Source organism: Lissotriton helveticus, chromosome 3_2, assembly GCF_964261635.1.
Source record: "Lissotriton helveticus chromosome 3_2, aLisHel1.1, whole genome shotgun sequence".
Lineage (NCBI taxonomy): Eukaryota > Metazoa > Chordata > Amphibia > Caudata > Salamandridae > Lissotriton > Lissotriton helveticus.
In genome coordinates this window covers 237,150,250-237,294,428 of record NC_136062.1, presented here as the reverse complement: position 1 = coordinate 237,294,428, position 144,179 = coordinate 237,150,250, and positions in this window count along the sequence as shown.

Genomic DNA, 144,179 nt, shown 5'->3' with positions numbered 1-144,179 from the left:
ACTTCCTAATTGTGGGAGACTTGAACCTCCATATGTTAGACCCCAGGGACATAACGGCTTCCGATCTTCTGTCGGACCTCACGTCCTTTGGCATCCGACTAGTGAACTCAGAACCCACCCATGATAAGGGACACCTTCTGGACCCTATCCTCAACAACATTTCCAAGCTCAAAACCCGCACCCCCCTTCCCCTTCCCTGGACAGACCATTTTCTCATACCCATCTACTGGCAGCTTTTTGTCCCACCGACTTTACCGGCCAAAACCCGGATCACTGATCGACGCTGGCACAAACTTTCCCCAGAAAAGTGGGCAGCCACTCTCAGGGTCACCTCTCCATCCCTGGCCGCTGACCCAGTCACTGCAGACACCCAGTTTAACTCCTGGCTCCACCACTCACTTGACGACCTCCTCCCCAAAACAACCACCTTAAGACGAGTCAAAAGAGTAAACCCGGCTCCTTGGTACACACCCGACCTTAACATCTTACGAAAGGAATGCAAAAGAACAGAGCGCTCTTGGAGGAAGGATAAAACCTTAGGAAAGAAAGCCGCCTTTCGCACCTCCTTAAAAAACTACAAAATCGCCCTTCGCAGCTCCAAAAGCTTATATTTTGATGAAAGGATAAAAAGCTCCTCCTGCTCTGCAAGGGAAACCTTCATCATTTTAAAAGAGCTGCTCAAAGTCCCAGATCCGCGCCCTGAGACACTTCCCGACCCTAATATCTCGAAAGAGAAATGTCTCAGGCTGGCCAATTTCTTCGACGAGAAAGTCAAGAAAATTCTTGATTCACTTCCCCCTGTCAATCCCAGCCTCACGGAGGAGAACTGCACTAATCTGCCCCTAACTAACATCCAACTTGACTTTCTCGGGCCGGTAACTATGGAAGAGATCCTTAATACGCTTGCTACTATCAAAAGCGGCTCTCCTAGAGACCCGGTACCATTACGCATCCTAAAAAAAGTGGCCCCCACGATTGCCCCTCCTCTAACCGATCTCATAAACTCCTCACTGCTCTTGGGAAAAGTCCCCCCAGCTGGAAAACAGCAGTTGTCAAGGCGCTCCTAAAAAAACCCTCTCTTGACCCCCTGGACATGTCCAACTATAGGCCTATTTCCCTCCTCCCCGGAATAAGTAAAATCACCGAAAAGCTGGTCAACAAAAAGCTCTCGCAATTTCTTGAGTCTAACAACCTGCTCAGAAGTTCACAAACTGGATTCCGCCCAGGGCAAGGCACTGACATCGCCTTGCTTGCGGCAGTGGAGGAGGCCAGAATCATTCTGGACGAGGGTGGATCAGTGGCAGTGATCCTCCTGGACCTCAGTGCGGCTTTCGACACTGTTAGCCACCCGGTCCTAATCCAGCGACTCAAAAACATAGGGGTGGAGGGCACCGCCCTTGCATGGTTCAAATCATTTCTGGACCAGCGCTCCTTCCAGGTGTGGGAGGACGACACCCACTCTCCCACAACCCCCCTCCAATGTGGAGTACCCCAGGGCTCGTCACTCAGCCCGACATTATTTAATGTCTACATGTCCCCGTTGGAGGAGGTGGTCATCCCGTTTGGAGTGGAAATTGTCAGCTACGAGGATGACACTCAATTAGTGGTGTCTCTGTCTCACCCCAACCAGGAACCCTCTAATCTCCACAGCTGCCTCTCCGAAATCCAGGGCTGGATGAACAGATCTTCGTTAAAACTCAACGGATCTAAGACCGACATCTTACTGCTAGGCCAAAAGGAGAACTCCATCCCTCCTAACATCTGGCCCCCCTGCTTGGGTGAACCCCCTGTCCCCAAGACTGAGATCAAGAGCCTGGGAATCTGGCTAGAAAAAGACCTGTCCTTCAAGACCCAAGCTAAAAAAATTGCGGGGACCTGTTTCGGGCTCCTTAAATCCATCAGGAAAATTCTGCCCCTGCTCCCTCCTGTCTCCCAGAAATTACTTATACAAGGTCTCATCCTTTCAAGGCTGGACTATAGTAATGCCATCTATCTGGGAGCCCCCGAAACAACCCTTAACAAACTGCAAAGGATCCAGAACGCCGCGGCTCGGATCCTCACCAATACGTCGGCAAGATCCTCGGCCAAACCAGCACTTAAGCTCCTCCACTGGCTCCCAGTGAGGGAGCGTGTCAAATTCAAGGCTCTCTGTCTGTCCCACAAACTCCTGCAGGATAAAGGCCCTCCGATCCTGAAAAAATTCATCAGGTCTTACAAAGCCACAAGATCTCTTCGCTCTGACCATGAACACCTGATTACTATCTTCAGAGTGAAGAGAGCTCGCACTGGCGGACGACATTTTTCTGTCAACGCGGCCCGCCTGTGGAACGCCCTCCCCCGCAACCTAAGGATCAAACCAGATCACCTTCGATTCAGAAAATTGCTGAAAACTTACCTATTTCCCTAAATCCCCTCTTTTTCACCCCTCCCTTGATTGTCCTCCTCCTGACTGTCCTGATCGTAGCGCTGGGATGCTTACGGGTTACTACGCGCTTTATAAAACCCCAATAATAATAATAAGTAGTGCACGGATATTCCTTCAGTGAGTCGTCTGCTAACTTCTCTGTATTTCTTTAAAATTATTCCCAAGTGGGTTGGCACAGCAATTCTGAGTCCAGGAGTGCCGCTTTGCATCTTTCAATTTGCATTTGCCTGTCCCATTGCTCACTCGTCATGTGGCGTCCCAGCAGGGCTGTGCAGCGCACAGCGGGGTCTCACTCGCGGCTCAGGCACAGCCGCACACAATCCAACAAGAGTTGCCTGGAAAAGGAGAGAGGACCACACACAGGTAAATTGTCTTTGTTGCACTTTTAATTGAGAGAATGCACTCAAAGCATCATATTGCTGTTGCTCAAATAATGTCCATGTCCCGACGCGTTTCGTGTCCAAGCACTTCATCTGGGGACTTAAGACTGACATACGAAGGAGCAGGCAGTGTTCCGGCACCACTATTCAATTCGATATTTCCCGCCCAACAGGGTGTGACCCCACTCGTAGCTTTCTGGGATATGTAGTGCACGGATATTCCTTCAGTGAGTCGCCTGCTAACTTCTCTGTATTTCTTTAAAAATATTTCCAAGTGGGTTGGCACAGCAATTCTGAGTCCAGGAGTGCTGCTTTGCATCTTTCAATTTGCATTTGCCTGTCCCATTGCTGACTCGTCATGTGGCGTCCCAGCAGGGCTGTGCAGCGCACAGCGGGGTCTCACTCGCGGCTCAGGCACAGCCGCACACAATATATATATATATATAAATATATATATGTATGTATATATATTTTTTTTTTCTCATTTCCATATTGGCTTAAAGGACGAGGACACACTCAAGCAGCAGTTGACTCCTTGTGCAGTCTTTATTCTCTGAAAGACAAACAATCACATTCTGATATCATGCAGCCTGACGCGTTTCAGATCTTCTGCTCCTTAATCATAGGCATAGTTATAAACAGTCCGTAGCATTGACACACTTATATGCAATCAGATACCCCCCTGATAGGCCCCTCAGATGAGCATTGCATGATGGGATTCCCAGCACATGCTTTAACATTCAAACCCCAATGGGTGCTACGTTCCATGAGTCCCAATATCAAAAGCCCTCCAATGGGCCTCAGAATGCGCATAGTCTTTAATCATTCACTGCTGCCCCACATAGGAACTCAACATCATTTCCAGCTCTGTGGCCCTCTTTCAATCATCGAGGTGTTGAAGTCCTCCGGGAGCTCTGAAACGGGTCAGGCTGCATGATATCAGAATGCGATTGTTTGTCTTTAAGAAAATAAACCCTAGGTTTCAGGGACGTTATAGTAAGAAATTATCATTTAAAAAACCATAGAAATTCACTGAAAAAAACACAGGTTTCAAGGACGTTATAGATAGTTGAACATTTCACTCGTACAAAACCAGAGAAATTGGGCTGTTATAGTTAGTTGAGCTAACTATAACTCGAGCCCCTGCAATGCACTGCTGATGACATCACATATTACATCACTCATGACATGGTCAGTGACATCACTGATTACATCACTGATGACACTTCAAAATGACATCACTGATGATATTCATGAATATTGCACTTGGCATACACATTAGACTACGGGATACAGAAGACCCTGACTACTCACACATGACTGGATTTATTTGACTCATATTATGGGGTAATTGCGTGACTTTCACAGAAACACGGATATTACCATATAATGTGTTACTCTGTTGTCTGAGCCCTGATGAAGGAATGAAACACGTTGGCTGATGGCCATTTTTACTCTTATCACTAATACAACTAAGTGAACATTAGTGTACGATTTGGACTTCATTATTGGTGCACTTTCCTTTTCTACAAAAACTCCATCCTCTCTAGATACCAGTGACACTCAACTATTGCGGGTGCTGGGAGCAGAGGCACAGAACTCTAAATTGTTACCGACAGGGATTGAGGTGCTGAACCACAAGTCAGCCGTCAAGGAAATTGTTGTGTTACATGAAAAAAGTTACCTTATAACCCATCAGGTAGTGCATAGAGAATCCAGAGAATGTAAAAAAGATTGTAAAAAAGAAAATGAATACACAAAGGATACAAAAACTAACTGCGAATAAAAATAATAAAAATTATCTTTTGAAAAAAATAATAATCACAAGAGATTTTCACCTTATACCCCATTTCAAAAGTTTCACATATTTCTGCTGTGAGGCAGGCATAAGGATTTTATGCAGTGGCATCTAGAAGTGTCACAGTGCAATCTATGAGATTTCCCTGCGACACTTCTTCTAACCTTTAGTACGTGGAAATAACCATCCTGCATACATTATACCTGACACTGGTAAAATGTGGCGCAGGGTTTTACAAGGGGATGCATGTACCTAGCTGTGTCACCTTGTAAATATAGCGCAATGCGGCACATTGTTCATGTCACGGCTGCGTTACGAAAAGTGAATCAAAAGTGTCACAAGGTCATCATAAATAAGGCCCTATACATCAATTCTGTCCTTGTAATGAACTGATGTCCTACTAATATCTGATCAAAGAAGTCCTGCAATTGATTTTCAATCTAAACGTGCAGGTGACTTGGCTGGTATTAGGTTAAGGGATGTTTTACTCAGCTATAATCTCAGTAGTGGTTGTGGATCACTGTTGCACAGATTTTACAAGTGCAGCAGGGAGGTTTGTTCAATACAATTTAATCTCTCATCAGTTTAGGCCAACTATCCAGCTGGTCTATACATACAATTACGTTAATTTCAAAGTTGGAAGCTCTGAGGTTGACATGGTTGGCCAACCTTAAAATTGTTTAGCTTCAAATGCGAGATAACCATTTGTACCTTCTGAGTCTGTAAAATGAGATTAAGTCCTAAATATAAAGTAGGTACAAGCATCATCCTCAAGCATGTCTATGTTTTCACCTGTTCAGTTTGTACCTCAAGAAGATGCTTGTGGTAGCTACACTGTTTTCTGAAGAATTTCAATATTTAATTTTGGAGAATGTCATTACAAGGTAATTAGCTGCATTGTGAATTGCCAAACATTTAAGCAATTTCTGAAGGCCCAGTGCGGTTTGATTGATTAGTACTAGGTCATCAGCATACACTTGCAGCGAGAGTTTAAATCTTCCTAAGTTTGCTGAAAATTACATTGAAATGGCAGATCTACTAAGTAAAAATGAAATAGGGCCAGAGCAATCAGACATATGTTCTTATAAGAATTTTCAACAGGTATACTAGCTCCAGATTTGCCCAAATCCATTACCCAAGTAGGATAATAGAGTCTCTGTATCAGCGAAGACCATAGTTTGCCAACTTGCAAGTTTGCAAGCTTGCATGTTTGCCAAAAGACAAGAGTGACAATAATATAAAAAACATTGATCAAGTGGAAGTGTTCACAATCTACAGAGGTATAATCAACACTCCTATTTGGCCTGATTCTTGAGAAGTGTGTATAAACCAAGCTGTAGAATAGCCATAATGTCTCCTCTTGAGACTCTAACATTTAAAAACTAGCTGTCTATCATACAAGCTTTAAAGACATTAGAAATAGCTGGTTGAATACCCTTGCTCCGTTTAAGATATATTATTTAATAAATTAGGCTAATTTTCAAGTATCAGTTCCTTGAAGACCACATAGAATTTGTGTATGTGCTTCTCATAAGTCTTTTTTTTAATTCCAATACCAAACTTTTCTTGCTATTAACCAGCAGTAAAGAAATGTTTTAGACAACCAAAAAACAGGAGCCAGTACTATTTACTGGTTACAAAATTTTGGTCGCACTTTGTGATCAGCATTTTTGCAACCAGTAATATATATTTTAAGAATCGGCCTATGAATGAATAGGTCAGTTTTTAAAATTCTGAATCATAATGGGATGTAATCTGACCGACCTCATGAATATAATTAAGGTAGGTCGCAAATTATGACTCACTGCGATTCAAGACCATCACAGGAATAGTGGCTTGTTGGGGTCAGTAGCCCATCATGGGTGTAAATGCTTTTCAATAAGGGAAACTTTTTTTTTAAATAGAGCCCACTTTCCTTAAAGGAAACAGGACTGCATTTAAAAAAAAAGTTTTCCTTTTTTTAAGTTTGTTTAACAGTTAGCAGTGGTCTACTCTTCAACTATTGCATTCACAAAGTGAAACTGTCCCCAAAAGGAGCCCTTCTTTTTGGTGAATGCATTAAAAACTCCTTTGAGGTGTTGGTAAAATTCCAATGCGTTGAGACCAGATTTCAGATTTCTATTTGATATTTGGAAGGGACACTTATAACATGTCCCTTTCGGATATGGAATTGGTATTCATTCGAAATCCCATTTTAGGAGTTGGAAAACCTTTTCTGATTCCTAAAATGGGATTAGAGCATAGAAAAAAAGCATTTTAACAGTCACAAATGCAGAATCAAAGTGTTTTCAATGTTAAAATGCTTTATACATCCGGTCCTAGATTTCCAGGAAATGAAGCCCAAGGATAAAATAACTGCAGAGGTTTCATTGCCAATGCTTGTGACTAATAAGGTTACCAGGACTTCTTAAAGGCATCCTCACTGATTGGAAAGCGGTAGGGTTTCTTGAAATATGTACCCGTTTAATAGTATCGGACTAGTTCCCGAAGTCACTTGTAGGCACACATATTGGTAGACACATTTTTTAGGAGATCAAGTCAATCCATTTCTAAGCTTTTTTTATTCCAGCTATATTGCAATATAGTAATTTGCAGCTACTTTTTTGGCCATCACTGAAAATCGTACTGTAATATTTAGACTGCAATAAAGAAGGGGAATACTTGAGATTTCCCTAGCCTTGGTGTAAGAAAGGCTAGACTTTATTAAAGACACGGAGGTGAGTATTATGCAGTCTTTTCTTGCTGTTTAATAATAGCAGCCAATCAAAAAGAAACGACATTAACCACAAACGTGAGAGAATAACTACAAGACGACCTCACAATAGAAACACCAATAGGACGTCAAGTTAACCAAATAATTGTCCTGACTGAGAACAGAAAATGTTCTTTTCTTGAAGCGAGTTAGTCCGAGTTAGATAAGGAAAAGAATAATAAAACTTAAGTTAAAGAAATAAAAACAGAAAACAAATTCACCTGGCATAGGAACATCAAGCAAGACAAAGTCCCATGGGAGCATGTATTGAAAGAGCCACTTTTGTAGTCTGGCACACTATGATGACCTCCAAATATCACGATTGTAATTGATTTTAGTGTGTTATTTTACCCTAGCCTTAATGTAGGATGGTCCTGCATTTGCCTGTTTAACAGTCTTGCCAAGAGCAGAGCATGTGGGATGTGCATTTGAAGGTGTGCAGTTGTGTAGAAATGTGTCAGTGATGAGAATTATGAGTTCTTACTATTGGCTTTGACCATTCTGTTTTCTGACTTTATCTTGCTTAATGGCAGGACTTGCCTATTGGCTTTGGCATAATCTTATGCCATCTTGCATTAGTGGCCTATGCTTAAGCAACTCCATCTTCTGAGCCTTTCTAGGTGAGAAGTGATGTTTTTCTTTCATTTGTTTCCTGCACTCTGTGTGCTAGTAGAAACCGGTTGTTGTCAGAGGAATGTGCTCACTTTATGCCGGAGTCATAGCAAAGGCCTGATCAACCGGAGGTGTGACCTTGGTACGAAGTGGTACAGGAATCTGATGGGAAAAGGAGGCGGGGCTTGCTAGCAGCTTCGACCAACGTTTTCACTTGTATTAAAGGGGGAGCCTTCACTGGTCTGGTGGAAGTTGGAAGTTGGAAGTGGAAGTTTTGGGAGTTTGGATTCCGAGTGAGGGCAGACGTGTCTATCTTGGATTGAACCCTGATTGCTGAGCTCTGATCCCCGGCTGTGTGAAGACTTCCCCCGGCCAGAAGTGGGCAGTGTGTGCATCAGGTGGTATACTGAGGTTTGTGATTATTGCCATTGTGATGTGAGCCAGTGGCTGTGATCGTTTGAGGTGTTTTTTTTGTGGTGTGGGAGGTGCACATCCAGAGTGATCCTCTACTCGGTATATATATCTTTCTGATCTCTTGCAGGATGTCCAGTGTATCTTACCTTATATCAGTTATTGCTTGTTTATTAATCAGTATAATTATTGATTCATGCCATTTAGATTATAAGTTTGCTCAGTTATTGATTCATGCCTGTAGATTATAGGTTTGCTACATATATTTGAATCTAGTGCATTTGGTATCTGAGAAAGCCTTTGTTTAGAGAGTATTATGTATTAAACCCCAAGCCTTATTCTAAAAGTGATAGTCTTTGCATTTTGTTAAATAAACTCCTTTTCAAAAGGTGCTGTTTGTTTTGTGTTGTAGTCTTGCTGTGCCAGGGGTGGTAAGACATGCTAAAGGTGTATATTATTCAAAGGTGTAATGATATATTTGCCTCCCAGGTGGAAGTGTCGTGATTGGGTGTGGCTTATTGGTGAGAAGACACATTCAAAACAGAGCAGTTGCTAGCTTTCTGTGAAAACGATACCAAAACCATTGAAGATGAAAATCCAGAAGGATCATGTGGAGGAGGAAGCACCAGTAGAGGATGCTGGGACTGCAGAAAAAAACAAACAAGGTGGGTTAAAACTAGCTGTGGGATAATACTCGCCTCCGTGTCTTTAATAACATCTGGCCTTTCTTACACCAAGGCTAGGAAAATCTCATTTTTATTACAAGACCAGAGGCTCTTATTATGCTTGTTCAAAGCAATGCACCAACAGAATCAGATACCTGAGCCATAGGTTTACAATAAAAAGTTTTGAATGTATTAACGTTATACCAATCTGCAGATTTGAGGATGTTGTGAAAGCCTGCACCGGCCCAGATGCCATGAGAGCCATAGCTCCTCTGGCCTAATGGGCACCCTAAAGAAGAAATATCGATTTCAGCTGAGGACATGATCCATGTAACCCAACCGGCTAAAGAGGGAGAGGAAAAGGGCTTATGGGGTTTTTGATAAGACTTTAATAACTGAGAAAAAGAAGAGGGCCTCAAATCTGCGCTTTGTGAAGCATATGTTTTTAGGCAATATCCAATACATCATTTAGGCTAGGAAGGGAGAAAGGGATAATGAACAGTAGATAATTTAGTCTTTTATCCATCTATGAACCTGAAAAGTATCACCATGAGGAGAATATTGAAAAGAAGACACATCCAAAGCTCTAACAACCGACACACGTTTCAGAGATATTAAACACAATAACATTGTTAATTTTGCAAATAACTGTTTTAGAGATAGAAGCCCATTGTCTTGTCATGTAATAAACAAATTCAAACCCAAATTGACATCGCATAATGTTCTGTACTTAGGTAGAGGAGGATTCACATAACATACTCCCTTTAACAGACGACAAACCAAAGGGTGCGCTCCAATGAGTTTTCCATCAACATGGATGTGTTCAGCAAAAATGGCTGACCTATATGTATTGATAGTGCAGTAGGCTTTACCTTGGAAAGCATGAAAGGCTAAAATATTTACCACAAGAGTTACAGCCACTGAAATGGGATCTCCAGGGCATTCCAGGGGTTCTCCAGGAAGATTCAAAATCCTCCAAGCAACTAGAAAGAGGGATCCCTGAAGGATCATATCATGTGAAAGGCCCTGAGGATTGAGTAAGAGACTGTGAAAGTGAGGAAGCCGAACTGGGAGGTCTGACGAGAGTTCTAATAGAGTCGGAAACCAAAGTTGGGCCTGCCAAAAGGGAGTTATTAGGACTAGAGAAGGGTGTTGTCTGAGAGCTTGCACCAGACCTCGAGCAATTAGAAGGAAGGGGGAAGGCATAGAATAGCAAAGGAGGCCAATATTGAAGAAGGGCATCTGTTGCAAGAGCTTGGGGGTCTGGTCTCCAACTGAAAAAGACAGGAAGTTGGGTATTGAGACGGGAATCAAAGATCTATCAACATGGTGACAAAGATTGCAGTAAGACGATTGAACAGTAAAGGATGCAGATGCCAATCACTTGAGCCGTGTAGATGTCTGGAGTACCAACTTACTACTACTTTCATATTGCCTTGAAGGTAGACAGCTCTGACTAATATTTGACGTTAAAGATAATATTCCCAGCAATTGAGACACTGTTGTTCTTGACCGTCTAAACCCGCAACGCCTGTTGTGTTGCCCTTACTAACCACAAGTTTCCCTACTGGCTCACCCGGTGAAGATCCACACCTTCTTCGGTCCGTCACGCCACCTATACTGCTGGGGCTGTCCACGCTGCTCAAGACCACATTGACTGCTATGTCCCCTCACGCTATTTCTAACTTTCAAGCTACTATGATTTTCATCAGGGACTGGATGAGCCACAACCATCTGAAGCTGAACCCAGATAAAACCGAGTTGGTGCTCACGGGTGGCTCTTCCAGTCCCTGGAACTCTTCTTTCTGGCCCTCTACTCTTGGTCCCCCTCCTGTCCCTTCTTCCACGGTTAAGACCCTTGGCATTAAAATTAACAATCAGCTTACCCTCCACTCACAAATCAGTTCTGTCGTTTCTTCTTGCTTTCTGATGCTCCGCACTATTCGCTCTGTCTCCCGGTTCTTTTCCCCACTGGCACTCAAACTCATCATGTCTGCCTTGGTGATCTCCCGGCTAGATTATGGAAAAGGAGAGAGGACCACACACAGGTAAATTGTCTTTGTCGCACTTTTAATTGAGAGAATGCACTCAAAGCATCATATTGCTGTTGCTCAACTAATGTCCATGTCCCGACTCGTTTCGTGTCCAAGCATTTCATCTGGGGACTTAAGACTGACATACGAAGGAGCAGGCAGTGTTCCGGCACCACTATTTAATTCGATATTTCCCGCCCAACAGGGTGTGACCCCACTCGTAGCTTTCTGGCATATGTAGTGCACGGATATTCCTTCAGTGAGTCGCCTGCTAACTTCTCTGTATTTCTTTAAAATTATTCCCAAGTGGGTTGGCACAGCAATTCTGAGTCCAGGAGTGCCGCTTTGCATCTTTCAATTTGCATTTGCCTGTCCCATTGCTGACTCGTCATGTGGCGTACCAGCAGGGCTGTGCAGCGCACAGCGGGGTCTCACTCGCGGCTCAGGCACAGCCGCACACAATCCAACAAGAGTTGCCTGGAAAAGGAGAGAGGACCACACACAGGTAAATTGTCTTTGTCGCACTTTTAATTGAGAGAATGCACTCAAAGCATCATATTGCTGTTGCTCAAATAATGTCCATGTCCCGACGCGTTTCGTGTCCAAGCCCTTCATCTGGGGACTTAAGACTGACATACGAAGGAGCAGGCAGTGTTCCGACACCACTATTCAATTCGATATTTCCCGCCCAACAGGGTGTGACCCCACTCGTAGCTTTCTAACAATATCTACTCATGGGATAAACCTTTCACCAACTGTGACCTCTGCCATATAGCCCCCACCGTCGTTGAACGGGGCGGCCTACAGCTTGGCCTCCTTAACTGTAGATCCCTCCCCAAACATTGTCATGAAATCAACCTCTTGATACATGACCACGCCATCGATATTCTGTTTCTCACGGAAACGTGGCTCACCCCCTGCTCTGACTCTGACATTGTCAATGCCGTACCACCGGGCTATCAAATTTATTCACAGCACCGTCCCCTTGGCAGTGGAGGTGGCCTGGCAATAATTTACAGAGAACGTTTCTCCTGCAGAACCAATGACGGTAAGATCGACGACTGTGAAAGCTGCCACTTTGCCTTACAGCTATCTCCTGTATCCTCCCTCTCCGGCTTACTGATATATCGCCCGCCGGGAGCTCCAGCCAAATTCTCAAGCGCCCTCGTCGACACAATCTCCCAAATGGCATCCACCACCCCCAACTTCCTAATTGTGGGAGACTTGAACCTCCATATGTTAGACCCCAGGGACATAACGGCTTCCGATCTTCTGTCGGACCTCATGTCCTTTGGCATCCGACTAGTGAACTCAGAACCCACCCATGATAAGGGACACCTTCTGGACCCTATCCTCACCAACATTTCCAACCTCAAAACCCGCACCCCCCTTCCCCTTCCCTGGACAGACCATTTTCTCATACCCATCTACTGGCAGCTTTTTGTCCCACCGACTTTACCGGCCAAAACCCGGATCACTGATCGACGCTGGCACAAACTTTCCCCAGAAAAGTGGGCAGCCACTCTCAGGGTCACCTCTCCATCCCTGGCCGCTGACCCAGTCACTGCAGACACCCAGTTTAACTCCTGGCTCCACCACTCACTTGACGACCTCCTCCCCAAAACAACCACCTTAAGACGAGTCAAAAGAGTAAACCCGGCTCCTTGGTACACACCCGACCTTAACATCTTACGAAAGGAATGCAAAAGAACAGAGCGCTCTTGGAGGAAGGATAAAACCTTAGGAAAGAAAGCCGCCTTTCGCACCTCCTTAAAAAACTACAAAATCGCCCTTCGCAGCTCCAAAAGCTTATATTTTGATGAAAGGATAAAAAGCTCCTCCTGCTCTGCAAGGGAAACCTTCATCATTTTAAAAGAGCTGCTCAAAGTCCCAGATCCGCGCCCTGAGACACTTCCCGACCCTAATATCTCGAAAGAGAAATGTCTCAAGCTGGCCAATTTCTTCGACGAGAAAGTCAAGAAAATTCTTGATTCACTTCCCCCTGTCAATCCCAGCCTCACGGAGGAGAACTGCACTAATCTGCCCCTAACTAACATCCAACTTGACTTTCTCGGGCCGGTAACTATGGAAGAGATCCTTAATACGCTTGCTACTATCAAAAGCGGCTCTCCTAGAGACCCGGTACCATTACGCATCCTAAAAAAAGTGGCCCCCACGATTGCCCCTCCTCTAACCAATCTCATAAACTCCTCACTGCTCTTGGGAAAAGTCCCCCCAGCTGGAAAACAGCAGTTGTCAAGGCGCTCCTAAAAAAACCCTCTCTTGACCCCCTGGACATGTCCAACTATAGGCCTATTTCCCTCCTCCCCGGAATAAGTAAAATCACCGAAAAGCTGGTCAACAAAAAGCTCTCGCAATTTCTTGAGTCTAACAACCTGCTCAGAAGTTCAGAAACTGGATTCCGCCCAGGGCAATGCACTGACATCGCCTTGCTTGCGGCAGTGGAGGAGGCCAGAATCATTCTGGACGAGGGTGGATCAGTGGCAGTGATCCTCCTGGACCTCAGTGCGGCTTTCGACACTGTTAGCCACCCGGTCCTAATCCAGCGACTCAAAAACATCGGGGTGGAGGGCACCGCCCTTGCATGGTTCAAATCATTTCTGGACCAGCGCTCCTTCCAGGTGTGGGAGGACGACACCCGCTCTCCCACAACCCCCCTCCAATGTGGAGTACCCCAGGGCTCGTCACTCAGCCCGACATTATTTAATGTCTACATGTCCCCGTTGGAGGAGGTGGTCATCCCGTTTGGAGTGGAAATTGTCAGCTACGCGGATGACACTCAATTAGTGGTGTCTCTGTCTCACCCCAACCAGGAACCCTCTAATCTCCACAGCTGCCTCTCCGAAATCCAGGGCTGGATGAACAGATCTTCGTTAAAACTCAACGGATCTAAGACCGACATCTTACTGCTAGGCCAAAAGGAGAACTCCATCCCTCCTAACATCTGGCCCCCCTGCTTGGGTGAACCCCCTGTCCCCAAGACTGAGATCAAGAGCCTGGGAATCTGGCTAGAAAAAGACCTGTCCTTCAAGACCCAAGCTAAAAAAATTGCGGGGACCTGTTTCGGGCTCCTTAAATCCATCAGGAAAATTCTGCCCCTGCTCCCTCCTGTCTCCCAGAAATTACTTATACAAGGTCTCATCCTTTCAAGGCTGGACTATAGTAATGCCATCTATCTGGGAGCCCCCGAAACAACCCTTAACAAACTGCAAAGGATCCAGAACGCCGCGGCTCGGATCCTCACCAATACGTCGGCAAGATCCTCGGCCAAACCAGCACTTAAGCTCCTCCACTGGCTCCCAGTGAGGGAGCGTGTCAAATTCAGGGCTCTCTGTCTGTCCCACAAATTCCTGCAGGATAAAGGCCCTCCGATCCTGAAAAAATTCATCAGGTCTTACAAAGCCACAAGATCTCTTCGCTCTGACCATGAACACCTGATTACTATCTTCAGAGTGAAGAGAGCTCGCACTGGCGGACGACGTTTTTCTGTCAACGCGGCCCGCCTGTGGAACGCCCTCCCCCGCAACCTAAGGATCAAACCAGATCACCTTTGATTCAGAAAATTGCTGAAAACTTACCTATTTCCCTAAATCCCCTCTTTTTCACCCCTCCCTTGATTGTCCTCCTCCTGACTGTCCTGATCGTAGCGCTGGGATGCTTACGGGTTACTACGCGCTTTATAAAACCCCAATAATAATAATAAGTAGTGCACGGATATTCCTTCAGTGAGTCGCCTGCTAACTTCTCTGTATTTCTTTAAAATTATTCCCAAGTGGGTTGGCACAGCAATTCTGAGTCCAGGAGTGCCGCTTTGCATCTTTCAATTTGCATTTGCCTGTCCCATTGCTCACTCGTCATGTGGCGTCCCAGCAGGACTGTGCAGCGCACAGCGGGGTCTCACTCGCGGCTCAGGCACAGCTGCACACAATCCAACAAGAGTTGCCTGGAAAAGGAGAGAGGACCACACACAGGTAAATTGTCTTTGTTGCACTTTTAATTGAGAGAATGCACTCAAAGCATCATATTGCTGTTGCTCAAATAATGTCCATGTCCCGACGCGTTTCGTGTCCAAGCACTTCATCTGGGGACTTAAGACTGACATACGAAGGAGCAGGCAGTGTTCCGGCACCACTATTCAATTCGATATTTCCCGCCCAACAGGGTGTGACCCCACTCGTAGCTTTCTGGGATATGTAGTGCACGGATATTCCTTCAGTGAGTCGCCTGCTAACTTCTCTGTATTTCTTTAAAATTATTTCCAAGTGGGTTGGCACAGCAATTCTGAGTCCAGGAGTGCTGCTTTGCATCTTTCAATTTGCATTTGCCTGTCCCATTGCTGACTCGTCATGTGGCGTCCCAGCAGGGCTGTGCAGCGCACAGCGGGGTCTCACTCGCGGCTCAGGCACAGCCGCACACAATATATATATATATATATAAATATATATATGTATGTATATATATTTTTTTTTCTCATTTCCATATTGGCTTAAAGGACGAGGACACACTCAAGCAGCAGTTGACTCCTTGTGCAGTCTTTATTCTCTGAAAGACAAACAATCACATTCTGATATCATGCAGCCTGACGCGTTTCAGATCTTCTGCTCCTTAATCATAGGCATAGTTATAAACAGTCTGTAGCATTGACACACTTATATGCAATCAGATACCCCCCTGATAGGCCCCTCAGATGAGCATTTCATGATGGGATTCCCAGCACATGCTTTAACATTCAAACCCCAATGGGTGCTACGTTCCATGAGTCCCAATATCAAAAGCCCTCCAATGGGCCTCAGAATGCGCATAGTCTTTAATCATTCACTGCTGCCCCACATAGGAACTCAACATCATTTCCAGCTCTGTGGCCCTCTTTCAATCATCGAGGTGTTGAAGTCCTCCAGGAGCTCTGAAACGGGTCAGGCTGCATGATATCAGAATGCGATTGTTTGTCTTTCAGAAAATAAACCCTAGGTTTCAGGGACGTTATAGTAAGAAATTATCATTTAAAAAACCATAGAAATTCACTGAAAAAAACACAGGTTTCAAGGACGTTATAGATAGTTGAACATTTCACTCGTACAAAACCAGAGAAATTGGGCTGTTATAGTTAGTTGAGCTAACTATAACTCGAGCCCCTGCAATGCACTGCTGATGACATCACATATTACATCACTCATGACATGGTCAGTGACATCACTGATTACATCACTGATGACACTTCAAAATTACATCACTGATGATATTCATGAATATTGCACTTGGCATACACATTAGACTACGGGATACAGAAGACCCTGACTACTCACACATGACTGGATTTATTTGACTCATATTATGGGGTAATTGCGTGACTTTCACAGAAACACGGATATTACCATATAATGTGTTACTCTGTTGTCTGAGCCCTGATGAAGGAATGAAACACGTTGGCTGATGGCCATTTTTACTCTTATTACTAATACAACTAAGTGAACATTAGTGTACGATTTGGACTTCATTTTTGGTGCACTTTCCTTTTCTACAAAAACTCCATCCTCTCTAGATACCAGTGACACTCAACTATTGCGGGTGCTGGGAGCAGAGGCACAGAACTCTAAATTGTTACCGACAGGGATTGAGGTGCTGAACCACAAGTCAGCCGTCAAGGAAATTGTTATGTTACATGAAAAAAGTTACCTTATAACCCATCAGGTAGTGCATAGAGAATCCAGAGAATGTAAAAAAGATTGTAAAAAAAGAAAATAAATACACAAAGGATACAAAAACTAACTGCGAATAAAAATAATAAAAATTATCTTTTGAAAAAAATAATAATCACAAGAGATTTTCACCTTATACCCCATTTCAAAAGTTTCACATATTTCTGCTGTGAGGCAGGCATAAGGATTTGATGCAGTGGCATCCTAGAAGTGTCACAGTGCAATCTATGAGATTTCCCTGCGACACTTCTTCTAACCTTTAGTACGTGGAAATAACCATCCTGCATACATTATACCTGACACTGGTAAAATGTGGCGCAGGGTTTTACAAGGGGATGCATGTACCTAGCTGTGTCACCTTGTAAATATGGCGCAATGCGGCACATTGTTCATGCCACGGCTGCGTTACGAAAAGTGAATCAAAAGTGTCACAAGGTCATCATAAATAAGGCCCTATACATCAATTCTGTCCTTGTAATGAACTGATGTCCTACTAATATCTGATCAAAGAAGTCCTGCAATTGATTTTCAATCTAAACGTGCAGGTGACTTGGCTGGTATTAGGTTAAGGGATGTTTTACTCAGCTATAATCTCAGTAGTGGTTGTGGATCACTGTTGCACAGATTTTACAAGTGCAGCAGGGAGGTTTGTTCAATACAATTTAATCTCTCATCAGTTTAGGCCAACTATCCAGCTGGTCTATACATACAATTACGTTAATTTCAAAGTTGGAAGCTCTGAGGTTGACATGGTTGGCCAACCTTAAAATTGTTTAGCTTCAAATGCGAGATAACCATTTGTACCTTCTGAGTCTGTAAAATGAGATTAAGTCCTAAATATAAAGTAGGTACAAGCATCATCCTCAAGCATGTCTATGTTTTCACCTGTTCAGTTTGTACCTCAAGAAGATGCTTGTGGTAGCTACACTTTTTTCTGAAGAATTTCAATATTTAATTTTGGAGAATGTCATTACAAGGTAATTAGCTGCATTGTGAATTGCCAAACATTTAAGCAATTTCTGAAGGCCCAGTGCGGTTTGATTGATTAGTACTAGGTCATCAGCATACACTTGCAGCGAGAGTTTAAATCTTCCTAAGTTTGCTGAAAATTACATTGAAATGGCAGATCTACTAAGTAAAAATGAAATAGGGCCAGAGCAATCAGACATATGTTCTTATAAGAATTTTCAACAGGTATACTAGCTCCAGATTTGCCCAAATCCATTACCCAAGTAGGATAATAGAGTCTCTGTATCAGCGAAGACCATAGTTTGCCAACTTGCAAGTTTGCAAGCTTGCATGTTTGCCAAAAGACAAGAGTGACAATAATATAAAAAACATTGATCAAGTGGAAGTGTTCACAATCTACAGAGGTATAATCAACACTCCTATTTGGCCTGATTCTTGAGAAGTGTGTATAAACCAAGCTGTAGAATAGCCATAATGTCTCCTCTTGAGACTCTAACATTTAAAAACTAGCTGTCTATCATACAAGCTTTAAAGACATTAGAAATAGCTGGTTGAATACCCTTGCTCCGTTTAAGATATATTATTTAATAAATTAGGCTAATTTTCAAGTATCAGTTCCTTGAAGATCACATAGAATTTGGGTATGTGCTTCTCATAAGTCTTTTTTTTAATTCCAATACCAAACTTTTCTTGCTATTAACCAGCAGTAAAGAAATGTTTTAGACAACCAAAAAACAGGAGGCAGTACTATTTACTGGTTACAAAATTTTGGTCGCACTTTGTGATCAGCATTTTTGCAACCAGTAATATATATTTTAAGAATCGGCCTATGAATGAATAGGTCAGTTTTTAAAATTCTGAATCATAATGGGATGTAATCTGACCGACCTCATGAATATAATTAAGGTAGGTCGCAAATTATGACTCACTGCGATTCAAGACCATCACAGGAATAGTGGCTTGTTGGGGTCAGTAGCCCATCATGGGTGTAAATGCTTTTCAATAAGGGAAACTTTTTTTTTAAATAGAGCCCACTTTCCTTAAAGGAAACAGGACTGCATTTAAAAAAAAAGTTTTCCTTTTTTTAAGTTTGTTTAACAGTTAGCAGTGGTCTACTCTTCAACTATTGCATTCACAAAGTGAAACTGTCCCCAAAAGGAGCCCTTCTTTTTGGTGAATGCATTAAAAACTCCTTTGAGGTGTTGGTAAAATTCCAATGCTTTGAGACCAGATTTCAGATTTCTATTTGATATTTGGAAGGGACACCTATAACATGCCCCTTTCAGATATGGAATTGGTATTCATTCGAAATCCCATTTTAGGAGTTGAAAAACCTTTTCTGATTCCTAAAATGGGATTAGAGCATAGAAAAAAAGCATTTTAACAGTCACAAATGCAGAATCAAAGTGTTTTCAATGTTAAAATGCTTTATACATCCGGTCCTAGATTTCCAGGAAATGAAGCCCAAGGATAAAATAACTGCAGAGGTTTCATTGCCAATGCTTGTGACTAATAAGGTTACCAGGACTTCTTAAAGGCATCCTCACTGATTGGAAAGCGGTAGGGTTTCTTGAAATATGTACCCGTTTAATAGTATCGGACTAGTTCCCGAAGTCACTTGTAGGCACACATATTGGTAGACACATTTTTTAGGAGATCAAGTCAATCCATTTCTAAGCTTTTTTTATTCCAGCTATATTGCAATATAGTAATTTGCAGCTACTTTTTTGGCCATCACTGAAAATCGTACTGTAATATTTAGACTGCAATAAAGAAGGGGAATACTTGAGATTTCCCTAGCCTTGGTGTAAGAAAGGCTAGACTTTATTAAAGACACGGAGGTGAGTATTATGCAGTCTTTTCTTGCTGTTTAATAATAGCAGCCAATCAAAAAGAAACGACATTAACCACAAACGTGAGAGAATAACTACAAGACGACCTCACAATAGAAACACCAATAGGACGTCAAGTTAACCAAATAATTGTCCTGACTGAGAACAGAAAATGTTCTTTTCTTGAAGCGAGTTAGTCCGAGTTAGATAAGGAAAAGAATAATAAAACTTAAGTTAAAGAAATAAAAACAGAAAACAAATTCACCTGGCATAGGAACATCAAGCAAGACAAAGTCCCATGGGAGCATGTATTGAAAGAGCCACTTTTGTAGTCTGGCACACTATGATGACCTCCAACTATCACAATTGTAATTGATTTTAGTGTGTTATTTTACCCTAGCCTTAATGTAGGATGGTCCTGCATTTGCCTGTTTAACAGTCTTGCCAAGAGCAGAGCATGTGGGATGTGCATTTGAAGGTGTGCAGTTGTGTAGAAATGTGTCAGTGATGAGAATTATGAGTTCTTACTATTGGCTTTGACCATTCTGTTTTCTGACTTTATCTTGCTTAATGGCAGGACTTGCCTATTGGCTTTGGCATAATCTTATGCCATCTTGCATTAGTGGCCTATGCTTAAGCAACTCCATCTTCTGAGCCTTTCTAGGTGAGAAGTGATGTTTTTCTTTCATTTGTTTCCTGCACTCTGTGTGCTAGTAGAAACCGGTTCTTGTCAGAGGAATGTGCTCACTTTATGCCGGAGTCATAGCAAAGGCCTGATCAACCGGAGGTGTGACCTTGGTACGAAGTGGTACAGGAATCTGATGGGAAAAGGAGGCGGGGCTTGCTAGCAGCTTCGACCAACGTTTTCACTTGTATTAAAGGGGGAGCCTTCACTGGTCTGGTGGAAGTTGGAAGTTGGAAGTGGAAGTTTTGGGAGTTTGGATTCCGAGTGAGGGCAGACGTGTCTATCTTGGATTGAACCCTGATTGCTGAGCTCTGATCCCCGGCTGTGTGAAGACTTCCCCCGGCCAGAAGTGGGCAGTGTGTGCATCAGGTGGTATACTGAGGTTTGTGATTATTGCCATTGTGATGTGAGCCAGTGGCTGTGATCGTTTGAGGTGTTTTTTTTGTGGTGTGGGAGGTGCACATCCAGAGTGATCCTCTACTCGGTATATATATCTTTCTGATCTCTTGCAGGATGTCCAGTGTATCTTACCTTATATCAGTTATTGCTTGTTTATTAATCAGTATAATTATTGATTCATGCCATTTAGATTATAAGTTTGCTCAGTTATTGATTCATGCCTGTAGATTATAGGTTTGCTACATATATTTGAATCTAGTGCATTTGGTATCTGAGAAAGCCTTTGTTTAGAGAGTATTATGTATTAAACCCCAAGCCTTATTCTAAAAGTGATAGTCTTTGCATTTTGTTAAATAAACTCCTTTTCAAAAGGTGCTGTTTGTTTTGTGTTGTAGTCTTGCTGTGCCAGGGGTGGTAAGACATGCTAAAGGTGTATATTATTCAAAGGTGTAATGATATATTTGCCTCCCAGGTGGAAGTGTCGTGATTGGGTGTGGCTTATTGGTGAGAAGACACATTCAAAACAGAGCAGTTGCTAGCTTTCTGTGAAAACGATACCAAAACCATTGAAGATGAAAATCCAGAAGGATCATGTGGAGGAGGAAGCACCAGTAGAGGATGCTGGGACTGCAGAAAAAAACAAACAAGGTGGGTTAAAACTAGCTGTGGGATAATACTCGCCTCCGTGTCTTTAATAACATCTGGCCTTTCTTACACCAAGGCTAGGAAAATCTCATTTTTATTACAAGACCAGAGGCTCTTATTATGCTTGTTCAAAGCAATGCACCAACAGAATCAGATACCTGAGCCATAGGTTTACAATAAAAAGTTTTGAATGTATTAACGTTATACCAATCTGCAGATTTGAGGATGTTGTGAAAGCCTGCACCGGCCCAGATGCCATGAGAGCCATAGCTCCTCTGGCCTAATGGGCACCCTAAAGAAGAAATATCGATTTCAGCTGAGGACATGATCCATGTAACCCAACCGGCTAAAGAGGGAGAGGAAAAGGGCTTATGGGGTTTTTGATAAGACTTTAATAACTGAGAAAAAGAAGAGGGCCTCAAATCTGCGCTTTGTGAAGCATATGTTTTTAGGCAATATCCAATACATCATTTAGGCTAGGAAGGGAGAAAGGGATAATGAACAGTAGATAATTTAGTCTTTTATCCATCTATGAACCTGAAAAGTATCACCATGAGGAGAATATTGAAAAGAAGACACATCCAAAGCTCTAACAACCGACACACGTTTCAGAGATATTAAACACAATAACATTGTTAATTTTGCAAATAACTGTTTTAGAGATAGAAGCCCATTGTCTTGTCATGTAATAAACAAATTCAAACCCAAATTGACATCCCATAATGTTCTGTACTTAGGTAGAGGAGGATTCACATAACATACTCCCTTTAACAGACGACAAACCAAAGGGTGCGCTCCAATGAGTTTTCCATCAACATGGATGTGTTCAGCAAAAATGGCTGACCTATATGTATTGATAGTGCAGTAGGCTTTACCTTGGAAAGCATGAAAGGCTAAAATATTTACCACAAGAGTTACAGCCACTGAAATGGGATCTCCAGGGCATTCCAGGGGTTCTCCAGGAAGATTCAAAATCCTCCAAGCAACTAGAAAGAGGGATCCCTGAAGGATCATATCATGTGAAAGGCCCTGAGGATTGAGTAAGAGACTGTGAAAGTGAGGAAGCCGAACTGGGAGGTCTGACGAGAGTTCTAATAGAGTCGGAAACCAAAGTTGGGCCTGCCAAAAGGGACTTATTAGGACTAGAGAAGGGTGTTGTCTGAGAGCTTGCACCAGACCTCGAGCAATTAGAAGGAAGGGGGAAGGCATAGAATAGCAAAGGAGGCCAATATTGAAGAAGGGCATCTGTTGCAAGAGCTTGGGGGTCTGGTCTCCAACTGAAAAAGACAGGAAGTTGGGTATTGAGACGGGAATCAAAGATTTATCAACATGGTGACAAAGATTGCAGTAAGACGATTGAACAGTAAAGGATGCAGATGCCAATCACTTGAGCCGTGTAGATGTCTGGAGTACCAACTTACTACTACTTTCATATTGCCTTGAAGGTAGACAGCTCTGACTAATATTTGACGTTAAAGATAATATTCCCAGCAATTGAGACACTGTTGTTCTTGACCGTCTAAACCCGCAACGCCTGTTGTGTTGCCCTTACTAACCACAAGTTTCCCTACTGGCTCACCCGGTGAAGATCCACACCTTCTTCGGTCCGTCACGCCACCTATACTGCTGGGGCTGTCCACGCTGCTCAAGACCACATTGACTGCTATGTCCCCTCACGCTATTTCTAACTTTCAAGCTACTATGATTTTCATCAGGGACTGGATGAGCCACAACCATCTGAAGCTGAACCCAGATAAAACCGAGTTGGTGCTCACGGGTGGCTCTTCCAGTCCCTGGAACTCTTCTTTCTGGCCCTCTACTCTTGGTCCCCCTCCTGTCCCTTCTTCCACGGTTAAGACCCTTGGCATTAAAATTAACAATCAGCTTACCCTCCACTCACAAATCAGTTCTGTTGTTTCTTCTTGCTTTCTGATGCTCCGCACTATTCGCTCTGTCTCCCGGTTCTTTTCCCCACTGGCACTCAAACTCATCATGTCTGCCTTGGTGATCTCCCGGCTAGATTATGCCAATGCCCTTTACAACGGCATCCCGGCATATAGCCTACGTAAACTCCAGCTTGTGCAGAACCAGGCAACTCGGCTGGTGTATGGCCTCCCCCGTTTCCATCATTCTACACCATTGCTGAAGGCGCTGCACTGGTTGCCTGTTCTGCAACGGTCTCTCTTCAAGACTGGCTGCATGGCTTTTCAGGCACGGCAGGGAACGGCTCCGGCCTTCATTTCCTCCTTATTAAAGGATTATGTCCCCACTAGACAGCTTCGATCATCTTCTCAGTCCCTTCTACAGGTTCCTCGCTATAACAGGAAAAAATGGGGAGGTTCTAATTTTTCTGTTTTGGCCCCCGTATTTTGGAATTCCCTCCCTGACCACCTACGAGCGACCAAGCAATACTCCCTCTTCCGTAAGGGCCTGAAAACTCTTTTGTTCGTTCAGGCCTTCCCACATTAACTGTCCCTTTTTCCTCTGTTCTCCATGCCTCCAAAAGCGCCAAGAAACCGTATGGTGTATGCTGCGCTATACAAGCTTTTTAAATTCAAATTCAATTCTTGATCTCCATGGGCCCGCCCTCTTTAATGCTTCGAACCAACGGAGGTTCCTCCGGCCCACCGCTAAGCACCCAACCCTATATTTCGGTGACCCTCCTCTCCAGATAGACTCCACCTTATAGTCTGCAGCCCTTCCTGATCCATATGTATCCTTTTTGGTCCTGTCATAATTGTGCATGTTGTTCCGATTGTTGTTTTAAGTTGACCTGTGACTGATATAATTCCTATGGATCGCTTTAGGGCATGCCAGACTGACTCACCTAATACTCTTACAGCGGAGGTGACTCTCGGCCCCCCGGGAGAATTCTCGAAGCGTGGGAAAGTGATGTACATTATGCCTAACCGGAAGAGTAAAACTACAGACTCTGATCATCCTCACCCTATTAGTTATTACGTGCTACCTGTCTACATTGGGAGACGTCTCGTACCACTGTCAATTGCCTGAAATGATGGGGACGGGGCCCTTGGCGTGGGGCTGCCCTGGGCCTAATATGTTAAATAATTTCTACTATGTGAATGCTATTACTGATATAAGTTGTTTTTCACTGCACTAGACGATATCATCCTGTCACTAGATAGTGGGGGCACCCACGGCTCTCCACGCACCTCATTAATGTTTGGGAGGGCGACAGGCACTCTGCCTATTTGGGGAGTGGATAGTTTCAAGTCCGCGGGCAGGGGGGCAGGGAGGGGGGCTGAAGGGGGGGGAATGGGAAAGGGGAAGGGCTTGGGGAGGTCATGGGTTGTTGGGAAGTCTGCTCAGACACTGTTATTGTTTTTGGTTTTGTTTCAGTTTACACACAACAGAGAATTATTGAACATGGAACGTACTACTCAGCACTACACGCCCTCACGAAACACTCCGTATTCTCAATTAGAACACACCGACTCCCTCCTCGGAGGGGGATGGACGGTTGAGATGCCTGCTCTGGTATTCCGTTCCCTCTGATTCCTTTTCAGTCTCCACAATACAAGAGTTCTTTAGCCGCGGGCCCAACTGCACTCCACAATATGCCTCCGCGAGGCGCCCATCACTCGATGTTTGCATACATCGGGTCTTTCCAGTACTCATTGGCTCCTTTGAGGCCGCTCTTTCCTTCAGGACATGCTCAGAGCCCCAAACACCACTAATCCGTACACACCTTCCGTTTTTTGAGCCACCATGACACCCCCATTGACGACTTCTCCCTCCCTCATGACGTGGAATGTTAACGGCCTAGGTAGTAAAATAAAGAGAGGGATAGTCACGCAATATCTTAAACGTCACGCTCCAGACCTGGTTCTCCTCCAGGAAACTCACTTGATGGGAAATGCGTGCCAAGCACTGCCCCGGGGAGGCTATAAGCTACTCGTACATGCTGGCTTCACCTCCGGATCAAGAGGGACCGGAATCCTCGTTCGGAAAAACGTTGCACTGACATCTAAAAAGACGTGGGCTGACCCCCTGGGTCATTTCGCTGTGCTAGGGGCCACCTGGGAAGGCAAACTGTTAAATGTTATCTCAGTTTACATCCCTCCAGCCTTAGGCGCAGCTGCTCTGCAGGCCCTACAGCGCATAATGTTAGATCTCCCACAGGCACCACTACTTATTGGAGGAGACTTCAACATGACAATGAACGATATCCAGGATCGACACCCCCAACGCACATCACACAGGTCGGGCTCTGATCTATTTGATTTCACACAAACAATGGGGCTCGAGGACCTATGGCGCGCGTCTCACCCGACTACTTCTTACTTCACACACTACTCCAATGCCCACAACAGCAGCTCTCGCATAGATTATTTGTTATCCCCCACCACTGACCTGGAGTTTTTTCGCCACTCCAAAGGGCTCCCTAGGGGAATCTCAGATCATTCCCCATTAACTGTGGAATTCACGTATCACCGCCAGAGTTCCCGTGGCCCCATAATCATAACACCCTGGCTCCTAAAAATCCCTGACATAAAAGACTGCCTACTAGAGCACAAAGAATATTATTTTGCGGAAAATGTGGGCTCTGTAAAATCGGCCGTGACTATATGGGAGGCGTACAAGGCAGTACTTAAGGGTAAGGCCTTAGCTCTCAAAACTGGCTACACTCACAAACAGAGTGAACACCTAATTCAGGTCGAAACAGACCTGACCCACCTGGAATCACTCCATAATGCACACCCCACAGACGAAACGGCGACTCGCCTCCACGCAAAACAACTGGAATTTAAAGCGCTGGCCCTTGAGAAAGCGCAGGCCAAGCTCTTAAAAACTCACCATCGTGTTTACAAACTGGGAGATAGGGCAGGTAAATTGCTAGCATGGCTCGAAAAGCGTGAGCAGGGATCTCGATGGATCCCAGAGTTGACCTTGCCAGATCAATCTACTGTCACAGACCCGAGCGACATAGCGGAGGCCTTTGCTGTCCACCTGGAGAGAATCTAAACAGCCAGAGCTCATTATGGCGCCGAAGAGTCTAAACTACTTCTGGCCGAGATGAGACTTCCCTCTCTTTCCGAATCTGATGTGCAGGAACTGGAGGCAGACCTCACAGTAGAAGAGGTTGGCAATGCCTTATTTGCCATTCAATCAGGTAAAGCTATGGGCCCCAATGGTGTCCCAATTGAGTTCCTAAAGGGCATGGCAGGTGAGACCCTCCTGCACCTCAAAGCAATGTTCGAGGAGAGTTGGGATGCCGGCCGCCTGCCATTGGACCAGCAGTTGGCATCAATAGTGGTCATCCGTAAACCGAACAAACCGGCCAATGACTGCGGCTCTTACCGACCAATTTCCCTTATTAACTCTGAAGTGAAGGTCCTGGTGAAACTCCTCGCTGCCGGACTTATGACAGTCCTCTCTGCATTGATCCACGAAGATCAGTCGGGCTTCTTACCAGGCCGCAACACAGCACTCAACCTCCGCCGGGTTCACAATGCAATGAGCAGGATACCACTACTTCAAGAGGACGCGGCTATCCTTTCCCTAGCTGCTATCGCTTGCCTTTGATTCTATAGAATGGTCATACCTTTTCGAGGTCCTACTCCGCTATGGTTTTGGTCCTAAATGTATCCAATGGATCCGACTGCTATACACTGATCTTTGGGGTCAAGTATATGTTAATGGACATACGTCCAGACGATTTCCCCTGCACAGAGGTACAAGACAGGGATGCCCTCTGTCCCCTTTGTTGTTCGCACTTACCCTTGAACCTCTGGCTCATTGGGTCAGAACTGACAACTCCATCCGCGGCCTCCGTTGGAATGACGACACGATTGACAAGATCTCGCTCTACGTGGACGACATCCTCGTCTACGTCTCCTCCCCCAAATCCTCTCTTAACAGTCTGCTACACGTCATCACTAACTTTGGTAAATACTCAGGATTTTCCATCAATTGGTCCAAATCACTGTTATACGTTCTTCGTGGCCCGCCCCCTCCCCTCCCACGAGACTACTCCATTGAACTTGCCTAGGAGGGATTTAAATACCTTGGAATCTTTGTCACTCCAGACCCCAAACTATTTTATGACCGCAACCTCAAAGGCCCACTTCAAAGACTCCATACCGACATCTCACATTGAAGATCACTCCTTCTCTCTCTCCCAGGCAGAGCGGCCCTCTTTAAAATGCTTGCACTCCCTCGATTTTTGTATGCCCTGCAAAACTGTCCATTTCCCATAGCTGACTCCTATTTCAATACACTTGAAGGAGACCTCTGCCTTCTCTTATGGGATGGCGGTTCTCCCCGCATCGCTCTCCTTTCACTTACACAAGGGTGGTATGATGGAGGTATCGCCCTCCCAAATGTTAGACTCTATAATTGGGCTACTCAATTGACTGCCACTAACTCCTGGATCTATGGTTCACCCACAAACCCTGCTTTCCACCTAGAGAGATACCAGACGGGCCGTAGGGGCTACCTTGAGGCTCTGTATGGCAAACACTCTCGTACCCGGTTTATAGGCCCGATGTCCCACACAATAACAATTTGGCACTGAGCGACCAAGCGACTTGGGTGGGCTAACACTCTTACATTATCCACCCCACTTTGGACTTCACATAAGCTGGGTTCCCTCTGTCATTATCAGGGCTTTGACAAGTGGGACACAATAGGCATCTCCACTCTGGGCGACATGCTTTACAAGGGCAAAATACTGACATTCGAAGTGCTCCGGAAGACACACGCCTTAGCCCAATCTGAGGCCTTCTGCTATCTCCAAATCAAACATGCCATACTCGCCAACGTCCCTGATCTCTCCTCTCTTCCACAATCCTCGCCCCTCGAGGACAGACTCTTGTCAGAACCCCTCCAGGCTAAAGCGATATCCTACACCTATCGTAAATTATGTAACAACATGCCCAACACCTTCCAGCTTCTACGAGACAAATGGCAGAACGACATCGGTGTCTTGGAGGAAGCTGAATGGCAAGCGGCGCTAATGTCCCCGCGCGAATCTGCTACTAACCACAGATTTAGGCTTATACAATTAAAGATATTGCACAGAACATACATGTCCGCTCCCCTTCTGGCCAGGATTGGTAGACGAACCTCTGACCTTTGCCTCCGTAACTGCGGTCAGATTGGCACCTTCTATCACATTCTCTGCGAATGCCCGGTGATTCTAAACCTGTGGGAGCACGCCATCCACAAGATGGCTGATGCTCTAGGAAAGTCCATCCCTCTGATTCCCAAATGTGAACTTCTCAATGTGTGGGACCCTACAGATCTAACTGCACTCGAACAGCAGTGGGTGGCTCTGGGCTTCCTCTTATTGAAAAGTGAAATAGCAATGCAATGGGGCTCACCTTCTAAACCGCTTTTGATCAGGTGGGTTGCTGCTATGGATGTGTGTATGTTGTCCGAAAAGACGGTTTATAAGGTTAGGGAATGCCCTGGTGTTTGGGATAAGAAATGGGGACAATGGAATACTTTATAGAGGTGAACTTTGTACCTCCCCTTCAACTGATATGGCAATGTCTAGACCGGGTTCCCCCTCGTAATTGTGCCTGTGATACACTGCTGTAATGTACGTATTCTATGTCAAGATTGTAATTCATGATTATCTGCTAATCACTGCCTCTGCTTTTGTTCAATAAAATATATTTTTTTTTTTAAAAAGACAATATTCCCAAAGGCGTTTGGGAAGATCAGCTAAAATCATGGATTTTGTTCCACCAAAATGGTTAATGTGTCGAACAGCTATCAGATTTCCCATGCGTAACAGAAATGCACACTTTGCCTTGTCTTGTAAAGCTTGGATGGCAAAGGAGTCAGCAAGCATCTCTAAACTGTTGCAAGAATGACGCCAGAGGAGACCATGTTCCTCCCGTGAAGAACTGACAACAACTTGTGCCCCACCTGTCCGCCTTGCATTAGATTCTGAGACAAGATCCAGGACTGCAGAGAAAATCGTTCTCTCGTTCTAAGCATATTAGTGTCAGCCACTTGAGGAGTTCTTCCTTGGACTCTGGATCTAAAGAAACGGGGTCTGAATAGGCGAGACACTTGCAAAGGTGACAGATTTGTAATCTCTGCAAGGCACGATAGGAAAGGGGACCTAGACAAATTGCTTGAATTGAGGAGTCCAAAACACCTACCTCCTGGGCTAATGATCTGAAAGAAAAATTGGATAGAGCGAGAGCATGACCAATCTCTTTTTTGGTAAGAGTCACTTTTTGGACTGATAACTGCAGAACAGACCGAGTGGTATCTATTAGAAAACCTAAAAACTTGAGTTGACTGAAAGGAATCAACGTTGATTTTGGATCATTGATAAGAAAACCGAGTTGATGGAGCTTGTCCTGACAAAACTGTAAGGGAGTTATCAAAATCTATTTGTCTTGAACCATGATCAAGAAGTTATCGAGATAAACAATAAGTCTTATTCCTTGTGTCCTGAGGAAGGATACCAAGGGTTTGAGAATCTTGGTTAAGCACCAAGGGGCTGGCGAAAGACTGAAGGGGATAGCTATTTAATTGGAAAAATGAAGTTCCCCATTGGAACTGGAGACAATACCTCTGAGAAGGATGAATCAGAACAGTGTGATAGGCATCTAGAAGATCTAATCTGACCATCCAATCGTCCTGATGAAGGATGTCTCGGAGATGAAGAATGGTCTGCATTTTGTAGTGATAATACACCAGGAAATGAAGACTTTTAAATTTAAGGCAAGGCAAATAAAATTGTTTTTCTTATGAACTAAGAAGATTGTGCTGAGAAAACCTGATGGATCGAAGACTGTTTGTTCTGTGGCCTGTTTGGTTAACAGGGAGGTAATCTCATCTTTTATTTGGGGCGATTGCTGTTGAGAAAAAAGAAGAGGAAGGGGATGATCGAATTAGTGCGTTTGCTGATAGAGCACTATAAGGTAACCTTGAACTGACTGGCTCACCCAGGGATCAAAAGTTAGAGATAACCTAGCATTTAGACAATTTGCTAAACTGCCTCATACGGGAGGAAGGCCAGAAATTAAAGGACTTACCTGAGTACTGGTCTCCTTTTGACTCAGTAGTGTGAGCAAGAAGCGCGCTGAGGGAGTGCTTTCCAGAGATAATCTCCTGAGGTGGCAGCCACCGAGGCAGTGTGATGCCCTGTGAGACCACGGGACAGCGCGAGCCACCGGCTGTGAGTGGGGCCCAGTGATTGCTGAGTAACACTGGAGCCGGACAGAGGCACACGGACCGGATGGGCGCCATCTTGCAGTTCGCGCCATTTTGTGAAGCCGAGGTGAGGAGTGTGGCCTACACATAGTGAGTCTGTGCAGCAGGTGCAAGAAGCGTTTGGAGGGGGCAGTTGCTGGAGTCTACCCCCGTGGCGGGGGCTGCCGAGTTGAAGTGCTACTTTGAGAGACTGCCACGTGGTACGGAGCAGCAGCTGGGAATGGAGTCGAGGGATTGCTGAACAGCAGAGGCGGACTTTGACGAGAGTGGGAATGCACGTAAGCTACTACTACTTGCGGGGACAAGACCCACACGGGTAACCATCTTTGGGGAGATTAGTACTGACTGCATCGGCTTGCAGACGCAAAGACTGATGGCCCTGCACTCCGTCATGCACGTATTGCTCTGCCAGACGCTATGCCATCGCTGGAAAACTGGGAGACCTACCATACTGGCAGTCTATCAAGGTGGAGGTGATACACAGACCCCACAGGTCAGTACACAAATGGCCCTGTCTGGTCGCGTCTTCTGAGCGACCCAGGCAGGTGCAGACCTCTCTAAAATTGACACCACTGCCAGAGCATTGCCTACTCTGGTAACTAACCGCGACTGCCCATGGCGCAGCAACTTGTAATGGGCCGGATGCGAGGCAAGATACAACAGGGACCCCTGCACGCGGGCAGCTTGGACCCCGTAAGCATGCATGCTAGAGGGTAGACAGAGCCAACGACCACAGCCCTGGCGGCCAAAATGGACTCAGTACTCGCAGCAGTGGAAAGAATTGGTACTGTGCTAGAACACACCAGAACTTCCCTGGAAACCCGGAAAGATAAGGTCACCTCGGACTTCACATTACTCCATGCAGACCACCGTAAATTGGCCAAAAAAGTCACTACACAAGGCCAAACACTGAAGGAGCTACAGCTTGTCACGCAAAGCCAAACAGCTGCACTGCAAGACTTGATAGACCGCGTTCATGCCCTGGCAGACAGAGGAGAAGATGCGGAGGGACGCTCCCGCCTCAACAACATTCGCGTGGTGGGCCTACCAGAGGGTGAGGACGGACGAAACCCGGGGCAATACATGGAGCTTTGGCTGCAAAATCTCCTACCCCAGGGATCATTGTCAATGCAGTTTGCAATAGAAAGAGCCCACAGCGTGCCGTCACAGAAACACCAACCAGGAGCCAGACCACGACCGTTCATTTTTAAAATGCTCAATTACAGAGACAGAGACGCGGTACTCTGTGAAACACGCAAGATGGAAAGCCTCAACGTTAGCGGCAGCCAAGGTATGCTCTTCCCAGACTACACCGCTCTGGTGCAGCGAGGTAGGAGTAACTATGCAGCAGTGAAGTGCCAGCTCAGAGTTCTAGAACTACCAAACTCATTGCTGTTCCCAGCCTGGCTGCGAGTGGTGATGAAAGAAGGGACCCGCTTCTTTGACTCTCCCGCGGAGGCGTGGGACTGGCTGGCGGAGTCAGGGTTGTGGACGGGTGTGAGGCCTTTGGGCCCAGATGGCGACAACCCAGTGGGCAGGAGAACCAGACGGCGAGGACGGCGAGGCACTATGAGAAAAGCAAAACCAGGGACTGCAGCCACGAGCGCGGAGTAAATAAGGAGGAAAAGACAAGACGCCTTGGAAGCAGTTACAACCCTTGGATCTCCACACCCCAAAGAACGAGATACGTTAGTGGCCAGTGGCTCCTAATCTCCATCAACAGAGATATCTGAGGATCTCGGCCTACCAGAGATAACCCCACAAACTGTGGTTGGCATTATATGACACAGCACCGGCGTGATGGACTCTGACACAGGCCGTTCACGCAAGTAGAACATTGTTTGTTAACGTCTACGATCTTGCTTACAGCTGAGTGGAGGGGTGGGTCTACTGGAATAAATACCATACACACCTCACACAGAGATGATATAGTAACAATGTGCCCGCCAATGGCCACATTAGACATCTTACCATAGGAAACACATTCACCCGAGACGGCATTTAGAACTGCACACTGCCGGTCCCGCAAGACAGTGCAGGTGATTACATAGATGGCACACTACACATACAGGAATTGGGGGGGTAGACATAGCACAACATCACTAGTGTGCGCACCCCAACAGGCAACACACTGACCTGGTGTGCACTACTGAGTTGTTACAGAGGTTTGGATGGACATTTCAGAATGTCCGCCCCAGACGTTATGATGTTTTTAGTTCATTTGTTGTTTTTGTTGCAGCATCCCGACACACTTATACCTGTCCCTTACCTCCATGCCCCGTGGCCCGTCCCGGCCTTGGCACCCCTGTCGATTAACCTCATCAGAAATGACGCGAGCTGACATAATCACATGGAACATACGTGGCATGCACACTCCCATGCGACGCTGTTTCATATCCGCATACCTCCAGAGGCACTCGGTTGGAATTGCCCTACTACAGGAAACACACATGACACAGCTGGAACTAGACAGATTGCGTAGACGCTGGAGGGGACAAGTGTACAGCACGGTATACTCACCACACGCGAGGGGCACATTAATCTGGATGAGAGCAGGCACCCCGTTCATTTGTGCGGACATAGTGACAGACCCTGAAGGTAGATACAGCTTAGTGCGGGGGACACATAACGGCCAACAAATATTGCTGGGCTCAATATATGCCCCAAACACAGATCAGCCCTCATTCCTGACACAGTTATCCACAGTGCTGACCCCTTACATTGGGCTCCTACGGTTGCTAGCTGGGGTTTTCAATTTGGTGCTTGATGTACACATGGACAGATCCTTCCCAACCCTCCGGAAGAAGACAGCGGTATCAAATGTACAGGCGCTCACAGACTGCCTCTCACATTGGGCATTACTAGACATGTGGTGTGTCCTACACCCTAATAAATGTATCTATTCTTATTACTCTGCAGTACATGACTTACATGTGCATCTAGATAGGGTGGTGGGCACCCAGTCCCTAATTCCGCTAGTTGAGGTGTTGGGATACCTAGGGCGGACACACTCCGACCATAACCCTATGAAGCTCCAGCTGAATTGGGAACCGGAACGTCCGTCCATAGCCACTTGGCGACTCCAGCCACCCGCACTGGAAGACCCAGAATTCCGTTCATCCCTGGAGACGGCGGTTCTTGAGTATTTCGAGTTCAATGTAGGGACGGCTGGTGGAATGGGAAGCTCACAAAATTGCTGTCAGGTATCAGTGTCTCGGAGCTACATGGAACATATGTGAACAATTAACGTTACTGGGCACTCGCCTAGAATCACAATTACTCCAATATGAGCGAGAGGATGAAGGCGGAGGCAATCAGGCCATCTGGAGAACCTTAGGACGCAACATGTGGAACTCATGGAGCGACTGCAGTACCACAACTATACAGCCCACACAGCTCGTACACATGCTAGAGCAGACAGAGCGGGCCACCTGCTGGCCTGGCTGCTTTAGATCAAGCCCTGATCTTTTGACTGGGTAGGAGTGTTCTGCTTAATTCAGATACTCTGTCCATCACCACCCCCTTTATGAATCGTTTTGGACACCACAAGTGTGGAAGGGTATGCTCAGATGTGAGTCCCTTGCTCACTGCACCATCAGGATTCAAGCAAGCCGGGCCGAAGACGGCTGTAATGCCAGAAACCGGTCCCCGGAAGCTTGTTTCCTTTCCAGTAAAGAATTGGCTTGGTAGTTTGGCCTGCCCTGTTCCCATGATGCACTGGGCCAGGGTCAGACTAATTTGCATGTAGCCAGGTTCTGAGCTGGGATGGTGCAGTGAGCTAAAAAACGGTGATGGATCAAGCCCCGATCTTTTGACTGGGTAGGAGTGTTCTGCTTAATTCAGATACTCTGTCCATCACCACCCCCTTTATGAATCGTTTTGGCCACCACAAGTGTGGAAGGGTATGCTCAGATGTGAGTCCCTTGCTCACTGCACCATCAGGATTCAAGCAAGCCAGGCCGAAGACGGCTGTAATGCCAGAAACCGGTCCCCGGAAGCTTGTTTCCTTTCCAGTAAAGAATTGGCTTGGTAGTTTGGTCTGCCCTGTTCCCATGATGCACTGGGCCAGGGTCAGACTAATTTGCATGTAGCCAGGTTCTGAGCTGGGATGGTGCAGTGAGCTAAAAAACGGTGATGGCTCAAGCCCTGATCTTTTGACTGGGTAGGAGTGTTCTGCTTAATTCAGATACTCTGTCCATCACCACCCCCTTTATGAATCGTTTTGGCCACCACAAGTGTGGAAGGGTATGCTCAGATGTGAGTCCCTTGCTCACTGCACCATCAGGATTCAAGCAAGCCGGGCCGAAGACGGCTGTAATGCCAGAAACCGGTCCCCGGAAGCTTGTTTCCTTTCCAGTAAAGAATTGGCTTGGTAGTTTGGTCTGCCCTGTTCCCATGATGCACTAGGCCAGGGTCAGACTAATTTGCATGTAGCCAGGTTCTGAGCTGGGATGGTGCAGTGAGCTAAAAAACGGTGATGGATCAAGCCCTGATCTTTTGACTGGGTAGGAGTGTTCTGCTTAATTCAGATACTCTGTCCATCACCACCCCCTTTATGAATCGTTTTGGCCACCACAAGTGTGAAAGGGTATGCTCAGATGTGAGTCCCTTGCTCACTGCACCATCAGGATTCAAGGAAGCCGGGCCGAAGACGGCTGTAATGCCAGAAACCGGTCCCCGGAAGCTTGTTTCCTTTCCAGTAAAGAATTGGCTTGGTAGTTTGGTCTGCCCTGTTCCCATGATGCACTGGGCCAGGGTCAGACTAATTTGCATGTAGCCAGGTTCTGAGCTGGGATGGTGCAGTGAGCTAAAAAACGGTGATGGATCAAGCCCTGATCTTTTGACTGGGTAGGAGTGTTCTGCTTAATTCAGATACTCTGTCCATCACCACCCCCTTTATGAATCGTTTTGGCCACCACAAGTGTGGAAGGGTATGCTCAGATGTGAGTCCCTTGCTCACTGCACCATCAGGATTCAAGCAAGCCGGGCCGAAGACGGCTGTAATGCCAGAAACCGGTCCCGGGAAGCTTGTTTCCTTTCCAGTAAAGAATTGGCTTGGTAGTTTGGCCTGCCCTGTTCCCATGATGCACTGGGCCAGGGTCAGACTAATTTGCATGTAGCCAGGTTCTGAGCTGGGATGGTGCAGTGAGCTAAAAAACGGTGATGGATCAAGCCCTGATCTTTTGACTGGGTAGGAGTGTTCTGCTTAATTCAGATACTCTGTCCATCACCACCCCCTTTATGAATCGTTTTGGCCACCACAAGTGTGGAAGGGTATGCTCAGATGTGAGTCCCTTGCTCACTGCACCATCAGGATTCAAGCAAGCCGGGCCGAAGACGGCTGTAATGCCAGAAACCGGTCCCCGGAAGCTTGTTTCCTTTCCAGTAAAGAATTGGCTTGGTAGTTTGGTCTGCCCTGTTCCCATGATGCACTGGGCCAGGGTCAGACTATTTTACATGTAGCCAGGTTCTGAGCTGGGATGGTCCACTGAGCTAAAAAACGGTGATGGATCAAGCCCTGATCTTTTGACTGGGTAGGAGTGTTCTGCTTAATTCAGATACTCTGTCCATCACCACCCCCTTTATGATTCGTTTTGGCCACCACAAGTGTGGAAGGGTATGCTCAGATGTGAGTCCCTTGGTCACTGCACCATCAGGATTCAAGCAAGCCGGGCCGAAGACGGCTGTAATGCCAGAAACCGGTCCCCGGAAGCTTGTTTCCTTTCCAGTAAAGAATTGGCTTGGTAGTTTGGTCTGCCCTGTTCCCATGATGCACTGGGCCAGGGCAGACTAATTTGCATGTAGCCAGGTTCTGAGCTGGGATGGTGCAGTGAGCTAAAAAAAAGGTGATGGATCAAGCCCTGATCTTTTGACTGGGTAGGAGTGTTCTGCTTAATTCAGATACTCTGTCCATCACCACCCCCTTTATGAATCGTTTTGGCCACCACAAGTGTGGAAGGGTATGCTCAGATGTGAGTCCCTTGCTCACTGCACCATCAGGATTCAAGCAAGCTGGGCCGAAGACGGCTGTAATGCCAGAAACCGGTCCCCGGAAGCTTGTTTCCTTTCTAGTAAAGAATTGGCTTGGTAGTTTGGCCTGCCCTGTTCCCATGATGCACTGGGCCAGGGTCAGACTAATTTGCATGTAGCCAGGTTCTGAGCTGGGATGGTGCAGTGAGCTAAAAAACGGTGATGGATCAAGCCCTGATCTTTTGACTGGGTAGGAGTGTTCTGCTTAATTCAGATACTCTGTCCATCACCACCCCCTTTATGAATCGTTTTGGCCACCACAAGTGTGGAAGGGTATGCTCAGATGTGAGTCCCTTGCTCACTGCACCATCAGGATTCAAGCAAGCCGGGCCGAAGACGGCTGTAATGCCAGAAACCGGTCCCCGGAAGCTTGTTTCCTTTCCAGTAAAGAATTGGCTTGGTAGTTTGGTCTGCCCTGTTCCCATGATGCACTGGGCCAGGGTCAGACTAATTTGCATGTAGCCAGGTTCTGAGCTGGGATGGTCCACTGAGCTAAAAAACGGTGATGGATCAAGCCCTGATCTTTTGACTGGGTAGGAGTGTTCTGCTTAATTCAGATACTCTGTCCATCACCACCCCCTTTATGAATCGTTTTGGCCACCACAAGTGTGGAAGGGTATGCTCAGATGTGAGTCCCTTGCTCACTGCACCATCAGGATTCAAGCAAGCCGGGCCGAAGACGGCTGTAATGCCAGAAACCGGTCCCCGGAAGCTTGTTTCCTTTCCAGTAAAGAATTGGCTTGGTAGTTTGGTCTGCCCTGTTCCCATGATGCACTGGGCCAGGGTCAGACTAATTTGCATGTAGCCAGGTTCTGAGCTGGGATGGTGCAGTGAGCTAAAAAACGGTGATGGATCAAGCCCTGATCTTTTGACTGGGTAGGAGTGTTCTGCTTAATTCAGATACTCTGTCCATCACCACCCCCTTTATGAATCGTTTTGGCCACCACAAGTGTGGAAGGGTATGCTCAGATGTGAGTCCCTTGCTCACTGCACCATCAGGATTCAAGCAAGCCGGGCCGAAGACGGCTGTAATGCCAGAAACCGGTCCCCGGAAGCTTGTTTCCTTTCCAGTAAAGAATTGGCTTGGTAGTTTGGTCTGCCCTGTTCCCATGATGCACTGGGCCAGGGTCAGACTAATTTGCATGTAGCCAGGTTCTGAGCTGGGATGGTGCAGTGAGCTAAAAAACGGTGATGGATCAAGCCCTGATCTTTTGACTGGGTAGGAGTGTTCTGCTTAATTCAGATACTCTGTCCATCACCACCCCCTTTATGAATCGTTTTGGCCACCACAAGTGTGGAAGGGTATGCTCAGATGTGAGTCCCTTGCTCACTGCACCATCAGGATTCAAGCAAGCCGGGCCGAAGACGGCTGTAATGCCAGAATCCGGTCCCCGGAAGCTTGTTTCCTTTCCAGTAAAGAATTGGCTTGGTAGTTTGGTCTGCCCTGTTCCCATGATGCACTGGGCCAGGGTCAGACTAATTTGCATGTAGCCAGGTTCTGAGCTGGGATGGTGCAGTGAGCTAAAAAACGGTGATGGATCAAGCCCTGATCTTTTGACTGGTTAGGAGTGTTCTGCTTAATTCAGATACTCTGTCCATCACCACCCCCTTTATGAATCGTTTTGGCCACCACAAGTGTGGAAGGGTATGCTCAGATGTGAGTCCCTTGCTCACTGCACCATCAGGATTCAAGCAAGCCGGGCCGAAGACGGCTGTAATGCCAGAAACCGGTCCCCGGAAGCTTGTTTCCTTTCCAGTAAAGAATTGGCTTGGTAGTTTGGTCTGCCCTGTTCCCATGATGCACTGGGCCAGGGTCAGACTAATTTGCATGTAGCCAGGTTCTGAGCTGGGATGGTGCAGTGAGCTAAAAAACGGTGATGGATCAAGCCCTGATCTTTTGACTAGGTAGGAGTGTTCTGCTTAATTCAGATACTCTGTCCATCACCACCCCCTTTGTGAATCGTTTTGGCCACCACAAGTGTGGAAGGGTATGCTCAGATGGGAGTCCCTTGCTCACTGCACCATCAGGATTCAAGCAAGCCGGGCCGAAGACGGCTTTAATGCCAGAAACCGGTCCCCGGAAGCTTGTTTCCTTTCCAGTAAAGAATTGGCTTGGTAGTTTGGTCTGCCCTGTTCCCATGATGCACTGGGCCAGGGTCAGACTAATTTGCATGTAGCCAGGTTCTGAGCTGGGATGGTGCAGTGAGCTAAAAAACGGTGATGGATCAAGCCCTGATCTTTTGACTGGGTAGGAGTGTTCTGCTTAATTCAGATACTCTGTCCATCACCACCCCCTTTATGAATCGTTTTGGCCACCACAAGTGTGGAAGGGTATGCTCAGATGTGAGTCCCTTGCTCACTGCACCTTCAGGATTCAAGCAAGCCGGGCTGAAGACGGCTGTAATGCCAGAAACCGGTCCCCGGAAGCTTGTTTCCTTTCCAGTAAAGAATTGGCTTGGTAGTTTGGTCTGCCCTGTTCCCATGATGCACTGGGCCAGGGTCAGACTAATTTGCATGTAGCCAGGTTCTGAGCTGGGATGGTGCAGTGAGCTAAAAAACGGTGATGGATCAAGCCCTGATCTTTTGACTGGGTAGGAGTGTTCTGCTTAATTCAGATACTCTGTCCATCACCACCCCCTTTATGAATCGTTTTGGCCACCACAAGTGTGGAAGGGTATGCTCAGATGTGAGTCCCTTGCTCACTGCACCATCAGGATTCAAGCAAGCCGGGCGGAAGACGGCTGTAATGCCAGAAACCGGTCCCCGGAAGCTTGTTTCCTTTCCAGTAAAGAATTGGCTTGGTAGTTTGGTCTGCCCTGTTCCCATGATGCACTGGGCCAGGGTCAGACTAATTTGCATGTAGCCAGGTTCTGAGCTGGGATGGTACAGTGAGCTAAAAAACGGTGATGGATCAAGCCCTGATCTTTTGACTGGGTAGGAGTGTTCTGCTTAATTCAGATACTCTGTCCATCACCACCCCCTTTATGAATCGTTTTGGCCACCACAAGTGTGGAAGGGTATGCTCAGATGTGAGTCCCTTGCTCACTGCACCATCAGGATTCAAGCAAGCCGGGCCGAAGACGGCTGTAATGCCAGAAACCGGTCCCCGGAAGCTTGTTTCCTTTCCAGTAAAGAATTGGCTTGGTAGTTTGGTCTGCCCTGTTCCCATGATGCACTGGGCCAGGGTCAGACTAATTTGCATGTAGCCAGGTTCTGAGCTGGGATGGTGCAGTGAGCTAAAAAACGGTGATGGATCAAGCCCTGATCTTTTGACTGGGTAGGAGTGTTCTGCTTAATTCAGATACTCTGTCCATCACCACCCCCTTTATGAATCGTTTTGGCCACCACAAGTGTGGAAGGGTATGCTCAGATGTGAGTCCCTTGCTCACTGCACCATCAGGATTCAAGCAAGCCGGGCCGAAGACGGCTGTAATGCCAGAAACCGGTCCCCGGAAGCTTGTTTCCTTTCCAGTAAAGAATTGGCTTGGTAGTTTGGTCTGCCCTGTTCCCATGATGCACTGGGCCAGGGTCAGACTAATTTGCATGTAGCCAGGTTCTGAGCTGGGATGGTGCAGTGAGCTAAAAAACGGTGATGGATCAAGCCCTGATCTTTTGACTGGGTAGGAGTGTTCTGCTTAATTCAGATACTCTGTCCATCACCACCCCCTTTATGAATCGTTTTGGCCACCACAAGTGTGGAAGGGTATGCTCAGATGTGAGTCCCTTGCTCACTGCACCATCAGGATTCAAGCAAGCCGGGCCGAAGACGGCTGTAATGCCAGAAACCGGTCCCCGGAAGCTTGTTTCCTTTCCAGTAAAGAATTGGCTTGGTAGTTTGGTCTGCCCTGTTCCCATGATGCACTGGGCCAGGGTCAGACTAATTTGCATGTAGCCAGGTTCTGAGCTGGGATGGTGCAGTGAGCTAAAAAACGGTGATGGATCAAGCCCTGATCTTTTGACTGGGTAGGAGTGTTCTGCTTAATTCAGATACTCTGTCCATCACCACCCCCTTTATGAATCGTTTTGGCCACCACAAGTGTGGAAGGGTATGCTCAGATGTGAGTCCCTTGCTCACTGCACCATCAGGATTCAAGCAAGCCGGGCCGAAGACGGCTGTAATGCCAGAATCCGGTCCCCGGAAGCTTGTTTCCTTTCCAGTAAAGAATTGGCTTGGTAGTTTGGTCTGCCCTGTTCCCATGATGCACTGGGCCAGGGTCAGACTAATTTGCATGTAGCCAGGTTCTGAGCTGGGATGGTGCAGTGAGCTGAAAAACGGTGATGGATCAAGCCCTGATCTTTTGACTGGTTAGGAGTGTTCTGCTTAATTCAGATACTCTGTCCATCACCACCCCCTTTATGAATCGTTTTGGCCACCACAAGTGTGGAAGGGTATGCTCAGATGTGAGTCCCTTGCTCACTGCACCATCAGGATTCAAGCAAGCCGGGCCGAAGACGGCTGTAATGCCAGAAACCGGTCCCCGGAAGCTTGTTTCCTTTCCAGTAAAGAATTGGCTTGGTAGTTTGGTCTGCCCTGTTCCCATGATGCACTGGGCCAGGGTCAGACTAATTTGCATGTAGCCAGGTTCTGAGCTGGGATGGTGCAGTGAGCTAAAAAACGGTGATGGATCAAGCCCTGATCTTTTGACTGGGTAGGAGTGTTCTGCTTAATTCAGATACTCTGTCCATCACCACCCCCTTTATGAATCGTTTTGGCCACCACAAGTGTGGAAGGGTATGCTCAGATGGGAGTCCCTTGCTCACTGCACCATCAGGATTCAAGCAAGCCGGGCCGAAGACGGCTTTAATGCCAGAAACCGGTCCCCGGAAGCTTGTTTCCTTTCCAGTAAAGAATTGGCTTGGTAGTTTGGTCTGCCCTGTTCCCATGATGCACTGGGCCAGGGTCAGACTAATTTGCATGTAGCCAGGTTCTGAGCTGGGATGGTGCAGTGAGCTAAAAAACGGTGATGGATCAAGCCCTGATCTTTTGACTGGGTAGGAGTGTTCTGCTTAATTCAGATACTCTGTCCATCACCACCCCCTTTATGAATCGTTTTGGCCACCACAAGTGTGGAAGGGTATGCTCAGATGTGAGTCCCTTGCTCACTGCACCATCAGGATTCAAGCAAGCCGGGCCGAAGACGGCTGTAATGCCAGAAACCGGTCCCCGGAAGCTTGTTTCCTTTCCAGTAAAGAATTGGCTTGGTAGTTTGGTCTGCCCTGTTCCCATGATGCACTGGGCCAGGGTCAGACTAATTTGCATGTAGCCAGGTTCTGAGCTGGGATGGTGCAGTGAGCTAAAAAACGGTGATGGATCAAGCCCTGATCTTTTGACTGGGTAGGAGTGTTCTGCTTAATTCAGATACTCTGTCCATCACCACCCCCTTTATGAATCGTTTTGGCCACCACAAGTGTGGAAGGGTATGCTCAGATGGGAGTCCCTTGCTCACTGCACCATCAGGATTCAAGCAAGCCGGGCCGAAGACGGCTTTAATGCCAGAAACCGGTCCCCGGAAGCTTGTTTCCTTTCCAGTAAAGAATTGGCTTGGTAGTTTGGTCTGCCCTGTTCCCATGATGCACTGGGCCAGGGTCAGACTAATTTGCATGTAGCCAGGTTCTGAGCTGGGATGGTGCAGTGAGCTAAAAAACGGTGATGGATCAAGCCCTGATCTTTTGACTGGGTAGGAGTGTTCTGCTTAATTCAGATACTCTGTCCATCACCACCCCCTTTATGAACCGTTTTGGCCACCACAAGTGTGGAAGGGTATGCTCAGATGTGAGTCCCTTGCTCACTGCACCATCAGGATTCAAGCAAGCCGGGCTGAAGACGGCTGTAATGCCAGAAACCGGTCCCCGGAAGCTTGTTTCCTTTCCAGTAAAGAATTGGCTTGGTAGTTTGGTCTGCCCTGTTCCCATGATGCACTGGGCCAGGGTCAGACTAATTTGCATGTAGCCAGGTTCTGAGCTGGGATGGTGCAGTGAGCTAAAAAACGGTGATGGATCAAGCCCTGATCTTTTGACTGGGTAGGAGTGTTCTGCTTAATTCAGATACTCTGTCCATCACCACCCCCTTTATGAATCGTTTTGGCCACCACAAGTGTGGAAGGGTATGCTCAGATGTGAGTCCCTTGCTCACTGCACCATCAGGATTCAAGCAAGCCGGGCGGAAGACGGCTGTAATGCCAGAAACCGGTCCCCGGAAGCTTGTTTCCTTTCCAGTAAAGAATTGGCTTGGTAGTTTGGTCTGCCCTGTTCCCATGATGCACTGGGCCAGGGTCAGACTAATTTGCATGTAGCCAGGTTCTGAGCTGGGATGGTACAGTGAGCTAAAAAACGGTGATGGATCAAGCCCTGATCTTTTGACTGGGTAGGAGTGTTCTGCTTAATTCAGATACTCTGTCCATCACCACCCCCTAAATGAATCGTTTTGGCCACCACAAGTGTGGAAGGGTATGCTCAGATGTGAGTCCCTTGCTCACTGCACCATCAGGATTCAAGCAAGCCGGGCCGAAGACGGCTGTAATGCCAGAAACCGGTCCCCGGAAGCTTGTTTCCTTTCCAGTAAAGAATTGGCTTGGTAGTTTGGTCTGCCCTGTTCCCATGATGCACTGGGCCAGGGTCAGACTAATTTGCATGTAGCCAGGTTCTGAGCTGGGATGGTGCAGTGAGCTAAAAAACGGTGATGGATCAAGCCCTGATCTTTTGACTGGGTAGGAGTGTTCTGCTTAATTCAGATACTCTGTCCATCACCACCCCCTTTATGAATCGTTTTGGCCACCACAAGTGTGGAAGGGTATGCTCAGATGTGAGTCCCTTGCTCACTGCACCATCAGGATTCAAGCAAGCCGGGCCGAAGACGGCTGTAATGCCAGAAACCGGTCCCCGGAAGCTTGTTTCCTTTCCAGTAAAGAATTGGCTTGGTAGTTTGGTCTGCCCTGTTCCCATGATGCACTGGGCCAGGGTCAGACTAATTTGCATGTAGCCAGGTTCTGAGCTGGGATGGTGCAGTGAGCTAAAAAACGGTGATGGATCAAGCCCTGATCTTTTGACTGGGTAGGAGTGTTCTGCTTAATTCAGATACTCTGTCCATCACCACCCCCTTTATGAATCGTTTTGGCCACCACAAGTGTGGAAGGGTATGCTCAGATGTGAGTCCCTTGCTCACTGCACCATCAGGATTCAAGCAAGCCGGGCCGAAGACGGCTGTAATGCCAGAATCCGGTCCCCGGAAGCTTGTTTCCTTTCCAGTAAAGAATTGGCTTGGTAGTTTGGTCTGCCCTGTTCCCATGATGCACTGGGCCAGGGTCAGACTAATTTGCATGTAGCCAGGTTCTGAGCTGGGATGGTGCAGTGAGCTAAAAAACGGTGATGGATCAAGCCCTGATCTTTTGACTGGTTAGGAGTGTTCTGCTTAATTCAGATACTCTGTCCATCACCACCCCCTTTATGAATCGTTTTGGCCACCACAAGTGTGGAAGGGTATGCTCAGATGTGAGTCCCTTGCTCACTGCACCATCAGGATTCAAGCAAGCCGGGCCGAAGACGGCTGTAATGCCAGAAACCGGTCCCCGGAAGCTTGTTTCCTTTCCAGTAAAGAATTGGCTTGGTAGTTTGGTCTGCCCTGTTCCCATGATGCACTGGGCCAGGGTCAGACTAATTTGCATGTAGCCAGGTTCTGAGCTGGGATGGTGCAGTGAGCTAAAAAACGGTGATGGATCAAGCCCTGATCTTTTGACTGGGTAGGAGTGTTCTGCTTAATTCAGATACTCTGTCCATCACCACCCCCTTTATGAATCGTTTTGGCCACCACAAGTGTGGAAGGGTATGCTCAGATGGGAGTCCCTTGCTCACTGCACCATCAGGATTCAAGCAAGCCGGGCCGAAGACGGCTTTAATGCCAGAAACCGGTCCCCGGAAGCTTGTTTCCTTTCCAGTAAAGAATTGGCTTGGTAGTTTGGTCTGCCCTGTTCCCATGATGCACTGGGCCAGGGTCAGACTAATTTGCATGTAGCCAGGTTCTGAGCTGGGATGGTGCAGTGAGCTAAAAAACGGTGATGGATCAAGCCCTGATCTTTTGACTGGGTAGGAGTGTTCTGCTTAATTCAGATACTCTGTCCATCACCACCCCCTTTATGAATCGTTTTGGCCACCACAAGTGTGGAAGGGTATGCTCAGATGTGAGTCCCTTGCTCACTGCACCATCAGGATTCAAGCAAGCCGGGCCGAAGATGGCTGTAATGCCAGAAACCGGTCCCCGGAAGCTTGTTTCCTTTCCAGTAAAGAATTGGCTTGGTAGTTTGGTCTGCCCTGTTCCCATGATGCACTGGGCCAGGGTCAGACTAATTTGCATGTAGCCAGGTTCTGAGCTGGGATGGTGCAGTGAGCTAAAAAACGGTGATGGATCAAGCCCTGATCTTTTGACTGGGTAGGAGTGTTCTGCTTAATTCAGATACTCTGTCCATCACCACCCCCTTTATGAATCGTTTTGGCCACCACAAGTGTGGAAGGGTATGCTCAGATGTGAGTCCCTTGCTCACTGCACCATCAGGATTCAAGCAAGCCGGGCGGAAGACGGCTGTAATGCCAGAAACCGGTCCCCGGAAGCTTGTTTCCTTTCCAGTAAAGAATTGGCTTGGTAGTTTGGTCTGCCTTGTTCCCATGATGCACTGGGCCAGGGTCAGACTAATTTGCATGTAGCCAGGTTCTGAGCTGGGATGGTACAGTGAGCTAAAAAACGGTGATGGATCAAGCCCTGATCTTTTGACTGGGTAGGAGTGTTCTGCTTAATTCAGATACTCTGTCCATCACCACCCCCTTTATGAATCGTTTTGGCCACCACAAGTGTGGAAGGGTATGCTCAGATGTGAGTCCCTTGCTCACTGCACCATCAGGATTCAAGCAAGCCGGGCCGAAGACGGCTGTAATGCCAGAAACCGGTCCCCGGAAGCTTGTTTCCTTTCCAGTAAAGAATTGGCTTGGTAGTTTGGTCTGCCCTGTTCCCATGATGCACTGGGCCAGGGTCAGACTAATTTGCATGTAGCCAGGTTCTGAGCTGGGATGGTGCAGTGAGCTAAAAAACGGTGATGGATCAAGCCCTGATCTTTTGACTGGGTAGGAGTGTTCTGCTTAATTCAGATACTCTGTCCATCACCACCCCCTTTATGAATCGCTTTAGCAGGAGAGTAATCATACCCCAAGCGGAGCCATACACACACCAGAGGGGACCCTGGTATATACACAGCATGAGATACACAGGGTGATGTCAGACCATTATACACAACTGTATCAATCCAAGAGGCGCTGCTCCGGCCCTGATCTAGAGAGATTTGTAAAAGCTATCCTGCTACCCACAGCCTCAGAAGCACACCAGGAGGTGCTTAATGGTCCCCTCACTCTAGAGGAAATTGGGGAGGCGATTGGGTCCATGGCGTCTGGGACAACACCGGACCGAACGGCCTACCTGCCGAATACTACAAGGCCTACCGGGAGCGTCTAGTGCAGCATCTGCATGCCCTTTACTCCACAGCCCTAGAAGAGCACACACTGCCTCCATCAATGCCTGAGGCCTACCTGGTGTCCCTGCTCAAACCAGATAGGGACCCTGAAAGCCTGGGATCGTACAAACCCCTGGCACTCCTCAATGTGGAATATAAAATATTTGCTAAAGTGTTGGTGGAGTGATTGGCACCAGTGGTCCCCGAATTGGTTCACAGCGACCAAAATAGATTTGTACCCAAGCTCAGTACATCACTGAATTTGCGGAGGTTTATTAGGGTGGCGTCGGATAGTGTGCAGGAGTGGCCCAGGCCGGGATGCCTTGTGTTGGACCTCGAGAAGGCCTTTGACTGCTTAGAGTGGAGCTCCCTAGCAGCAGTGCTGTTGCAATATGAGCTGGGCTTGGGATTTCTCCAGATGGTTGACCTATTATACAAAAATCCTACAGTCCGGGTGCGACTGGAGCCATACATCTCTTACGCCATACCAATACGCAGGGGCACCCGGGTGGGGTGCCCGCTATCACCCCTCCTGTTCGCGCACACTATCAAACCCCTGGCAGCGGCATTGCAGGCGACATTGGGAGACGGAATACCCCTAGGAGATGCGATACACCAGGTGTCGTTGTACGCGGATGACCTCCTTGTCTTCGTGAGGGATGTAGAAAATATACCAGCTCAGCTAACACAAACATTGTACGACTTTGCCGCTCTCTCAGGACTCCGAGTAAACAGTAACAAGTCCTGTCTTTATGTATTTGGGGGGGGGGACAAAATACCCAGGTTACATTCTGGATGGTACAAGGTTGCAGTGGAAGGCTGATACCTTCCGCTACCTAGGAATCCAGATATATCGTCAGCCGACAGACCTCAAGTCAGAAGTGCACTTCTGGAAAATGCTTCCACTAACAGTCACTGGCAGGGTAGCACGATCCAAGATGGTGCTCCTTCCCGTCTCCTGCACTACTCTGCTAACCTGCCACTATATGTTCCGGCGTCCTTCTTTACCACACTCACTAAACTGCTTAAGGCCTTTCTCTGGGGAAACGCTCACCACAGGATAGCGTTAGCAAAGTTGTACCTGCCCACTGATCAGGGGGGCCTACTATTTGACTGCATAATTGCAGTAGATAGCCCTCTGGCTCATAGACAGAGCCCGTGAAGACACTGCCACCACACTCCCTCCTCTTTCTCTGGACTATATCACCAAACTTTTTCACCCAGCCACTAAAGCCCCAACGCCTACACCGCTTCGACTTTTGGTGGCATATAAGTGCTACCGTCGCAGTCTGTACCTCACTAGAACGCTAATCCCCTACGCACCGGCCATACCACTAGAGGGTTCCCCTAGCGGGCCTGGAGTGCTTACACCTCTTGAACGTATGGAATGGCACAAAGCCGACATACAGACCCTGGGAGACTTGTACTGGAATGGCACACTCATACCATTTGAATCTCTGGTTGAGGAGGTGGGGCTGCCACTAGGGCAATTCTTGAGACATCGCTCACTGATTACAACACTAATCTTTAGAGGGTGGGACATGAACGTGGAGCTGAGCCAACACCTCACCATATAGTACCTACACGTTATGGGGCATGGCAGGCACTTGATTCGCTGGTTTGCGGCATCCCTCCGAACACACGCAGCGATAAGTCTAGATCCACTCTGCCACAAATGGGAAGCAGATCTGGAGCGTCAACTGGAGGAAATGGAATAGGAAAAGTTAATAAAGAACCCAATATGCATACCCAGAAACATGAGGTTCAGACAAATACAACTGTTGATTGTCCACAGAGCATACCTTACACCCGAGAAGATTAATAGATACTTCCACCGCACGGATGCGGTGTGTCCTCGCTGCACCGAGTCGGGGACTGGACTGGTACACATGCTGTGGAGCTGTCACAAAGTGAGACACTACACACATGTACAAGCCGCAACATACCCTTTGAATGGCCTGTTACACCACTTTCGCAGAACCTCAGTCACAAAAGTTTCATCTAATTTCCTTGACTTGGGATTGGTGGTAGCTAAGCGGCTTCTAACTAAGAGGTGGAAGGCGCAAGACCCGTCGCACATACGGGCATGGCGGTACTCGCTCCTAGCATGGGCCAAAGCAGAGGGAATCGCCATCCTGCGGGAGGAAACGTTGGGGCTACGGAAGGAACCTATAGCGACGCAATGGGAGAGACCACTCTAAATAGAGGGGGACAGCCCTGAGGGACAACCTGAGAATGAGGGAGGCGTGCCTACAGTAAGGGGCGGATAACCCGCAGTAGACATCTGTATTGCCATGTACGCGCACATACACCATCTGACACCTAGGGGGGACATCGCCGTGGTCAGTAGGTGGAGATGGCAGTCTAGACAGTGCCGCAGGATGGGACGATAGAGATGGTGGGGTGCGGGGGGGACAAGGTGAGGGACGATCACACAAAAGTTGGTCTAAGCTTCTGTTAATGGTTTTGAGTTTTGTTTGTTCTTACCTATAACATCTGTTTAGTTGCCCACGCTGAATGATCTGAAAAGACTTTGTACAACACACTAATGGAACCACATCACTAATGCATGGTGTCTTTTACCCTTGATGGAATGGACTACCTGTTGTACTACTGGAACAACCCTAGGGGCCTATAAATGTCTGTGAGAGAGCCACATCTGTGACTTGCATTCAGACACTGCTGCCTGCCATTCATCACTACCAACTGCTGCAGTACCTCTACTCTGGAAACAGTCATGGCTCCGCAGAGGACATCAGGGCCCGTCCCTTCACCACTAAGGAGCTGGAGGTCGTGGTAGATGAGGTCCTTGGCCAGTAGGGGGGGGCTATATGGTGCTTCAGAGGTACTGGTAAGTGTATGAGTAAAAGTTTTAGACTGCTCAGAATGCTCACATTATGTTACAGGAAACTACTATATGCCTGTGAGTGCAAGCCAATGTTAATGCATTTAGATTTTACACTTGAATATGTGGGGAGGATGTCAACATAGACACTGGTGCAGCGCTATTGAAGCCAAACATCACAAATGTTGTGCTGAGAATGGGTCATAAGAAACTGCCTAGCCTAATGACCTCACCTCAGTGTGGTGTATAGCCTTATTCCTCCAGATCCTTGACTGCATGCAATGATGATATGGACACAACGTGGTTTAGCAGTTGTACAGTTACAATGCTGTTTTGAGGAACACTCAATCTGAACACACATTCCCTGTGCCATGTCATGTCATAGTTCATTAAGCATGCATATGATCATTAGTGAGATTTAAAATGTAGAAAGGCCAGAGAGTACTAATTAATGTGTGTACTGCATTGTTATACACCCAATGGAGATGTGGCCATTCTGCACAGGAGTACACGGCCTGTATCTATCACTATTGGTGGCAAATCACCTCTCATACATCTGCTAAATGTACAGTGGACATGTCATCCTTCTTTTGATTCCAGTATGTGTAGAGTCTCACATGTGTATGCACTGTGTCACAATTCTCATTGTACATGCATGTGATTCTTGTGATGGACCAGGCTTTCTGTCAGTGAAAAGTCATCAGGACTGGCAAGTAAATGCCCAATGTTTTATTGCCCCATCACTAAAATGACTTAGAAAAACATATGTGTTGTCCACCATCCTATTTTTGAAGCAGCTATTATATTCCTGAAGAGTACACAAGACAGGCCTACACCTTGTGACAAGAGTGTGAGAATGTAAGATTAGGTCCCTAATTGTGACCTCCATGACACATGTACCTATGCAATGGTCAAGGAGTGTGCAGTCCAAGACACAGTGTGTCTGACAAGTACACAGCATTTACAGTGTATCGTATGTCATGCTCACTCACATAGAGCATCACAGATGAGGCACCGTTTCACCTTGATTTCGGTGCTGGCACTCTGCGTGTGTATGAGATGGGCAGGTAATGTGTCCATCATCATAGATGTTTACATTACAATGAGAATGCTTGGTTCAAGTGTACTATGTGACATGGTCTATGGCCTCAGATGTCAATTGATGTATCTGTGTGCTATGTGTTTACATGCTCCTGTACTTAAGGAAAATATGTCCTTTTATTCCTAAAAAATCTAGAAAGACGGTTGTAATCTCGCTAGTCTTACCTAAGCTAGATTATTGCAATGGCCTACATATTAATAGCCAATCCATTCTCCCAGAGAAAATTGCAAACAGTACAAAATGCCGCTGCAAGACTCGTACTGGATATACCCAAATATCAGTCTGTCAGAACAGTGATTCAGGATCTTCACTGGCTGCCAGTCGGCCAGAGGGTAAAATTTAAGGTGTTGTGTATAGCTCACAAGGCTCTCCATAAAGAAGGTCCTACATTTTTATGGGACCTTTTTAAATGGTATATCCCCAACAGGCCCCTGAGATAGGCAAATACCCATCTGATGCCTACGGTCAGAATAAAAAAAGTAAGCTGGGGTCGGAGGAGCTTCAGCTACAATACTTCAAAGGAGTGGAACTCTCTCCCATTATATCTGAGGAAACTTCCTACTCTCCTTGAGTTCAGAAAGCAATTAAAGACATGGCTTTTTTAAGAATATTGGTCTGAAACACAGCATGGAGAACCGGAAGCGCCAGACACCTAAGGGTATACGTGCGCTATACAAATTTCAATAACATAACATAACATAACACACTGTTACAAATATTCCTCCTCTTGTCGCCCATGACTACAGCTCCTGGTCCATCAGCGTAAGGCCATATGGAGGGCCATTGCCCGCAAGGTGCGGTCCCTGGGGGTCTCAAACCAATGCCATACACACACCCACAAGAGGTGGGATGACATCTGCTCCCTCAGCAAAAACGTTACAGAAATGACGCTGGGGCTGGTCCCTTGAAGTGGCCGGCTGGCGCACCGGACCATGACCCCACTTTTGGCCCGTATCCCTGCAGTGACAAAGATAGAGCTGAATGGACGCTTTAGGGCACAACAGCAGCAAATTGGGCTTGAGTAGTGTGCAAAGTGTGACTTTGGGTATGAGTGCCTGCATGAATCACAGACCAGAGCAAGGCAGGACCTTTGAGATGTCTTTTGTGTGATGCCATCGATTCTAATTTGCCTCAGTGGCGAGTCCAGAGGTTCAGCATGTGTACAACATTTAAATTCTAATGTGGCGAAATCATTAACGGTGTCATAGCAAGTCGTCTTGACATGTTTTTATCTACCATTATGTGAATGTTGTCTGAACTGAGACCTTCCTACACAGGAAAATACGTTGTGTGAAGTGTGTAGGCCAGTACACTTGTCAGGCTTGTGTGTGCTGTGTGGCTACCACAATAGTGTGTTCATGTGATGATGTGTAAGTGGCTAGAGACATGCACAAATGTAGACTCAGGGTGCAGTGAGTTGGTAGGTATTACACCTGTCCCATGGGTTATGTTTTTCTGAATTATACAGATGACAGCATCACATAAAAACCTTTAGGCTAATATCAGCAGCATGGCGTCACATGATGTAATTTCCTGCCAGAGTGACAGCAAGTGCACACAGGTGCTGATGAGGTAAATGGTGATGATTGCAGTGATGCATTGGCTGATTTGCATTTGCCAATTGTGCACATGGCAACATGACTGGGATGGTTAGACTATGGAATTTTAATGCAAAATAGCTAACCCTGGCTATTGTGAAATTTGTTTGGCACTAGGGCTTAACATGGTTTGATGTGATCATCGGGAATGGCAAATTGTGATGTGACTGAGTTGTTGGATTGTAATTTTATATTGAAAGAATCAAATGTTACTCAGTGTCAGTCCTTAGTATGTGTGCATTGTGGAGGAGTGTTCATATGCATCATTGCATTGTGAAATTGTGGCCACTACTTTTAATCAGTGAGTGAATTATTAGCACAGTGATGTGTAATGGATGTATCAGTCAGCACAACATAGGCATGTCATAGGCCAGACCCTAGGTATTGTCACACATTAGCAGTCCTAATGGAGGCCACTCACAACTTCATCTACAGAAGGCACTCTCATGACTTGGATCATTGACGGCCTGTCAGGCAATTGGAAAGATGTTGGTATGTGTAATGTCACAACACAGAAAGGCCTTGCATCACATTGTCCTTATCATGTTGTTTTGCATGGTCTAGGTGACTACATTGGTACATGGGGCTTATTTGCACTTCATCACCCAAAAATATGTGTCCAGGTGACATATGCAGCAGTGAGTCTCAGAGACATCAACTGGCAGTGAACAGCAGTGAGCATCATGTTAGTGTGCATTTAGAGATATGTGCTGTGCACTTCCATATAATTGATACATCTACAAAGTTGACACTAATGTACAACTTTAGTTGTGCTTCAGTGCCCAACATAGTGGATTAAGGAGGTAATATCACTTGAAAGTGGATAGGTTTCACTTTGTATCTGTGGGGTTCAGTGAACTCATACTTCAAGGGTGAGAAACATAACATATTCATATGATTAGCTCTCTTACCTGCAGGCATGTAGATGTGCCTACAGACGATTGTATGTGATGTTGAAATGTAGATACATGCACAGCAATTTGGCTGTGTCAACGCAACATGGAGCATGACTATTGCCTTAGCATGTCTCCATGCATCAGCTGATGATTGCATACATTTTGAATAAACAGACAGTACATGGAGTAGTTAAATGTGGGAGTTTCAGTCCAAGTATTTGTATTTGCATTAGATATAAAGTTTGTGAGTATGCCACTTTGCTGAACCTATGTCTCTGTCTCTTGCAGCATCTATTGAGGCCAGGGAAGGAGAGGGGCCCGATACCGCTGGGGAAGCTACTAGCACAACTGGTACACGGGTATACAGCGACACTGAGGGGGACCAGCACCTCGTAGGGGTACAGGAGTGCCCGGGAGGATTCCTGTCCAGAAACACCAACCTCCACATTTTCCAACTCCAGCATTGACTCCTCAGAGTTGGCGGGCACAGGAAGTTCAATAAATGCATTTTCGTCTGCCACACCCTGTTCTGTGTCCACCCTCCCTGATGCTACCCAATGTGCTATCCGTGCCTGCAGCCCTCCCCCCCAGGCACCGCTGCCTCTGCCCCTATCTCCCTTGCTGCCCTGTGTGGAGTGCATAGACATTTTGCAGCAGCTGTGTGTGGTTCAGACTGCGCTCCTGAATGCCCTCTAGGATCATGGTAACAAGTTGTCCCAGGTTGTGGCATTCATGGAGGGCATTCATTCAGACGTGGGTGGCCTACACAGAACTGTCCAGTCTTTGTCCTCCACAGTGACTGCAGCCATTCAGCAGTCCCAAGCTCCCAGGCTAGCTCCTGTCCCTTCCGCAACCACACTCTCAATGCCCCCACCTGACCAGAGCACACACACCAGAGCACTCAGGCACCCAGTCATCCACATGCAGCACACAACAACAGCACTCCAAGCGAAGCAGACCCCATACACCATCACCACAGCACACAAAGATCACACATGACCGCACCATAGGAAGCCCATCACAGGACACTCAGAGACATAAGGACAAAGAACATATATCCACATTGCATACCTCAAATTCCTCACCCTCCACGAGCACTCCCATCCCTACACCTGATCCCAAAGCCACACATTTACTTGTGCCTGCCACAACTGCCCCCAAACCCATTAAGAAGGCTGTTTCCCGCAAAACCCTCACCCTCACCCACACCCTTGTGAAGTTTGGACAAGAAAGCAAACTGGGGAGTGCACCTCCACAACAGGGGAGGCAGGGGAAAAGGAAACCCCCACCCCAGCGTACCACCAAGTCTGGTAAATTCCAACGGGAAGATACACCACCACCACCTGCTATACTTTTGGGGAAGTGGGAGACTGTTGGGGCCACCTCACTTCTCACTTGTGGCAAGACACTTGGGGGATATTGGATCCCCAAACAATTGAGACCCAGCTCTCCTCAGTCACCATCAGCCACTGAGCCTCCACACAACATGTAACCGCCTACCCGTGCCACAAATTCACCCAGTCCAACTAGCCCTCAAGCTCCCAAATCCACGGATCCCTCTACCTCAGCCAGTTCTCATCCTCCCAGGTCCAGTCCTCTGACTAGGCCAGACAGTCAGTCCCTTCCCAGTTCAACTTCCACACAACTTTGAAGCCAAGTACCTCTTCACACCTCATTCCTCCCTGAGCAGTGCCTGGACTGCCCATTTCAGGCCCCTATCCTGGAGTGATTCCCATTGCAGTGGAGTGGACTGTGTTACATGTTGAAATTTGGACTTGCTGTTGGCCTTAATGTTTTGCACTTTTAATGCCGAAACAGAGTTTATGTAATAAAATTGTTATTTATGTTCTGAGCTTTGTTGCTGCCCTTGCTAATGATGCAGTGCAATGTATGTGTATATGTTCATTGGTTACATCCTCTGTATGCCACATTCACATTAGCATCTACTTGATTTGCTATGCAGAGGCTGCCAGAGGTTACAGCAATGTTTGTGCTTATTGATTCAGAGGCTTGAGGGTGCAATGATGCTTGTCTGTGATGGTCTACTCTTGTCCTAATCATTCTATTGTGGGGTCTCTAGTTTTGTACACATGTCATTTTTGGATGCTGTACCACAACAGCAGAAAATTCTAATAACATGACGCCTTGAGGGGTATCTATGGAATCTATCTTGAGGTGTACACACCAGTGTAGATGTGTAGTCATTTTGTGTAGGTCTGGCTTCATAGTCACATGGGTACATTTGAATGTGTGCACTTGAATACTCATACAGTGTGATTGTCCTGTCATTAGCTGAAGTATTGATGCGTATGTACTCTTGAGCATGACCCTTACACACATGTATGATCCAATTAATGAATGCCTGTTTGTTTATATGATCAGACACATGCTGGAGATTTTGGGCACATGTATGAGTTGTTTCCAGAGCAATGTGCAGTGTGTCCTTGTGACCTTGCAGTCCTAGGGTACACCTACTTGTTATCCACATCATTTGTGAGTATGCGGGGTGTGTCACTGCAATGTTTGTGTTGTCTGTTTTGGGATCAGCCATGGCTCTGTAACAGGGATTCTGCGCAAACACAGAACTGTGCACAGAGACGTTGGACATCAGTGAATTAGGGTGTGCCAAAACTCACCTTAGTACCCAAAATCCCCTACCAGACTAGCAATCAGTGTCACATTAGCTCTTCGTCCGATAGCAAAGAGATCAATGATTAGACAACCTAGAACATGTGACTTAGGACCATCTCAGGAATGGTGGGAAGTGAGAACACTCTTTTGTTATACGTTCATACCAGTCCACAACAGGAGTAAAATAGAGACACAGTAAGGTTAAAATGTTTATTTTAACGACGTGATCTCAAGTGCAGTATTTTAATCAAAATCAGCATACATATGGATAATAATAATACGGACAGCATGGTTACAATTCCATAAAATACAAAATGAGGAATCATGTTACAATGATAGTGCAAACAGGTGATAAAAGCGCCTATTTAAAACACCCTCCCTATCTAGGAACAATGTATTATAAAACTATAGAAGGTCTCTTGAGCTTTCTTAGGGGGACCCCATTTACCTGTCTGCTCAGTAAGTGTAAATTACATCAGGATCCGTTAGTCTCTCTGCATGCCTGGAATCTTCCAAGTGTGTGCAATTCTGGCATGTGTGCTATGATAAAGCCACCAGAATCCTACTCGGCTTGCAGCTGCCAAATTGTTGTGTCTAGAATGTGTTACACGGACACGCTGATAAACAGGCTCGCACGTTATGATAACCTTTGCGGCATAGCACTCACTCTACAGACTGGGGATACAATGTATGTCTAGAGATGTCGAAAAACAACCCTTTTCTCATGTATAGACCTTCATCAAAGCTAAGTCAGCAAAAACAGCTAAGCAGTGTTGTGTGCAAAAGCAGCAGAAAGGAAAAATGGCGTTTAAACTTCTAATAAGCCATGCTAACTGAACATGCATGCAGAAGGAGGCCTATAAACCATACTACACCCCCCCCCATGTTCGGGGAACACACAGCACTCAGGGCAAACATGATAGAACGCAGAGTTCAAGTTCGAGGAAGACAGAACCAAGTGCAGAAAGTTCGCCGATTTTGAAATTTAGGAGTGAAAATCCAAAATATATTCAAACCAGTGAATCCAAAACGCATGTTGCTGTGGTGTAGGAAAACACCTCAGCTATGTAATGAAAAAGCAAGATAAAAATTAAAAATATTCACGAGTCTAGCACGTGTCTGTGAAGTAAAAAAAGAATTAAAACTTCAGTCCAACAACGTGTAAGCACCAAATGTTGCAACTGCTTCCAACAAGACGTTGTTCTCATCCATGATTATTTCAGCCATCCAATCAAGCAAGGGGAAAGAACATACATGTTCCTCGATTGCCGGAGCCTCTAGCATCATTAGAGGACAACCCAGGCTCACTTCAAGAAAACTGTGATCCAGAAAGTCATTGGCCGCAGTCCAAATGTTCCAAGTGCCTAGAAACCCATGTGCCGCTGCACAGGCCATAATCCCGGTACCAGAACAGTCTATTTCATGAGCAACTAAGGGACTCATTAGTAGATCAAAATCCAGATTAGGAGACACCGTGTTGCAGAGACACAAATCCAGGGCCCATTCGAATTCACAATCCAGGCAATGAAAAATAGGCTGCACGCAAGTGATGAAAGAGACGCGGAAGGTTAGACCATACGCTACACTCAGAGTCGCCAATGGCAGGGCTCCATAGTATTCTAGCATCTGGTCATGCAGGTGGTGCAGCTGGGACTGAACGTCTAGGGGCACATACTGTGCATCCATTTTGCAATAAACAAAATAAAAGCAGAATGCCGGCGCCCAAAGCCAGGAGCAAGGGGAAGCCTCCAAAGACTCTCAAAAAAATCGAATGAAAAAATGCAGGGATCACACTGAATATAGTCTGAAATGAGGTAACAAGGCCAGAGAATGCTACTTTAAAAAAATTTGCCAAGCCAGTAGTCGATGAGGCATTCAGGATTGTGTGGATCAAAGCACCAAAGTGCAAGGGCAGGTCCGTGTTTAATCAAGCATTTACTTCTGTACGAGCATTTGCAATGTGAAGGACGAATGTCTCACGGGCAGATGTAAGGGGAACTTCCTTCTGAGACAAAAGAGCTCTTATTCTCCTCATCTTGTTGAACTCTGCTGTCAAGGTCGGAATCAAGAGCCAGATGGAAACATCAAGCCTGCCATGTGGAAGAGGGAACAACACATTCTTGCAACAAGTAACACGCTGCGAAACGGTAACAATGTAAGCAATACTGGCATGCAACCCACAACACTCTCCATTATTTAATAATGAATAACTACAGTTAGCAAACAGTGTGAATGTAGGTGTAATGGCCGGGACCGGGATGCCTTTCAAAACACACGCTAAATTTGTTGCAATCACATTACAAGAGCTGTGCAACTGAAGATTTCTGCATGTTAATGAATGATCGGGTGTAGAGACACAATCTTCGCCATTTAAAAACACTTCCTTACCATCCCTTAAAAATCTGTAAGTGAATGGGAGGTTCCAAACTTCATGAAGGAATGCTCCACCCAGGGGCTCAAACCCTCCTATAGCATAGTGTTTCGTGCAATTCTCGAATTTGAAAAGAGAGAACAGTAAGGTTATTAACCCGTAGATAAGCCAAACAGCTGAATTTGCAACTGCTACAGAAAATGGCAATGGTTCTAATTTTTCAATATGCAACAGGGAAAACGTGGCATCTTTTATTGACATAAATTGCTGTTTCAAAGTCAAATTAAAAGGCAGAAATAACAAGCTCGTGTTCATGTAATCCTATGGAATGCAACCATTCTTAAGTGTTTGCAAAGTCCAGGCAAACTGCATGACACAACGCAATTGATTTTGCCCATGATCCAACACCGCAACATCTTCTTGTACAATATCGACCACAGATGACACAATATTATCAAATCAGGAAAGGAAGGAACATTTAATTTTTTAGAAGTAGCCAATCCAAAGCATGTTGTTTGTGAAATAGTATCATTCAGAAACAACATATGGTTTGGGATGAGACATGCACGATGCAAAGCCTCAGTGCCTTGCACTTGCCAACCTTTCGAACCCCAAACAGATTTAAGATCAATAGTATCTCTCAACAGTTCATAGCCCCCAACAGCCAATTGGTCTATAAAGGACTTTGAATAAAGTAATTTGGAGTGGGTAAGTCTAACCTTGGAAAATGACTCTCCAGTCAATTTAAAATAAAATGCATTAGGGTTGGATTGATCAAAATCAGTCAAATAGGGGGCGTGGCTTGCAGCCGAGCATGGCGGCAGCATAGAGGACGAGCTCCGTGATTAGAGCGGCCTCTCATTCTATCCGTCTATACATCCGGACCACTATCTACCTCTGTGGGGGTCTACCTGCAACCCGAGACCAGGCGGACTTGACGGCGGTGGCTCCGGTGGCGCTTGAGACCCGAGAGAGCTAGCATTCCCCATGCTTCCACGAGGCCTACGCGCCGGTGCGGATCCAGGGGCTCAGGTGACATCTCGCCCTGACAGGAAGTTCGAGGTGCCGGGGCTGGCAGAACCGGAAGCTCCCGGTGGACGGACGGCGGAGCGACACCGAGCGGGAAATCGGCCGTTTGAGCCAGGAGACAGCAGCGGACCCCCACAAAGCGAAGCAAACGCACTCGGAGAAGGGAGCGGCCTCATCAGAGACCGACCGGCGGAGCTGGAAGACTGTAAGAGACGCTGCTAGCGTCATTGCCTTCGCACTTGAGACCCGGTGAGCGCAGCGTTTGAACGCTCCTGACACTCAGTGCGTCCTCGGCCGGGGGCGCGGAGGCCGCTTGTGAACTGACGAGCCCCGGTGAGCGGACCACGGGCCTCGCGGAGTGGAACCGCGCACGCACCCACACGTGGTCAAAAATCGGGCAAGGTGCATCCCCATCACTCGAGGGCACAGAGACCCTACTGCCACGTGCGGCACACCGACTGCCACGAACTCCCCGAGGCCTACTACACTCGGCGCATTCTTGGGGGCCCATTGGGTGGTGCCCCACCACGTGGCTGTGAGTGGGTACGGACCAGCAGAACATCACTGGGCCACTGCCAGGGGCACACACTTGTGGGCATCGGAACGGAGTGCAACGAAAATCACGGCCCTACAGCCGGGGAGCAGAAATAATCAAGCCGGAGTCGCACGTCACACCGACCGCCACGATGGCCGGGAAAGGATCCAGAGGGGGTGCAGCACAAACCCGCCTAGAGAAGTACGCTTATAACAAAGGGGCGTCTTTGCCGACAGAAGGGCAGCAATCCGGCCGGAAAACAGTGGATGGGGCGGGCGAGAGTCCAAAGGGAACGTTGGATGATGTGATGCGCACCTTGATGCAGGTTCAAACCACAGTGGGCTCCATCTCCACAGAAGTCACATTGCTGAGAGCGGACCTTCACAAAATCTCAGAAAAAGTGGGCTCACTGGAGGTGGTAACGAAATCGCTGGTTGACGATGTATCGGAGTTGCAGACGGCAATGGAACATATCACAGCGGAGAACAAAGCGTTAAAAGAAAAGCTGGACGATCAGGAAGGGAGGTCAAGGAGGAACAACATAAGGATCTTGGGAGTACCGGATTCGGAGGGTACGGAAGCGATGGACCTATTCGTCGAAAGAACTGATCAAAACTGAACTAAAACCCAAGGGCTTGTCGGCGTTCTTTTCAGTGGAAAGAGAGCATAAGGTGCCGGGGGGAAGGCCGCAACTGGGGGCCCCTCCGCGACCCATCCTGGCTCGTATGTTTAACTTTCGTGACAGGGACGCCATCTTGCTGGCAGCACGGCGCTCCCCTCCGATCAGGATACAAAATGCGACTCTTGCCTTCTTACCGGACTACACAGCGGAGGTTGCGCGCCGCCGGAGAACATTCATGGACGTTAAACGAGAACTGAGGTCACGAGACATTCCATACTCCATGATTTTCCCAGCCAGACTGCGGATAGTCGCGGAAAATAAGACTTGGTTCTTTGACACCCCTGAGATGGCACGAGAGTGGCTGGATGGATGGAGGCCGGCTGCCCGGCAACGTAGAGTGGGTAAGACAAACACTGACCGCACCGCGGAGGGTCGCACGAGATCGCTAACCCCGGATCACACGAGAGGGGAACGCTCATCGAGATCAGACAGAGAAGAGAAGGACTCTGACACGGGACAATAGTCACCCGATGATTGGGGTCAGTTGGCGCACGGGGTGATTGCCTGAGAGACAGCCTTGGATATCGGGCGAAGGGCCCTACGAGAGGAGCACGAGAGGCCGCCGATCATGGGGCATTCCTCACCTCAACGAGCAAGTATTGAATTCAAGTTGGGGGATGAGCACTCTGCTAGGTTGGGGGGGCGGACCGTTCTGAATCCGTTTGGCATGAGGGCAGGGAGGGGGGTTGTTCGAGAGGGATTGAGTTTACAAGTTTACACCTCGATACAGGGGGTTGTTGAATGTTTAATGCAGGATGAAGGAACACACTGCGAGATAGCTCTGCGCATAGCTACTGTCGTTTCACGTTACATGTATAGGTATTCCCTAGTGGCGGTCGTGACGGCTGCACCCCGAATTGCACCATGGCGCACACTTTACAGGCTGACGCTCCAGGGGTAGGCCCCCAACTGGTACAGGTGGCCCCATTGCAAATTATGACCTGGAATGCTAGAGGACTGGGGGACAAAATCAAGAGGGGATTAGTGGTACAGGGTATTAAGAGAGCTAATCCAGCACTAGTGCTACTCCAGGAGACACACTTGGTGGGCACTGCTAGTCAGGCATTAAATAGGAAAGGCTACCAAATGATAGTACATTCTGACTTTACCTCGGGATCGAGAGGGACGGGTATTCTACTGCGTAAGTCATCCCCGTTCCTGCTCGCCTCCACGAAAACGGACGACCAGGGCAGATTCGCGGCAGCCTGGGGCCAATGGGAGGGTAAGCCCCTGACTGTAGTATCGGTTTACAGCCCCCCAGCACTACACAGCGTGGCGTTTCCTGCATTGGGGAAGTTCCTACTGGAGCTCCCGGAGGGAGACATGATCGTGGGGGGTGACTTTAATGCTGTCATACATAACACTAAGGACAGATTCCCTGTGCGGCACCGTGCCCCAGCCACCTCCCGATTCAGCGAGTTTGTGGAATCACAGGGATTGGTAGATGTATGGCGTACTATGCACCCCAGTGAACGACAATACACATATTACTCAGCGACACATAACAGCCTGTCACGCATTGACTCCTTCTTCACATTGGGGAGGGTCGCCTCAGTATAGATGCAGTTCAAATCAAACCGAGGGGTATATCTGACCACTCTCCCTTGACCCTCACGCTATCGTGTCCGGAACGGGCGTATAGACGACTGTATCAGCTGCGCCCGGGGTATCTAGCAATCCCAATGATAAAAAAGCAGCTGAAAAAAGTGACCCATGACTATTTTAAGGAAAATGTGTCTTTGGTGGACTCCCCCCCCACCCTTTGGGAAGCGTATAAAACGGTTCTAAGGGGTCATGCTATATCGACTATAGGAGGGTACAGACGCATGCAGGAACAAGAAACCGCGCAATTGGAACTCCACCTGGCTGAGGCGCACGCAGCACACATGACAGATCCGTCACCTGCCACCCTACACTCCCTACGGTTAAGTCAACAACTCCACACTGACCACCTGAAGAGGAGGGCTCTGGAACACCTAACAGCTACAACGCAGACGATATATGATGTAGGGGATAAGGCCAGCAAGCTCCTGGCCTGGCTGGATAAGAAGGGGGGAGGAGCCAGGAGTGTGCTGCAACTAAGAGATAGGGGCGGGGAGCTACACACGCGACCAGAGGCGATAGTAGACCTACTGGTGGGTCACTTTCAGGAGGTTTATACCCCCGAAAATAAAGTCACGACGGAGATGGCGGAGGCAGCATTACACAATGTGCCGACACCAACTTTGTCACAGGAAGCTGTGGATGAACTTGACTCCGACTTCACAGTGGAGGAGGTCCAAGAGGCCGTGAACATGATACTCTCCGGAAAAGCAATGGGCCCCAGCGGTGTCCCGATTGAATGGTGCAAGGTGATGTCGGATACGCTGAGCCCGCACCTGTTAGCTATGTACGAAGACAGTTTAGCCAGGGGGTACTGCCCCATGATCAGCGACAAGCCACCATTGTGGCAATCCCGAAACCTGGCAAGCCACCCGAAGAATGCGGATCCTACCGCCCGATCTCACTCCTCAATATAGAGGCCAAAATACTAGCAAAACTCCTGGCCACCAGGTTGATGCCACACCTCGCCCAGCTGATACACCCGGACCAATCAGGCTTCATGCCACACAGAAGCACGGCATTGAACCTCAGGAGAGTCCATGGTGCAATAGCCCGAGCCTCATTGTTGACTGCACCGACGGCCATTCTATCCTTGGATGCCAGGATGGCATTTGATATGGTGGAGTGGGGCTACCTCCTAGCGGTACTGGCTCATATGGGCTTTGGTCCAAAATATATAGCCTGGGTGCGGCTTTTATATACCGATCCAGTGGCACGAGTGACGGCAAATGGCCATATCTCCCGTGAGATACCACTGAACAGGGGAACGAGGCATGGATGCCCGCTCTCGCCGTTACTCTTTGCTCTAGTCCTCGAACCGCTGGCGGTGGTACTTAGAGCCACTCCGATGCTGCGGGGGATCGCGTGGGGAAACGACTGGAAAGACAGAGTTTCCCTCTACGCTGATGATATGTTGATATACCTCACGGACCCCGAAGAGGGGATCCCAGTACTACTGACACTATGTGAGGCACACGCACGGACATCGGGCTATATGATAAACTGGACCAAATCTGTCATGTACGTGCTGAAGGGTCCTCCCCCCACACTACCGGCTGACTGCCCCTTGCAGACAGCGGACTCATCCTTTAGATATCTGGGCATACACGTCATGCGTGACGCTACAGTCTTTTATGTGAAAAACCTACTGCCTCCATTGACTAGACTCAAGGGAGACGTCAGGCACTGGAAGACCCTTCCGCTGACGTTGTTAGGAAGAGCGGCGCTATTCAAAATGCTGGCGCTGCCTCGATTCTTGTATATACTAGAGAATGCCCCTAGCGTAGTGCCCACAAGTTATATCCGACAGGTGACGGCAGTGGTGAACAGCCTATTGTGGGACGAGCGCCCGCCACGAATAGCGCATGTGAAGCTCACTAGTGGCTGGTATGATGGAGGGATAGTCCTGCCTCACATGCAACTGTACTATTGGGCGGCACAACTGAAAGTCATTAATGGATGGCTTCATGCCCCACAGAACGACCCGGCTTACATGGCGGATAGACATCAGCTACGAATGCCGGGCTTGCTCGCCCTGCTGTATCATAGAGGGAAGGCGAATAAGCTTCTAGGGCCGACCAAACACACAGTGACTCTCTGGCACAGCGCACAGGCAAAGCTTAAATGGAGGGGAGTCATAACGAAAATGACGCCCTTGTGGGACACCAGAGCGCTCGGTAGCCTGAGACAGTCCAAAGGTTTAGATGCATGGGACACCATAGGTATATCTACGGTGGGAGACCTGTGGGCGGCGGGTGGTGTGGTCCCGTTTTCACAACTACAACAGACCTACCAACTAGGCCCCACCGAAACATATCGCTATATCCAAATTCGGCACGCACTCATGACTGCAATACCAACGGGGACCGCGGTTCCGCAGTCATCGCCGTTAGAAGACAGACTGCTAACAGAATTCATGCAAACGGGCGCCACTTCCCTCACATACCGTAAGATACTGCATAATGTCTGACCAGTGGCCCGGTGGCAGTGGGCTGATTGGTCGGTCGCTTGGCGAGCTGCTGCTTCTTCCACCTCCCGCCCCGCTGATTGCGAGCAGTGGCGATTTTCTGGCTACAATTGTTTTTAAATTGTTTTAACCTACCCTTCAAATTGTGCAGGCATCTAAACTTCTTTGGGCATCTAGGGGTGAGCTGCCGGCTGGGCTGACCGGGTCCTTTGCGGGCTCCCAGTGGCAGCGGGCGCCATCTTGGCTTGGGCTTCGTTCTCCACCTCAGCCCCGCCCCCCCCCCCGCCGCTCCACCCCTACTTAGCAGCGCGTTTCCTCGCTCCCCTCGTGTCTGACCAGTGGCCCGGTGGCAGTGGGCTGATTGGTCGGTCGCTTGGCGAGCTGCTGCTTCTTCCACCTCCCGCCCCGCTGATTGCGAGCAGTGGCGATTTTCTGGCTACAATTGTTTTTAAATTGTTTTAACCTACCCTTCAAATTGTGCAGGCATCTAAACTTCTTTGGGCATCTAGGGGTGAGCTGCCGGCTGGGCTGACCGGGTCCTTTGCGGGCTCCCAGTGGCAGCGGGCGCCATCTTGGCTTGGGCTTCGTTCTCCACCTCAGCCCCGCCCCCCCCCCCCCGCCGCTCCACCCCTACTTAGCAGCGCGTTTCCTCGCTCCCCTCGTGTCTGACCAGTGGCCCGGTGGCAGTGGGCTGATTGGTCGGTCGCTTGGCGAGCTGCTGCTTCTTCCACCTCCCGCCCCGCTGATTGCGAGCAGTGGCGATTTTCTGGCTACAATTGTTTTTAAATTGTTTTAACCTACCCTTCAAATTGTGCAGGCATCTAAACTTCTTTGGACATCTAGGGGTGAGCTGCCGGCTGGGCTGACCGGGTCCTTTGCGGGCTCCCAGTGGCAGCGGGCGCCATCTTGGCTTGGGCTTCGTTCTCCACCTCAGCCCCGCCCCCCCCCGCCGCTCCACACGTACTTATACGGATAGCATGAGGCAGCGCAGCGGACGAGCGCAGCGGGCGCGACGAATGCGCGCCGGAGTTGCGCCTGAGTTAAGCCCGTCTGCGCCCGTCCGCGGCCAGCCGGGGCTAGGGGCACGGGACGCTGTTGGTTATACCACCTATACCCCGTCTCAGCTTTGCCTCTTATGGTCCCCCGGCTGCTTAAATTTTACCACGACTACCACCCTACAACATCTTGGCCTATATTGTTCCCCCCCATCCCACCCCCCTAGTTCTGCATCTTTTTCTGTTCCATCTGCCTCCATACCCGTTCCTGCCCCCCCGTCACTCCTTGCCCCTCCTACTCAACAGCCTTCCACCTCGGCTACCCTTCTTAACACCAGGTCCGCTGTAAATCATCAATATGAGCTATTTGATTATCTTGACACCAACGAACTAGACCTCCTGTTTTTAACTGAGACCTGGTTCAAGACCGACTCCCTCCCCAATGTGCTTGCCGCCTTGCCATCTACCTATTCCGCCATTCGTGCGGATCGCTCTGACGGCAAACGGGGAGGTGGAGTGGCGCTAATAGCCCGCACGGACATCACCTTTCATATCCTCCCCTCCCCTCCCATTGCTGACGTTGACCTTCTTGTAGCTCGTTCAACCTCCCAGCAAGTCCCTTTTACTTTTGTCCTCATATACCGCCCCCCCCAGCCTACTCCCTCGTTCCTTCCTGAGATTCAGACTTTGCTGGCCACTCTGGTAGTAAATTACTCCTCTGTACTTGTCCTTGGGGACCTTAATTTCTGGCCCTCCGACCCGGCCGAAAGCCCCCAGTCCAAGGAATTCACTAGCCTCATGGAAAATTTGAATTTTGTACAGCTTATTCACAGTCCTACCCACCAACGTGGCCACACGTTGGACCAAATTTGGACATTAAACATTCCATCCACTTCGCCCATCATCTTACCCTGCCCTTGGTCAGATCACTTTACCATCACCTTCTCCCTTGCTCTATCACTCCCGATCAAGCCCCCCCTTCCTAAAAATACCTGGGTTCGGAAATGGGGTACGGTCAGTATGCCCTCCCTCTGCTCGGCCCTGGCCACGACTTGCCCGGACCTTACTGGCCTGACAGCTGGCCTCCAACTTGCCGCAATTAACAACTGGCTCACGAGGGCTGGAGATAAACTCGCCCCCTTCAGGCGCCTTTCAGTAAAACGGGCCCACGCAGCCAACCGTTGGTTCACCCCCGATCTGAAAGAGAAAAAACTTGCTGCTAGAAGGGCTGAAAGAGTCTGGCGTAGAACTTACGATCCTGCCTTAAAAACCATCTATTTGGCCACTCTGCATACCTATAAAAAGACCATTCTGGAAGCTAAGGCTGAATATTACACCCACCGGATATTGGTTGCGGAGTCACAATCGAAAGAAATTTTCTCCACTGTTCACGAGCTTGCCTCCTCCACCAGAGTCACGTCCACCATTCCCCCGTCCCAACTCCTCTGTGACTCGCTCAATGAGTTTTTTATAGATAAAGTCAAAAAGATTAAACATAACATTCCCCTACCCTCCCCCACTTTCATGGACCCTTCTCCCCCCCCCCCTCTGCTAAATTGTCCAACTTCCCACTCCTTACCATTGATACCCTCGTTCCCCTGCTTCAACGGGTCAAATCAGGCTCGCCTCAGGATTTTCCCACCGCCAACATACTCAGGGAAATCTATTCAGTCTGCCTCACCCCTCCCCTGACCCTCCTCAATGACTCCCTTATTCATGGTCACGTTCCCATCTCACATAAATCTGCGGTTGTCATCCCTATCTTGAAAAAGTTGGACGCTGATCCCCTCTCTGCTTCCAATTACCGCCCTATTTCACTCCTCCCCTACCTTGCTAAGGTACTCGAAACCCACATCACTTCCACGCTGAATACTCATATTGAGACAAATCATTGCCTCTCCCCGTGTCAAGCTGGCTTCCGCCCCCTGCACTCTACCGAAAAGGTGGTCATTTCAGTTATGGACAAGCTGCGTGACGGAATCGACATCAACCGTCCGCAAGCTCTGATTCTCCTTGACCTATCCGCCGCTTTTGACACGGTGAACCACACCATTCTTCTTAACCGTGTCAGGGCGGCGGGGGTTGAGGGCCTAGCCTTTCGTTGGCTACAGTCCTTTCTGGCTGAGAGAACACAGAGTGTCCATTTGGCTGATTTTGCAGCAGCCACCCGTAAGGTAGAGTGCGGGGTCCCCCAAGGCTCATCACTTTCCCCTCTTTTGTTTAACCTTTATATTTTCCCCCTCATTTTTATGTTACAGCAACTGGAGGTCACCGTATTTAATTATGCGGATGATCTCCAGTTAATCTTCAATTTATCCCATTCACCTTCATCCGCTCTGAATGTTCAAACCACCATGACCCTTATTCAAGATTGGATGAACTGCAGTCCCTGGTCTCCCTCCTTTTGGCCCCCCTCCCTTGGTGTCCCTCCACTCCCGGTTCCTAAAGTGAAGACTTTGGGTATCTTTCTTAATCCCCAGCTTTCGGTTCTCCCACAAGTTAACTCTGTGGTCTCTTCATCTTTCTTTTCCCTCAGAGTGATTAGGAAGGTTTCCCGCTTCTTTTCCCCCCCTGCTCTAAAAATCATCATGATGGCCATGGTGTTATCTCGGATAGACTATGGCAACATAGTCTATAACGGAGCCCCTGCATATATGATCCACCGTCTGCAACTGGTGCAGAACCAGGCGGCCCGTCTGATCCATGGCCTTCCCAGATATCATCGGGTTACCCCTTTACTCAAGACCCTGCATTGGCTCCCGATAAGAGAGCGTGCCCTGTTTAAGCTCGGCTGTCTTACTTACCAAGCCAGAGCGGGCACTGCTCCTAAATTCATCTGCTCTCTTATCAAACCATACTGCCCAGGCAGAGAACTCCGCTCGGCCCACTTGGCCCTTCTTACCATCCCCCGCTTTAAAAAGCAGAGGGCGGGCGGAGTGAGATTCGCTGTCCTGGCCCCAACGTTTTGGAACTCCCTCCCAATCGCTCTACGCACCTCCCTCTCGTATCCCCTTTTCCGTAAAAATCTTAAAACTTTTCTGTTCACCCAAGCCTACCCCTAAATCCGTCGCTGCTGCCATCCACTGATCACCACTAGCGCCATGAAACCGTTGGGTATGCGTGCGCTGTACAAATGTTTTTAAATTCAAATTCAAATTGAAATAATCTGCCGGACCCCTTACTCAAATTGCGGGAGAAGTGGGTAGGAGAGCTGGGTGACATGGACGAAACTGAATGGAATGCGGCGCTAGCCTCCCCTAGGGAGGCGGGCATCTCGGCAAGGTTCCGTCTGGTCCAACTGAAGGTCCTACACCGCATATACTTCACAAGGACAACTTTACATAAACTACACAGAGCCGATAACCCGCACTGCCTGAGAGGGTGTGTTGGGGAGGGTACCTTCCTGCATACACTCTGGGAGTGCCCAAAAATTGCAGACTACTGGAGGCGTATAGTGCGCACCATCTCGCAGACGCTTGCCACGACACTGGTGCCAGATCCTCGTATGGCCTTACTACATGTATGGGGACCGACAGACCTCACACGCCAGGGGAGGGTATGGACGACGGTAGGATGCATGGTAGCGAAACGGGATATAGCACAGAAGTGGGGGGCAGCAGAGACACCTACACTGGGCCAGTGGTGCATGAACATGGATATGATTATGGTGACTGAAAGGGCGGTGTACAAAAAGAGGGCTAACCCGCGTAAATGGAATGCCGTCTGGACACCCTGGAATAAATACCGGGGAAACATATGTGACCCTCTGGCAGAAGATGACACAGACAGTTCAGATGGGGAGGAGTCGGATGAATGATGGTGATGAATATGAACCTAGGGGACTCCTTAGCGAGTTTACATGCTGGGGCGGACTTCTGAGAGGGCCTACCTGCACGAACATCTAACACGAGGGGAAGAGCATAACCGTCGGAGAGCAGGTCCTATGTGCAGGGCAGAGCTATAGATTGTTCTTCATTATACTGTATCAAGAGTTTTAGTTCGTTCATAAAATACAAAAGTGAGAGGCACTGATACTCAGTAATTATATTTCTTTGAATGTATAGAATACTCCGATATTGTCGCTGCCGGACCGCTGGTTGTCGGCTAAATAGCTGTGTGAATTACTGCATAACGAATGATTGGACAGGTAGCGGGCCTCCGGGTTGTAGGCGAACTGACTGTACTGATGATGAATGCTAATAAAACTCTTACGAACCATAAAAAAATAAAAAATAAAATTAAAAAATTCGGTAAAATAGGAAAACTTTTTCAGAAACGTTTTAGAGCTGCTTTCTACTGGAGCAGGACAATGTTCCCACTGTGTGAAATTAACCATGCTTCTGAATGAGCCAGTCTTATGCAGAAAATGAGTGCCAAAGTGTTGGTAACAGTACAAATCGCCATAATTTGCAGACTCTAAATATAAATCTTCATCATCGAAGGCAGCATAATATTTCAAATCAGTAAATAAAGCTTCAACCGCTTTTACATCCCAATCATCAGAGCGAATATTTTGTTTAACCATATCCCCCATAGAAACACGACATACATTGGGAACATTAATAACCTCTGTGGGACCATGAATCTGGAACTTTACAGCATCCCATACAATCCCATCTAAAACGGGCCAAGCAGTTATATTCACAAATGTCTGGTCCCTCTTCATGATGTGCGAAGAGGAGTGGGGAGCCAAAATTCCATCAATTACTTGTATGGACGTTCTTTCTTCAACATAGTGCCCAGTGATAAAACGAAAAAAGTATACCACAAATCCTATGGACATGAACAAAAAAATTGCAATCAGTACCAGCCAAATGTAAATCCAAGGTGGGATCAAAAATTTTTTTTAAACCAGGTAGCAAAAATCTAAACTTTTGAAGGGTTCTTTGATGTGTACGAGCCAGTGTCAAATGAAAAACGGGATTGATTAGCCACACGGGTCTCCAAATCAGGCATAGACAAATCAGTTGGGTAAGTATATTCAGTGTCATTGAGAGGATCACCAGCAGGTAGATTCAATATAGGATTCGTAAGTGGACTCATTTCAATAGCAACATCAGGCCCGATGGCAAGATCCGGGGCCAAAACAGAGTGTTGCACCATTGCTGGACACGAAACCGCAGGTGTCATCCTATACAGTATCGGCCACCCTGTGTGGTATCGACATTGTCAATTGAAATGTACCTGTTCCCCTTTCGCCCAGGAAGAGGAGGTAAAATGAGGTTTTTATACCCTGCACTACAAGCACGGCAACTGGGGCTCGATAGGAAGGACAAAATTCTTTTTTGTTGTCGATCTTCTCTCGGACCAGTTCTCCAACCTGGGGTAGCCAGCCGACTACCGGAATCTTCAACGCAGCTTCAGACGTGGAGGGCAAGTGTTCCTTTGCAAGACTGTCTCTGGTCTTTTGTATATTCTTCAAAACATTAGAATGTTCATCTACGTCAAAGGATGCGGCTCCCGCCGCCATGTATTGACCATCAAGGTCCGGAACCAACATCTTGATGCCAAAGAGCATTTTGTATGGGGTCCGTCCACCCAGAGACCTTCTAGGGAGATTATTAAGTGCACGTTGTGCGCTATTCAAGTGGGTGAGCCATTCTCTGCCAGCACCTAACACCGTCGCTGTCAATGATTGCTTTAAGTTATGGTTCATACGCTCCACAACACTATTGCCCTCAGGCCTGTATGGAGACGAAAATTTGACTTGGACCCCCAATGAACCCATGGCATCCATGTACGCCTTAGAAGCGAATGCTGGACCCTGGTCCGAATGGAAGGTGCCACATGCAAAAATTCCCACAAAGACACTCAAATCTCTTGTGACAGTTCTGGCATCAGCGCTCCTTTGAGTCCACACCCACACAAAGCTCTTTCAAGAGTCAACTGCTACTAAGATGTACTTATATGCAGTATCAGAGGAGAAAGGACGGCAGTGATCCAAATAAACTCACGCAAGTGGCTTATTAGATATGTACAACTGAGTTTGGGGTGGGCGTGCAGCACAAGCCTTAATTTGCTGACAAATGCCACATTGAAGGACAAAATCACGTGTCTGTTTATACAAACCCCGCCACCAGTATTGTTGTTGAAGGAGAGATACAGTAGCTGACACGCCGGCATGCGCCGAAGCCATCCCCGCATGGGCTGCTGTAATCAAAGCCTGTCTACGGTCCGCATTGGGAATCAGTCTGTCACCCACGTCGTTAATTCTCACATAAGGAACTTTATCGGGACTTAAGTGATAAGTGAACTTTGAAGGGAAACCCTTAGAATAATTACCTCCCTTCTCAGTCGCGGCAATATCTGCCAAGATGTCATCATCAATCTTACTTTTGAAACGTGTAACCGCTGCCACTGCAAATGTTGCTATTGCTGTCTTTGCAGCTTCGTCTGCGAGACAGTTGCCAACAGTGTGAACTCCTACGCACTGATGACCCAGAGTATGAATTACAAAAACGAGTGGGAGACGTTCTTTAAGTTCCGCCACTCGAACCCAGATCATTTTATGTTTTATTGTGCGACCTTTGGAGTAGCGATAATCATTTTGAGTCCAAAAGGGTAGATTGTCATTGAAAGACTGTACACAGTAGTAGGAATCACTTACAATAAGAGTAGTCACACTGGGGTCCGCAGTACTCCAATGCAAGCATCAGAGAACGTAGTATGCTAATTGGGCGGTACAGTCCCCTAATGTCTGTGTATGCACGACATCGGACTTGAATTCACCATCCACCATTGTGCCAACCACAATTGCACAGGCCGCGGAATACGCGTTTCTAGAACCAGTAGCCGCTTGAGCACTTCCATCAGTGTAAATGATACTACAAAACTCCTCTAGTGGGCGCATAGTCAGAGGAGCAGGATGAACAAACTCATACTGCAAAAACGCCTGAGTCTGCAAAGAGCAATCGAAAACGAACGTTACATCAGGGGATGTCAAGGATGTAGCCTATTGTATCAACCGAGGGTGCAAAGCCTTGGAAATTGGTACACTGGCCTTCGTAGCTGCCTCCAAGGCAGGATACGGAGTAACAACCACAATGCGTTTTCCCTGCTACAGTGCACGTTCCAGGTTGATACGCTGGTCATATTCTGGAATGTATGTACGTCCGTAATTGAAAAAGCCCAGTAAGGATTGTAGTTTTTTCAGCGTTGTGGGAGCTCGCAAAAGTGTGCATTTCTCCAAGAAGTGAGGAGCCAAGCCCCTACCTTCATTGTTGAGCTCGTAGCCCAGGAACAACACTGTGAATTCTGCAATGTGAGATTTTTCAAAGTTACATTTATAGCCAAAGTCCGCAAAATCCTTGAGATGCGGAGTGCGGCTGGAGGCTGTGGGCCGCTTTCCTGCTGCTGAGTGAGCTGTGCCTGGTGAGCCCGGGACCATGCTGGAGGAGGGGCACCCGGCTGCTGAGTCGGGCAGCGGCGGTCTTGTGGTTGCGGTGCCCCTCCACCCCGAGGATCCCTCTTGCTGTTCAGGGACTCCGCTGAAGAGGGCCTGTCTGTCATCGGCCTTGAGGCTGCCTTTTGCCAGGTGGTCCATCCTGCGCAGCCTCTGGGCCTCCCTTCCAGCTGGCAGTCATTACCTTCTGCCTTGAGGCCTGGGGTGACAGGGGAGGCCTGAGATATTCGGCTGCCTGATCGGGCAGCATAGGGCGACAGGGTGGGCCTGGCATTCCCGAGGTGAGCGGGGCTGTGCTGTCGGTGGGCGTCAGGGGCGTTTGGCTGCTAGATCGGGCAGCAGGTTCTGGTTGTTGGGACCTTGTCCCCCCTCCCTCGCTCCATTTTGCTGGTGGCCCCCCTTCCCCAGATGCTGTGAGCCCACGACCGGCTTCCTGATCTCCTGGTTGAGGGGCTGTGTGCTGGTTATCGCCGCGGCGTGGGGTCCTCCTCCCCTCCTTCCTTGGGGAGTGAATGGGGCGGGGGAGCTGCCGGTGGCTCCCCAGGGGCTCTGCCTGATGGCGTCCCTTGGGGTGTGCTGAGGCTGTGCTGTCGCTGGGGGGGCAGAGGGGAACTTCAGCTGCTGGATCAGGCAGCACCGGCTTGACTGGTGGCCCCCCCTGCCTGACTCTGTTGTGGCCCGGCGCTCCTCCGCCTCTTGACTGCCGTTGATCGGTGAGTGGAGCTCCTGTTGGACCACGTGGCTGCTTCGTTGCTGATCCATCATCAGAAGACTCCTTGGGACTGCGCTATCACCCAGGGTGACTTATATCCGACCACCGACTTGGTGCTACAGTGTGTGCCCCATCGTGCATGGCCCTTTAAACTTCGACTGCCATATTTTGGACTGGAGAGGGAACCCCTGATCCACCGACCTGGCACTCAGTGGCGGGGCTGCCGGGTGCAACGGGATACTACTTTGCGTTCCCTCAGTTTCCCCTCCCAGAGCCCATACGTCTGTTTCAGGGGACGAGTGCTGAGGTTGTGTAGGCCAATCCCAGAGGGAGGTATACCCATATTGTACTGAACCTTGCTTTTGGATCCATCGCTGGCCGATCCTGCACTCAGCAATTTTTGTTTGACGGACCCTGCACCTGGGGTCTGACATAGGATCCCTGCTCTACGCCGGGGTTGGCAGCACCTGCTGACAGCTCTGGCGTGCTGTTCTCCCCATTGACGGCCCACCGGGCACTGACACCTGCCTCGCACAACCAGACCAAGATGGACCAATATACCACTACGGAGCGCGGTCTTTTCGAGAAGGGATCCCTGGTACCTCTACTGCCCCTAGCACTGATCTTTCGACTATCCTGCAGGCCATCAACACCTCTCAGGCCTCGGTGGAGGGTAAAATTGGAGAGGTCCGTGTGGACGTGGCCCTCATACGCCAGGATCTTAGAAATGCCGCAGCAAGAATATCTGATGCAGAGTCGCGGACCTCCACGATGGAGGATGAGCTAGGACAGGTGAGAACCCAGATGGCCAGTCAACAAAGCCGCACCTTAGACCTACATCGGTGCGCTGAGGACGCGGAAAATCGTTCGTGGTGAAACAACCTTCACGTTATAGGCTTTCCTGAAGGGATAGAGCAGAGGAAGACAGAGATTTTCATTGAAACATAGCTTAAATCTTGGTTACCCAGTGATGCCTTCACCGCCTGGTTCGCGATCGAACGAGCCTTCCGCTCCCTGGCCCCGAAGCCCCCTAATGGCGCTCCACCTCGCCCTATTATTATTAGAATTCTTAACTTCAGGGACAGAGACAACATCCTTAAGGAAGCGTGGCTCCATGGCCCCTTAAAATTCCAGAACCAGACCATCATGCTCTTCCCCGATTATACAAAAGAAGTCCAAGCGCAACGGCGTACGTACGCCGAGGTCAAACAAAAACTCTGCAATCTCGGACTACGGTATGGACTCCTTTTTCCAGCACGCCTCTGTGTTACTTTTCAGGACGAATCGATTTTCTTCAAGTCACCCCAAGCAGCCTAGACTCGCCAGGAATGCGCATGCGTAGGCTCCCGTGCATGCGCAGTTTCAAGAAGGCGCAATAGACCCGGAAGAGATGTCCCCGCTATAAGGTAAGTGTTTTTTAATCTTATTTAAGGCTTTAATCTATTTAATATTGCGACCGGGAGGTGGGCGGTCGGCAGGCGGCCAAATTCCATTCCGCCCCCGAGTGTGCAGAAATGTGCCCCGTTTTTCAGCCTTCTTTGCGGAAGGCGGAAGGGGCAAATTATCGCACATTCCGTGGGCGGAACGGAAATGTCCGCCCACCCCTAATCAGAACTGACTCCCAGGGGCGGTATGTGACCGTCTCCGGAACTCTTGAGGGCCACTCCCTCTATTTTGCCTCAGTCCATGTTCCCCCCGCTGCCCTTTCCCAGACCCTGCACTGCCTCACTGAGACTATTTCAGCCCTACCCCAGGGACAAACCATCATAGGGGGTGACTTTAATGCAGTCTTACAGCCGCAACTTGACTCGACTGGTGCCTCATCCACGTCACGAATGTCCCACGCCTCCAAACTCTCGGACTGGACCAGAGCTCTTGTCCTCTGTGACGCCTGGCGGATCTGGCACCCCCGGAACAGACAATTTACCCACACCTCCGCGGCCCACCACACCCACTCTCGCACCGACATGTTTCTCCTTCCTGCACTTGATTGCCATCTCATCTCTCATGTTTTGATTCTCCCTCGCGGACTGTCGGACCACCCGCCCCTCTCCTTATGCCTTTGGGTATCACGGACAGCCGTGCGCCAATAAGGCGCTTAAATGCCTGGTTACTCCAGGACCAGCAGTTCAGGGATGTGATTGGGCTGGAGCTCCAACAATACTTCTGGGTCATTCATGGGTCAGTCTCTTCCCCGGGTGTGTTGTGGGAGACTGGCAAGGCAACTCTCCATTGGATGGCTAGAGGTTTGGTTCACTCGAAGCGGAATGAGCAGACTGCCCGTTTGGCTCAGTTGGAAGCACAAGGCCTACGGCTGGAAATGGCTTCTACGGATACATCTGATGCTCGCTCCTCTAGGCAGTTGGCGGCCCTTAGAGATGAAATCCGTAACATCTCTCTGGAGTCAGCTAAGATGATGTGGCACTCTTCCATGGCACACATCTATGGTTGGGGGGATAAAAATGGGAAGCTGCTCCACAACTTGGTCTCCTACCCCAGAGCCCAAAGAATCATCCCTGAAATTCAGGACTCTGCCGGTACCTCTCACTACACGTCACAAACTATCGCCCAAACGTTTGCTGCTTACTATTCCCACCTGTACTCCGCCCAGGTCCCGGAAGCCTCCCTGTCGGCTGTGCTGGAGAGAGCGAACGTCCATCTTCCCTGCCTGACCGAGGTGGAGTCAAAGGAGTTAGATCTCCCCCTTACCTCAGATGAGATTCACGACGCAATCTCACGTCTGAACTCTGGGAATACACCAGGACCTGATGGTTTCCCACTGAAATACTATGCAGCCTTTAGAAACTCCTTAGTCCCTCATCTCACTGAGCTCTTCCGATATGTGGCCGAGAAGGGCGCCTTCCCCCCCGAGATTGACTTAGCCACCATTGTCATTATCCCAAAAACCCAGCCACCTTCACCTTCCTGCAGGGATTACCGCCCAATCTCCTAAATAAATACAGAGATTAAACTTTTTGCAGCAGTGTTAACCCAGCGTCTTTGCATCCTCCTCCTTAAACTAGTCCACCCCGACCAATGCGGCTGCATACCGTCGCAAGGTACTCGGCACTGTATACGGCTTCTGCACCTCACTCTGGCCCACCGCCAACATCTGCCCCCGTACCTTGCTCTATTGCTACTGGACTTCGAAAAGGCCTTCGACGCGGTCAATTGGTCTTACTTGGCGGAGGTTCTCCAACTGATGGGCATGGGCCCCCTGTTCCTGCGCACCGTTCGCGTTCTGTATTCTAATCCGTGGGCTAGGGTCCTTATCAACTGGGCCCTCTCTGATGTGTTCCCGATCAGGAGAGGCACACGTCAAGGGTGTCCTCTCTCACCCTTGCTATTTGCGCTGACCATGGAGCCTCTGGCCTGTCTCATCTGCTCTGACGTGGCGGTCCAAGGCTAGTCCTGGGACCCCTATCATGTGGATAAAATAGTCCTCTATGCGGATGATGTCCTTCTTTTTATGGCTGACCCAGAGCATTCCGGTCCCGCTGTCTAGAGATACTTCGAAGCTATGAAAGCGTTTCCGTACTCTGAATTAACTCCGCCAAATCCACCTTTGTCCCTCCCCACATATCGAGAGCCTGCTTCGAGTGGCAATCCACAATTCCCATCAGGATACAGTCCTTTAAATACCTGGGAATTTTGATAGCCCTCCTACCGGAGTTGGAATGGGCTCTAAATATCACTCCCTGATCTCCAAAGCCAAAACTGATCTTGAATGCTGGCAAGCTCTGACGCTTAATCCCCTAGGCCTTAGCGCCCTTTTTAAAATGATGATTCTCCCTCGCTTCCTTTATAGCCTCCAAAACATTACCCTCTACCTTCCGGGGAGTTGGTTCAGAGATTTTGACGGAGCTCTCACCAGATTCCTCTGGGGGCATGGGAGAATGCGCATTGCCCTGACTCACTGTAGGATCCAGCCCTTCGACGGCGGCATGGGAGTGACTAAATTATACCTTTATTACTTAGCAACCAGACTCCTCGTAGTCCATGATTGGTATACAGGAGGCTGGTCGGACCCGGCCTACCGAACGGAGCTTCGGTGCATGGACTTCCCACAGCTGCATGCCTATCGCTATGGCGTTCCTATACCGCTCACACTCCCCCCGATCACTAGAACAGTTCTGGTGGCTTGGCGATCTGCCCTCCGGCACACCCGTTGGGATAGACGACTTACTCAACACACAACCCTTTAGCAAGTTCACATGGCTCTGAGAGACGTCCTCCCTCATGGGCTTCCGGTCCTGGGAAAACATTGGAATCTCTCTCCTTGGGGATGTTTGGGTGGCAGATCACGTTCGGACCTTTACTGGCTTACAAAAGTGTCATTCCCTCCACACCTCCCAATTCTATTGATACCTCCAACACCGCCACGCACTCACAGCACATATCCCCCGGTACATCAATACCCGAATTCAGCCCGCTAGAGGCGCAGGTACTTATGAGAGACCTGGGGCGGGGAGGGGTCTCGAGTATATACGATCTCTGATTAACAACACCCCGACCAACCTGGACACAGTCGGAGCCCACTGGGAGGGATAGTTGGGCCCCCTGGAAGAAGCGAATTGGCGGGACGCCCTTATGGCCCCCAAAACCCTTACGACTTCCTACAAGCTTCGCCTCATCCAACTATACTACCTCCACACAGCCTACCTCACCCCAGTACGTCTGCATAGGGCACGATTGCGCCCTTTCCCTGACTGTGCTCACTGTGATCAGGCCCCAGCAGATTTGTTCATATGGTGTGGACCTGCCCGGCCCTTGGTCCAGCATAGAAGTGGAGCTTACCCAGATGCTTGGCTGGCAGGTTCCCCACAACCCCATGCGCCTGCTCCTTGGTGTCTACAATGGCTTAGACGGCTCTAGATCCGATAAGCTCTTTTTGGGCACAGCTCTTGCAGTTGCCAAACGCGACATAGCGGCGGCATGGGCAAGCATCAGACCCCCTACCCTGCGGAAGTGGCGGTGAGGGGTGGATTGGTGCGCCACCTAAGAAGAACCCTGTTCGAGGCCCGGGGGTGTCCGAGAAAGTTCCAGAGGATATGGGGCAAGTGGTTGAATTTGCTACCTTCTTAATGTTCTTGCTGCCCGCTAAATCTATACGTACATGTTGCCTTCTATATGGAAATAAGATGATGTACCATTATTCCCTAGAGCTGGATTATGTTGTTTGTTGTACATGGCTATTGTGTATTCATGCTGACATGTGCTGGATTTTACTCTGTTGCGTACATAAAATGCAAATAAAATTTGATTATAACAAAATTAAAATATAGGTAGTTTTTTTATCCGTCACTACTGTCAACCGGAAACGCTAGTGAGGGGGCCGTAGACTGAAATAAGCTCTACTCAAGTGTCTCACAATAAGACCACACTCGTTGGCTGCGCCATGTAACAGGGATTCTGCACAAACACAGAACTGTGCACAGAGACTTAGGACATCAGTGAATTAGGGTGTGCCAAAACTTACCTTAGTACCCAAAATCCCCTACCAGACTAGCAATCTGTGTCACATTAGCTCTTCGCCCTATAGCAAAGAAACCAATGATTAGACAACCTAGAACATGCGACTTAGGACCATCTCAGGAATGGTGGGAAGTGAGAACACTCTTTTGTTATACGTTCATACCAGTCCACAACAAGAGTAAAATAGAGACGTGGTAAGGTTAAAATGTTTATTTTAACGACGTGATCTCAAGCGCAGTATTTTAATCAACATCAGCATACATATGGATATTAATAATACGGACAGCATGGTTACAATTCCATAAAATACAAAAGGAGGAATCATGTTACAATGATAGTGCAAACAGGTGATAAAAGCGCGTACTTAAAACACCCTCCCTATCTAGGAGCTATGTATTATAAAACTATAGAAGGTCTCTTGAGCTTTCTTAGGGGGACCCCATTTATCTGTCCACTCAGTAAGTGTAAATTACATCAGCATCGGTTAGTCTCTCTGCATGCCTGGAATCTTCCAAGTGTGTGCAATACTGGCAAGTGTGCTATGATAAAGGCGCCAGAATCCTACTCAGCTTGCAGCTGCCAAATGTTGTGTCTAGAATGTGTTACACGGACACGCCGATAAACAGGCTCGCACGTTATGATAACCATGGCGGCTTAGCACTCACTGTACAGACTGGGGATACGATGTATGTTTAGAGATGTCGAAAAACAACCCTTTTGTCATGTATAGACCTTCATCAAAGCTAAGTCAGCAAAAACAGCTAAGCAGTGTCCTGTGCAAAAGCAGAAAAAAAGAAAAATGGCGTTAAAACTTCTAATAAACCATGCTAACTTAACATGCACGCAGAAAAAGACCCAAAACCATACTACAGTTTTTTTTTTTTAGTTTTTTTTTATCCTCATTCTGCAATAGTGAGTATACAGAGTTTTCAGGGACCCACTTCTCTGTTCTCTGTTCCTTCACTGCCCCTTTTGTGTTCCGAGAGTTGGCTTTGGGGAGGCTCCCTGTTATTAAGTTCAGAGGGGGTCCCCTTATTTCCATAACTACATTCAATAAATTTGTCAATCCTGGGGGAGCTGACCATCCAGGCCACTCACACAAGCACATTGCCTGTTTATTTATTGCCATCGCATAATCATCGGACTTTGCTTTTTAAGATATATAGTGTAAATCATTCTTTACGGGGCAGATTGGGAGCCCTCCCTATTTCCCAAAAATTATACTTCCTTTTGGATCTCCCTTTCCTATCCATCTTGTTTATCTTATTTACTGAGGCTACCCAATCTCGATGTGTCGGAGGAGCTGAGCTTACCCAATTAATACATATCTGTCTCCGTGCTAGCAGGATTAACATAAACAACAGGTTCTCCTCTTTTTTCGATAAGATATTTGGACCCATGTTTTTAGTCACCCCAAAGATAACAAGATCCATACTTACATCTGTTGCTCTTCCCAGTACTGTGTCTAGAGTCTTACCCACTTCCTCCCAGAATTCGTCGAGCCGGGGGCACTGCCTGAACATGTGCAGGTCGTCTGCTTTTTCCAATCCGCATTTGGGGCAGCTTTTTGTGTTTGAGCCGCTGAATTTAGAAAGCCTCTTCGGGGTACAGTAGGCTCTATGGGTTGTAAAGAGATTATTTCTTCTTAAGGTAGCAGATTTCACAATTGACCAACATTTTTCCATAGATAGTTGCCATGATTTCTGGACCTCCAGCGATGGCAGCTCATTTCCCCAGGTCGCCTCTGGATTCAGGAAGTTCTCTTCCCCTGCTGGAATGAGGGCCCAGTACCAGCGGGATATTTCTTTTTTTATGGGAGTGCTCGTTGTCATCTCTTTCTCTATCACAGCGTTGCCTCTATTGTTTTCCTTCAAAGTTTTTGCCCAGCTGGAAAGCTGGTAATACTTAAATTTTGCCAGATACGCATTTGTCATTGTTGTAAGACTTTCCCAGTCTACTATGGTATTTCCGGCCATTAGTTGGCCCCATTCCGGAATACCCGCTGATTTCAAAGGCGTTGCCAGGCTATCTTTAAGGCACTCTGGTATTCCGGGAGAGCTCCATATTGGTGCGTAATTACTATAGTATGGTATATTCAGGGTGCTTCTTATCTGGTACCATAGTTTCGCTGCTGCTTTAAGGATCTTTAGCTTTACCTTCTTAAAGTACTTCTGGTACCAAAATTTATATAAGAAGTGTCCATCCTTTTCTGTCAGAGCTTGGAGGTAATCTGGATATTGATCGTTATTTTTCAACAGTACCCTTGTAGTCTTAAATTGAAAGGCCCTACAGTACTCCAGTAAGTCTGGGCTTGCTATTCCCCCTTGTACTTTTTTCCTCCTTAGTTTACTCCAAGCTATTCTTGTACTTTTTGCTGACCAAATGAAACTTGCGAGTTCCCCTTGTATCTTCTTTAGGGCTTCCCTCGCAAATTCTAGTGGAATAGTATCGAAGATGTATGTGAATTTGGGAAGTACCGACATTTTAAGTACATTGGATTTTCCAATAAAGGTAAGGGGTAGACCTCCCCATGCTTTTAGCAATTTCCTGACATCAGTGGTAATCCTATCTAGGTTAGTCTTGGTCAATTTGTTCAGATCTTTGATTAGGTCTATTCCCAGGTATCTAATTTTTTCCCTGGTGTAGGTGTTGTTGACTGTGGAGTTCCAGCTCATGATGTCTGCTTTTGACTGTTTTGTTTGATAGCTGGACCCTTCCCCAAATTCAGACAGAGTTTCTTCAATTGATGTGATAGATCCCTCGTAGTTGTTAGTAAAAATCATTAGGTCGTCTGCATATAGGGCGACCTTCTTTTCCCACCCGTGATGTTTGAAAGTAGTAATACTTGGATGCTTTCTAAGACTGTTTGCCAAGGTCTCAATATATAGATTAAAAAGTAGAGGGGAGAGAGGGCAGCCCTATCTCGTCCCTCTCTTTATCTTGATATTCTCTGTTAGACACCCGTTAACTAGAACCTTAGCCTTAGGTGCTCTGTACAGTTCTTTGACCATTCCCTGAAAGTTTTCTCCTAGATTGTACTTCATTAAGGCACAATTTAGGAAGGCCCAGTTCACCCTATCAAAGGCTTTAGCCGCGTTGAGGGTAACTATAGTCAGGGGCGTTTTTTCTGTCGCTGCTATGTCTATGGCCCCAATGAGCTCATGTGTTAAGTCGTACAGCTGCCTGCCCTTCATAAAGCCTTTCTGATCTGTCTTGATTAGGGTTCCGGTTATTTTCCCTAGCCTTTTTGCCATGATTTGTGTGTATATTTTATAGTCACAATTTAGTAACGATGTTGGTCGGTAAGACTCACATTTTGCTGGATTTTTTCCTGGCTTTAATATAATGTTTATTATTGCGTCATCCCATTATTCTGGACGTTTCTCTTTGTCTTGAAATATTATGTTTAGGAGGTCTGTGAGAGGGGCGATCAAGACCTCACTGAGCTTAATGTATAGTTCATTTGGAAGTGCATCTGGGCCTGCCGCTTTCCCCCTCTTTAGGCCTTTCAACACTTCTGTTACTTCTTCTCTTGTGCTCTCCGAGTTTAATTCTTCCTTTTCCTCATTTATAAGCCTTGGGAATTCTTGAGCTTCTAGATATTCTTTGATTTGTTGTTGAGTGGGGTTTGTGTCCTCTGTATATAGTTCTGTGAAGAATTTTGCGAATTCTTCGATAATTACAGTGTCATCTGAGCTTGATTCTGTGATACCTTGTGGCTGGATTTTGACTATCTTGTTCCTGGTTGAGTCGGTTTTCGTTTTCCAGGCCAATAATTTACTACAGCCCTCTCCATACTCGTAGTGCGACAATTTGCTCGCTTCCCATCTCTCCCTCACTTTACCCTCTAATATTCCTGCTAGATTCTCCTTTTGTTTCATCCTGTCAAATTCCAGCTCTCTTTTTCTACCTGCATCATCTTCAGTCTCTATTTGTGTATCCAAATTATTTATAAAGTTTTCTAGCTTTCTTATCTCTTGTTTTGTTGTTTTGTTTTTGTGTGCTGCCAGACTTAGTATTTTCCCCCTAGTTACTGCCTTATATGCGTCCCACATGATTTGCGGTGAGGTTCCCTCTCTGTTGTTTTCAAAATAGGTAACAGACTCTGCCTTGAGTTCTGTTATTATGTGTGGGTCATTTAAAATGGTGCGATCTACCGTCCACCTTGAGGTTGTTTTGTTACTTCCCAATTGAGTTTTTAAAATCACTGCAGAATGATCGGACAAGTGAGCCGGCAGGTGCTCAACTCTTTGTATGTTGTTTACCAGGGATTTATCTACTAAAAAGTAGTCAATTCTGGACTGTAAATTTAGTTTTTTATTCCTAAACGTATAAGCATGTATTTTGTCTCCTTTCCCTTTCCAAATGTCTTCCAGACCTAGATCTCTTTTGCAGATCCCCAGCCCGTCTCTCATTTTTGGTAGGTTTGATTGCTTCAGCGGGGGGGGAACAGTCAGTTTTAATGTTTTGAACTAAGTTAAAATCTCCACCTAGTATTATTGGGGAAGTGGCAGATATTAGTTGTGTGTATACGTTCTGAAGTGGGGCCGGGTCATCCATGTTAGGCCCATAGTAACCCGCAATAGTGTAGGGATTATTGTGAATTTTTACCCCGGTGACCACCCACCTGCCTTTTTTTATCTAGTTCTACTTTCTCTATTTTGGCTTTTAGAGACTTTTTAAATAGGATTGCTATTCCTTTTACAACACAATCTTGATTTGTGCGCACAAAACAATCTACCCATTTTAGTTTTTTTATGATTTCTTCCCACTTTTTTTAAGGAGATGTGTTTCTTGTAAGATTATGATTTCACAGTTTATCACCTTCAGATATTCCAGAATCCGACGTCTTCTGCTTGGCGTTCTGAGACCGTTGACATTCCATGACAGTATGTTAACTCTGTTCACCATTCTTTCTTTTGCCTCCTATTTGCCGTGTCATCCTACCAGGCTTTTGCGACATTTGGCAGCCCCTGATTTCTTCTTTCTCACAGTTTGAGGACTTTTTTAGTTTTTTCCCTATTTTGCTCCCCACCCTTGTGTACATTTATTTTGTTTTGTTTTTCAAGTGATTAAAACTGATCCACGCTGGGGAAGCCTCCCTGTTGTCTTTTTTGGGCAGCAATAATGGGCCCTTTTGAGCTCCGTGTTTGAACCTTTGTAGTGTGAAACGTCCTTTTTTACCGTCTTTTTAGGTCTCGCGACCTATCGATGCGCGCAAAATCCTCGTCAAAACTAGGGCTTTCTGCTGCGGTTTTGTTTAAGTTCACGTGAATCACGTGATCAAACAAGCACGCGCATCAGCCTCCCTCCCTCCTAATTGCATTTTTTTTTAACGGCCACCGCACAGCACATCAAAGGGCTTTGCCCAGCGTGCGCTCTGCGGCTTCTCGGCTTCTCCTCCCCTAATTAGTCATGGCTCAGTTTCCCGGCGCACGCATTTGTTGACATTTTTTTCGCCGCTCTCCCCACTCAGCCCCCTCTCCTGCCCGCCGTGTCGCATTTCTCCTCCCCCCTCCCCTTCTCTGCCTTCCATTCCGTCTTGTTTTAATTTATGTTCCTTCGTCCACACTAATTTTTACTATTATTTATAAGTATTTAGTTTTGCAGCACAATATCATTGGTGCAACAAGGATATTGTGCTGCAAAACTAAATACTTATAAGGTCCCACAAGCGAGACCTATTGGCAATGCCAATGCTTGTTGTTACCTGTTTCTCTCTTCCTTTTTATATATTTTGTTTTGAATTTTCATGATTAATGCTTCGGTTCCATCTGACCTCTCACTTGATCCTTTATTTGCTCGATAAAATTGGCGACTTCATCTGGCTCTCTTATATTATACGTCTTGTTTCCCCACATGATTCGGAGAGCTGCTGGGAATTTCATCTGCACTGTGGCTCCCAGGGTTCTCAATTCTTGCATGTGTTGACCTAGTTCCCACTGCCTGTCCTGGGTTGCTTTTGAGATGTCTGACCGGATACTGAATGACCAACCTCCCTTATCCTGGGGACCATTTTTTAGGGTATCGCTCAGGATTCTCTCCTTGAGTGTGTAGGTTTTAAAGTTTATTAGTATTTTCCTGTGGTTTTTCCTTTCTTTACTTCTTCCATAGGGATCGCGATGCACTCTTTGTATGACCTCTTCCAACCCTACCCTTTTTGTCCATGGGAAGTGTTCCTCCAGGAGTTGAACTATAAACTTCTTAACGTCTGTCCCTTCATGGAGGAGTGTGGCTCGCTGACTACAGCGGCAAACCCTGATGCAGAGATCTAGCCCAGGACCAGGGTTCAATTCCCGTCGCAGCAGTGTCTTGAACTCAAATGTCTGCGGACCCGATAATTCTCGGCACGGTGCCTACTCTAATCATGGGGTCCCACGCTGCAACTCTGGGCAATAGCTTGCTTAGTCTCCACACTGGCCCTAATCGCTATGGATGCCTGGCTTCACCAGGGGGGTGCCCAGGAGCTGGGCGCCTCACAGGAACAGGCCAGGACGGGTTCCTCAGCGGTTTATTCAGCGCGGGGACACACTGGTAAGTGTAACCATGCGCTTTATAAGCTTCACAATTACAATTACAATTTTTTTCTTGGCCTTCTGGTATATTTAAGAGTCTTAGGCTATTTTTTCTCGCCTGATTTTCCAGTGATTCCAGTTTCTCTTTTGTGGTCTTATCGCTTTCTCTCAGGACCCTTATTTCCTTTTGATTTATTTCTACTTTTTTAGTCAATGTCCCAATTTCTGACTCTGCTGCTGTAACTCGATCACTCAGGGCAGTAAATTTAGTATCTAGTACTTCACACACCTCCCGAATTTTACTTTGGTTTACCTCCGAGACTGCAAATTTTGCTCTCATTTCGTCCAGCATTTTTTCTAGGAATTGGTCAGTTGAATTTAAAGTAGGAGAAGCCTTTTGGGCATGGGCACTCGGGTCATTGTCTTGTATCTCAGCTTGTTGCAGGGATGGTGCGGAGTGTAGATCTATACCTGAGGCCGGTGAGCTGGGTACATTCTGAGGTGTTGCTTCGATGGAATTAATGGGTTCGGGTCCCATCCTGTGCTCTGTTCCTATTCGTGTGGCAAGAATAGTATTGGCTACGGTGAGTTCTACTGCTGGGGATGGGTCTGGGTCTGAATCTACAGCTTGAACCCTCCGTTTAATCTTTACCTGCTCCTGTGTCTGCTCCTGAACTTTGAAAAACGATCGAAGGGAACGGGGTTGTTCTGGAGTTTCCCTGACCACCCCCTTTTCCTTCAGAGCCTTCTTCTTGGAGGTTAGTGAGTGTGTGTCTGTTTTTGCGTATTTCCAGTTCTTCCGCTTAGTGCTACGGGGGGCAATAGACTGTTTGATGGCTAGTGGGGTGGTATGCTTAAAGAACTGTCTGTTTCTGAAGCAGTAGCTTGCCCTGCCTTCCCCTGCTTCTGCCAGTGCTCTCCCTTCACCCACTGATACTGCCCCACACACCTCTTTGCTGGTTACCCCCTCTGTGGTCTCCTCCCTGCAGTCTCTTAGGGCTTTTCCTACCCCATCCTTGCCTTTATCCCCCTCAAGCCCGCTTACCCTTTTCATCCGCTGTGGAGCGACGCTTGTCCCAGACACTGCCACTGTTGCTCTGCCTTCTGCTCCTCTGGTTTCCGCGTCTTCCGATTCGCAGTCAGCCTCTCCCCGCTTTGTTAGCTCCCTCTTTCTCTCTGTGGACGTCCCGGTAGGAGTCTTTCCCACGGACCCACACTCGTGTCCACAGTCGTGTCTTGGAGTTAATGCGAGTATGATGATTCCATTGCTGTTGCCACGTTCGTGCTCTGTTTGTTTTCCCCCTCCAGAAGATTGTCTGTGTTAACTGCTGTATTTGCTGCCGCATGTATCAGAGCTTACGTGCTATTCTCTGCTCTTTCTGTCTGAGACAGTACCAGCTCCCCTGCCTCTGTTCCTCCAGCTCCCCTGTCAGCACCCTGGATCGCACCCTGGATCACACCGCGCTCTTCCCCCTTTACTTTTCTTCTTGCGCTACTGTTATCGGTGCTGCTCTCTGTGCTCTCTGTGCCTGCTCCAGCTCCAGCGCGAGTTCCAGCGCGAGTGTTGTTGCTGCCCTTTTTCCACCGGAAGAGGAAAGACACTCTGCTTACAGCTCTTTGGAAGCTCTTCCGGGCTTCCTGTGTGGCCGGCCAGAGCCCAATGTATGTAGACAGCACCGCCGCTGCTTTCAGCTTTCCTCCGGGGATCGGTCCCACAGTTGTGAAGAGGTGAGTGTAACCCCCGCCGCTATTGCTGCAGTCTTTTATCATTCTGGGGCTTCTATTGCTTATGTCAGCGCCTGTTTTTTCCGTGTTTCTTCCGTGTCAAGGCAGTATTTTTCCAGTTCCCGCCTCTTTGTTTTACGGATTGTTTGTTTGTTACGATGCAATTGCAATTATCTTCCAGGAAAAGTGAGAGGATCCAGTCACATCAGTTACCGAGTGAGTTGATTCATAAGAGCGTCCGGACGCTCGGACGTTTCTTTTTCAGCCGTATCTTCTAATTCTGTGGTCGGCTCTACACGGAGCTCCCGACCTCTCCATACTACAGCTCTTGCTTACCTTTGTTCTCACTGTGCTGACTAGCTCAGGTAAACAAACATTATAAGTGACTTTTCATATACATTGATGTCAATTTACACTTTATTTACTCTACTATGTGGTATTCAGAGTCATACCAGCCCCAAGAAGACCATTTGTTGCCTGGACGTTGTGAGTTAATCCTCTATGGAGCATATTCTCAAGAACGTGTGATACCATCACAAAAGTAACTTACCGCAACTTCCAACATCGTAGTCTATCACGGCAAAATTACGCTGTGTTAACAAACCATTCTAAACCCCTCATTACCATGCGATGGTCTCCAGATAACTGACCACGTGAAAATCAATGCCACGCTGCAAAAATGTGAAACACGAACGCAAAAGATCTTGCAATGAGGCCAATCGCGATATAAAAATCTGCGAAAACCAGCGACAAGCCTGCAATTCACACGCATCAGGCGGGAAAAATCACCATCTAAGTAGAAAAAAAACAGACAAACAAATGCCCAACAACAGTGAAGCACAGTGGATGTTGCCGGCTAAAGTACGGAGGGGAACCAGAACCCCACCCGCCACCTGGAGGACCTGTCTGGGAGCTAGGGGTCAGTGAAGGCCAAGAAGAAGAGTAGGAAGAAGCGGTTCAGTCCGCGGGAAAACAGGGTCCTGATAACGGAGATGTTCCAACACCATCAACAACTGTTCGTCACCTCCACTGTGTCATTGGCAATCAAAAATTAACTATGACAGTCCATCGTGGACATGGTGAATGCAATGGGAGTGCTGAAGAGGACAATGGAAGAGGTTAAGAGGCGCTGGAATGACATCAAGCGCAAAATCAAGCTGAAACTCGCCAACAACCAGAAGGCAGCAATGTAGACTGGAGGTGGGAGTCCTGCACCACAGGAGGAGCTGGACGATATGGAGGAAATGGTGTCCACAGACATCAGTCGGGAGACAGTGGCTGGAGTACGAAACTGGACACTGCTCAACATGACCGGACGCAACAGCAGCAGGGTGAGTAACGACCAGGGACTGGGGGGATGGGGGAGATGGGTACAATGGCACACATGCACAATTGAGCTGGGCACATCTGCCTACAAACCATACCCCAGGTCCCAACTCCCACCAAGAAACCAATTTACCCAAGTATGCAACATCTCAGCACTGTATAAGCACAGAAGTCAAAGGCACATCGCAGGAAAGGGATAAGGGGCCTCAAAATCAGAGCAACTGGAGCCACTCCCCACAATGCAGCACACGCACATAACATGCATAGCTCATAAACACTGACAACAATGTGGCACACACCGCAACATGTCCACAACAGAACACAGGACACAGCTGGTGCCGACTGGGTGTAGACACTGGCCAATCACAATTGGCATTGCAAGGAAATGTGAGTTGATAATGTAGAAGTACAAACACACTTGTCTGTTGTTGAAATGTCCACTGTCCCTCATCAAATAGGCAGCTTCTCCCAAACAGCCACGATGTACACAGTCATGCAGTCTGTATATAAACATGTACAATGCAACAACATACATGTGAACACATTGTTAAATTGCATCTCCCCTTCACATTGCAGAGGGAGAATCAACACCTCCTGCAGAGCAGCTCAACCCTCTCTTCTCTGATGACTAAGAGGGCCACCACAGCTTTGGCTCTGACGCCCTCCAAGAGTCCATTGACAGCCTCCACAGCCCACCTCCAGGAGTGGGGAAGCCCAGCTGCAATGAGGATACCCCACCCCCTGCACAGAACACACAGCAGGCAGCACCCATCACCCCGACTGCCTCCCAGGACCCGCACGAAGAACACATGGCCTTCCAATGCCGTGTGTTGGAGTGCCAGGAGCAGCTGGCTGAACAGGTGCGGGTGGGCTTCGACTGCATGGCAGACAAACTAGATACCATACTTGGGTGTCTAAGTCCCATCAGGGACAACTCACGTTCCCTAGCGGACACCCACCGTCCGCTCCATGCTCTCCAATGGACCATGGATGACATCGCTGGAGCCTTGACTCAGAGAATATAACAACTGTCCAGTCAGAGTGGCTCTAGCGATGTCACACTGGAGTTGGGAAATATGTGGATCTTAATGGAGACCATGGAGCAGTTGAATGCGGAATGAGCGGCTGCCACGGCTGCACACCAGTGAGTGGTAGGTGGGTTCCTCAATTACCTCAAATCCATGCTCATGGCATTGCTGTCATAAGGATTGGTGCTGATGCATGCTGCTGCTACTACTACATCCACATCTCCACATCCTGAAGTGTTAGTGCCACACAGTGCGGCAGACCTTCCACCTCCGGCCCCTGAGGTGTCACTGCCACACAGTTCTGGAGACAGAACTTCACCACCCACACGTGAGGCACTTGAAACAGCAGAGGAATCTGCCATCGTGGTAAGAAGGACACAGCATGCATCTCCGCCATAGGGCCTGTTTCTGCTTGGTTCCGCCCTATGCATCACCACCCTCTACTATTCCCCGAGGCACCCTGTGACACTCACCTTGGACCTCGACATGGACTGCTATATTCAGTTTGGTCACTAAGGACACAGCAACCAGACTGCGGACTGAACACTTCCTCTTCCTTTGGACTTGTCATTCCCTGAAGGATTCTGGCCTGCCCTCCACGGGCCAAGATTGTAAAGTGGGGTTTGCATGGCCCGTACTGCTCCAGATGCAACACTCCACTGAATGTGAAGTAAACATTCCGAATCACACAGATGTACCATGTCTATGGTTTTCAAGTGTGGAAGTATGGATGAAAGTAGGGTCAGTGAATTCCTCTTATGCCCATGTGATTCATGTCGTTGAACTTTGGTCACAGGGTGACACATTGAACTTTGGTCACAGGGTGACACATTGCCGAATGTTGTCCAGGTGGTGCCCACGCAACAACAGGGAAACACGCATTTGTTACTTCCTTGTCCAGCCCCATACAGAACAACGCCCAGAGCCCCGGGGTCATTGTTCAAACCCTTACGCTGGACTGGCATACACCAGGGCAGCCCACTCCGCTTATGCTCACAGGGGGACAGCAACGCTATATGTCCCAGGTCTTCGCTGTAGGGATCTGCTGTTCACAGGTCTAGTTGTCAGCATGCCAAAACCACTCCCTCAAGGCTGGTGTACACCCACACCACACCCATCCAGCACACGCGTCACTGTACATGTGACCCTGTCAATAAAAAGGGCCAGGCTCACGTTCTCGACTTCATTTCCAACCTTACTCTGGGTGTATCTGTGTGGCGTGCATGAAGGCATGGGGGCCCAGGGGCGTGCAACATCACATTCCGCCGGCCTGAAGGTGACATGATGGCGTCCGCACCACGATACCCAATCATAGAGGGTCCATGACTTGCAGGGCACAGACTTGGTGGCACCAGATACACTGCGTCCGGCACAGGCACACCACCACGGGAAGGTGACTTTCGGTGCACTGAGGTAGGGGCACCTTAAGTGCTGGGCAGGTGTGCTGCCTGTGATGATGCCCCATCCCGGCGGTCCAGACTGCTCACGTTTTGTGTGCCCTGTTGGTCCGCAGTGTAGGCCTGAGCCTGCGGTCAACGGGGGCCTACTGCCACGTGGCGTCGCCTCATGGTTCACAGAGTTAGTGGCACCTATAAGACTGGGCTGGTGTGCAGCCTGAGATGATGCCGGGTGCACTGGTATGTCCTCTGCCATGGTGAAATCAAGACCCAGAATCAAAAGTGAGACCTGGTGGCCGACGGAGTGGGGCTGCATGATATGGAGGGTGCTGTGTCTGATACATTTATTGCGCCTTTGGCTGCGATAAAGTGCCGTTAACTCAGCGATAACTCCTTGAGGATATGCCCCTATGTGTTTTTGCTCTGTACACTCCTCACATGTACAATACTAATGTATACACCACTGCAGTCTAATATGTTCCACTCCATACCTTGCCAGTGTTTGACCCTCCCCACCTCCGTAGTGTGACACTATACTGTGGTAGGATGATCTGTGTCCAGAACCTTTGTGCCCCTCAGCACTGTTTCCCAATTTGTTATGTGCTATTTTATTCTACTTGATTTCACTCATGGTTGCCCATGTACAGTACAGATGAGTTTACAGCACAGTCCTCTATTCAGGTTCAATACATATGTGTTAGCCTGTGTTGTGCAGCATTAGGTGATAGCTAAAGTGTGTATATGTTTACTGAGGGACTGCTACCCATCCTAAGTGTGTAGTGATCTGTATGATGTGATGATTTGTGATGTTAAAGTTCATGGTGGTGAAATCAGATATGTGTGATACTGGTTTTAGTGGTGTTCACACACGGCTTACTTTTGTCAGTTGATGTTGCATTGTTCTTACCAGGTGTGAGTCACCCTAATGTCCAGCTGAGATTGCTATCTGATATGTTTGGATGTGCATATGTTATGAATTTGCTGTTGAGGGATCCAGTCTTTGTCCTGTGTTGGTTCTTTATAGTCACAGGTCAATGTGTGTGTAATGTCTTTTTTAGCATGACATTGTGTGTGAGGAGCTTGGGTATTTGAATGCATTCAGATGTGTGTTGAATTTGTACTGTGCGTTCATTGTGTGCATCGCACTTGCGGCAATGGGTAGTTGTGTTTATTAGTTTGTTCTGTGTGCACAATTGTGCTTTGGCCTCCTATATCTGAACAGTCACTTGACAGGATTGTGCATGTGAATGCTTGTGCAACACATTGACACCATGCTCACTTTGTAACCGGTGGAGTGTCGGGTTGCACACAGTTTGTGGTTATATTTGTTCATTTTTTTTAATTCATTTTGATGATACAGTCTGTGCAGTTGGCCAGAGGAGAAATGTTATCTGTTCCAGAGGGGTCTAGCCTCACATTGCCTATCCACTCTTTTGCTCCACTTGGCCATGCTTGTTGGTTTTCTTTTGGTGTGGTTTGTGATACACGTATTTGGCAATTGGTTTGGGTGGAGCATTGGATCAGACATCCCGAGTGGAACTCAGACATTTGTAGAGGCACACTGGGGTTTGTGTATCAGGGAACTCATATGACCTTATTTTTACCTTTATCAGAGCTTCTCCCAGGTGTAGAGCAGTGAGGTGGAAGATGGGTAGATGAGGGGTATGTGTGAAGGTCATAGTTGAGTTTGAAAGTCAGGGAATGTCACTGTGAGCCATGAGTGTTGTGCTGGTGGCATACACATGTCAGGATAGTTGATACAGATGAAGGACTGTTCACTGTATGGCTTATAACAGTTCATATCATTCTTGTTCAATGTATCACAGGGATACTGCACATATATTACTTTCATACAATTTAATTTCTGTGCCACCCATGTATTATTTGATGTCCTAAGTGTAATGTCATATGTGGTACCTCTTGAATGCCGTGTACATGTGGTACCAGTCATTTTTCCGTGCTTTTCCTGTACTGTGCACTCCACTTTAGAATAGTGTACATGTTATCATACAGTGCTGCTGACTTATGGTTGTATATGAGACAGAGTTAAAGTGTGTGAGCACTATCAAGGACTTAACATGCAGACTGAATATTTCCAAGGTTGTTAATCTGCACAGTGACTCTTCATTTCTTCAATTACTCAGTTATATTCACATGAGTGGAAGGCGGGTGTAAGGAAGAGGAGGGTTGTCATGAGTCTCAGGTCAGAGTTTTCTGCTGTCAAGATGGACTCCTCCTGACACTTTGGCACTCATTCAATACTTTATAGTTGGTGCTACCTTTTTTGAGGTGGAGTAATGGTGTGGAGGGGTTCTGTGATGTGGCAGTGTAGTAAGTGTTGTTGATGTACAGGACATGCTCACATGGTGGCATTTAGTGCAGCAGTACGCAAGTGAGTCAAATGCACACTGGTGCTTATGTGAGTTGGGTGTTTGAGTTAGTAATTTTGTACTGTGTTGCATGGTATGGGCTGTCATTATGTGGTATGGTTTGCCATTGTATGTGATGAACCTACTAATGTCTGCTTGGGGTGTGTGCTGATCTGTAATTATGTGGCAGTGGTGTCTCAAATTATATGTCATTTACCTTGACTCACTGACTCATCCAATACCTTGTTGGACTACTGTGACATACACATACACATCCTCGTTGCTCTGCCCTTCTCTGTTCTACATTGTGTGTGAACTGACCCTTATTTGGATGCAATAATGACTATTGTCATTTTGAAAGGACTCTAGCCTCAATTGTTGCTTTACAATTGCTGATGATCGTAATGAGATGTCACTATAGACAGTGTCCCTGCACATGACTTCTTGCATCAGATATGTTGTGCAGAGTGGTGCCTCTCTTATTAATATGTGGTGTGGAGGTTGTAATGATGATATTGCTTGCCTGGGACAATGTGCTGGACTCCTACAACATTGTGGGCAAGTTTTCCCGCAGCTTTGCCGCTGCGGCGTCGTGACCGCCATGACCGGGCTAGATGCAATAATTTCTATGGAGAGGGGTGCCCTCGATGCTTAGGTAATAATTTACCTACCTGCAAGACATGTATACTTAGACTATGGTATATGTTCCTGTATCCACCAGGGTGTCTGATGTAGACAGGACACGTATTTCAGTGCAACAGTTGTGTGTTGTTGTGTGCGGGGATATGTTTTTTACTTACCCACGGTGTTGACCATGACAGCCACTTATCTGCTGGTATTGGATAAGGTACAGCAGCTGAAGAACTTGTAGAGCAGGATCCATGATGGCCAGGAACGTGTGGAGGTGTCTCAGACTCGAGTTTCTATTGTCGCTGTTTTTGCTTTCGCCATCTAAGAAGAGCTGGTTTCTCCACTGCGTTCTGTTGGGCTAGTTGACGCATTGTGATCTGTCAGGCGATAGAAGGTCATTCCGCACGGCGGGCTTTCTCTATTGGGTCCCTCCACCACTGCTACGGAACAACATTTCTGGCAGATCCGGAAACACTGTGATGGACGGAAAAAGGGCTATCTTTGCCCATTGTAATATGGCGGTCGTGAGAACCGCCACAGGTATAACTAAAATGACATTTTCTGCCACCACTCTAGTGTAGTTCCCATATTCCCAATAGGCTCTGCGCATTGGAATAACATAAACGATAGTTTAGACGTAGGACTGAGGTCGACTAGGTCTCTAGTGAATATGCTAGACTTAATTATGAATGCCAGCTAGCTCAGAGGTCACTAGAAACTTTCTCGAATGAACAGGAAGGTGTTAACTTTCCTGATTAGACAAGAAGGGATTAGCTTCTGACAACCGCATTAACATGACAACTTTGGTCCCCCCAGAATAAGGAGTATATCTCCAGTGCCGTGTAAAAACAATAGACAGCTATTTCACTCAGTCAATCGTTCATGCTTAGTCTCACCAGAGTGCAGAGAAATAGAGAGACGGGCGTTTTCAATAAAAGTTGTTATTTATTGAGCAGTCCTCTTTCTCGTGCAAGAGAAGTGAATTGCCGTAATTGCAATACTTGTCATAAAGTAAAGTGCGTACAGTAAAAGTAGTATTATGAAATAATACTGTAAAAGCATTGATATGGTTTCTGAGCCATATGATACTTAAAATGGATAAAATATATACATACATAAAATCATTGACTAAACGTACTCAACTGGTGCTTCTAAGATACGCCTACCCCGATGTACCCAACCTAAGCCTAGTACGTGGGAAAGAGTAAGTGAGCTGCAGTTTTAAGTTAAGTTAGTTTTGCCAAGAATCTGAATCACGAATTCTCTTAAGGATTTAGTCAGCTCCGTACCTTGTTTATAGAATGAAAGAGGTCTTGTATCTCTTTCTCAGGACTCGATTTCCCAGCAACCCGCGAGGGTGACTGGAAACACTGGAGCTGGATTTCTCGGCAGGAGAAAAGACAGCGTCTCTCTCAGTGTGTCAAATGGGAGGGTCGGCTTCCTTCGGCTCTCGCATCAGCTGGGCTTCGGGCAAGTAGATAGCCGCTCTGCTCCAAACCACCGTGTGTTTGCTTAAGGCAACGTTGGTATATTTATACCTGGAAGGTGCCGAGTTTGACATAAGGTTGGACATAAGACGTCACTAAGTACTTACAGTTCTTTCTGGACTCCAGGAGTTCTTGTTAAAATCAAAACAAAAGCAGGGGGATTTCCCGGGCTGCTGGAGGCTTGGTTTGTTTAAAGAATGCGTTGTACTTTCTAGGAGTCTATGGGAGTAGCCTTGCCGTATTTGGACTGCATTGGCTATGACTAAATATGGATATGATTCTTATGCCTTTATAAGGATATGTTTTGTTATAACCATATAAGGGCATGAATCGGGAATATTTAAATAGGGTCCTAGATACATTCACAACACCCACTCCACGTATTATGTCAATCATTACTAAAATACTAAGCAATACTAAACATATAATGATGCATGTGTTTTCCAACCAACCCCAAAATACATAAGATGCATTTGATATGGTATATGGTATATACACGAAAAATTAGTATTTGTACTGTACGGTTTTCAAGCAGTGGTATCATTCAGATAATGCATATAAATATTGGCTGAATGAATTGCGAAAATTACATTTATGAAATGTCTCTTAATACAGAAAAGGTCGAGACCATTTCATCACATATTTATACAATACTGTACATGTGCTAGAGGCTGAATCAAAATATTGTCTCTAGAGTTTCAAAATAGAAGTTCTGTTCTCTGAGAATAGTTCTACTTTAAGCAGAGTACAGTGTACCAGAAAAAAAGGTAAATATTATGGAAACGGAAAAATAATTTCGCTTTCAGGGGAAAAAATAGTTCCAATTGTTTTCAGTAGTCTTATTTATCAAAACTTAAGGCCGAATTCAGAGTTTAGGGAACTCTGTGTGCACGTTGTTTTAAAAGATATTCTCATTGTTAGGAGAGAACATCATATCAGACAGGCTTGAGAAAAATTGGTCTACAACAGTTGGTGAAAGTTCGATCAAGTTAGAAAAAGCTGCAATAGTGCATATGTGAGAATCATTGCCATCATCGATGTCTGGATCAGCAATGCTCACAGAAGGTTGTACCTGTGTGATGCTTCTTTCATCTCGTACTTCACCGCCACCTAATCGTAATGGTGAAGTCTCAACGAATGCCGTCATCAGAATAGGTAGCCGCTGGGGACACCACATTGCATGAGCCGTTACCGAACCGAGCAAAGTATCGATATCCATAGGTACTTCTGATGGTAGTGTAAGACAGATGTCCAACACGCATTCTTCTCCGCGTAGCAGTCATCGAAGCACAGGTAAGATGCAATCTTGCCAGATTGGTCTGAATGAAAGAAACCAGGTAGTACTCAGATCTCTTAGCCGGGCAAAGCCGAGGACATTAGTGATCCGTTCTCGGTATCGTATAGCCACGATTGTCTCCTCCATTGTAGCCTGAGTTTTGTCTGGGGCTTGACTTGCCATATCGGAGCAGAAGGAACAAAAATTAAATTCCTGCTACGAGTCCCAAAAGAAGAGGCAGTCCGCGAAGACCGAATGCACAAAATTCGGGAAGATGCCCAGAACTGTTTGAAAGGGTGCTAACAGTCCTGAAAAAATGGTCTTACATACATGTGCGATGCCACTGGTATCAGACATGTTTAAAATTTGGCTTAACATTTCTACGAAATGCACGGGGCAATTTGTCGATAATAGGGAATGTATCTCTGCCGCTGTCCTTGCAACTTGCAAATCATACGTCTCTTTGGACGAGGTTAAAGGCACAGTTTTTTGTAAAAAAATAGAATTCATTCTGCTTAAAGTATCAATTTGAATAGAAGAGATATTCACAGAAGGCCATATTGCCGCCTCCATGTCTGGCTTGCTGTTTGGATACAATACTTGCATAGAGCAAATGACCCTGGAAGTCACGGTTACGAGATAGGCTTTTCCTGGCACCATGCCACAACAGCTGCGGTCATTTATTACAACGTAGCTGCCGTTGGAAAGCTGTCGGAAAAAAGGCTCTATATGTGCTGCAGGAGTGCCATGCAGGTGACATTAAAGGTTATTTGATGAACCTTCGCAGGCTCCATGCAAGTTAATACCTTGACACAGAAGTGTACCGCTTAGTGCATTTTTACAGTTATTACCACTAAGAAATACCTATTTTTTCCCTTCAATATAACATTTATGTGTATAAGGTAATTTCCAGGTTGATTTGATGTATCCTTTACCCAACCTTTCATACAGGCCTGCTGGTATATACTTTTGGCAATATTGAAACTGAAAAGTTGTTATCGGAATTGTAATTGTACCATGTATTATCCATTCAATGACAGGTCTCTCTGACATTGTCAATGGTAATCTCTCAAGTTTTTCAATGCTCAGAATCGTATAATCTGCTCCTTTTTCTGCCAAACTGATTTGTTTATCAGTAAGGTTAAAGATAGAAAATAATGACGTTTTGTTGATTAGACGCCATGGCACGTGACCTGAACGCAGATTTTGTAACGTCCAGCCTAGCTGTACAATAGAACGTAATTGGGACTGGCCATGTTGTAACATTAGCAAGTCCTGCTCTATTATATCAATAGCAGATGATACAATGCTGTCCAGTGAATACATTCTGGAGGACAGAGTCGTTAACCCATTGTCCACTACAGACAGTGATTTTTCCAAATTTATACAATCAATTTCTCGTATTTTTTCAGCAGTTTCACTTTGCATTACTTTCCAAACCTCATTGTAAGCTGCGTATATATACCGGCGTATATGAAACGTTTTTGACGCTGTTTGTGAGGTCCCAAAATGGAATCTTGCACGTCAACACCTTCTTTAAGTAAAGTTAAGTGTTGCTTAGTTTCCTGCAGTGTAGATCTTTGTAGCCAATCGAGGCATAGTTTCCCTGCACTGTATGTTGTAACTATTCCTGGATGTTGTCTCTGGGAATATCTCGGGTCTGGCCTGGTCTGTTTGAACCCCTATGTTTTGTTCAGGAATCTATCTTGACAGTTATTAGTGTCTGTGGGCCAGATCAACCATTTTTTCCAATCAGGATTTGTTCTGTTTTGGTGAAAAATATGGGATACGTCTATCTCAACATCTGTAGTGCTATTACTATCAGTCATTGGTTTTGGAATAGACGGTTTGTTTAAGTCTTTTATCTTGGCTAAGCCAAGACAGGTTGTTTGTTGAATGGTGTCATTCAGGAATATTATCTGTGGTGGGATCATGCAGGCTCTAAATAATGATTCTATACCTTGTACCTGCCAGTCTTTTGTACCCCAGATAGTTTTTTTCTCAATATTATTTTTCCAAAATTCAAAACCAAATGTAGACATTTTTTCATAACATTTTTCAGAATAAATCAATTTACTATTTGTCAGCATGTTTTTCAATCCTGTCTTATTTAACATTCTGTAATAAAACGTTTCAGGATCTGTGTTGTTAAACCCTGAGAAGTATGGGAATTTCTCATAAAATGTTTTCGAACTGCCTTTTGGCGGTGTTGGACATGTGTTGGTGTTCCCATTGATTATAAGTAAAAACATTTCTAGGATTAGCAGATTTATGCAAATAGTGATGACCATAATGATTATAACAATACATTTCTTCATAGTTCGATGAACCCTGCAAATAGTCATGTTCTGCGAATTTTGCTGACATTTCTAAATCTGACATCATATTATTAATATTTTCAAAGTCCCAATCATCAGAGAAAGTACTTGGTGTCACAAAGTCACTTAATGAAACCTTGAACTGGTGTGGATATTTCAAGAGCTCTACCGGGCCATAGATTTCGTAATCCGTTTTGTCCCATGCTATACCCCCAGGTATAGGATTGGCTGTGATGTTTACTGATCACAGTTCTCTTTTTTCAATGTGAGAAGATCTTTGATACTTTAGGGCCAAGTTGATGTTCTGACTTGCTGTGTCCATTGTACTATATTTTCCATCAATACATCTACCCAAACATAAAATCATGATGAGCCAAAGTAGGAGGAAAAGTACATCAACACAATCCATAATTCAATCCATGGTGAAATCAGATATGTTTCTTTGAGTTGATGAAAGAGTTCAGTCATTTTTTCTTTGTAAGTTTTGGTTGCTGGCGTTTTTTCATGTTCACTTGGATCATCGGAAAAGTCATCGAAATTGATGAAGTAGCCAGATGCAGTTCTGTCAATTGTTGGAATTGCTTCTGCATTTTCATTTGTCTTTGGATATGTATGTGCAAAGGCTACATCATTGTAGACTGGTGTTTCTTGACGAACTGTTGCAATTTGGGTTTCAAGAGGCACAAGTTCCATGGCTTTGTTGCATAGTCCTTTTTTGTTCACTGTAGGTTTATCAAAAGTGATTAGTCTCTCAGTTTGAACCTCTTGGATTGTAGAAAGATATGGTCTTCTGCTATTTCTTGGGAGTCCACTGGGCCTACTACTTATTATAGGCCACATGATTGTGGTTTTACCAGGTCGATTGATACAACTCTGTTCTCCTTTTTACCAGCAAGGGGCGGTAGTACTACTGATCTTGTTCCGCTGATAGCTAAGACAGGTACTGCTTTTCTGTAAGAAGGCCCAAATTCCTTCTTCACCGCGTTCTTTTCTCTGACCAGATCCCCAATCTTTGGAATCCAGACAGGTCTTGCTGGGACAGGTGGTTTTTCTTCAGTGGTCGTTGGCTTTAGCTTTGTGTTACTAGACTTCTTCTTGTTTCATTTAAGTCCTGTAAAGCAGCCAAACGATCTTTGATGTCAAAGGATTTTTCTTTCACCACTGAAGTCTGACAATCTAAGTCCTGGATTATCATTCTAGTACCGAACAAAAGTTCGTATGTAGTGATACCTTTTAGAGAATTTCTTGGCAGATTATTAAGACTACGTTGGACACTTGTTAGATGTTTGACACACCCATCACCCGAACCTAATACCCTCGCCGTTATAGATTGCTTTATGTCACGTTTTTTTCTTTCCACTACCGCATTACCCTCAGGATGGAAGGGGGAAGAGTACCGCAATGCAATGCCCATGCTGGCCATGGCCTTCTTGTAAGCTCGAGAGCTAAACGCAGGACCCTGGTCAGACTGTAGCATGCCAATTGTGTATGTGCCGATAAAGACTCGCAAATCTTTTATAACAGTTCTGGCGTCAGCCGAGCGCTGGGGCCACATCCAAATGAATCTCGTGCAGGAATCCACTGAGACCATGATATATTTATAGTTGCCATCCCTTTGTAAGGGACCACAGTGGTCCAGGTAAACACATGCTAATGGTTTATCTGAGATTAGAAGGGGCGTCTGTGCTGGTTGTTTCACTGTTGATACTTTCATTTTTTGGCATATTTCACATTCTAAAACATAGTTTCTAGTTTGTTTTCTCATGTGTGGCCACCAATATCTCTGTTTTAATAATAATATTGTGGCGGAAACACCAGCATGTGCAGAAGTGAGCCCTTTGTGTGCCGCTAAAATTAGACCTAACCTGTGTTCCATGTTTGGAATTACTCTATCCCCCACTCCAGGGATTTGAGCAAAAGGAACATTATTCTTATCAGTTTTGTATGAGTACTTTACTGAAAAGCCTTTCGGGAGTGTTTTACCACTGTCTTTTACTGAAGCACTGACAGCTAGCATTATTTCGCTGTCTATTTTTGTTTTTGACCGGGTGACGGCAGCTACGGAAGCCGTTTGGACAGCTGCTTTCGCGGCCTCATCAGCCAATGAATTCCCTGCAACGTGAATGCCATCACGTTGATGACTCAGTGTATGTATCACGTGAGTCTTTTGTAGTTCTTTCTGCAAATGAACTACTTGTTCCCAAAGTTTTTTATGCTTTATTGTGGCACCAGTCTCATCTTTGTAACCATTTTTGATCCATGTCTGCATGTCATTATTGTAAGACTTGACGCAGTAATGCGAATCGCACACTATTAGTGTGGGGAATACGCAATCAGCATTTTCAAGCGCCATCTTTAAAGATCTTATTTCAGCTCGCTGAGCTGTACAGTTTCTGATTGATTCAGTTTTGGTGACCATCGGTCTGAATTTACCTAAGCGCCAGCGACCTTTAACAATCGCGCATGCTGCATTGTAAACTTTTTTTTTCACAACGTAGTGTTGTGCAAATCTGTCCGTGTAGATTACACAGGTGTATTTTTCGAGAGGCAGAATTTCGATTGACAGAGGACATTCACTTTCGTATTCTAGATCTTCTAGTCTTTTCATTTTTGGATCAAAAGCGTGTTTCTCGTCTTCTGCAGCAAGAGAATTTTCCCATTGTATCCATTTTGGATCTAATGCCACTGCATTTGGAATGCATGGTCTTGTTACAGCTTCAAGGGCTGATACTGCTGTTAAAACAGATATGTTCCTTCCTTGGACTAGGGATCTTTCTTTTGCTACAGCAGTTTGAACCGCAGTTAGAATTTTTTCAGTTGAACTGAATTTTATTTCAGCTTGTGTGTACAAATGTGATTTGTAAGCTATTGGTACCGTTTCTCCCTCATTAGAGGTCAGGTACGTGAATCCGCATCTTCCTGGGATGACTCGGATTACAAGGTTGCGTTCATTTGCGCGTGTTTGCAGTTTTGTTTTAGTTAACATGTCTGTTTGTAATGATCTTAAAATTTCTGTATGTTTCTGAGTCCAATTAATTGGTTTGAAATCAGGTTTTATTAATTCATAGAGAGGTTTAACCCTCTCTGCATAATTTAGAATGTATGTTCTTCCGAAATTCAGGAAACCTAGAATTGATTGTAAGTTCTTCAGCATTTTTGGAGCTTAGAGTACTGCACACTTCTCTAAGAAGTTGTCTGCTAGGCTTTTGCCTTCACTTGATAATTCATATCCTAAAAACAGGACAGTTAGATGGGCAATTCGTGACTTTTTAAAGTTGAATTTGTACCCTTCAGCTGCGAACCCAAGTATAATGGTGTTCACTCTTTTCAAGTGTGTCTCCAGGTCGTCGTCTGTAAGATAGATGTCATTGACATAAGATAATGCCTCATCATCATACATTTGTAGTAACTCTGTTACCCTTGCTAAGAATAATCCTGGGCTATTCTTGAATCCCTGTGGGAGTCGACAGAATTGTTTTTGTGACCCCATTGTTGAGAAAGCGGTCAAATACCTACTTTCAGGTGCAATGTTTTGACAAAAGAAACCATTTGAGATATCTAATGTCGTTTTATATTGTTTGCGCACGATGTTATTCATTAGTGCTGCACTGTGTGAGTTTTGTACTGCAAAAGTTTTGCAGCATGAGTTTAGGTGTCTGCAGTCCACAACTAGATGATATGTATCGTCTGGCTTGGAGACAGGAAACAAAGGATTGTTCATTTGTGAGGTGCATGTTTTAATCACCCCCTGGTATTCAAGTTGATCTAAGATCTCCCTGACTTGTTTTTTAGCTTCTTGCTTAACAGGATACTGCCTTTGTGCAGTAGGTTGATTTTTTAACTGAATTTTATGGTGAAGGGAATACTAATCCATTCCTACATGACTTTTATATAATGCAGGGGCTTGGCCACTGCCCATTTTCTGGCAAATGTGTATTTTTTATTAATTGGAATTTGATTTGAGAAGGCAGGCATAATCATTTCTTCGCCATGTGGGCACTCCCAGACAAACTCTGGTCTTTTTCTGCTAGAAGGATATCAGAGCCTTTCGAAAGGTTATCCCAAAAGAGACCCTTTATTTTCCTTGTTTTGTCCCCCTCTATACGTAATGCTATTTCATATAATTTATGGGGTTTTCTAACTCTGGTGTCTGCAGTTTCCACCTGAATGTATTCATTTGTGTCCACTGTCTCCAGAAGATTCATCAGGATCTTGCGAGCTAGGGTCACTTCTGCTGCGCTGTCTAGCACTGTCTGGGCCCACTCTCCGTTTTTCAGTTGTGTCCTCAAAATCCTCAGCATGTTTTATTTTATACTAGCTACCTTCTTTTTTGGAAATTGTAATTTTTTACTTTGATGAGCAGGTTCCTTGTCTTTGGACTTGACGTGCTCTTCCTTGTGTTCTGACCGTCCTCTTCTTTCCGATTTCTGTGAGGAAGTCTGAAAAGATCGAGAGGGACGTGTATCATTATCTTGATATCTGTCAGGTTTTCTTAATTTATCCCTATCTCTAAGGTTGTATCTTTTTTCAGAGGGCTCCCTGTGGGGAGACTTGCCTCTTCGTTCTGGAGATCTATCTCTGGACTGGAACTGTTTTTCTCTTGGAGTAGTTTGTTTATTACCCTCCCACTTCTTTTTTGAAGTATTGAGATTATTTTTAATAAAGGTTTTTTCAGGATTTTCAATTAGTTGGGGTTTTATTGGTTTCCCACCCAAACTATCTCTACCTAATTCTTCATAGAAGTTTTCTATGATTCTGGCAAGTTCAAAAGGTTGTTCTGCTATATCTGTTTCTTTCCATTTTTGGCAGCAAGTAATACCATCAAGTGTTAATTGAACTAATTCTCAATATGCTTTTGTTAATTCTTTTAGTTTAACAAAAAGTTCTTCACTGGACATTTTTTCAATGTCATGGTGTGGTGTATAGCTGTCTAGAACCGGCCATGTTGCTGCTGGTCTACCTAGTGGACCGAACCTGGTGATGTGATTTTGATGTTTTAGGGCGCCATTAAACCAGAGCAGGTGATCTTGGTATGTTAGTGGGATTTCAACGTCCTCGAAAGGAGCGTATTCATCTGGAGATTCCTCTATTTTGTAATAGTTGAAATCTTGTGTCACAGCGTGTGCTGCTGGAAAATGTATCCATGAATAGAATACCTCTGTCTGCCTATATTCATGGGCCTCTACCACAAATAGGACTGTACCACCTCTTGGTGATAGTCTATTTTCTATAAGTTTAAGAGTTATAGTTCTTCTTACGTTTACCGGAATGATTATAACATTCGGGTCATCATTTTGGAGACTTGTGTCATCCGCTAAAAGTTGAGCTGCTATTCTAGCTTTCTCCCTTTCATCGTCACTTTCCACCATTTTTACTGACAGAAAGTTTTTGTTTGCAGAGCAAGTTTCAAGGAAACAAAGATTAGGTGCACAATATTTTAGAACACTGTATCCTTTAACGTTGACTAAACCAAAAACGAATACATAGGATTCTCATCCTACTAAGTTCCGGCGGATATTAACCTTTTACCCACTCCAGACGTCTTTTAGAGTTTTTACGGAAAAAGGGGTCTGTGTGAAAAGCACGACTGAGTTACTCTAGTGTCTTGCGTTAGATTATCGCCTTACCAAACGTTGGGCGCCATGCAGTGTAGTTCCTATATTCCCAATAGGCTCTGCGCATTGGAATAACATAAACGATAGTTTAGACTTAGGACTGAGGTCGACTAGGTCTCTATTGAATATGTTAGACTTAATTATGAATGCCAGCTAGCTCAGAGGTCACTAGAAACTTTCTCGAATGAACAGGAAGGAGTTAACTTTCCTGATTAGACAAGAAGGGATTAGCTTCTGACAACCGCATTAACATGACAACTTTGCTCCCCCCAGAATAAGGAGTATATCTCCAGAGTCGTGTGAAAACAATAGACAGCTATTTCACTCAGTCAATCGTGCATGCTTAGTCTCACCAGAGTGCAGAAAAATAGAGAGACGGGCGTTTTCAATAAAAGTTGTTATTTATTGAGCAGTCCTCTTTCTCGTGCAAGAGAAGTGAATTGCCATAATTGCAATACTTGTCATAAAGTAAAGTGCGTACAGTAAAAGTAGTATTATGAAATAATACTGTAAAAGCATTGATATGGTTTCTGAGCCATATGATACTTAAAATGGATAAAATATATACATACATAAAATCATTGACTAAACGTACTCAACTGGTGCTTCTAAGATACGCCTACCCCGGTGTACCTAACCTAAGCCTGGTACGTGGGAAAGAGTAAGTGAGCTGCAGTTTTAAGTTAAGTTAGTTTTGCCAAGAATCTGACTCAAGGGACCTTTTTAATCTTATTTGCACAGCGAACGGAGGAACGCATTGCCCTAGCGGCTCACCTGTCTTCAGCCAAGCGCATCTTCACTTCTCGGCGCACCCGCTTCGCGGGTGCCCCATCGCCTGCACCAGGAGGGAAATACACCTGCCGTTGAGAGGAGCACAGAAGCGGTAAGGAGGGAGCGGAACCGGGCGTGTGGCTGCAGCGGGGCTGCGAGCGTGCGGGGACTTCAATTCCCAGAAGTCCCTGCTAGACCAAGTGTGAACTTCCGGTCCGCTCTCCCTGCTGGCCCGCCCCCCGCCCTCCTGAGGCTTCAAAACCACACCTACAGGCCAAAGCAAGTGGGACCTTTTTAATCTTATTTGCACAGCGAACGGAGGAACGCATTGCCCTAGCGGCTCACCTGTCTTCAGCCAAGCGCATCTTCACTTCTCGGCGCACCCGCTTCGCGGGTGCCCCATCGCCTGCACCAGGAGGGAAATACACCTGCCGTTGAGAGGAGCACAGAAGCGGTAAGGAGGGAGCGGAACCGGGCGTGTGGCTGCAGCGGGGCTGCGAGCGTGCGGGGACTTCAATTCCCAGAAGTCCCTGCTAGACCGAGTGTGAACTTCCGGTCCGCTCTCCCTGCTGGCCCGCCCCCCGCCCTCCTGAGGCTTCAAAACCACACCTACAGGCCAAAGCAAGTGGGACCTTTTTAATCTTATTTGCACAGCGAACGGAGGAACGCATTGCCCTAGCGGCTCACCTGTCTTCAGCCAAGCGCATCTTCACTTCTCGGCGCACCCGCTTCGCGGGTGCCCCATCGCCTGCACCAGGAGGGAAATACACCTGCCGTTGAGAGGAGCACAGAAGCGGTAAGGAGGGAGCGGAACCGGGCGTGTGGCTGCAGCGGGGCTGCGAGCGTGCGGGGACTTCAATTCCCAGAAGTCCCTGCTAGACCGAGTGTGAACTTCCGGTCCGCTCTCCCTGCTGGCCCGCCCCCCGCCCTCCTGAGGCTTCAAAACCACACCTACAGGCCAAAGCAAGTGGGACCTTTTTAATCTTATTTGCACAGCGAACGGAGGAACGCATTGCCCTAGCGGCTCACCTGTCTTCAGCCAAGCGCATCTTCACTTCTCGGCGCACCCGCTTCGCGGGTGCCCCATCGCCTGCACCAGGAGGGAAATACACCTGCCGTTGAGAGGAGCACAGAAGCGGTAAGGAGGGAGCGGAACCGGGCGTGTGGCTGCAGCGGGGCTGCGAGCGTGCGGGGACTTCAATTCCCAGAAGTCCCTGCTAGACCGAGTGTGAACTTCCGGTCCGCTCTCCCTGCTGGCCCGCCCCCCGCCCTCCTGAGGCTTCAAAACAACACATCACTCCCGCAGCGCGGGACGCAGCCCGGGCTAAGACAGGGCAAAGACTGGGCCGTTTGAGGCCGTTCGAGGACGGCCGAGGACTGGACTGGCCCACTCCCCCTGGACCGTGCGCCCTGACTAGCTCCTCTTTGTAGTAGTAAGTACATTGCCGGGATTGACACTTAAACACAAAATGAATACCCGGGGGAGTCGTAGTAAAACTGCTATGGGGCTCAGCAAGCCTAGCGGGACATTAGATGATTTCCTTGTAAAGACAAATTTAGCAATCGACAATGAGATTACCAAACTGCAGACCAGGGTGTCACTTGAGCTTGATGCCGCACGCAGGCTTTCTCAGACCTTTGCAAATTCTAAAAAATCTTCCCTAGGGAAAATCGCGTCAGCTGTATCCCCACAACATCCGCCTTGTCCTCCTCTATTGTTAATACATGCTGACATTCATTCTGTTCCCCTACTGGCCCCTCTCCCCCTAGAGCCAATACCCACCCCGGTCATTATATCCCCTAACATCTTTGAGGGAACAGCCCTCACTGGAACTGGCAGTGGGCTTGGAGCAAGAATGGCGAGTAACCCCTCGGACACTGTTAAACTTCCCAACTGTTTTGGTCATGTTAAAAATTTTGCCGGTACAACTTCACAAAAGAAAAATAGTATCAGATCTGCCTATGCCCGTAAAAGAAATGCTTATGCCCGTAAAAAAGCTAAAAGTGCAAGGCTCCAGTTTTTCAATAAAAGGCGAATACTACCAATCTTGGGGGACACTACACAAACGCCCAATCAGGATATTAACCCAACTGGGGGGGCCGAGGCGCACATTGCATTAGATGTGCTCCCTGTCCCCACCCATGGGCTTTCCCCCACACATAGCGAGAGCCAAATGGAGAGCGTACAATCTGAGACTGGAAAGGGCAATAGCAAGGGGGATGAAGACGAAGATTTCCTTAAAAAAGTCTGGGCCACATTAAAACAGCTATTGTCACCTCTAGAACTGAGACTTTCGCGTATCGAGAATAACTTACTCGATATGGATAAGACTCTAGTCTCCCTGGCTACCCTCACTCTAAAACATCTGGAATCAACTTATCCTAACATCGTCGAGGGAAGTAATCAGGTTGAGGACGATGGAATTCTTCCGGCCCCTCTACCCAATGTGAGTCCCCCCCCCCTACAAACAATACCTTCGGTCCTGCCTCCACCTTTACCACTACCAAAACCAAATCCAATACCCAAACCACGGTCTAAGTTAAATGTCCCTCCTGCAATAACACCAAGGCTCTCCATACCAATGCCAAAACGTCCAGTAACCCAGACTTCACCCAAGCCTACCACTAATGCTGCCTTTAAGTCCACCAAGACCACTGTCCCCTCTACTGACCACATAGCTAACCAGCACTATGGTCGTCAGAATTTCCGGGGGGGATATATTGATCTCCCTCCTGAAGCGGGCCCCTATGTGGCCATTTTGGCTGGTGTTCCACCACTTGATCCGCATTCTGTGGAGACCCAATGGTCTCTAAAGAATAAGGTGATTCACTGGCTCAATACGAATAGGCGTCCTCCCAACCCCGGCAGGACAGGGGTTCTAATGGCCAGGAGAGTACCATGGGTGGGTCGTACCAATAAGTCTATTCCTGGAGACTGCATAGTGATCTCATTTGCAGACCCCCATACAGCCCAATATATCACTAGATGGGAAAACCAGGAAACTGACCATTCCATCGTCACCAGACCCTTAACCTTTTTCTACCCCCCAAAACAGACCATTGATCCATTTGGGACATGGACATTAGTCCACAACCGTAGAGGGAAAGGATATGGGGATGGCTGGCAACCAACCAACAACTGGTGGGAAGGAGCGCCCACGAGGAATAGGTTTGAATGTCTCGACCAGGTGGATTGACTGGGAAAAAGGCTTGTTGCTCTTCAAACCAACACCCTAGATCCCCTAACAGAGACTACTCGGAATGAAAAACTAAACCCCCCACCCGACGTCTCTAGCACCAAGGGGACGGATTTAGAATTATTAAAAGAGCACACTCTCCCCGCTCAGGTTATTACACAGGCAGATCCTATGCTTTTGAGAGATCTGAAAGGTACAAGGAGGACCAGTGGGCAAAAGCTACATTCAAAGGAAACTGGAAAACCCATGCACTCTCTCATTTCCTGGAATGTAGCAGGCCTAGCCAGTAAGATCACCCATAAACCTTGGCTAGAAACCGTGCAGAAGCATGGCATTATATGCCTACAAGAGTCATGGCTTATAGAGGAAGCACATATGCTAGGTTACCGAACCCTCCATTCACCAGCGGCGCCATCAGTTCAGGGGCGCAATAAGGGGGGCCTGTGCACATATATCTCGAATATAGGGGATATCAAACTCTGTAAATTCACATCTAACCAATATTTTCAAATTATATCATTTAAATGGGGCAATTCGCAAAAGGTAATCCTCGTGAATTTTTACAATAACCTGCCGCCTAACGAAGTGGAATCAACTTTGAATACCATGATCCACCACATCCATAAAATGAGAGACCAAGCCTCTGGGGTACACATAATATTGTGGGTGGGCGATTTTAACTGTACCGTCTGTCCGTCATCCGAGCTAGGTTTGTGCGGCCTATCAGATGTAGGAGAGGACGGTCCCTTACACTTCTCCCATTCCACTGTGGGGTCCCTCCTTAATAACGTTATTTTCACCTTTGATCTCAACTTTATTAATCAAGTATGCTCCCCCCCGGTCCCCTTTGCCCCAACGTTCAATGGCAGAGGCTGCGGATCCACAATTGACTTTGCCCTTATATCATCAACCGACCCAGACTTTGTAACCTTCTGGGAAACGGGGGATGACCCGATGACTGACCACTATCCAATTACCTTTGGGGTAAACCTGACTGATACCAAGGAAAAGGAATCCAGTGGGCCCTCACACCATATTGAGATTTCTCTAGTTAGATCCAACGGGTATGTAATTAAGTGGGAGAAAGTGGATCCTGCATCCTTCCTCCGTAATCTTATGTCCGCTTGTCCTACCGACATATCTACCTGCCTACAGGAAGACATGGACGCAGCGAGCCTTATGGCTGCTTTCTCTAACATTCAGCGCCACATAAAGAATGTACTGACAAGAAACTACAAACCCAAGGGGACCCAGACCCGAGGGTGGTTTGACTCTGGATGTACCTCCACGCTGAAAAATCTAAAGAAAGTTTTGTCTGCGAACCCGAAAGACAGGGTACAAATTCGCCAAGCAAGACGTGATTACAAGCTGGCAATTAATCAACGGCGGGCGACTTTGAAGCAAGAGGCATGGGAATCCTTGGGGGAGGCAGCCAGGTCTAAGGATAGTAATGCTTTCTGGAAAGTCATTAGATCCGTGTATAATTCAAAAGACAGGGATAACTCCATAGAGGTGGCGATAACGGCTGACCTCTGGGTAGAACACTATGGCAACCTTTATTCAAACAAGATACAGGGTAATCCCTTGAAACTTTCTAAGGGGATCTCCCTCATAGATAGTTTAAACCAGGATGACAAACCCACCGCCTCCCCAGTATCTCCTTATCCCATTGATTTAGTATTTACTATATCAGAAGTGGAAGATGCCCTTAGAGAAAGCCCATCAGGTAAAGCCCCAGGCCCGGATCTTACACCAGTGGATGTCTATAAATCAGAACCAGACTTTTGGGTCCCCCTGTTAACCAATGTATTAAACATGGGAAATAAGTGTGGCCTCATTCCCACCTGGTCGGATGCGATCGTAGTACCCATCTTTAAAAAGGGGAATAGGGACGATCCTGCTTGCTACCGCCCAATATCTTTATTGGACGGCCTTATGAAAATAGCTGGAAGGATAGTCCTTAAGAGGATCCAACACTGGGAAGAGGAGAAGAGGGTTATTTCGGAGTGCCAATATGGGTTCAGAAAGGGCCTGGGGACATTGGAGCAATGCTTAAACCTGTCCCTTTTGGTCTCTAAATACACGCAGGCCAAAGAAGGGCACCTCTTTGTCACCTTTGTCGACCTCAGCTCCGCATTTGATTGCGTGGACCATGCGTTGCTTTGGTCGACACTGGAAGACATTGGGGTGGACCATATCATCCTCACATTCATCAAAGAATTATACAGAGAGGCAGGGGCCAGAGTCAGGTTCGGGACCCAGGGGCAATGTTCACAGAAATTTTCAATAAATAGAGGGGTCAGGCAGGGTTGCATACTTGCCCCCTTGCTATTCACATTGTATATAAACTCTATCGCCGACAGTTTAACAACTCTGTCATGCGATTTCCCCACTATATATGGAAGGCCTATACCCATTCTTTTATACGCCGATGACGCGGCCATCATGTCTAGAACTAAGGTAGGCCTGCAGAAGGCTGTAAATGAATTTTCATCTTTTATGGGTAAAAGAAATTTAAAGGTGAACATATCTAAAACTTTCTCCATGCCCTGCTCCCAAAAGAAAAATAGACCAGCATGTACAATATACTTAGACCAGCAAAGGATTGCAGTTACTGATTCTTTTTGCTACTTGGGCATTGTGTTCGATAGGTGGGGTAGGTGGAAACATGCAGTATCAGCCAGGAATCTTGCCTTTGTTCGCGCTATAGGCGCTCTAAGAACCTTTGCTGCAAAAATCGGGGGTAAACCCACTAGGGAAATGCTGCAGATTTACCAGGCAAAGTGTATAGCCACAGCCACATATGGCGCAGGTATATGGGGTGTCGAGAATGTGTCCTCAATTCAAACACGTGAGAACACCTTCATTTGTTACCTATTAGGTGTGCCAAAAACAACGTCGACATTTATGACCCACATCGAGGTCGGTGTTAAATACCTTAGCGATACCATAAAAATATCACCCTGTTTGCTCTGGCATAAGATCTGGACCACAGAACAATGCAAATTGAATAGAAACCTCATTAAAGACTGTATGGCCTTGGATGGGGTATCAAAAATCAAATGGTTACGATATGTTCAAACGATGTTCTCTAATATTGGTCACCCGGAATTTTATGACGAACCAGAGTCTACACAAACCATGACTAGATCTGCCCTTAAAAAATTATTATTTACACACTTAGAGAGCGTACGATGGGACACTAAGAAACACAATGACAACATTCTAACCTACCAGCAAATTACTCCAACGGAAGGTTTGCAATTGTACCTAGGGATTGAAAATGCAACCTATGCTCGTTTTCTCTTAACTAGGCTGCGCCTAGGGATCTTTTTTCGTTTGGTCACTCTGCCAATACAGAACGATTGGGCCTCATCGAAGCTAATATGCCCATGTGATGACCACTCTTTACAGAGTAACATACATATTATGTTCTTCTGCAAACTGTATACTAGCCCGAGAAAATTATTCCTCTTACCCTTACTTAAACGGTTAGGAATAAGAACATGTAAACTTGCATTTTCAAAATTATTGCTCCTAGAAGATGTGAATGTTATCTTTGCTGTCTCTCGTTTTTTAATGGCAGTGATGAAATCCAGAAATACCATGAGTTAAACTGTTATGGGCTGCTTAAATAGACCAGGGCAAAATGATGTCATGCTTTTTAGCACTGAATTAGTCTCTCACCCTAGGAGAAATGTATTATCTATTGTTGAAATCATGCATTCCATTAAATATTTCTTTAATATTTTTATATATATTCTTTATGTAGAGACTCTATTTCTGGTTTTATGATCCCTTGAGGAATTTATCTTGGAAACTTTGTCAATATGAATATTCTTTTATTGTTTGTATAAATTTTATTTGTATGCTTTTATGATTTCTCGAAAATCGAATAAAGCTTTTTTGATTTGATTTGATTTGACTCAAGAATTCTCTTAAGGATTTAGTCAGCTCCGTACCTTGGTTATAGAATGAAGGAGGTCTTGTATCTCTTTCTCAGGACTTGATTTCCCAGCAATCCGCGAGGGTGACTGGAAACACTGGAGCTGGATTTCTCGGCAGGAGAAAAGACAGCGTCTCTCTCAGTGCATCAAATGGGAGGGTCGGCTTCCTTCGGCTCTCGCATCAGCTAGGCTTCGGGCAAGTAGATAGCCGCTCTGCTCCAAACCACCGTGTGTTTGCTTAAGGCAACGTTGGTATATTTATACCTGGAAGGTGCCGAGTTTGACATAAGGTTGGACATAAGACGTCACTAAGAACTTACAGTTCTTTCTGGACTACAGGAGTTCTTGTTCAAATCAAAACAAAAGCAGGGGGATTTCCCGGGCTGCTGGAGGCTTGGTTTGTTTAAAGAACGCGTTGTACTTTCTAGGAGTCTATTGGAGTAGCCTTGCCGTATTTGGACTGCATTGGCTATGACTAAATATGGATATGATTCTTATGCCTTTATAAGGATATGTTTTGTTATAACCATATAAGGGCATGAATCGGGAATATTTAAATAGGGTCCTAGATACATTCACAACACCACCAGCATCGCGGTGGTGCCTATGACTGCCATTGTAATCAGCCCCTTATTTGCTAGTTTCAATTTAGCAAGTTTCCATTGGAATTCCCACATGGAGTCCACCTTAACAAAAGTTCAGCATGTAATATGTAATTGAGAAAAATATCAAAGTTCTGTCAGACTAAAAAAACTTTTGCCTTTCTGTCTATTCTGCCCCAGACCTGCAATATAATGTCACTAGCAGTCTCCTTGGTAGCAGCCATTTAAATTAACGCAACTGTGGTGTTGTCTTGGGTTTCTGACATTCATCTCTCCTCAAAAGAGGTGCTAACGCGGCCACGCAACGAGACAAAGCCTTCTCCGATCATTAGCGGATCGGTGTAGGTATCTGTTTTGCTGCTCTGGTGAATAATCTGTGTATTTTAAATATGTTCTGTGTTGCTTTTAAATACTGAATCTGTTGCTTCTTAACTTAGAACTTATGAAGTAATCTACTTTAGGCTTTTAAAATTTGAATTTTGCTCACTTGTACGGGAGCCGGGAAGGAGCTCTGTTTAATGGTCCAGGGGGACTATCAGGCACGCATTAAAAATGGGGTTAGCAGTCTAGCTGTGCCGGCGCTGATGTTCATCTCTCCTCAAAAAAAGGCGGATGACGCGGCCGCGCACCAAGACAAAGCCTCCGATCATTAGCGGATCGGTGTAGGTATCTGTTTTGCTGCTCTGGTGAACAATCTGTGTATTTTAAATATGTTCTGTGTTGCTTTTACACACTGAATCTGCTGCTTCTTAACTCAGAATTTATAAAGTAATCTGCTTTAGGCTTTTAAATTTTGAATTTTGCTCACTTGCACGGGATGCGGGAAGGAGCTCTGTTTAATGCTCCAGGGGGACTATCAGGCACGCACTGAAAACGGGGGTAGCAGTCTAGCTGCGCCGGCCTTGACATTCATCTCTCCTCAAAAGAGGCGGAGGACGCGGCCATGCAGCGGACGCGCACTGGGGGTGTGCCGCTGGCACGCCGAAGGCGCGCCGAAGGCAAGCCGGTCTGCGCCCATCTGTGCCCGACCGGGTCCAGGGGCCAGGGCCCCTGGCCCCCCAACAGGAGGTAGGATCTCCTATACTTTTGATCAGTTATATTATTTCAGAGATACGCTACCTCTCAAATGTTCACACAGGTTAACCAACAACTGTAATAAATGTCCCCGATGCTGTTTTGATCTCGGTACTCTGATCCCGTCCGCTGCGGCTAAACGCCCGGCCTTTTCAATGGCCTTTAAGATGGCTCTTTTAAATTGCCAGTCATTACCTAAACACACTGAACTCTGCTTGCTTCTTAAGGAACATGATTTAGATGCCTTGTTTCTCACCGAAACCTGGCTTTCAAGCGTAACTGATCCAGCGGTAGTACAAGCCTTGACCCCTGGATATGTGATTCAGAGACAGGATCGGGAAGTGAGCAGAGGCAGGGGGCTGGCCATTATTTTTAAAGACAATTTTAACTGGCGGATTACACCCAGCCCGATCCCAGACTGTGAAAGCTGTCTCTTTGCACTCGGCTTCTCCCCTATGTGCACTTTCTCTGAGGGCCTCATTTATCGCCCGCCAGGCCCAATTTGCCTCTTTATCAGGGAGCTCCAGGATTTCCTAGCTAAATCGGTTAACTCTTTTTCTAATTTTTTGGTTTTGGGTGACCTCAATATGCATTTTGATCTATCTTCCTCTGCGGATGCTGAGGCGGTGATAGACAATTTGGGTGCTCTGACACTGAAGTTGAAAGCGCCCGCCCCCACCCACCAGAAAGGCCACCTCCTCGACCCGCTCTTTTCCAATATCGAAAGTCTTGTGGTAGGAAAACATAACCCCCTGCCTTGGTCAGACCATTATATGGTCCCCCTTTTCTGGATCAACCAGGAGGGTAGTCAGCCATGGGAAAAGGGAAACACATGGTGTCGGAACTGGTCTAAACTCTCTGTTGAATCTTAGGACTCTCCCCATGGCAACACCAGACCGGTCCTAGGGGATGACCCATAGCTCGCTAACAACATAGCTAATTTATGGCTGGAACCATCATTAGATACACTTATCCTGGAAATCTGGATGACCAGGAAAAAAGATGGGCCCTGTGTAGTGTGGTACTCCCCCAAACTTAGAGAACAGAAACAATTATGCAAACGCCTGGAGAGTAGCTGGAGAACGGATTTTTCGAGTGTGGAGAAAATTAAATATAGAGAAGCCATTAAAGTATATAAGGCAGAAATTAGAACTGCCCAAGCTTGAGTGTTTTGGAGAAAAGATTACCTCCGCTTTAAATTTTCCCCCGGGAAATTTGTAAAATTGTGAAATCCCTTCGTAAACCCCCTGCTCCCCCATTGGCTTCGGAGGACATCTTAGGACGCTGCATGAAGCTGGCACAACTTTTCCATAACAAAAATTCATGACATCTATTCCACCTTTCCTCCCTTATCAGCTTCCGTAACTACCCCCGAAGAGGCAAAGCCTCGACTGTTGGAGCCTCTCATTGAGACTATCCCTCTGATGGATATGAATTCTTTAAAAACTTACATGGAGCGGTTGAAATCTGGCTCCCCAAGGGATGCTGCATCCCCCATGACTCTCAATCGGGTCTCTGACTCTGTTACGCCAATTATTTTGGAGCTTATTAACATTTCGCTGTACTCAGGGATTGTTCTGTCCTCATGGAAGCGAGCTATGGTCAGAGCCCTATTGAAGAAACCCTCCCTTGACTCTGAAGTCTTTGCTAACTACCGGCCGATTTCATTCCTACCAGGGATTGTAAAGATATGTGAAAAATATGTTAATTCAGTTCTCTCCACATTTTTGGTCTTTGAGGGCAATGTTAGCTCCAAAAGAATGCCATTACGATGTGGGGTGCCGCAGGGCTCCTGCCTGTACCCCACATTTTTTAATGTCTATCTGCGCTCTCTGGACAAGGTGGTTAAACCCTTTGGGGTTAACAGAATTTTCTATGCTGATGATACTCATCTGATTGTGTCCCTCAACAGTCTGGATAATGTTAAGAGCAATTTGACCAGCTGCTTGGAAGAGATCTCCGCATGGATGGATGACTCCTGCCTAAAGCTCAATGCAGCCAGAACCGAGCTGATGCTCTTGGGTAAAACCACTAATATAGACATCAACGCCCTTTGGCCTAAATGTTTAAGGGTGATGCCTACCCCCAAAACTCAAATAAAAAGCCTTGCAGTGTGGCTGAAACACAGCCTGAACTTTAAGGAACAGGCACGCAGGTTGGCAGGGACCTGCTATGGCATTCTAAAAGTGATTAGGAGGGTTCTTCCACTTTTGCGGCTTTCTGCTAGGAAGCTTTTGGTGCAAGCCTTGATCTTCTCGAGGCTTGATTATACCAAAATGCTATACCTAGGGTCTTCAGCCGCAACCATTAAAAAATTGCAAACAGTTCAAAACTGTGAGGCACGACTGCTGATGCAGGGTCACAAGCAGGAGTCAGCTAAACCTTACATTATATCCCTGTATTGGCCTCCAGTGGTCGAGAGAATTCAGTTTAAGGCTTTGTGTATTGCCCATAAGGCACTCTCAGCTAAGGCCCGATGATTCTTCAATCCATTATTTACCCTTACCTCCCTAAAAGATCTTTGCCCTCTGAGAAGAAACATCTAGTAATAGTTCCTAGAGTATACCGAGTTCACAGTGGGGGACGTCTTTTTTCCCTCATCTCTGCTAAATGCTGGAATCAGCTCCCAGATCATATCCGACTCGAGGCCAATCATCTCTCTTTTTGCAAGCAGCTGAAGACTCTGCTGTTTTCTGGAACTCTCTGATCGCTTGGTTGTTTGATGGCTTTGTCTCTAGCGCTGGGAGGCCTTTGGTAGCCATGCGCTTTACAAGTGTCTACTCATTCACTCATTTATTCATTCATTCATTTCTGGCTTTCCCACCTCATGCGTAGCAAGATGTTTCCACTTAGCTGAAATATGGGAGTCAGAAACGCAACCTTGTCTGCATCAGGCCAGCCAGCGGTCCAATAGGCCACAAAGCCTAACGGGTCTCATTTATGCTTTCTTTGTCACTAGGAGGACTCCTTGAACCCCATTGTGTCCCGTCACAATCTGCTAGAGATGCTTTGAAAAGAAGGTATTGGAAGTATTTTAGTACTAAGACAAATGGCTAGAGCTGATGGGTTTTATGGACAAATTAAAGTCTGTCTGTTTGCTTGGACTGTTTTTACTGATAGATTGCTCTAGATGAAAGTACCAAAAGAGGTCTGCATTCTCCACTTACAGGTCAACATTCCCCATCACTGAAAGCCACTTTCAGTTTGTGCTTTAGATGTAAAAATTATTGTCCAATGTTCAAACAACTTTTTTAAAACATTAAGCTCATTTGAGAATATAGACTGCTGTAACAAAAGAGATTCATTATTTGCCATTTCAAAGCTCATTGCCGGAATCTAATTCAAGTTTAACATAAATAGCTACATTGGCTGCATAACTTTAACACCTAATAACTTGCAAATGTTGGGACTGAATGCAATTATGTGTTTTTTTGTTTAAATTAGAAGTGCATGGTTTTTGAGTGAATATTCAAAATGTTTATATACAATACTGTTCAATGTGCTTGCCAACACTTTTCCATAACTTTTTGTTATAAATCTATTGTTTTCGATAGAAAGTTAGTCTTGTTTGTTTTTATTTAGCAACCTTTTTTAACTGCTACCTGCATTTTGTAGTCTACTATTGTCATTTTATATATTGAAAACATGCTTTCAATTGTTCCACTTTTTACACTTACAGTTGTGCTGTTAATTGAATTTTCTTTTTTATAACTTTATTTTTATTGATTATCAAAAAATAGAGACAAATGTTTCATCCGTTACAGTCGTCCTTGGTAGCTACATCATATACACAGTGTTATCATGCCAATATCACATTGTAATAGAGGAAAGTATCTTGCAATGTCTTAGCTCAATACTGTGATCAATACAGTGCATGTTTTACAATTTTCAATAAGCCAATCAAGTATCTAAATGTTCCTTCAATGTCCATTGATGCAGCAGACCCTGGCCACTAAGCCGATGCCGCCCTTCTCCCAATGGAACAAAAAGTTGCTGACGTGGTGTGAGCGAGGTGGTGTTAAGTCCAGAAGTGCTATAGAAAGCCTGATATGACTTGTCAGTGTGGAAGCCCAATGACCTATCCTATACCCGTGGATACTATCCCCGAGTTGGACTGAGAAGCGATGGAGTTGCGAAGGGTGTCAATATATACCTTATAGGGGCCCCAGATATCCTTGTGGCTGGCTGTGCTGGGTAACATGCTGGAATAGATCTCACTATTTGTACTGCAGTGCGCTAAATTATTCAACCAGCCTTACGACATGGGAGAAACTCTGCTGCCCCAGTGTAACGTTATCAATCTTTTTGCCAAAAGAAGGCCAGCGGATGCAAGTTTCCGGACTGTTTTAGGAAAGTTAACTGTGTAGCCCAACCGTGCCACTTCCGGAACAGGAACCAGTGTGAGCCCACGAATGTTCCCTAATGTTTTGTGCACCTGTTCCCAGTATGGGCGTATTCAGGGGCAAGTCCAGGTCAGATGGGCAAAATCAGCGTGCTGAGCACCGCATTTCCGGCATGTGTGTGGCCTATTGGGGTTAATTTTATGCATTTTTGCCGGTGTCATATAAATTCTTCGCAGAAACTTATAGTGTAATAATTTATGGCATGATAACAGACGGCCGATTGGTCGTCCGTAATTGGATGACCCAGATCAGCCTCTCACTCAGCACGAAGCTTGTCGTCTATGAAAGTGACCTGTGCTATGCATAGTTTATAAAATTTGGAAACTATGTGTACTCCACTTTAATTCTCAATGAGGAGAGACAATGGTGCAAATGAGTCAGGCTCCAACGTAAAGCCAACGATCGTGGCTCGTAATGCTGAGTATAGTCTCTTAAGAAAGAATTTGTCCATGAATGTGGCCTCTTGGAAGCGATCATCCTCAGCGGCCGAAAAGATATGTCCACCAGGGTAAAAGTCACCTATCGTGAAAATGTCAAACTTAGTCAGTGTGCGTTGTACAATTTTCTCACCTGTTATGGGGAGCCAACAGGCATTCGGAAGCAGAAGGGCCGATGAGTATAAAACTGAAGTGCCAGTATAGCAGTAGAGCCTGCTCTACGCCTACGCCCAGCTGGTGGTCGAAACCGTTTGTATTTCAACTGGATTCCTGGGTTTGCCCTTGGGCAAAACGGCTTCTAGCCGCTCAGGGAGGACAAAATCAGCCTCTGGGCGCAGACATGGGATCCTTGCGTCTGGGTGGTACCAAGCAAAGGCGTAACTACACTCTGCCACTAAGTAGTATAAATAAAAGTCTGGCACTCCAAATCCGCCCCTATCATATGGTAAAGTGAGTATCTTCTATCTAACATGCGGCCGCCCGCCACCCCAAACCAGCCGGATGAGATGGGATCGTACTGTTAGAAAAAAGAAACTATGGGGCACATTATGATCGCGGACGGACTTGAGTCCGTCCGCAACCATAGAGGAGGAGGGAACCTCCGCATGTCCTGCGGAGTTCCCTCCTGTGCAATTAGGATGTGACCGCCACCCTGGAGGTCACATCCTCTATTTTTAACATTGCGGCGGGTGCGGCTTCAAGCTGCACCCGCAGCAATGTTAAAAATGCACGCATTGCATTTGCATGCACAAAGTGGCAGGCACCGCGCGGTGCCTGCCGCTCTGTGCACGCAAATGCAGGGGGGTACCATAGGTACCCCCCATGTGCACCCCCCACCCCCTCTTCACCCCTGGGGGCCCGCAACGGGCCCCCAAACAAGAATCCGTATGCCTTTGCACGGCGGACATGCCGCCGTGTAAAGGCATTGAAATACAGACATCCTATTATGGTGGACGGTGTCTGAGAGACACCGCCACCATATCAGGCCTTTTCTGCCGCGGTTGTAAGCCAACCGCGGCGGAAAAGCAGCGGACCTAAACCAGGACCCACCAGCCATCCTAATGTGGCGGTAGGTCTCTGGTGGGTCCGCAGAGGATTTTCCGCATCCTCCGGGCCGGCGGTGGCTTCCGCCAGCCCGGAGGATGCGGAAAATCCTCCATCATAATGAGCCCCTATGTGTGAGGGGAATGGGGATATTATTAAAAATATATAAAAAATTGGGTGGGACCATCATCTTAATTATAGTGATTCTGCCTGCCATGGACAGAGGGAGACGTAACCATTTCTCCACTTGAGTCTCCAGCTTCTCAACCGCTTGTCCATAATTAAGTCGAATAATCTGTACCGGGTCCAAGTGTACATGGATACACAGATATTTGGTGGAATCCAAGAACCATTCCAAGGGAAATGCACAATCCCAAGGGGTCGTACTAGTGGGTAAAGAAAAAATATTTGATTTGTGCCAATTAATACCTAACTCAGAGAACTGTCCAAAGCAAAGGATTTCCCGGATGAGCGGGGCTAGGTTCAGGTGTGGCTCTCTGACATAGAGAATAGTATAGTTGGCGTATAATGAAACCAAAATGGGGCCTGAATTAAATTGTAGTCCTCTATGGAGATGTTGTTCCTGAAAGGGCCGTATTAAGGAGTCCATGGCAAGAATTAATAAAAGGGGTGACAGAGGACATTCCTGATGTGTACCACCCGTTAGTGAGAAGGAGCAAGATAAGGTACCGTTTATGCGAAGCCTTTCCGTTGGACAACTATATAATAGGCCTGTAGTGGCTGTAAAGCCAGCTGGCATACCAATACGACGCATGATGGATACAAAGAAGGGCCACTCGAGTGTGTCAAAGGATTTTTCTGTGTCAAGGAAAATTGCCGCAGCAGGAATTTTGGGGTTTATTCGATGCAATACTGCGAACAAGGTCCGCAAATTTAAGGAGGTCGAACGATGTGTGACAAAGCCTGATTGTGCTGGGGAGATGATGAACACCCTTAACTGCGACAGTCTATTAGCGACACATTTAGCGAGTACTTTATAATCTACATTTAGTAGCGAGAGAGGCCTGTATGATCCGCAAAGGGAGGGGACTTTACCGGATTTAGGAAGAAGAATGATAACTGCTGCGCTTAATGTAGGAGGCAGGATCTGTCTTTCTAGGGCCTCAGCATAAACTTCAATCAAGTTTGGTGCTAGAAGGTCTGAAACTGCCTTATAAAACTCCCCGGTAAAGCCATCGAGCCCCACATACCTCATTCATAGTGATGGTTCTGCCATGAATTCCTGCATATTTTTTTCTAGGTAGACTAAGGAAATCCCAGAGAGATAATCCTCCTGTGCGTTCATGTCACTGCCCTGTCTAGAGGCATATATCAGTGGAAGTCGTGAGTAGAGTCCCGTCCCTGTTAAGGATCTCTGTGATACAAGCTTTGCTTTACGGTGGCCTGAGGGTCTGAGCCAGTGTGCAACCTGGGCGATCGCCCTCTTCATAACGACGGGCCGTTTGATATTTACCCAAGTAAAGGATCTCGTGATCCGCTGTTTCTCTGTATTCTGAATTGAGAGCCAGCCTCCTGCCTTGCGAGGTGGATGGGGGAGCGTGCCATGCCACGTTGTCCGGTGCCTCTAGTTCACCTTCTAGCCTGGCTAGTGTTGTGCGTAGAGCCTTGAGTACCCCTGCATGTTTGGAAATGCATACACCGCGGATGTAGGCTTTGAACCCCTCCCTCAGCATAGCCCAGGAGTCCAACGAGCCAGTGTTAATAGTGAAATAGTCCTCTATTGCCTCTCTGACCTCGTGACAGAAAAGGTCATCTAGGAGAGTGCAACCAGGAAAGCGCCACTGCCTCTCGAACCCCTTGGGCGCGGGACTCGGAGAAAAAGTTGGACCGGGGAGTGGTCCGAATATCTTCTAGGAAGTGTATTCAACGCTTGATACCAGGGGGACACACCCAGGGAGATCAACCAGAGATCGATCCTGGTCCATGTGTTGTGTTGCCCTGAGTAATGCGTGTAATTAGTATTGGTAGGATTGCGCCTTCGCCATATGTCTATCAATGAAAACTGGTCGCATAGGTCTCTCAAAGTGCACCACGCCCTAGGTTTAGTATCTGGAGAGGCGGATGTACTATCCAGGTCTGTATTCAAAATGAGATTGAAATCCCCACCTATCATAATCAGAGTGGTTTCTAGTTTGGGAAGTTGTGTGTGTAGTGCATGAAATAATTCCGGGGAGTCAGTGTTGGGGGCGTAGACATATATCAAAGTGACATTGTGACCCATCATGGACCCTACTACAATAGTATATCGGGCCTCCTTATCATTGATGACTAACTGGCAGCTAAAGGGGACTCTCTTATGTATAAGAACTGCTGTGACTCTCGCATGATTACTAAAAGTAGCGAAATACCTGTTGGCACCCCAGCTGGAAGCGAATTGTGCTACATCTGAAACCGGTAAGTGTGTTTCTTGCAGGAAAGCAAAGTCTATATTATGACTGTCTAAGTAATGCACCACCTGCCGTTGTTTACGCTGGTTATTGAGACCTCGGACATTCCACGACAGCAGGGACAAATTAGAGGGACCTGTAATTAAACCCGACTGCGCCATCTGTGAGCTTTAAGAAGTCCAATAGGACAAATGTCATTTTGAAAGCAGTGAACCAGAACCAAGACAACAAGTATGATAAACAATAATAAAATCATTTAAACCTACCCTTATCCCATCCCACCACCCAACCTTACTGCAAAAAAGGCAAGGCATGCCCCATCCTGTAAGCAATAAACAATGTACCAATAAACTTTATATTGGAAGAGCTCTATTATAAATAGGTACATGAGGACCAACCAGAACAAACCCAGGGTATCAACAAAGCGGGGTCGCAATGCAACGTTAGCTGACCAACTGTGAAGTACATATTAAATCAGATCATAATGTATCCCCATGTAGTTCAAGAATCAAAAAGGGGCAACCACACATCAATGTCACCCAACACCGTAGCCTGAGAATAGTTCCAAACTTGCAACTGAGCCGCTATGCGGAGGGGACAGGCCGCCCCTGTCTTAGTGCGACTGGTCATTGTTGCTCTTATAGGTGCGACAGAATTCTTGGACCTCATTCGCGTTGTCAAAAAAACGGACCCGGCCGCCAACCTCCACCCTAAGCCGTGCGGGATAGAGCATGCGGTATTTGGGGCCGAGATTTCGGAGGGTGGCCTTTACCCCGGTAAATTTTCGCCTGGCCTCCTGCACCAATCACTGTGAAGTGTGGATAAAGAGCGATCTTTGAGCCCTGCCAAGTAGTGTCCCCAAGCACTCTGGCCAAGTGCAGAGCTGTGTCCCAATCTCGGAGGTTCGTGATATGGGCTATCAGAGGGCGAGGAGGGAGGCCTGGGTTAGGTCGTGGCCCCAAGGTGTGGTGAGCCCTCTCCACCACAAATCCAGGTGTGAAAGATTCCCTCCCAAGCATGTCTGATAGCAGGGTTTCAACAAAGAGGTTCAGCCAACCCATTGTAGGCCTCCAAAAACCAAGTTTGGTGTTATCGTGTGCCCCAATGGAGGACTAACATGCTACCTTCTGATTCTAAGCCTATGAGGAAGATGTTCTATTGAAACCCATCAGGTGGTGTCAGGTGCTTCTAATCACTAGTAAGCACGTTTTGCCTATACCAAATGAAGCTGATGGGGAAAAGCTACTTAAACTCGAGTGCGGCTCTCTTTGTGGACATGTCCCCAAGGAGCTTGATGTTTTAGCAGCAGTCCTGCCGCTGGACTGCACCACCCCGAGAAAATAGGGGGGCCACGGAACACATGATATGCAAGTTCTTGACGTGGGGTGTAAGCATGCATTTAGGTCAATAGCGACTTCTGGGGCTCATGTGAGACCTTTATTCAGCATGTATTAAGGAAGCATCCATACAGGACTAAAAAGGACTCCAATTCCCACAAGTCAACGTGGAAATCTCATGCAGCCCATTGGGACACACGATAACTCTGAACTTGGTTATTGGAGGACTAAGATGCTACCTTCTGACTCTAAGCCTATGAGGAAGAAGCTCTATCGAAACGCATCAGGAGGTGTCAGGTGCTTCTAATCACCAGTAGGCGCGTTTTGCCTATACCAAATAAAGCTGATGTGGAAAAGCTACTTACACTCAAGTGTGGCTCACTTTGTGGACACCTCCCCAACGAGCTTGATGTTTTAGCAGCAGTCCTGCCGCTGGACTGCACCACCCCGAGAAAATAGGGGGGCCACGGAACACATGATATGCAAGTTTTTGACGTGGGGTGTAAGCATGCATTTAAGGGCAATAGCGACTTCTGGGGCTCATGTGAGAGCCTTTATTCAGCACGTATTAAGGAAGCATCCATACAGGACTAAAAAGGACTCCAATTCCCACAAGTCAACGTGGAAATCTCATGCAGCCCATTAGGGCACACAATAATGCCGAACTTGGTTATTGGAGGACTAACATGCTACCTTCTGACTCTAAGCCTATGAGAAAGATGTATATATATATATATCGCCAGTAGGTATATATAGTTATGATTTTTTTCCTATGGGATTTCTGAAAATTCTATGTCGAATAACTTTGGCGTTTGTGGACGGAATTGGCTGAAAATTTCAGGAAAATGGCACATTTTGTTTCTGAGCAGCCCCTGACAATTGGGGGGGGTTTCGTCAAGGGGGGGCCGAGAAAAAAGGGGGGTCCCAAAACGCGTTTTTCCCATCCATTTTTCCATAGGGCGGTTGGACTCACTTTTAGCTCGAACGGCTGAATGGATTTACACGAAACTTGGCAAAATTGTAGATATGGTTTGCCCGACGTGCCTTTGCTATGTCTCAATATATGTGCTCCAGTGGATTTTGAGAAATTAACGTTTAAAAAAATATATATATCTGTGACAGCGCTCCGGTTAGTGCCCCGGTTCGCGTACCGGACGCGTAACGGAACTTCGCGAAGCGAAGCTGATTGGCTCTCCGGTGTCTGTCAACATTCTAAACAGTCCGGAGCGGCCGCCATCTTGTCTCTCGGTAGGATCGAGAGACAAGATGTGGTGAAAAACGAAGGGGGAAATGAAGGAAAGGGGGCACGGTAGACCCCTCCTGACCCCCTAGGATTGATGAGGGAGATATTAAAGTGCCCCGCGGGGCAAAAAATAAAAAAATAAAAAATTTGCGATTTTTCGCCGTAGAGGCGCGTCCCGGTACGCGAACCGGGCAGCTAACCGGGCAGCTAACCGGCAGCGTAACGGGAGTCTGAGGAGAAGCTGATTGGCTGTCAACATTGTAAACAGTCCGGAGCGGCCGCCATCTTGTCTCTCGGTAGGATCGCGAGACAAGAGGTGAAAAAAAAAGGGGGAAATGAAGGAAAGGGGGTAAGGTAGACCCCTCCTGACCCCCTAGGATTGATGAGGGGGCTATTAAAGAGCCCCGCGGGGCAAAAAAAAAAAAAAATTTGCGATTTTTCGCGGTAGAGGCGCTTCCCGGTACGCGAACCGGGCAGCTAACCGGCAGCGTAACGGGAGTCCGCCATCTTGTGTTTTTGGAGCGTCCGGGTCGCGTACCGGGTAGCGTCCCGGTAAGCGTAACAAGGGGAAAACCAAGAGAAACAGTAAAAAAAAATTTAAGGGAATAGATTTCCACCAAACTTGGCAACATTGTAGGGACTGTTTGTTTGATGTGCCTTTGCAAGGCCTCAAGATATGTGCACGTGTGGATTTTGTCTAATTAAGGTTAAAAAAAATATATATATCTGTAAGCGTGCTCCGGCGCGCTTACGTTACGGGTTTTGTTTGCGCTGCAGAGCCGATACGTCACGGTTATGCGACGCGTCATGAGGCGTCTCACGTGGCTACGTGATACGTCACGTAATAAAGAATATATTTTACAGCTATAGATATTAGCTTTTAAAAAACCAATGAAATTCACTGAAAAAACCATAGGTTATAGACCATATATAGTTAGGAATTTGCATTTACAAAACCTTGAAAATTCACTGAAAAAACCATAGGTTAGAGACCATATATAGTTAGCTGGACATTTTATTGATATAAAACCAATGAAATTCCATATATAGTTAGTTGCACTAACTATATATTTCGCGCATCCGCAATCCAATGCTGATGATGTCACATATTACATCATTCATGACATGGTCAGTGACATCACTGATGACATCACTGATGACATCTCAAATGACATCACTGATGACATCACTGATGACATCTCATTTAACATCAATGATCACACCACTGATGATATACTTCATGTGATAATACAATGCACCTCCTTACACTCTAATATAACCTCTGTTACACCTAGTGTAAAATACAGAGTATCATTTTTGAAACCATTGACACACGAATACCATTTACTACATACGCACTCACTGATTCCTACGTCCACACACACATTCACTCATTCACCCATACAATCACTCGTACATACAGTCACTCATCATTACAACACTATCATATGTACTCATACACCTATGCAGACACTCACACACTGCCACTCATCCATGGAGTTACTCACACACCTAGTCAGTCCTGTAAAGAATCAATCACACTTTCATTTCTTCATCTATACAGTTAAACACAGTTAAACACAGAACAGCTTACATTTTCACAGATATACTAACACATACTTACTCACTTATACAATCAAATCCTTCATCCATACTCTTATACATCCACTCATTCTTCAATATGTAAAACATATTTAAACTTTAAAAAAACACACAGACACTGGATGATGTCATCAGTGATGTCATTTGAGATTTCATCAGTGATGTCATCCGTGATGTCACTGACCATGTCATGAATGATGTAATATGTGACATCATCAGCATTGGATTGCGGATGCGCGAAATATATAGTTAGTGCAACTAACTATATATGGAATTTCATTGGTTTTATATCAATAAAATGTCCAGCTAACTATATATGGTCTCTAACCTATGGTTTTTTCAGTGAATTTTCAAGGTTTTGTAAATGCAAATTCCTAACTATATATGGTCTATAACCTATGGTTTTTTCAGTGAATATATATATAGTTGATTATTTTTCGCCCAAACCGGGCTCAAGGTGAGGTCGTGACCCTCCATAAACACTCAACACGATTTCTCCGTACTGTAGGTACAAAATCCACTTGAGCCCAAATATTCTTTTTTTTTTTTTTTTTTTTTTTTTTTTGAAAACCTTTATTGAACAATGGAAGCTCACAAATACTGGCCTACAACCCCACGGGCTGGCCAGAAACAGAATGGTCAAATAACCAGCATACAAAAAGAAGATCTGCACAGGATTTAACATCAGGAGCACTGGTGAAGCAATAAAACAATCGAGCGTTCAGCAAGAGCAGGATAAGAAAGGTTAAGTTTTCTAGCACGGGGAGGGGACCAAAGGAATAACGGGCCGTATATGAGAATACAAGGGAGGGACCGCGGCAAGCCGCCATTTTATAAACACAACGTAAGAAAATGAAGCCATATAATCAAATCTAGCAAAGGATAAAAACAGAATCAGATCATCAAACAGCAACAGTGGCAACAATCAATCGCGCACACCCACCTCCGCCCCTACCCGAACAAAGAAGACGTATTCAAAAAGCCCCAGCACAAAGACTAAGCAATACGCACCCCAACGGAAAAAGGACACCTCCATAAAGGAGGAAGGGAAGGAGGGAGAAAAGGACAACAAAAGGAACACCCGCCAGACCATGCACCCCCAGGGGGAAAAACAGGACAAAAAAACCGGCATGCGATGGAACAGAAACACGATACCAGAAGAGGCAGCGAACCACAATCAGCCACACACCGGAAGAAGGACAGAAAACCCCCGGGGGAGATACGAGGTGACAGAGTCCCGAAAAAGTGGATACACAAGAGCCATAGAACAAAAAAAGGAAACTAAGGGGGGAAAAAGACCCCCCGACACAAACAGACCCCCCCCACCCACCCCTAAGCCCACCCTGCACCCCTGCAGAAGGCTACGGCCTACCCCCCCGCAGCGTGCCTGTCGCCCTAAATAGAACCCGAAATTTAGTAGAGCAAGGAAAGTTAGAATTAAAAGACAAAAAAGGGGGGGGGGGAAGGAAGGGAAGGAAAGAAGGGAGTAAAGACATACAAACATACACACGGGGGAGGGCCAAAGACAGGAGTAAACGCACCCATCCACCCGCCCGGGTTAAAGGTCCAAGTCCTCGGGAAGCCAAAGAGTATCAGGTCAAAGTCCAGGAGCACTAACCAGTTACACAGAACCATATCAGGACACAAAGATCATCCAAACCGTTCATGAGCTACCGCATATAAGAGCCAGGTTTCATCAGCCCTGACCCGTTTTATCCAAAGCAGTAAGGGTCCGATCCAACGAGGACCCTGCCAGAAAGAACAGAAGGCAGGCAGCAGGAGAGCCCAACGGCAGTCCAAAAAAGTCACAGGAAGAAAAGCACGGAAGATCCAGGAAAATCACAGAATGTAGCAAACGATGCAGGTACAGTTCCAAGGATAGATCCAGAAAAACCGACCCATCCGGGCCGGCACAGGAGACGTCATCGGGCAGTGGTGATTGAGAGGGACCAGGAGAATCATGAAAGTCCGGCAAAACAAAATCCAGCTCCCGGGCCAAGGGCAGAGGAGGCAGCACAGGAGGAGAAGGCGCCGTCAGGTTGCGCACCTCCGGGGCGGCAGCCAGGGCAGAGGCCGCCAGGAGAGTACCAGCCACACCCCGCGATATCAATGCCTCATCCGGTCGCGGGGGCCCGGGAGGCCCGCAGTGAGGAACCGTCTCCAGAGCCAGGAGTGGCGCGGCCACCGAGAGCCGCCAGGATAGCAGGACGTTCAAGATCCCCTTAAGTGCAGGAAAACATTTACAGTACCCGACACCCGGGCCTTGCGGCGGGCCCCCAGTGCTCGTCCGGGCCCGGCCCAAACAATTGGGGTTGGTCGCCATCTTGAGAGCCCGCACAGGCCGCGCGGCCAACAACCTCCGCCGGGGCGGCAGTCAAGCAGAAGAAGTCCCGCCGACAGGCAGAAGAACACCCCGGACAGGAAGGGGGGCCACCAGAAGAAGGGGATTCGCCGGCCCCCCAATGTCGCCAGTCCCGTTCTCCGAGTCCGGGCGGCAAAGAACAAAATGGCCGGACCGGAGAACAAAGGGGGAGGAAGCTGAACACACGAGGAACCCCAATAATGAAGGGCAGCGTCACCATCCCAGGCTGCTGCCACACAGGAGTCTCTCAGCCAGGAACCTCCGGCTCACACGAACAGCGGCCCTCCAATCACCTCCAGCGTGCCCCGAAGGGCAAGCCCGCAGGCTGCATCCGGCCCAGGAGCCGGGACGAAGAACCAGGCCAGTCCGCTCTCGAGTCCCGGGAACGGTCGGGAGCACTGCACCGGACCCACAGCAGCCGGGACAACTGGAACAAGTGGTAAGTGCCTGCAGAGCGTCGGAATAGTACCACACAGCAAGGAGGGCTTCCCGGGGCAGGATAAATGCAGGATAAATGTGAAAAACACAGGCGGGCGAACGGAGCCGAGCTAAAGCGCGGCCATCTCGGTCGCGAGCTAGGCTCCTCCCGAGCCCAAATATTCTTGAAGCGTGAAGTTTAATTAGCCATGCAGCAAGTAAACGCCCAACGCGTTTCAGTGCCTGAGCACCTTGGTCACGGGTAAGGGAACGGTTTACAAAATGGCAATACATATAGTGCAAACCTGTAATAGTAGAAGTAGGACTACTGTGTCTCTACGCTCAGCATTTTTTGGCAGACATATTGAAGTGATGTTGCCAAACGCTATAAAGTCTCAATAAAGTTTTTGTATAGCCATACAAAAAGAACGAATTTAGCATTACTATAATAATAGTTAGGTACTAAATAAAAATACAAGGTGTAATACAGCAAAAATTATATCAAATGCAGGTGCAAAATCAAACATATCCATAATTTACATAGTGAATGACCAGTACAGCCACCATATATGCAAACAATTCATCCACATTGATAATCGTATGGGAAAATTCTCGCTGTTATGCCCCTGTGGGCTTCTAACATCCCAAATCCCCTTGCGGTTTGTAATAGATGCAATGCATGGTGACATAACAAAATTGAATACAAATGTGTGGTGTCGATGGACATTAAATTTGTGCGTCTCAAAGGATGGTTTAGTTTAGAACGTGGAGTGCTGCCAACACTGCAAACCTTGAAACACACGGATGTAAGGGGTAATTTGTTCACACAGTGAATTACGCAAAGAGGAGAATATGTATAAAGTCCAAAGATTCATGCCTTTTATGGCAGCATGCATGAAACTAAGGAGACATCCAATCAGGGCCAGACTGGCCATAGCAGGCACCTGGCATTTCCGGGGGGGGAGGGGCTGACAACAGTGTGGGGGGCCGGTTTTGAGCCCCTGCAATATTGGCCGCTGTAACGAAATCGGCAGGAACCGGCCATGGTAAACAGCTCGGCCGCACCCCCAAACCCCTAGGGGCTGGCCAAGCACTTTGCCACAGCCAGTTTTGGGTCCCAGTCCGGCCCTGCATCTAATTAAGGGCATGTTTGTGCAGCTGAACCGCAAATTTAGCCGAAGATCATGCGCCCGTAGTTAATTGGCTCCTAAAATGAGTGTGCTAACTTGCAAATTTCTAGAAGGGTTCATGAACCCGCATCAAAAAGAAAGAGGATTTTATCTTTCATGTCCAGCGGTGGAAGCACGGAAGCAGGGTGTGGGGGAGCTTACTTAGTTAAAAACTCAACCGTAGCACCAAAGTTTTTTATGCCAAATATAGATGTGACGAGCAAGCAAATACATATGGATAAATGCTGATGGCAATATCATAAACGTGAACCCTAATTATTATTAGACATTGGGGCCGGTAAGTCTGCGTCACTCAAAATGGCCACTCAAAATGGTAGGTGTTATGAAGGAAAAAGAAAAAGCAATGTACTAAAGTGTTCTGTGAGTTGCAATTGTCAGTACTTGTGACTTGCGAGAAACCAGCATTTACAATGCAATGGTCTCGTCTTTGTTTTCATTTATTGTTTTTTTTTATACCGATAAATATATGGTATTGTCATTTACAATGGCAATAGGTAAGCATTAGAGAGTAGTAGAGGGTAATAGCTTAATCTCTCGCAAATGCGAGACCTATTGCATTTGCACCCACACACACACACACACACACCCACACAGAACCCCACACACAGAGCCACACACACACACAGAGCCCCCCCACCCACACACACACAGAGCCATACACACACACACACGCTCTAAAGTAATTGAAGTGAAGTGCTGATCTTCTATACCTAGTTTTGTTATTTGTTTTATATCTCGCATAGACGTACATGCACTTTGTATTGTCAAAACTGTCTCCAGCTAAGACCAATCAACTGTTTTACATGATTATATTCTTTCACATGCGGAACTACTCGAATAGATTATACTACATATTTGTGATAGGCCATACCCGTGTAGGTTTTACCCAACCATGTTTTTTTATGTATCCACCCTTGCTCCATTGTTTGCAATCGATTTTAAAAGTAAATGAATTGTATGTAATTTTAGTTGTACTTTTAAGCTCAAATTAACCGAAATAAAGATATTACTGACTGACTGCTAAGAATCAACAAAGGGATTAGATACCAAATGTTTACCGTTTTTAAGAGTTGCACAAAACATGTATTACACAGACCATTAAATTAATCAATATATCGACCCTTAAATTGTGAAATTTTCGGTTACACATGCCATGATTGAAACTGGGCTCGCCAGGTCACAATCCCCCCCGAGAAGGGCTGTCTTGCACAAAAGGGGGACATTGAGGTGGGGAGAGAGAATTGAGAGGGGGGCTGGTGAAAACAATCAGGCTAAATAAACTGGGGGTGCGGACTAACATTAAGAGTGCAGAAGAAGGCCAACGGGACTGGTGCAGTAAGACAAGGCTAGGGGGCAGACACGGGTAAGAAAAACACACGGCATGTGGTGTAGCTCGCTGTCAAGACGGAGTGAATATACACATGGGAAAAAAATACTGGGGATTACTTTTCCACCCAAAATAAGCCTGCGTTCGTAATACATTCATACACTACCCACTGCTCTCCACAACGGGGGTCGGCAAACGCCACAGCAGAGGCACGCTGCTTTTAGCACTAAACAGCAAGGCAGTGTGTGTGTGAGAACGGGTCGGCCTAGCCTGCGGAACTCTGTAGTAAATAAGCAGGTCCACGTGGTGGGGGTGGAGTAAAGCCAGTGGCAGGGTGTCTGGCTAATAGTGCCTGTAGTAGGAGCAGTGCCGGCGGCCAGAAGTGCCTGCAGGGGTCTGGAGAGCCTCAATCAATCAATCAATCAGAGTACTTGTAGAGCACGCTACTCATCTGTGAGGGTCTCAAGGTGCTGAGGGAAGGGGTGCTGCTGCTGCTCGAAGAGCCAGGTCTTGAGGAGTCCTCTGAAGGCGAGTAGGTTTTGGGTCTGCCGTATGTGGGTTGGGAGGGTGTTCCAGGTCACAATCAGGGAACAGAGGCAAGAAAAAACTAGCACAATCAGGGGGGCAGAGGCAAGATAAACAAGCGCAATCAGGGGGGCAGAGACAAGAATAGCGAGCACAATGAGGGAACAGGCAAGAAAAACTAGCACAATCAGGGAACAGAGGCAAGAAAAATTAGCACAACGAGGGGGCAAAAGGCAAGAAAAGCGAGCACAACCAGGGAACAGAGGCAAGAAAAAAGGGCACAACTAGGGAACAGAGGCAAGAAGAACAAGCACAACCAGGGAACTGAGGCAAGAAATATCACAATCAGGGACCCGAGGCAAGAAAAGCGAGCACAACCAGGGAACAGAGGCAAGAAAAAAGAGCACAACCAGGGAACAGAAGCAAGAAAAGCGAGCACAACCAGGGAACAGAGGCAAGAAAAAAAAGCACATTCAGGGAACAGAGGCAAGAAAACGAGCACAATCAGGGAACAAAGGCAAGAAAAACTAGCACAACCAGGGAAAAGAGGCAAGAAAAATGAGCACAACCAGGGGGAAGAGGCAAGAAAAGCGAGCACAACCAGGGAACAGAGGCAAGAAAAACGAGCACAACCAGAAAATGCGAGACCTATTGCATTTGCACCCACACACAGAGCCACACACACACACAGAGTCACGCACACAGAGCCACACACACACACAGAGCCACACACACACACACAGCCACACACACACAGAGCCACACACAGATACACACACAGCCATACACAGAGCCACACACACACACACACACACACACACAGCCACACACACACACACACAGAGCCACACACACAGAGCCACACATACACATGTTGAAATTAGCAATGTATGTGTACATAAGCGGCGTTCATTTGTGTTCGCTGTACCTCTTGTCGTAAGCAGAATGGATATTGCAAAACACTGACTGTGTTATCCCGCCAGCATAGACCCATGCACATATATATGCAACAGCCATTTTAGGTACCATGGTCTCTCTGTTTGCGATCGACCATCAGCCCCTTCCCTGACCCTGCAAGCATCCCCCATGCACCTTGGCTGCCCCCGCTCTCACATGCACAAGTCATGACCTCCCCTTCCACATGACTCTGTCTCTGGGAATCACACCCCGCGCCTGACCAACACCTCCCTTTCTTCCATGAATACCCCTCCTTTTATGACCCCTTCCTCTGAGCCTGATTGTCTGCACGGACCGCTGGTCATCCCTCAGCCTGAGGATACAGTTCATTGCCCACTACTGTATGCACTCGCCCCTCTTCAAAGGGGGCTACTATTGATCATGACCGCCCCACCCCCTGAGATTCGATCAGGCGCACACATTCCAAAGGAATCAGCAGAACACTCAGCTGCGTGACAGCCCCCTCCTATTGTATGGAGGATCAGGGCCCCTACTGTAGCCACGTGTTGGAATATCTTCATACTTCACAATGTCTTGATTGTAGTGAAGAATGTCTGTGTGCCATAAACCTGTGTATAAAAGACAAAGCCTCAGAGAAACTTTTTAGAGCACCTCCTGAAGACACTATGCGAGTGTCCGAAATGACAGGCTCTCCTCATGAGAAATAAAACTCTATTCTTGTATTCCTGCTTCCAGCGCCCGTCTCTTTATTTGGTAATCGTTCAAGATGGGAACTAAGAGGCGTCCTGCGCCAGCAGCCTGGGCTTCAGGTGTGTTATGGGCTGACTTTTCCACAATTGGCGCCCTAACGAGGGGGCCATCAGCGACATAAGGTCCGGTAAGAGAGGTCCAGACGATGGGGTGAACATCTAAACGATTGGAGTATACCTGCCTTGAGAGGGCCCTCATCCGGCTGCCGATTGAATGAACTTCACCGATTCTGAACGGACCTCTCTCAAGTGACCTACTGTCCTGACTGGAAACCCACAGGAATGCTGCGATAAAAACATGGAGAAAAGAGGCGCTGGAAAAAGGAAGGCGAAGAATTGCCCACATGGTCCGGTCCGGGTAAGGTTAAGTAGGACGTCTTTACGTCTGATTGGTAGGATGGCTTCTCCATCTGATTGATTGATTGATTGTTTTGGAAACAGTATTTAAAATACTGGTATTGTTCATTGATTGGTTCATTTAGCCTCGGTTGCTACTTGAAGTATTGGTTCTCTTGGAGACATTCTCTGTTTGCAAACAGCGACGAATAGGAACGTTCCTCTCTCTTTGCAAATAGTGAAGGATAGGTAATGCGGACTTTTGTCCCCCGTTGTAATCCGTCATGCCTATTTTTCTCCCCACTGATTGATTGGTTGCTCTGTTGCTCTTTGAGACATTCGCTGTCTGCAAATGGGGAAGAATAGGAATATTCTGTCTCCCTTTGCAGATAGTGAAGGGTAGGTAATGCAGACTTTTGTCCCCGTTGTAATCCGTCATGCCTATCTTTTCTCCGCATTTGATTGTTTGTTATCGATTTTTATCGATTATTGCTCTTTGAGATATTCCCTGTCTACAAACGGGGAAGAATAGGAATATTCTGCCTCCCTTTGCAGATAGTGAAGGATAGGTAATGCAGACTTTTGTCTGCATTACCTATCCTTGAGAGGGGGGCTGGTGAAAACAATCAGGCTAAATAAACTGGGGGTGCGGACTAACATTAAGAGTGCAGAAGAAGGCCAACGGGACTGGTGCAGTAAGACAAGGCTAGGGGGCAGACACGGGTAAGAAAAACACACGGCATGTGGTGTAGCTCGCTGTCAAGACGGAGTGAATATACACATGGGAAAAAAATACTGGGGATTACTTTTCCACCCAAAATAAGCCTGCGTCCGTAATACATTCATACACTACCCACTGCTCTCCACAACGGGGGTCGGCAAACGCCACAGCAGAGGCACGCTGCTTTTAGCACTAAACGGCAAGGCAGTGTGTGTGTGAGAACGGGTCGGCCTAGCCTGCGGAACTCTGTAGTAAATAAGCAGGTCCACGTGGTGGGGGTGGAGTAAAGCCAGTGGCAGGGTGTCTGGCTAATAGTGCCTGTAGTAGGAGCAGTGCCGGCGGCCAGAAGTGCCTGCAGGGGTCTGGAGAGCCTCAATCAATCAATCAATCAGAGTACTTGTAGAGCACGCTACTCATCTGTGAGGGTCTCAAGGTGCTGAGGGAAGGGGTGCTGCTGCTGCTCGAAGAGCCAGGTCTTGAGGAGTCCTCTGAAGGCGAGTAGGTTTTGGGTCTGCCGTATGTGGGTTGGGAGGGTGTTCCAGGTCACAATCAGGGAACAGAGGCAAGAAAAAACGAGCACAATCAGGGGGGCAGAGGCAAGATAAACAAGCGCAATCAGGGGGGCAGAGACAAGAATAGCGAGCACAATGAGGGAACAGGCAAGAAAAACTAGCACAATCAGGGAACAGAGGCAAGAAAAATTAGCACAACGAGGGGGCAAAAGGCAAGAAAAGCGAGCACAACCAGGGAACAGAGGCAAGAAAAAAGGGCACAACTAGGGAACAGAGGCAAGAAGAACAAGCACAACCAGGGAACTGAGGCAAGAAATATCACAATCAGGGACCCGAGGCAAGAAAAGCGAGCACAACCAGGGAACAGAGGCAAGAAAAAAGAGCACAACCAGGGAACAGAAGCAAGAAAAGCGAGCACAACCAGGGAACAGAGGCAAGAAAAAAAAGCACATTCAGGGAACAGAGGCAAGAAAACGAGCACAATCAGGGAACAAAGGCAAGAAAAACTAGCACAACCAGGGAAAAGAGGCAAGAAAAATGAGCACAACCAGGGGGAAGAGGCAAGAAAAGCGAGCACAACCAGGGAACAGAGGCAAGAAAAACGAGCACAACCAGAAAATGCGAGACCTATTGCATTTGCACCCACACACAGAGCCACACACACACAGAGTCACGCACACAGAGCCACACACACACACAGAGCCACACACACACACACAGCCACACACACACAGAGCCACACACAGATACACACACAGCCATACACAGAGCCACACACACACACACACACACACACACACACACACAGCCACACACACACACACACAGAGCCACACACACAGAGCCACACATACACATGTTGAAATTAGCAATGTATGTGTACATAAGCGGCGTTTATTTGTGTTCGCTGTACCTCTTGTCGTAAGCAGAATGGATATTGCAAAACACTGACTGTGTTATCCCGCCAGCATAGACCCATGCACATATATATGCAACAGCCATTTTAGGTACCATGGTCTCTCTGTTTGCGATCGACCATCAGCCCCTTCCCTGACCCTGCAAGCATCCCCCATGCACCTTGGCTGCCCCCGCTCTCACATGCACAAGTCATGACCTCCCCTTCCACATGACTCTGTCTCTGGGAATCACACCCCGCGCCTGACCAACACCTCCCTTTCTTCCATGAATACCCCTCCTTTTATGACCCCTTCCTCTGAGCCTGATTGTCTGCACGGACCGCTGGTCATCCCTCAGCCTGAGGATACAGTTCATTGCCCACTACTGTATGCACTCGCCCCTCTTCAAAGGGGGCTACTATTGATCATGACCGCCCCACCCCCTGAGATTCGATCAGGCGCACACATTCCAAAGGAATCAGCAGAACACTCAGCTGCGTGACAGCCCCCTCCTATTGTATGGAGGATCAGGGCCCCTACTGTAGCCACGTGTTGGAATATCTTCATACTTCACAATGTCTTGATTGTAGTGAAGAATGTCTGTGTGCCATAAACCTGTGTATAAAAGACAAAGCCTCAGAGAAACTTTTTAGAGCACCTCCTGAAGACACTATGCGAGTGTCCGAAATGACAGGCTCTCCTCATGAGAAATAAAACTCTATTCTTGTATTCCTGCTTCCAGCGCCCGTCTCTTTATTTGGTAATCGTTCAAGATGGGAACTAAGAGGCGTCCTGCGCCAGCAGCCTGGGCTTCAGGTGTGTTATGGGCTGACTTTTCCACAATTGGCGCCCTAACGAGGGGGCCATCAGCGACATAAGGTCCGGTAAGAGAGGTCCAGACGATGGGGTGAACATCTAAACGATTGGAGTATACCTGCCTTGAGAGGGCCCTCGTCCGGCTGCCGATTGAATGAACTTCACCGATTCTGAACGGACCTCTCTCAAGTGACCTACTGTCCTGACTGGAAACCCACAGGAATGCTGCGATAAAAACATGGAGAAAAGAGGCGCTGGAAAAAGGAAGGCGAAGAATTGCCCACATGGTCCGGTCCGGGTAAGGTTAAGTAGGACGTCTTTACGTCTGATTGGTAGGATGGCTTCTCCATCTGATTGATTGATTGATTGTTTTGGAAACAGTATTTAAAATACTGGTATTGTTCATTGATTGGTTCATTTAGCCTCGGTTGCTACTTGAAGTATTGGTTCTCTTGGAGACATTCTCTGTTTGCAAACAGCGACGAATAGGAACGTTCCTCTCTCTTTGCAAATAGTGAAGGATAGGTAATGCGGACTTTTGTCCCCCGTTGTAATCCTTCATGCCTATTTTTCTCCCCACTGATTGATTGGTTGCTCTGTTGCTCTTTGAGACATTCGCTGTCTGCAAATGGGGAAGAATAGGAATATTCTGTCTCCCTTTGCAGATAGTGAAGGGTAGGTAATGCAGACTTTTGTCCCCGTTGTAATCCGTCATGCCTATCTTTTCTCCGCATTTGATTGTTTGTTATCGATTTTTATCGATTATTGCTCTTTGAGATATTCCCTGTCTACAAACGGGGAAGAATAGGAATATTCTGCCTCCCTTTGCAGATAGTGAAGGATAGGTAATGCAGACTTTTGTCCCCGTTGTAATCCGTCATGCCTGTTTTTTCTCCCCACTGATTGATTGATTGTCTGGACATTTATTGTTCAAGCAATAGTTCTTTTGAGGCATTCTCTGTTTGCAAATAACGTGGAATAGAAATGTTCTGTCTAGTCTTTGCAAGTAAGGAAGGGTAGGTAATGCGGACCTTTGTCCCCCGTTGTAATCTGTCATGCCTATCTACTCCCCACTGATTGATAAACCAGTTCCACCCGGACCATTTATTGGAGGTAGGTCATCTGGCTCGACCAGGAGGGTACCCCTAATACAAAAGGACAAATATAAAAATACGGATTAACCGCTGTATCGTGCTAGCAAATAAAAGAAAAAAAATATATAAAAATCGTTAGGGAAAAGAAAAGGAATGGAGTGAAATCAGTAGGCCGCTGATGAGATCTCTTTTCAACCTCGCTGAAATGGAAACATAGGGAACAACCCCTCAGGAAATATGAAACTGGTGAGGAAAGCCGAACTTAACGCTATGACTTCGAGACAGCTTGGCTTCGCCACCCACCCCGCCCAATTAACGACAAACCTTAGCGAATAATAGAAAATATACAACACTATAGCGAAGTAACAGGCGAAAACGTTTTATTTTTAACAAACAAAAAAAAACATTTAAGCAACTATTTACATGACAAACGGCTGCAATGGCAAACGAAAACCCACAATGCATTTCGCCGTCTGCCTGACGCCGTTCCAGCCCTTCCTTCCCCAAAGTAGCAATGTTGGGCTACTTTGGGCTACTTTCTGGTAGTTTTTGGGCGTTTTAAAGTCTACAAAAACCGTCAGGGGCGGTGGGGTGAAAGGACCACTACGCGAATAGCCCGAAGGCGGCGCCACACGCCAAGGCCTGTCCCCCCCGGATGAACCAAGGGACCCGTTCCTGGGGCCAGGGCGAAGAGCGTCCGGCCGCCATTAACCGGAGGCCCGGCCCGAAACGTACTAGGCGCCACTTCTTCAATAATGGCTGCGACAACACTGGGGGGGGGGATGTCTTGCACATGCCTCCGACCCCCCCCCCTCGTCCTCATCGCCTGGTCCGGCCATAACAAATGTCAAGCGAGACGCCGTGGGGTGCACCGGGAGGGAGAGGCGGCGCGAACGAGCCTCTCCCACCTCCCCAGGTGGAGGCTCCCCAGCTGCACCCTCAACGCTCCTCGCACCCGGCAAAGGGTTCGTCCACTCTTACGGTGCAGCGACGCTCCACGCACCCGGCAAAGGGTTTATCCACTGTAGCGATGCTGCAACACCTCGACCCGGCAGGTTGGAGCCCGTCTGCTCATTTGACCCCGCGATTGACGGTAGCTGCCGAACTCTCAAAATGGCGGTCGACCTTGCAAGAGCGGGCCCAGCATGAAGGAATGGCCCGGTTGCTTGTTGATTCCACCATCATAAAAGTTCTCCTCGACCTTGAAGATTCTAGAGGAGCCGCGGGAGTCCCCGACTCCCGCAGATACCCCCGATGGGGGATGACTGCCATGATTGCCCACGGAACGATGGAAATGTAGCCGCAGGACGTCGGCGCTCCCATGCTGACGCCAGCCTCGATTTGAATGACTAAAATCCTGCAGACTACAGTTCGGAACAGTTCCGGTGAAAAACCCAGTATGACCCGGTAGGGAAAATTGTTGCCTCCCTCCCCCTTTTTGACTGATGGTTCATACTGCCGATCCCTTTCTGTTGCCCTTTAACAGAACTTTTTGGACTGCCGAAAGAGGTTCTGGGCCAACCACGAGCTGGTGGAAATTTTGACTATGCCTGGATCTGCCTGGCTGCACCCAAAATGGCGCTGGTATAAATGAAACTTTCAACTCCTTGTTGTACCCCGATTGCTCAACTTTGGTGTCATGAAATATGCATACAGTTTTTAAAAACAATGTACAGTATGGGATGGGCACTGATTATGTGTTCGGACAATGAATTGAAGTGAGATGGGTGCTGATTGAACATTCGGACAATGAATTGTTGTTAAGTTTGGCGCATCATGATTATTGAAAGTTTGAATTTCGACACTTATGATACTCGCTCACACTAAAATTTCGATATGATTTTATTGCACTTGTCGCACTTTCATTATCAAATCAATGATCACCGACTCCATTAGGTTTTCCACTAATAAGTATCCCCACATGTACAGTTCTGGCCGGCCCACAGGGTTGTAGGCCCGTATTTATGCACCGACATTTTTATTAAAGATTTTTTGGAAAAAACGTACGTAGTTGTCACGTATAAATTGGTACGTTTCGAATAAATGATCACTGTTTCCGATATAACTAAAATACAGGTGAAATGGCTCAGCTCGATTAGTTAAGGGTTAAAAAGTATAATACGCAGAAATATTGCAAATATGAATGATCCAGGATTTTGTTGTATGTACTTTGCACATTTTTGTACAGCCTAAAGCAACCGCTAAAAGACCCTGGAATTCAGCCTATACTTTGTATGCTACCTGTATCAGGAAAACTGTGCTAAAATGCCCCTAAGTCGCCCCGAAGGAGTGCCACCTGGCCTCCCTACATACGGTCCATAATACCACACTTGGGTGACCTATGCTACCCACCGGCTTCCGATAATCATCTCTCCCACACTAAAAGGTCCATCTGGGCTTAAATGCCGAGTTGGCAAGGACTGCGTTCCGTGGAGATAGACCGAGTATGTAGTAAGTAAAAGCCTTTTCGGGTTTATGCGCGCTGATGTGTTTTTAAATGCTGCCCCCGCCCCCCTTCTTTTTCCCTCTTTCTGCAGGTCACTTTGGAACATAGATTAAAAATACGGAAGAAGAAAAAGGTGATCTAACGGACGAAGAGACGGGAAAAAGGCGTTCGATTATGATGCCTACGCACCCCGAATAATACAACCAAAAATAATATGCACTCATGATTAAGCATTCTACACTTAACTAAATAGGGAAAAGTTTAAAATAATATTCTGAGGTGAGGTTTAAACTCTAGTACCCTCCGTTTGGAGGACTAGGAATGTTGTCAGTGTTTAGAAATTACTACATCCTTTCCACACCCTCATGAACCAGAAACTCAGAGCTGCCCCATTATTCTCCAATCGACACCAACTGTTGTCTCAGCCTGGAAACACATTTACTAAAATGACTCGAAAATACCACCGTGAGCATTAGCCCGACCAGGTTAGTTCATGACCAATTGCCAAAGGCGTAAATGTGTACAATCAAAGCCACCAGTAAAAAGACAGCCGACGAATAAAAGAGAAGAAAAGGGTAAAAAGAGCTTAGGATGCTAAGGATGCGCAGCATACAGGAAAAGATCATTTTGGCCAATCACTGTTCTATGTTTTGTCTTGGATTTTTGTACATAATACATGTACTGTCTTCCCCGTCTGAGTTTGTGTATACGTGATGCATGGATCTACGTCATCCCTCTGCCTGTGTCTCCGTATTACTTAACCCCTGTTGTTCTGTGTTGTGCGCGCACTAAATGATCCATTATTGTACACGTCTCTCTCTCTCTCTCTCTCTCTCTCTCTCTTTCTCTCTCCATGTCATACGTGTACCGAATGGACCATTTAGAGTGCGGTCTCTCTCTCTCTCTCTCTCTCTCTCTCTCTCTCTCTCACTCCCTCTCTCTCTCTCTCTTTCTCTCTCTCTCTCTCTCCCTCTCTCTCTCTCTCTCTCTCTCTCTCTCTCTCTCTCTCTCTCACTCTCTAAAGTCCCCCTGTTCCCTCTTTCCTTGTATGGTAACGTTGTGCCCCCCGGCACAACACCTAATTGGGTCTCCTCGAACACAAAGGTGTTTGGAAAAATTGACAGGAACTAAAACGATTGTGACTCGCCATATTACTACCTCTCCTTTTCTGCAAAACGATAGAACCCAAGTTGGTAATGAAGGAAAGGACAGGTAAGACGACGGATGTCCCCTAATCTGGCCTTTTATGGGGGGACTATAACGTCAATGGCCTTCTGTTTTTCGGTTCGCTAAAAATGCAATTCCCAATGCACAGATTACTTCGCTCCTCTGCACTTAAGTGCGGATGTCCAGAGTACCCCACTTCTCCCGATCGACCCCAGCTCCCTGTCCAAAGCGTCCCCGTTTCTCCCGATTGACCCCAGCTCCCTGTCCAAAGCGTCCCCGTTTCCCCCGATTAACCCCAGCTTCATGTCATCTACCCTCGAAAGCGAAATTGATGACCTTGATTAATGGTCGCTCCCCAAGAAAAGCATGTTTTACATCTGCCCCCTCCCCCTTCTTCATGACGATAACGCCCCTGCTTACAAGAGTTAGCCGACCCCGAAGGGAAATGTAAGATTGTCGATACTTGGGTTAAAGGGAAGGGCGAGTCTCTACATAAGGACTCGATTTTGAGTTTGATATAATACACTGTGTATAAAGGTCCAATTTCTCTCCACCTACGTCACGAATGAACGCCAAACAGGTTTATGAATTCAATGGTAATGCCCTCCTACATACTCCATAAGTGATGACTTCTGACTGTGACCGATGAACTTATCCCCCACCTACATAGGATTGGGGACGGAATTGAGATGTATACATGTCTTCTCCTGCCAGTTTTTCTAAAACTTATTTTGTACCCATTCAAAGATACGATCACCGGAGGAGAGGAGCTGGACGTGACGCACAGCCTGGCCACAGATCATGAAGCACGTGTGACCGCGACCAAAGGTGGAGCCACCGAGCAACGAGACGCGGGACGAGGCACCACTCTCAAACTCGGCAGATTAAGGAATAAAGGGCTGCCTTGAAGCCCTCGATTTGCTGCCCCACTCGTGCCTGAAGTCCCCGTCCTTTTTGAGCCCGACCGATGGGCCTGCCTGCTTGTTATCCTTTGCTCCTTTTGGTCCCTTGATGTGCTCAAAGATCTGATCCCACTCCGCCCTCTCTTCCCTTGATTATTCAACAACATCACCCTTTTCGCATGACCTTTTGACTATGGAATGAGGTTTTGCCACAGAAAAAGAAAGACACGCAGGTGCCCAGCATGAGGCACCCCTAAGAACATGAGTTAAGATACAGGACTGTGATCTAACAGCAGAGGACTGATCGCACCCTGCAACGTGTAAGGATGAATCCGAGCTGGACCTATAGCTCCACCGCCGGTGCTCAACAGCGCCAACAAAAGAAGACGGACTCTGTTAAAAAGACATTGTGACGAAAACCCCCTTCCTGAACTTTCTACTCACCCCCTTGACCAAATTGCTTGTATCAACTTGAACTCCTCCCTCAGCCATTTTTTATTGCTTTCTAAAAATGTTTCATCGGTCACCCATGCATCTAGTTTTCCAAAAGTTTCTTACAGCACTGATAAGACCCGAAGGTATCAGAGTACTCTTACTATATGTTGATGTCACCGGAGAGAAAGTCTGAACTTGATTCTATAATGTTTCGGAACCTCTTTTCTTGATTGACTCCGACTAAGTATTATGCCGATCTCTAGACTTGTATGAAGAACCCAACCAGTGTAAATTAACATGTATTGCATTCTGCCTATCGTATCGACTATATAGAGTTGAACTTGCTTATGTAAAAAAGCGGCGACTGTTGAAATTAGCAATGTATGTGTACATAAGCGGCGTTCATTTGTGTTCGCTGTACCTCTTGTCGTAAGCAGAATGGATATTGCAAAACACTGACTGTGTTATCCCGCCAGCATAGACCCATGCACATATATATGCAACAGCCATTTTAGGTACCATGGTCTCTCTGTTTGCGATCGACCATCAGCCCCTTCCCTGACCCTGCAAGCATCCCCCATGCACCCTGGCTGCCCCCGCTCTCACATGCACAAGTCATGACCTCCCCTTCCACATGACTCTGTCTCTGGGAATCACACCCCGCGCCTGACCAACACCTCCCTTTCTTCCATGAATACCCCTCCTTTTATGACCCCTTCCTCTGAGCCTGATTGTCTGCACGGACCGCTGGTCATCCCTCAGCCTGAGGATACAGTTCATTGCCCACTACTGTATGCACTCGCCCCTCTTCAAAGGGGGCTACTATTGATCATGACCGCCCCACCCCCTGAGATTCGATCAGGCGCACACATTCCAAAGGAATCAGCAGAACACTCAGCTGCGTGACAGCCCCCTCCTATTGTATGGAGGATCAGGGCCCCTACTGTAGCCACGTGTTGGAATATCTTCATACTTCACAATGTCTTGATTGTAGTGAAGAATGTCTGTGTGCCATAAACCTGTGTATAAATGACGAAGCCTCAGAGAAACTTTTTAGAGCACCTCCTGAAGACACTATGCGAGTGTCCGAAATGACAGGCTCTCCTCATGAGAAATAAAACTCTATTCTTGTATTCCTGCTTCCAGCGCCCGTCTCTTTATTTGGTAATCGTTCAAGATGGGAACTAAGAGGCGTCCTGCGCCAGCAGCCTGGGCTTCAGGTGTGTTA